Source organism: Dendropsophus ebraccatus, chromosome 4, assembly GCF_027789765.1.
Source record: "Dendropsophus ebraccatus isolate aDenEbr1 chromosome 4, aDenEbr1.pat, whole genome shotgun sequence".
In the NCBI taxonomy this organism is placed as follows: Eukaryota; Metazoa; Chordata; class Amphibia; order Anura; family Hylidae; genus Dendropsophus; species Dendropsophus ebraccatus.
This window is the reverse complement of record NC_091457.1, coordinates 54,587,553-54,731,731: the sequence shown is the minus strand read 5'-3', so window position 1 is coordinate 54,731,731 and position 144,179 is coordinate 54,587,553. Positions and strand designations below refer to the sequence as shown.

The following is a 144,179-nucleotide window of genomic DNA, read 5'->3' as shown; positions in this document are numbered from 1 at the left end:
CAGGATATTGCAGCTTCTTCAGGGTCACAAGCCATTATAAGCTTTGCTCTCTGAGAACTTGTATTACTGGTGAAAGCAAACTTTCTGGAAACTCCCATTCACTATTGCAGTCTGTGGTATGGCCTATAGTAACCTGGAGACATAGGCGCGCGCAGCATTTCAGCTTGTTACACTCACTTTCTAGGAATTACACAATCCCATCCAACCTGTAACTCCAGTCCTTAAATCTCCTTATCGGCTTTTCTCCTCTTTTGTTTAACCACCACCCAGCAATGAAGCAGCTGCAAATGGCCGTCTAGACAAGTGTGGCATACTCGTGCTCCTCTGTTTTTAATCCCATTCACTTGAGAACTTGGCAAACTGTGCCCACTGCGACTGTCACCACGTGCGGCTGACAGCAAGGTGGTCACCTCCTAATTGGTTATTGATAGATATGTGTACTCTGTATAAATTGGCTTGCCGGCAGCCTCCTCATAGATGATAATCCATCACAGGCATTTAGTATAATTGAATCCCATTCCATTGGTTGCACAGCTGGACAGATAGCTTGATAAACAATCAAGATATTGATTTGCCAATAAATTGGAGAGTAAATGGGTGATCACCAATTATTCTAATGTTTTGTTTGTTCTCGGGGGATCGGTTCTCGCTTGGACATTGTATTTTAAGTTGATTTACATTAGAAGGGAGGTGGCATTTTTGCTTCAAAAACAGCACCATCCTTTTCCATGGCCTATTGCATCTTCAGCATTTGTGTAAAAAGGGCTTAGCTGCAATACCAGATATAGCCAATGGGCAAGGGTGTCATCTCCCTCCTTATCTTATTCCACCTCTTTAGCTGTCCAGGCATGATAGGAATTGTAGTTTTGCAGCAGCTGGAGACCCAAAGTTTCCCCATCCCTGACCTAGTGATATATTTTCCAATCTAAGAAATATAAGGCCTCCCTTAATAAAAAAAAAAAAAATTAACCGCAGTTATTTATAAAGCTCCCCCCACGCCATACATAAGTGTTAGCAGATGATACTATAGGTCTTACCACTGTCCCTGCAGCCGCTGTGCAGAGGATCATTACGGTAGCACATGTGAACTGCAGAGGCCCACCGCTGTCCCTGCACTTTAGCAATTGCTGTGCGCATGTGAGCTGTGGAGAACAGCCGTCGCCGCAATACCTGTTGTCCCTTTTAGCTGAGCTAGAGAGGCCTGTTGCTGTTCCTGCACTGCAGCCACTGCTGAGAACCATTGTGTGCATGTGAGCTGGAGATGCCTACTGCCGCAACACCCATTGATCATGGAGCAATAAGACATTCCCTAAAAATAAGATCTACTGCTAGGAGCAGAAATCAATATAAGAAACTGTCATATTTTCTGGGGAACATGGTACATGCTACAGTAGATGTATGTCTAGGATGCTGGTGCCATAACTAGCTCTCGTGTATAGGCACAGCTTAATCCCTGTACTGATGTGACCTAATACAGTCTGAGGGATGTTCTACCCCTTGTGTTTCCAGACAGAGGCTGAGCTGTATGGGACCCCTTCCCCCAGCAGATGTTCTATCCTTTCTCTCTATTCCCACAATACTGCCTATGTGATCCACCCTCACTTTGCAAGTGATTTGCCCTTTATGATAATTTGGATGCTTCTATCCCATACACACTCTGCAGGAGGAGAAAGAAGGATATACACAGCAGGTCAGAGTGTGTAGGGGAAAGAAGCATCCAAGTTATGAAGGGCAAATCACCAGCAAAGTGAGGGTGGATCACATAGGCGCAGTATGTGAGAGTAGAGACAGGAAAGAGAGAGAAGGAAATACACAACAGATCATTCTGCCATGAGTTCTTTCCTGTCTCTGCACTCACATTCTGCCTATGAGATTCACCCTTACTTCCCTTGTGCTTTTCTTGCTATCTGCACTGCGTGATCTGCCCTTCATGAGAACTTGGATGTTTCCTCCCTCCCCACACTTTGATTTGCTGTGTATATCCTCCTTTCCCCCCTTGCAGTCTGCCATAAGTTCTATCATGTCTCTCCTCTGAGTGCTGCACATAGGCTAAGTATCCCCTGTGCTTTTCTCTCTGCTGTCATCTGCCCTCCCTGATAACTTGGATGCCTTTCTATGTTTTGCTTTCCTGTCTGCTCTCCCTATCTCTGAGCAGAGAGGCAGCAGTGTGCTGTCAATCTCTTAAAGTTGGGATATTTGGCTTATCCATTGGGTGAATTTATCATTGTTTTACATATGGTTTTGACGTAGAGAAGTTGCACATTTTTGCAACATTCATACGGTTTTGACGTAGAGAAGTTGCACATTTTCGCTTCATTGTGCAAAAATTTTGGACTTTTCTAAACTTCACTCACATCTGTTCTTGGAATAGTTTTATTTCGAAGTATGTGTTCAGTGTTACGTCTGATTTCTTTTTTAAAAAAAAAAAGCAACTTTTTTTTTTTTAAAATTGCACAAAATGGTGCAAATTTCTATAAAAAGATGCAATTCCACTCCAGTTGGGACAACCTTTACAAATGGCGCAAATAATGCCTTAAAGGAGAAACCCGGCCATATAATAAAAAGCTGGCAGCTGGGGAGGGGGCTATAATAACAAACTACTACTTACCTCTCTGTGTGCCAGCAAAACACCTCTGCCTATGACTGCATTGTGAACAGCGCCTTAATTCTTCCTATAATGATACCATAATTCAGCACTCACATTCATGTTTTCTTCAACCACTTTATTTCTATGGATTCAAACCCTGTAAAGAAACACTAGGCAGAAAGGCTATCGTGTAAGGAGTGTGGGGTGGCTGCATGACACAAGGATTCATAGGACACGTGAGGATTAGTCATGTATCGCCCCCTCGGGCCTGTCACACTGTTTTTTTTGGCTGGATTGTCACTTATAAAACGACTGTATGTATTCTTACTAGTTGTACAACAATCCAGATGCATGTGATTATCCTACATTTACACTATGATAAAGTAATATTGATCCAACCACTTTGCACATCTCCTGTTTCCTCCCGCTCAAAGGTATTCCTGTTACAGTGTCAGCAGTACATAACAATGAATGTAAGATGTATAACCATCGTAGACAGTGAATCCACTATATCGTAGTACAGGGTTGTCCGGGTTTACCGCGTCTCTGGAGGAGATCTCCTTACAGACATCTGGGGCTTGTGCTGTTTGTACGCAGCTTTTTCCTGTTCAGGATCACTGTTTGATCACATATTGTACAATTTTTGGAGCTGTGCCTAAAACCAGCATTAATTTCGTCGGTAGCAGAAGGCAAACGTGTTCCCGTAAACCTAGAAAGGTTCCCCTTCTATTTGCTAAAAGGTGAGATGACAAAATCTGGCTGCCAGACATAATAAGCACACAATGGTGACTCTTCTGTGGATGGTAGCCAGGTACGACTGGGGTGTCTAGTGTCTTATGCCACAATCCTAACTAGTATGAATGAAATATTCTTGGAGTTGCCTCGGGCCACTTGAGGTGGAAAGCAATGTAGTATCTTCTGCTCATATTTGGGAGATTTCTGCTGACTTTGTGGTGTTGGGGTGATATAAAACTATGAAGGAATAGGAAATCATTATGGAGGTCATTTATCAGAACTAGAACCAGTAGGGCTATTGTCTACACCCACCAGTTAGAGTGCTACCTTATTTCCCTGCCTTCTGTACAAGTAAAGTTTTTGTTGCAAGGACGGGCTTTTTCATGGCAGAGGAACCAACTGTATCTATCTTTTTTGTGGTGAATAATTTTAAAGGAGTACTCGGCCATTTATTTAATTTTTAAATAGTACTGGGGCTACATAGGATGTAATAAACATCCTATTTTTACTTAACCATGCCGCTCCAGGGTTATCTTTTCACGTCTTAAAGCGACTTTGTACACACAATCTGACCCCCCCCCCCCCCCCCCCAAACTGCTTGTACCTTCAGATAGCTGCTTTTAATCCAAGATCTGTCCTGCGTTCCGTTTGGCAGGTGATGCAGTTATTGTGCTAATAATTTACTTTTAAACTGGCAGCCCCGTGCTCTACGGGAGTGGCCTACATTGTGTATGCATTAGGCTGGCACAACCCCTCCGTCCCTCCTCCCACCCTCCTCATCATTAGGGGTGCTCCAGGCAGATTGCCTACTATTCCCCACCTGTGGCAGCCCGGCACATGGGCTGGATCGTTAAGGACCTGTTCAATGATCAGCATGGAGAGAATGTTCCAGTGGCATTCCTAATGATAAAGAGGGTGGGAAACGGACGGAGGGAGTGGTGCAAAGTTAGGGCACAGATACTCCCGTAGGGCACGGGGTTGTAATTTTTATTTTTTTTGGACAATAACTGCATCACCTGCCAAACGGACCGTAGGACAGATCTTGGATTAAAAGCAGCTATCTGAAGGTACAAATGGTTTGGGGGGGGGGGGCAGATTGTGGTTACAGAGTGGCTTTAAGGTCTTTCGCTGAACCCTCTGACTACTACATTTTAGACTCGTCTCAGCAGTGACAGCTCGCTCAGCCACTAACTGACTGAAGCTGGACAGTGCTGCGCCCATTGATTGCCACTGAGTGACCTATCACTGCTGAGACGAGTCTTGTAAGTAGTAGTCTGAGTGTTCAACAAGAGACCTGAAGATGTGAAGGGAGGACCCTCGGGGGAGCGTGGTAGGTGAGAATAGGATTTATTATGTTCTATGGTGCCCCAACCCTACAAAAAAATAAATAAATGGTCAGAGTACCCTCATTAAAGCACTGCCACAACATTCTTTCTCTGAATGACTTGGCGTACACTGATGTAAAGTCTGTGCATGTCCCTTAAAAGGTTTTATTATGGTGTCTGAGTTTAGTGGACAAAGCGCTGAAATATATCCAAGTGGCCTAGGGCTTGGCCCCTGGACGAACAATGACTTGTGAAGCCTTGGAACAATCAGCGGTTGGAGTAGTCATTGTCTCTAATTATTGTTTCATCGTAAGAGTTGCATCACTCTTGCTAAACATTGTTGGGATCCTAGCAAATTGAAGGAATGTCAGGTCAGAGGAAACATGCCTTAACTGGGTGGGTCCCAGCACTCTGGTCCATTGACCATTGACAGTGTTTGCTATGACCGGACAGCTGCTGACCTGACCAGAAGCAAAGACTGTTCTGAACGTTCAATGCTGAGAGTTTGATGCATAAAGTTGAGCATTTGCCCTGAAGAGCAGGTAAATATAACCTTTTGTGGAACCCACTGGGTCTTTTTAGTTGATGAGTCATTTAGGGACATAGCACATGTATCTGTTCTTTGAAGGGCAAAGTTGATTCTGTTGGGAGCGTATGTCAGCTGAGGACAGAGCTTCTGTACTCCAGGAGGCCTCTGTAGGTTGCACGCTGCTTACTGATGATGGTTTTATTTTTAATCCTTGTTAGTGTTACTTTTCAATACTAATATCTTGGGTGGTGTAGGCTCATTCTGTGCTTCCTGGTTCATGAACTCAATGCCAGGATTCCAAGGAAAGTGCCTAGACTGGGCAGTATTAGGGTATTTTCAGCTGCAAACTTGCATCAAAGTACGATACAGCCGACATGAATGAGACTTTACAAAACCCATTTCACGATTCATGACAGTTTGTAGGCATGCTGTAGAACAGGGTGGAGGAACCTGCTGCCCCCAGGGGTTGCAGAACTATAATTCCTGTCATTCCTGGGCGGCTGAAGCTTTGACTGTGCAGACATGAGTTTCCCCTTCCATGCTGTAGAAAACTGCCCCATGTTTCTGTGTATAACTTGAGGCATATGGTTGTACAGCATAGGTCCTTAGACGTCTATAGGTTTTAGAGGTATAATATGGCCATAGTCATGTGGAAAATGTTTAGGCCAGTAGGCTAGCTGTGAGCATGCAGGGCCTGCAGAAGAGTGGTTAAAGAGGCAACATTGCAGTCTATGCTTCCGTTATGGATTTTCCGGTCTGGCTGGGATCATGCAAACACATTTGTGGATCTCTAGTGCTGTTTGTTTTAGTTGTCCTAATGTGATTGATCAATTAGAGCCTCACATTATCCAGGACTGAAGTCATCTAATAGGTGCCGGGGGAATACACGCCTGTGTGATTGTATTAAAGGAGCAGGACTCTGATTTACTCCAGCTACGCAAAATGAAGAGATTTTATAAGTACACTTATGCTTGGCATTGAAAGCAATTGCACATTTTAAAGGAATTTTCCAGGACTTAAATATCGAAGACCTAGCTAAGATAGCGTCTGTGCCTGGTACTGTGGCTCTGCAGATTAAAGTGAATAGGGCTGCTTGAGAGTACCAGACACAACCAATGCAAAGCTGAACCTGGTAAACAGTGGGGAGGCTGCAGTGCTCCTTCAGCCAGCTGATCAGTATGGATCCACCTCACCAATGTCCCATGCATCACCTATCCTAAGGCTAGGCCATCAGCTTTCAACTCCAGGAAACCACCTTCAAAGGAAGGGTAAAAATAGCGAATGAAAAAATCCCAGCAATTCCACCATAACATGTATTCTTGTCATAGTTTGCTTTATGTGCAATCAAAACTGAGTAATATATAAAGGAACTTTCCATAAGGGTCCAGCCATCCTGTTCCTGCAATCTACCAGCAGAATGTGAGAGATCAGAAAAATACATTCTTGACTGAAATCTTGTGGGAGGTCAGCTGTGATGTCACTAGTGGTTACCTGTGCTGGGAGGTCGGCTGTGATGTCACTAGTGGTTACCTGTGCTGGGAGCTCTGCTGTGATGTCACTAGTGGTTACCTGTGCTGCGAGGTCGGCGGTGATGTCACAAGTGGTTACCTGTGCTGGGAGGTCGGCTGTGATGTCACTAGTGGTTACCTGTGCTGGGAGCTCAGCTGTGATGTCACTAGTGGTTACCTGTGCTGCGAGGTCGGCGGTGATGTCACAAGTGGTTACCTGTGCTGGGAGGTCGGCTGTGATGTCACAAGTGGTTACCTGTGCTGGGAGGTCGGCTGTGATGTCACAAGTGGTTACCTGTGCTGGGAGGTCGGCTGTGATGTCACAAGTGGTTACCTGTGCTGGGAGGTCGGCTGTGATGTCACTAGTGGTTACCTGTGCTGGGAGCTCAGCTGTGATGTCAGAACAGGCCCCCCCCCCACACACACACACACCTTGCTCTGTTTGTGATGTCAGAAGCTTACCTTATGGAGAAGGACATCTGCTACTGGCAATAAGTGTCCTGTTTGTCTATGAATATCTATACTTTTCTGTTACTCTCTATAAAGTGTGAAATAAATATTCAACAGTAAAATATAAGGACAGTCTCATTATATCCTCCTTTTTCCCTTCTATTTCTTTAGGTATTTTTTCTTTTCAATTTCATTTTAATGAGAGAAGCAAGTATACGTCTGACCTAAAGTAGACATGGCTGGCAGATTGCTCCCTGCAGAATATGCCATGATCTACTGTGTACATGCAGGCTGGAAGAACAAAGTGGCCCTTGTTCCCTCACCCTGGGGAAGGTTTGGCTATGTAGTGAGCAGTGGTGCAGGATGGCTGTACCAGTGTGTATCGCACTCCTTTCTCTTCCTTTCCATGTACAGCTCTCTCCAGCCATTTATCAGTGGAGTATTTTATGGAGCGTTTACTTATCAGTGTTTTATGACTCTGCTCCTCTTGTTCAGCACACAGTGAATGGTGCTAATCAATAGCTAGTAGTTTACTCTGATAAGGTTTCTATGCTTATCTTATGTTAACTAGCTGCAGTAGCCCTGGTTATCAATCGATTTTCTCCAAGGGAAAATTGCAACCGCTATAGAAGTGTACAGCGAGAGCTGCACACTTGTCTCTCCCGCTCTCTCACTAGTTGGGACTGTGTTGGGAACCCTTGTTCTCTAAATAGGGTCCATCTATCAGATATGCATGGCATATCTTGTGGATACCCCTTTAAAATCTTTCATCGTTGAGGGTCTGCTCCTAAACCTTTTACATGGACATGGGAGGGTACTCCATCTTGAGCCAAATTGCAAAGCCCTCATCGATGCATCGATCGTGTACTTGACTGTTTCATTCTGTTTATTAGATGGCATGTAGTCTACTAGTGACCACACTTGGCCCATTTTGATGAATGAACCCCAAAAGGGCAGCTTGTCACCTGTTCACAGTAAGTGTCCGATCAGTTGGAGTCCAACTGCAGGGAACACCATGATCATGAGATCGGGGATCCCAAGTGCCCCTTCATGAATGTAGTGGCAGTCAGCTACATGCCCCGTTTTTTTTTTTTTTTTTTTTTTTTTTTTATAGTTTTGGACTATCTTTATTAGGGTGCGTTTACACACGCAGATATATCTGACAGATTTGTAAAGCCAAAGCCAGAAATGGATTTGAAAAGAGGATAGACCTCAGTCTTTCCTTTATGATCTGTACCCATGTTTATAGTCTTTCCCTGGTTTTGGCTTCAAAAATCTGTCAGATAAATCTGTGTGTAAAGGCACCCTAAAGGCCCTATTCCACGGGTCGTTTAGAGGAGTAATATCGTTCGTATTCGGCCGATATCGACCGCTACGAACGATATTCGTCCCGTGGAATAGAGTGCAACGATCAGCCGACATCGTTCATGTCGGCTGATCGTTGCAGTCGCTTGTTTTTCAACATGTTGAAAAACAAGCGACTGATACAGCAGCTATCTGCTGCCGTCGCTCCGTTGAATAGGAGCATCGGCAGCAGACGCTGCTATATCCTATGGGCTGCCCGGACGATCAGCAATCCCCCTGGCAGCCCCCCCAGCAGCTCCCCGCCGCCCCTCCCGCACTCACCCGCTCGCTGACGCCGCGTTGAATAGCGGCGGCAGCGAGCTGGGAACGAGGAGCAAACGAGCGCTAATAGCGCTCGTTTGCTCCTTCAAACGACTCGTGGAATAGGGGCATAATAGGGCCCTATTCCACCAGACGATTATCGTTCAGATTATCGTTAAATCGTTCGAATCTAAACGATAATCGTTCGTTTGAAATGCAGTTAACGATTAACGACCGAACGAGAAATCGTTGATCACTTAAGACCTGGACCTAGTTTTATCGTTGCTCGTTCGCAGATCGTTCGCATTGAATAAGGCATCGTTTGGTCGTTCGCAATAGATACGAACGCAATAGCGGATAAATAGCGAAGAAAAAACGATCGCAATTACGATCATAAGTAACGATTATCGTTCCATGGAAATGAGTGAACGTTTTCAGGTCTTTCGCAATAGCAGTCGTTTGAGATCGTTAATTGTTAACGATTATGCAAACGATAATCGTCCGGTGGAATGGGAAGTCCCATAGAGATTGAATCACCTCTCCATTTCAGCAGTCACTCAGGTCCGTTGTAACAGTGAGGGTCGTAGAGTGACGCCCACCACTGAGAAACACCTATTATCTATCGGGTGGGCAAATTATGTTTCAGTTATAGGGAAACCCTTATACTGGTATATACTTGGCAGAGGTTTTCTGTAATTCCCACCACAATGATGGTGATCCACAACGCCATTATAGGTGAGGTATCTGCTGTTCATTTTGAGAATAAAAGTAGTTGTAAATAGGCTAGGGAACGTAGCTCCCTGTCATCAGGGATTTCCTGCTTTTCACATTTTCCTGTGACATAAGCAGCTGGAGGCAGACATTGGAGGAATAGGTTTCATGTTTGTGTGCATGATGGCAGGATTCATGTTTTCATAGGAAAGTGTGAACAGTTTTCCACCTGTAATTTTGGATGGCTGTACAGTGCAGGAGGGGGTGATCCAGCACTGGCTTAGGCAGTCATTGTGTGCTGGTGACTCATGGGATGGATAGCACCAGCTTAGAACGACAAGTACATAAAAAATTCTCTCCCATGTCTCTGTCCATTTTTTCTTCCTCTTCAGCACCCATGAAGCAATATTTCTGCAGTACAGTAGGTTGCTTTATGCTGCCATAGAAATCTTCCTCCACTGCTCCATCTGCAATAGAGAGCAAACATTACCTGACTTCCTCACTTATTCCATAGCTGAAGGTGGAGGTAACCACTACGCACGTCGGTAATGGTTGGAGGAGATGGTATTTCTGCATGGAGGGGGTTGTATATGTATAGAAGGGATCTCTTGAGCCTTTTCCATAAAGTCCTCTTACTGTCAAGTGCATTCTTCACTGTAGTGTGTGTACATGTGAGGATGACCTGCTCCGCCTGACTTGTTAATAAGTATATAAAGTAAATGCCACATTGTATGCTTCCATAGCCATTTGTCATGTTTTGGTATTAAAGTCTAACTCCAGTGGAAACCTGAAAAGTCACATCCACTTGGCCACAACTTGGAGGGAACATTGGAGTCATTGTGGATTTTGATCACTGTCTCTTAAAATACATAGAGAAGGATAGATAATCCTCATTTCTTTTCTTGCCTACAGGACTTCAGGTTCACCATGATATCCATTCCAGACTTCTACAGAGGGAAGAACATCCTCATCACGGGAGCCACTGGCTTCATGGGGAAGGTTCTTCTGGAGAAGTTGCTAAGGTCTTGTCCGGGCATCAAGACAGTTTATGTTCTTGTGCGGCCCAAAGCTGGCCAGAAGCCTCAGGAACGAGTGGCTGAAATGATGAGCTGTAAGGTAAGATGGTGACATTACTACGATGTGTCTGACCTAAAAGGGGTATTCCAGAATTTGTCTGGGCCCCAATAAAAAAAAAACAATGCATACTCTCCTACCCCTGTGATGACTTTCACTCCTAGTTCAGCTGATACTTCTGAGAGAGAATTTTCTTTGCACTGAGTGCCCCTTCGACCAATTACTGACTGCAGCGATGTCCCGCCTGGGTCAGTCTCTGTAGTAGCAGCCGCTCAACCAGCTGGAAGCCAAAAGTTGTCACAGGGGGATCATGTAGGCCCAGTTATGTGATTTAGCACAAAAATGGTATCTGGAATATCCCTTTAGGGTTTTTGTGTTGTCTTCATAATAACTTGTGATCTTTGAAGGACAAGTTATTATCTAATCTCCTTGATCTGTCATGTTTGGTTACGCTGTTATGTCTTAATACACAAAAACACTAAAAATGTATTTCAGCCATAGCAACGTGCTCTTGCTTAGTGTGAATGCTGTGTTAGGAGAGCTGACCAAATTTGTCTTTTGTTAATGGTATATTTATATCACTTAAAGTCATGGTATAATGTGTTTGGGGGGTGGCGGGTCAGTAAACCCATTTACAGTAAATTTAGCCTGTGATGGCTGCCTAAAATTCCATTCATATGTAGAAAAGAACCTCTTTAAAGCTTATGCTTTGGGGCGTTGCCATTTCCCTGTGTTGCCTCCATTCACCAGTAGATATGATAAAATTGCATATTCCTTAGTTGCATGACATGAACACTACTGGTTAGGGTAGTAATGGTTCCCATGTGATCTAAAGTGAACAGTCCCCTGGCAGAGATGCCTGTCTGCCATGGTAACCTGCACAAACAGGAAGGGATAGGGATTCTGAAAGAGGCATTGTACACTGTTTATTTCTTGTATCCAGAATAATCCAGTTACAGAATAATTGGTTGCAAGCATTATAACTTTTTCCTGCCTTCTTCTGCACTTCATACACTTCAGATGGCTTGTTCAGGTGACAGCTAAACATTTGCATGCTGGGTTTAGCAGAGGGTAGAACCATGGCCTGACACCACCCTACAAACAAATACATGGGGTGTATTGAAATCCCTGGATGCCTGATCCTTCTTTCCCTTGGCATCTGACATTAATCTGGTGTATATGTATCTTAAGGGATTTAAGACTTTAATGCAGTAACTGGCGATCTGCGAAGGTTCATATTGCCACTTACTCAATCAGGATATCCTCCCCATCTGGTACTGGAACTGTGTGGCAATCTGGATCCAACAGATATTTGGCTATTTTGCTCATTTTGGACCACTGACTGCCCTTTATACTTATTTACTCTATACATATGTTTTTGAGATGTTAAGCGTATTGCTGGAAATCTGTCAGTAATGGCAATCTTTTCCTTTTTCAGCTCTTTGACAGGGTGAGAGAAGAGCAGCCGCAGTGTACAGAGAAGCTTGTTGCAGTGAGCAGTGAACTGACACAACCAGAGCTGGACCTGAGCAAGGAAGATCAGGACATGTTAATAGACTGCATTGATATATTGTTCCACTGTGCAGCCACAGTACGCTTCAATGAGTCGCTCCGGTGAGTTTATTACTTTTAAAGCCATTTAAAACAAATTTTAGGTGAAAAACCTATTACAAGCAGAGAGTATGAATGGCATGGCTGCAAATCTAGCTTTGAGCATTAAATAGACTGGTTACCTGGAATAGAAGGGTTTAAAGGGAACCAATCACTGGAAAAAAGCATATAGAGCTTTTAAAATGTGCTGTTAGAGCACACAGCACACTTGCCACACGTGTTTCCATAGCCTCCGTGCCTTCCCCGTGTAAGCCGCAAAGTAACTTTATAAAACTGGCGCCCTGTATGCTAATTACCTGAGGTAGTCACCTGGGCGGTGTTCGGCTAGCAGGTAGTCACGGTCCCCTGGGCGTTCTTCCGCTGTAATCACGCCCCTCTGGGCGTGATCCAAATGGCAGAGTGGCTGTGGCGTCACTCGGGAGCACACCGGGCGCGCTTACGTACTGATGCCGGACGCCGCCGCACATGCGCAGTGCAGCAGCTTCCATTCCGGTTGGACTGCGCCTGTGCAGAATAGCCTCGAACTCCGGCTAACAGGCTATTCGAGGCTATTCTGCACAGGCGCAGTACCGCCGGAATGGAATCGGCTGCACTGCGCATGTGCGGCGGCGTCCGGCATCAGAATGTCACAGCTACTCGGCCATTTGAATCACGCCCAGAGGGGCGTGATTACAGCGGTAGAACGCCCAGGGGACCGTGACTACCTGCTAGCCGAACACCGCCCAGGTGACTACCTCAGGTAATTAGCATACAGGGCGCCAGTTTTATAAAGTTACTTTTCGGCTTACACGGGGAGGCACGGAGGCTATGGAAACACGTGTGGCAAGTGTGCTGTGTGCTCTAACAGCACATTTCAAAAGCTCTATATGCGTTTTTCCGGTGATTGGGTCCCTTTAAGGGCAGTTTCTATAATCAAACTTATTACCATAGTGCAGACAGGTTATGAGCATTCTTTAGCAGATTTGTTGAGGATTTATATTGAAGATTTCACAGTCAATGCTGCAAGGGTGTAATCTGCAGGTAAATCTGCTTGTGAATTTTTTTATTTATTTTTTTTAGCAAATGGTTAGTAAAATTCCCACCGGAAAACTTCCACTACCTAAAGGGTATCTTTTACTCGTAAACCGGAAGTTCAGGTATCCATGATAGTGAACCATATAGAATAGAGGTCGCGCACATTCCTGTCAAAGTGTGGTTCGTTGTCATGGATACCCGAACTTCCGGATTACGAGAGAAACTCACACTGATCTGGTAGTGGCTATAGTAACAGGTACCCTTTAACCGTAATGTATTACCTAAATTATTTCTTTATTTTTTTAACTGATCAGGGCCATGTACTGACGTGATGTACTATAGTTCAGACTCGCCAAGTTAAATATTTTTGCAATTACATTCAATGTATAATCTTGTCTCCTTCTCCTGATATGCTGCTTTTTTTTCTCTCTTTGACAGTTTGTCTAGGTTACAGACCACCACTCTGCTCTAAAAAACAGTGGTCCCTCTGGTGTGTGTGTATGTGTGTGTGTTGTGTCTGTCCGCCAGGCCACTGTTTTTAGAGCAGAGTGGTGGTTGGTAACCTAGACAATGAGCTGTCAATAATTGGAGGTAATGAGCCAGAATATCAGGAGAAGGAGGAAAGTTTGCAAAAATATTTAACTTGGCGAGCCCTACAAGTATAGCAATATTAGCTGAGATGAGAATACCCCTTTAATATAGTTTAGAGAGATGCTTTACAGCAAGTCCCAATAGACAGAACAATGTCCCGTTAAGATGAATGAGAGAAGCTTCTGGGCATGGTCAGTGACCTTTTATATAGGTAATTCTACAAGAAGGGGAACTGAGTTGTGATCAGCAGCTGCTGTACCTCTTTTTATCTATATACTGGTGTCACCTGTCGCTATACTCTTGTCTGCAATAAGAAGGGCACAGCTGGGAAATCTGTATAGAACAGTGGCCAGAATGGGAAACTACAGTATTTCAGAATTGTTTATAATATAGATTATAAAATGGGAAATAGGAAAAAAAAATCACCGAAAATTCTTAAATATGTTTAAAGAGTCGATGTCGTGAAAATCTTTTTTGCAGAAATCAATAGTCCAAGCGATTTTAAGTAACATTGTTATTGGGTTTATTAGCCAAAAAATTTATTTTTATCATGAAAAAGCAGTTTGAAGCTCTCCCCCTGTCTTCATTGTTCTCCTATCGAGAGAGGGAAAAGAGAAACCAAAACAGGACAACAAAGAGTTAATTAAAAGCTACATTACCCTCTGTCCTCTCTCTCCTCTGATGTCACCACTGACCTATCTGACCTCTGAATAGCCCCCCCCCCCATTGAGGAATCCTTTGTTCTGTTTTCTGCTGCTGATATTTCTGCTCCGTCTCTTTCCCCCCCTCCCCTCTTCATAGAACAGACAGGATGCGTCTGATTGAGATTTCCTGATAATGAGCAGTGGATGACAGAAAGGAGAGGGGGGGACCTGGGAAAAGGCTTTTTGAATGCAGATAATGGCATATTTGCCTAATAAACCCAATTACAAAGTTTCTTAAAATCGGCCAGAATATTGACTTCTGGGAAAAAAAAAAATTCACGACAGTGACTCTTTAACATAAATACTTAATAAACTTAAACAATAGGTCTTTTTCTAACAAAACATTCTGTTTAAGGACCTGGCCTAATCCTGGGCAAATCATATCCTTCTGCTCTATTACGGTATATAGATGTCATAGAAGAGGTTCTCTACTTGAATCTCCCTTGTAGTAGAACTAAAGGCTGATGGGGTAAAGTGGATTTCCCCTTACAGTAGGTTATAGTTGTCCTATTGAATTCAGTGGGTGCCATGTAACATCATTGCTGGCTAAGTGTGACCATAGTGAAGTTTCAATCAGCTGGATGGTTTATTGCTGGGTGAGATCCTTCAGCCATGGTGGTTGTTCCTCTTAGATAATACAGCATTGTAATAGGAAGACAATTGTACTTTTCTCATGTTGTTGGCTAAGGAAAGCCCGTAGTTACTCATCTAGGCGCTTCAATGCGGTCACATGCATCTTATTCCTGTATTACAATCTGCAGCTACCACAGGACAATAGTTTGCCGCCCAAGCTTACGATGGGTGACTAATAGAGTTGAGTGAACCTTGAGCATGCTCGAGTCGATCCGAACCCGATTGTTCGGCATTTGATTAGCGGTGGCTGCTGAAGTTGGATAAAGCCCTAAGGCTATGTGGAAAACATGGATATAGTCATTGGCTGTATCCATGTTTTCCAGACCACCTTAGGGCTTTATCCAACTTCAGCATCCCCGCTAAACAAATGCCGAATGATAGGGTTCGGATCGACTCGAGCATGCTCGAGGTTAGCTCATCTCTAGTGACTAATGTTACATTTAATGTGGATACTGGCAGCTGATATGCACAGGTATACACTTCTGGCTGATCCTGCACTTTAAGACAGTGTAGCTAAAAACAGAGTAAGTTTCATGCTGATATTGGCTGGTGTCCCCACATACAGCTAGATACGTCATTGATACCAGTATCCATCTGTCAGTGTCTTTGTTGCCTGCCAGCTCTCTAATCATGTCTCCGGTGGAGGAAGTATCTTCTACTTGTGTGTACAGGCTATCAGTGCAGAGACTAGATGTCAGACGCCTCATGACTGGTGCCCGATCAGAAATGCCGTCTCAGCTCACATCGTCTTAGCCAGTCAGTCTCAAACTTTTTCGGGATAGTTAATGTAGAAATGTGTCTGATCAGTGTTTAGCGATGTCTGGCTTCCTGGCTTTCCTGTGCAAGACTGTTACATGTGATCTGTACCTTTTGTCACATACAGTATGTGCAGGCACTGTGCTGCTTAAAGGCAAACATACAAGAGGCAGCAGTGACATCAGACCTCACCCTGTACTAGTGTTGTCACGATACCAGAATTTTGAGTTCGATACCAATACCAACTTTTTTTTTTCAATGCTCGATACCAATTCGATACTTAATAAATTTTATTTAAAAAACCCCACAAGAATAGAGATGCGCCCGTACTGACCATATTATTTTAAAACTAAGTTTGCCTTATTTAAAATAAATGTTCTTTAAAAAATTGCCCTATTCTCACTCCTAACACTTTTTTATCTTTTAGCCTGCATGGCTGTGGGGCAATCTGTAGTTTTATTTAGTAGCACGTTTTTATGTGGTACTGAATTTGGTGGTTTCTCCGTTTGCACCATTTACCGTGCGTCATCAGGAAGGTGATAATCTTATAATATGCACAATAACACTTCAGCTATCAGGGGGATGATGGGAACTGTAGTCATGTAACACACACTTAAGCTATCAGGGATGATGGGGGTTGTATACATGTAACACACACTTCAGCTATCAGGGATGATGGGGGTTGTATACATGTAACACACACTTCAGCTATCAGGGATGATGGGGGTTGTATACATGTAACACACACTTCAGCTATCAGGGATGATGGGGGTTGTAGTCATGTAACACACACTTCAGCTATCAGGGATGATGGGGGTTGTAGTCATGTAATACACTTCAGCTATCAGGGATGATGGGGGATGTAGGCATATAACACACTTCAGCTATCAGGGATGATGGGGGCTGTAGTCATGTAACACACTTCAGCTATCAGGGATGATGGGAACTGTAGTCATGTAATACACTTCAGCTATCAGGGATGATGAGGGTTGTAATTGCACTATTCCAGCTGGATTCGGGCGGCAGAGTAATGTGCAGGCTACCGCCCCCCTCCCCCTTCCCAGTTGCAGCCAGGCCGACCTTTTGCTCACCCCCCACATTGCTGATGCCGGCCCGGGAGTGTCCTGACGGCTCCCACCTCACAGCCACCCACCTCCTGTCAGATCTCCTCCTCGCCTCCCCCACCTCCAGCCTTCTCCCCCGGACGGTGCAGCTCTCAGCCTCTCTCTTCCCTCTCCTGCCGCCGACGCTGCTCTGTAATGCTATACTGACCCGGGACCCCGCGTCCCCCTCGGCTCTTGTCAGATACTCACCGGGCCCAGCTCTGTCTCATGCCCGTGCCTGTGGAGGGGGGAAGCTCATGCCGCTCATCTTATTCCATAAGACCTCAGCACTGTCGCAGCTGCCAAACCCGCTGTGGCACACATGTGTCCCCCGCTGCGATGTGAGAGGCAGGAACGGCCGGCGGCAGCAGCATGGTGCGCAGAAGATCGGGGTCCCAGGTCTATGTTTGCAGGGGTGGCACATAGAGAACATGACAGGCGCTCAGGTAGCCGCCTTTAATGTTCTCTGCACTATACTCTGTTAAACTACGCTATTTTGTAGTTTAACAAAGTATCGATACCAGGAAATCCTGGTACCGAACCGTTTTTTGCCCCGAAAATCGATAGTAGTATTGATTTTTCGGTGCATCGTGCATCCCTACCCTGTACAATACCATGTCTGTTGCCTCCATTGTACACTCTAAAATTGGCTGAACATGCACCAAAAGTAAAAGGGATACGTGGCTGTCTAACACATTTGGTAGAGTTTATATTCTAAGAAACCAAGGCTCAGGCATATTAAAACTAAATATCTGGGTCAGCTGAGCTCACACTCTATAAATATTACAGGACTGCAAACAATCTAGTCACTGTATGCCCTTTGTAAGAATGTAGTTTACTGTATACCTCTGTAGTTTTATCCTAGGTAAAGCTTTGTACTGTATGTATACAAAATACCGATCACGATGTACGGTGTGAAAAGGCGAACACATTTTGCTTGGTAACATTTGACAGATTAGCTCAGTGGTTGGCAGCAGGTGCTTACAGTGAGGTCATGCAGCCCTAGCCATGACATTGATGCTGCCACGCTGATCCCCTGGAATGGGGGATAATGCAAAAATATAAATAGGCTGAGCATAGAGAGGCATAAGAGCCAGGAGATGGGGTGGGCACTCTCTGCACAATGGATGGTTGTCAATGAGGCTTATTGGATGGACATTCTGACCCAGTTCTGTTAGTTGGGGTTTAGTTGGCATCAATTTCACTTTATTTTTTTTTCCTGCTGTAATCACTAGATTTGTGAGCCGACACTTCACTACAGAAATGGCCTGTGTTCAGGAACTCTTGTAGTCTGGCATGTATCATTCTATGGACTGAATATACTAGCTAATATTTTTTACCATGATGCTTCAAAAAAGAAAAAAGTGTGAATGTTTTCCCATCTTGTAGTGGCATATTGCTAGAATTTGTCATGAAGTTATGATGAATGGGGCCTCCAGCAGTCCTGATAGTGGATGGGTAAGAGTGTGTGTGTGTGTGCGTGTGTGGGGGGGAGAAGGTGGTGTTTAAATCATAAGGGCCCTTTTACACAGATTATCTGCCAAAGATTTGAAGCCAAAGCCAGGAATGGATTTGAAAAGAGGAGAAATCTCAGGCTTTCCTTTATGACCTGATCTCTGTTTATAGTCTGTTTCTGTCTTTGGCAGATAATCTGCAAGATAATCTTTCTGTGTAAAAGGGCCCTAAGTTGCTGATTTTCAGGGAATTCTCTGAATACTTCTCAGGATCGGGGGGGGGGGGGTGTCAATCATAATGTGATGGTATTCCTGGAATACCTTTTCAAGGTTCCATATTGTGCTGTGTAGCACTTACTAATGTGTGACTAGTGCCGCTGTCTGGTAATCCTGCCTGTATATATTACATATGGTTAGTGCTTCATATGGTGCATATTGATGCCTGATCTAGTCTTGCCATTATATTTCCCATTCTATTCCACTTCTAGCATTTGCTCAAGAAAAACTGAATGAATCCTCCCCACACCACCACTTTCATTTATTACCTTTCAGTGCCTGCAGTTAAGAATATGATCTCTACTGTGGTATTCAGTGTTTTGCTATTTTTACTGTTTTTTTCAGTGATGCCATGCAGTTAAATGTTATTGCAACACAACAGTTGTTACATCTAGCCCAGAGGATGAAGAAATTGGAAGTTTTCATACACGTATCAACCGCATATGCCAACTGTAATCGAAAGCACATCGAAGAAGTAGTATACCCTCCTCCTGTGGATCCAAGGAAGCTCATAGAGTCTTTAGAGTAAGTGCCTACTGTCTGCTATAAATGTAGCCACGTTAGGGCCTGTTCACACTACGGAAAACAGGCGAGGAATCATAGTGGAACCCTTACCCGCGGACTCACTCGGATGCGGATTCCTTAATGTGAATGAGCCCTTTTAGTGTAAAATCACTTATTATATATCTTGTGCCAAAGTTGGCTTTAACGCTACTTTGAATACTGCTTTAAATGTCTCACAATGTCTTCCCCCCCCCCCCCCCCCCACATTCTCTTACATAAGTTTTATAGTCACCTCTGCCTTATAACAAAGGTGACTTCTCAAGGTAATTGCATGCTGTGAATTTCTTGGCTCCTTTTCTTGATGCCAGAGGGAATTAAAACAGGGACTGTTGACGGGTGAGAAGCTAGTGGCAGGGCCAGGCCTTCTATAATTACTCCTCCGTTCACCCTGCATAGCTGTAGGTGGGTGTATAAATAAGTTTCTGAGACTGGGCAGAGTGGATAGGGCGGAGATCAGATCCCATCATCCAGCGTGTGCAGGGAACCGGATAATGAATTATCGCTGGGCATGAACTCCGGACAGCGGGCTTACCCATATACTGTATATTATGAATAGTTTATGATGTGCTTTGGCTTGGATGTCTATTTGTGTCCACCTTTAACCTGACACATGAACATACCCTAAAGCCCCTTCTAAGGGAAGGTGTATACAGCATGCAAACTACATTGTCTTTGATTGCACCAAATTCCGCAGCTTTGAGACAGGAACTTGTATTTCTGCATTTTTTTTCATGCTAGGAGGCATAGCCTTAGTTTCAGCCAAGCCCTTTACTGACCTTTTATTCTGCGTCTAACTGGTGTTACCAGTGGCGTTTTACCTTCTTAGGGTGTGTATGCCCCATAGTGTTTGCTTAGCAATCTGGTGATGATTGAATTGATACATAAAGCAAATGGGCTGTGTCTTCACAGTGCGACCTAGTGACTAAATAGCCGTTCACCTTTTACTGTGTCTGGAAGATTTCTAGGTTAGAGTTTCCTAGTTATTATTGACTTAAGATTTCTGGGTTTGAGGAACTGGATGGGCAAATAGGTGTGTCCACACAAACAATTGAGGTTGTGATTGATGTAGGAAGCTATTTGCATTGTACATATTAGTATTATGTTATAAAACAATTTTTTATTATGACCTACTGGCAGGGACTTGCATCTTTGTAAGCATTTAATCGCCTGTAGGTCTTCCTGTTAGTCACTGAGACCCACTGCCATACAAAGATATAGCTGGGGAGAGAGCGCGGCAGCAGTGAGATCCACTCCTTGGCCACTCGCTAAAACAGTTTAGCCTCATAGGGTAAATATGGGCTAAAATGCTCGCACACTCTACTGTTATATCTCCTGATCACAATGGGCCTTGGCAGTGAAACCTGCCACGATCAGTAACTTTTGACATGTCTGACAAAAGTTATTTTTAATGACTGATACCTTTTAGGCTATGTTCGTACACAGTAAAAAAATACTGCTTTTATTTTACTTTGTGTGAACAAAGCCTTATAATTATGGTGTGTATCCAGTGACATGAACTGTATTTGACACCCACAGTTATACTTTAGATATATAGGCTCCCTAGATTATGGGAATTGTCCAACCTTGAATTTCTGATGTGTGAAATATCTGTTTATTTACAGATGGATGGAAGACGGCCTGGTGAACGACATCACCCCAAAACTCATAGGGGATCGACCAAACACTTACACCTACACAAAAGCTCTGGCAGAATATATAGTCCAGCAAGAAGGAAGCAAACTGAACATCGCCATTGTTAGACCCTCCATTGTCGGCGCTAGCTGGAAAGAACCATTCCCTGTAAGTGAACAGCTGCTGGGGTTAACCCTTAACTAGTCTAGTGCACAGATCTCTGAATCGTTACTTGTTAGAAAACATGAAGTCAATGATTCACTAGACTGATGAAAGAGCCTAAAGTGGTCTCAGGCGTAATGTCTTTATTTTCTAATCCCTTCGACACCTCTATGTACAAAAGTCAAGACATTAGTGCAGCTTTTGATGAGCAACCATAAAGTGACATTTCTATTTGTACCTGTGTAATGGTGTTACTGTACATAATCACCATGCTTTGTGTGGCTGAACACGAATGTGTTCTCACTGAGGAAAGGGACGTAAGAGTCTTTTCTTAGACTGCTTCCCAACATGGCGCTGGTAACACTCCCTGAATGAAGTCTTTACACTGTTCACTTATAGTTAGTGTTGGCATTAATGATTGATCGTTCATATGGCAGGAACACGTGCAGCTGACCAACGACAATCATAAAAAATAAATGTCATCGCAAAATGCACATCATATGTATTATGGACTGCTGGTTTACCTGAAGCTTGCCCTCTTTGCAGTCTCTGTATACACAAGCCTGTTGTATGGTCCATCACCATAGTGCTCTATGATTTATTAACGACTGTTCTTGTAGACCTCACACTACAACATATAGGATGGTAATTCGGCACCATGACCTAGGCATCCTCACCCTCTAGTTGGGTGTTGACTGTGCAGTTGTTGCTGTGGGAGGCTATTAATTGTAGACCAGCATCCAATAAAATAGGGACATGTGTCTATTAATGTATTACCTTTCCAGGTCATATTTTTGTGGTTCTGTTTACATAAATGTGACATACAAGCAGCCGGATAATAGAAAAGAATGTGACTTTTACTACTTATTTTTTCTTAACAGGGCTGGATCGATAATTTCAATGGTCCAAGTGGTCTCTTCATTGCTGTAAGTAGATGATAGTTCTCTTTTTATGAGTTGTACAACTATCGTTGCCATTTACAGAGCCCCCCTTAGTAGCATAAGTTAGTAACTGCATAAGGAGGAAACCAAGAAAGCAAAATGTCTTTTTGTTAGACATTGTAAATTACTTTAAAAACTGCAATTAATTTCTCAGTAATTAAAGGGGTTTTCCGACCCAACAAATCTTGAAGCTGAGAGGGGGGGGGAAAAAAAATCTGAGATTGAACTACTAAATTTAATTTGCATAAAAGCTGTGTAGAAACCAATGACTGCTCCCACAATGTTGGTCGCCCAGCTGTCCTATAGTGATAATAGAGCCAGAGAAATATCAGAGGATAAAATTGCAGATGTCTGTATTACTGTTATGTTTTATCAGTCCGAGTCTAAGTGCTCAGAGTGTAACCGATCAGGGAAATGAGCTGTAAGCAGCCTGTGCGTAGCATGTCTTCTCCAGGTTCTATGTCACATGACTGAAACGGCCACATAATGCAAGTCTATTGTGGTGATATCACCCCTGCATTCCTACAAAATACTAGTCACTGTCTATCCGCTCTCTCTAACACTATGACCTCTCTCTTTCTTAAACGTAATCTCTCTAATGGTACGTTTACACAGACACATTTAATTGGCAAATGTTGGAAGCCAAAGCCAGGATTGGATTTAAAAAGAGGAAAAATCTCAATCTTTCCTTTATGACATGTTCCCTGTTTTTATAGTCTGTTCCTGGCTGTGGCTTCAAAAATCTGTCAGATAAATCTGTCTGTGTAAACACACCATAAAACTGAACTTCTGGTATTCCCTCCCTCTAACCATCCTAATTGTCGGTGGTACTAGCATCACTCCTGTGCATCAAGCGCCATGTCTGGGGGTTATGCTAGACTCTGATCTATCCTTTACTTCCTATATTCAAGCTCTTACACGCTCCTGTCATCTACATCTCAAAAACATCTCCAGAAGCCGCCCACTTTCTCACCACTAACACAGCTCAGACTCTGACTGTCACCCTGATCTATTCTCGTCTTGACTACTGTAACTCCCTACTAATCGGTCTTCCTTTCTCTAAGCTCTCCCCTCTCCAGTCTATCCTTAACGCAGCAGCCAGACTAATCTTCCTCTCCAGCCGTTATACCGATGTCTTCCCCCCTGTGCCAGTCACTGCACTGGTTACCCATTAAATACAGAATACAGTTCAAACTCCTTACCCATAAAGCTCTCCGCAACTATATATCCTCCTTGGTGCCATGTACTTTCTACCTGAAACAAGAAAACAGCGTTTCACTGGCTCGTCCAATCACCTATAGGCACTTTGCGACTATGTACAATGACTGGAACACTGGCAAAACAAAGCACTTACTGCCTCTTGTGTCACCTCCAGTCATCCTAGCCTGTAAGCTCTCGTGAGCAGGTCTCTGTTTGTATTTGATTTTATTTATTGTATAATGTATTATAAATATTACCTGTTTTGTACTTATATATTAAAAAAAAAAAAAAAAAAAAAGCAATGCAGAATCTGTTGGCGCTATACAAATAATAATAATAATAAAAAATAAATAAATAATAATAATATTGCCTCTCTTCTCCCTCTTTAGTGGCAGCTGTGTTGGTTCATAGAAATATATAGCTAGAGATCACTGAAAAATTTGAAAGGGATGTTTGGGTCCATTCTTTAAATTTTTCATTTACAGTATTGCGCATGTATCCTATGCATCTTACTGGGTGTCGGACTATTGACTTGGCAACCTGACCACCCAGTTTGCAGTTTCCTCTCAATGTCCTGTGTCTGATCAGGCAGGAGAGTATGCCTGAACAAACCCTTTAAAACAATAGGTCATTGGTTGTTTCTGATAACTGATTGTTCCCAAGGGGCACTTACCTCTGACTCTGGCAGCAGAAAGTGATGGACCATCTCTAATTTAAATTATATATAATTTTTTTTTTTTTTTTTTTTTTTACAGGCAGGAAAGGGAATCCTTCGCACAATGAGAGCTTCCAACAATGCGGTAGCAGATCTCATCCCAGTGGATGTAGTTGTGAATCACACCGTGGCGGCCGGATGGTACTCTGGAGTGAATAGGTACAGCAGGTGACACTGCTTCACTGTCAGTAGTCTTCTCAGCACAGACCAGGCTCAGCCTATAGCCCCCTATAAACCATTGTCATAATGTCTCCCCTGTCTCTTTATTTCAGGCCTAAAAATATCATTGTGTACAATTGTACGACAGGAGGAACCAATCCTTTCCACTGGGGTGAAGTTGGTATGACTTGTGTGTTTTTTTTCCCTTTAGTCACAGCTTTATACGGCATATTGCTGGGAGGGTAGTGATGTAAAGAAGTTCTGCAGCTGGTATCTAGATCATTTTTGCAGGATGGGCATTAGTTTAAAGAATGCACTGCTGAATGTGCTAGCAGTTTTTATTTTCTTTTAGCTTAATTTTAGCTCTGCATGGGTTTTGTACAATTTTGCACTTTGTATAATTACTAGCAGGAATGAAGTCATAATTTTTATTTATTTATGGTAAAAATAGATGTCTACTGTGCACAGGGAGTCTCCAAGACCATGACAATTTCTTTGAGTCATTGATTGGGTTTAGTGTCACCTAAACGTAAAACACACCTCCAGTTTGAAGGTACATGGACTAATACATTATTTGCAATTTTAGAATGTGGCCCATGGGTGAAATATAGTTCACTGTAGAACAAACACACAAGAGAAGATCAGCACCAACCCTGACACAATGTGCGGCTCCGCAGGAGAAGGACGGGGTGCTTACCACAATAGCAAAAAGTCTTTGTACATGCAGTATATACGTAGCTATAAGATTTTATTGGATGGTGATTGCTACCTATTCATTGCCTCTACGTATATACTGCATAGTTCACTGTAGACATATCCATGGGGTGGATTTATTTATAATTGGTAGCATCACATTTGTTCAGGCGGAGATTGTTGTCAGTCACTAGTAAGACAACCCACTGGACTCCTTAAGGCCAGAAGAGCGGTGATTTTTTTCCCCCCGCAGTGTAATATACATTCATCTGCTAGTCTCCTCCTGCACTTTAAAGAGGTTGTCCGGGAAGGAGAGTTTTTAGGTATGCGTCTGGTGAGAGGTTGATTTAAAACGAAAATAGCATGCGCTTACCTCCCTGGCGACCAAGAAGCTGGTAGTCTATCCTGCTCTGTCCCCACTGTTGGGCCGCTTCTGTGTTGCGGATCATTATTTTGCACACATAATACACATACCTTGACCTGCCCAGACAACCCCTTTACATGATGGCCACTGTTTAGACAGCTTGTTTAATGTGACAGGTTCACTTTAAAGGGAATCTTTCAGCTTTGTATCTTGCTCAGGTGTCAAGGAGGTGGTTCCAAAAGGTCATGCACGCCTTTTCTTTCCTAACCGTGCCTCGCATATTTTACCTAGTTGGCTCAATGATGGAAACAGTCAAGGCAAGGAGTGGTGAAGGAGGGAGAATACATGCATATAGCGGCTCAGCACTGCCTTGTTGACATTTGAGCTCTGAGCAGGTTATAGTGCTGACAGATTCCTTTTATAGGCAACCTCTGGGAATTTGCTTTCACCCTAGCATCCCTGCTCCTGCTAACACAACGTTTAAAGGTAAAAGGCTTTCGTACATGTTGAAACCAGAGTGAACCTACTGACTGTTATGTATATGAGGGAGTCTAAAGCCTCTCTAAAGCAAACATACCTTCTCGGTGCCGGCGTGGGGATCCTTGTGGCTCAGTCCTTTTGTCAAAACGTCTCCGGTTCCCACACTCACCACAGTTTTCTCTTACAGCACTGCAGGCAGGCCCAGCGTCCGCCTGGTGTGACGATATCCACCCCCTCCCCCTTGGCGAGCCGTCTCCATTAGAATCAAGCAGGGACACATCACCAAATAGAGGGGTTATAGTTACACTGGGGGGGCGCTGGGCCTGCCTCCAGTACATTCGCTTAAAAGTGAAAGTGTCACCTACAAAATAGCTTATACGTTAGCAATAGTCTTATGTACTGTGCAATAAAGGTACACATAATACCTAGGATTTTTGTGTCTGTGTTCATTCTGATAAAAATGAATGTTATAAATAAAATTACATTTAAAATAATAAAAAATTAATGCAATCTTGCAGGTGACATTCACTTTAAATGTATTAGCCCATGTACTTAAAATACAATAGAAAAAATATTAGTATACTTTGAAATTGGATGCTTCACTAGTTATGCACACTGAAACATTTATTTTTTTTATGTGAATAGGACTCTTTTGACCTCTCTATCATATTGAGAAAAAAAAATGTAAAGGCTATGGACACTTGCTCTGATAATTATTTTTTTTAGTTTCCTGACTTCAATAAAGACAATGTAGAAAGTTGCTTCACTTTAAAGATTTCCTACCAATTTATTACTGTAGATACTATGTAAAATCCCTTTTTACATGGATCAATTATTGACTGATTTACCGTTCACAGGACGTATTGGGCCGGCAGTCAGCCAATAAATGAGTAAACTCTTATTTGTCAGCTTGCCTAAACCGCTTCACTTTATTTCACTGAATTGGAAGTGGTCTTTTTATTTGCGTTTCCCCTTCCACCTCTGTGTAAGGGTCTATTTACACAGAACGATTATGTGACAAGATTTTTTTTCTAATCATAGATAACCCCTAAGTTATCAGCCTGGCATTAATACCTATTTACTATCTGGTTAAAAACAAACAATGATTAGCCATAGAACATGAAAACACACACCAGTTGGCTGTTCACAATTTTGTGGAAATAAGTTTTGTTTTTTGTTTTTTTACACACTGCGACTTGTCAGCAAGATCAGCACTTGTTTGGAGTGCCTTTACATGGCCTGGGAATTCGAGCAACTGGGCTGCATGGTGTAAAGTGAAACTGGCTCAGTTGCCCCTAGCAACCAATCAAATTCCACCTTTCATTCCTCACAGATTCTTTGGAAAATAAAGTGGAATCTGATTGGTTGCTAGGGGCAACTGAACCAGTTTTACTTTACACCAGTTTGATAAATCTCCCCCATTGTGTTTAATTGAACGGCCACATGAATGATCAAGAAATTTATTATGCAGATGGTCTCCCCCCAAAATTTCTCAGTGTAAATTGTATATCATCAGCCAATTGTCTACCCATCTTAAAGAGCATGTACCATCAGGTACATCCTCTTTAAGCTAAACCCATGGATCGAACGGCGCCGTCACGGGGAAGCCGGGGCCGTGGTCCATTTTTCGGACCGCGGCCTGGTTTCCCGTGCACAGCGCCTTTCTATGCATCGGAACCGGCCGGTGCTCAAGCACTGGAGGTAGGCCGGGCCGCCCCTAGTGGGAGGGAATTCCCTCCCCTCTGACACTGCTCCGTTAGAATGAATGGGCCGCGTCATACAGGGGAGGGAATTCGCTCCCATTAGGGACAGCTTGGCCTACTTCCAGTCCTTGAGCACTGGCCGGTTCCGTTGCATAGAACGGCGCCGTGCACGGGCATCGGCTTCCCCGTGACTGCGCCGTTCGATCTGTGGGTTAAGCTTAAAGAGGATGTATCTGGTGGTACTTACTCTTTAATGTACTCTTAAAGTGACTCTACCCACAATCTGACACCCCCAAACCGCTTGTACCTTCGGATAGCGGCTTTTAATCTAAGATCTGTCCTGGGGTCTGTTCGGCAGGTGAGGCAGTTATTGTCCTTGGGACTGCAAATTTAAAAGTATTTTTTTAGGACAATAACTGCCTCACCTGCCGAACAGACCGCAGGACAGATCTTGGATTTAAAGCAGCTATGTGAAGGTTCAAGTGTTTTGGGGCTGTCAGATTGTGGGTACAGAGTCGCTTTAAGTGTAGTACGAAGGGCAGAAAGATTGCACATGGCGGATGAGAGAGTGATGGAGAAGTATCCAAGCATACAGTAGGGGTAGATGTGAAGAAAGCACAGGAGAAGAGACTGGAACTCACAAAGGCTATGTGGAAGAGAGAATGCCAGGGGGAGGCGGTTAACCTTTGCATTAGGCGTTAACCTTTGCATTAAAGCTGCAGCAATCTAAAAAAAATTCAGATCAAATGTGTCCATAGCCTTCTAATGTACGTTATTTTAAATTTAAAAATTTCGTAAATGCAGACTAATGTTCACAAAGGGTGGCACAAGATCGTAATGGATCAACGTACAATACAGATCACTCACCGGGAATGTATTTACTTTTATGTTATTTTACGCAATTTATACTGCATATTTCCCTAGAATAAAAAAAATAAGATTATTTGTTCCTCTTATGCCATGGTATTCAAAATTATTTTACATTTGTTTTGTAGACATGTTGGCTTTTTTATATATATATATATTTTTTCTTTTAGGGAAAAATGTTTTGGGTAAGACAATAGGAAAAGGTTTAAGAGGAACAGAAAAAAAATAGTATTAAAGACAAACCCACATGGAGAGAGCGCCATGCTACTCTGTCCTTGCGTTGGCCATGTAGGCACAGTCATGGGAGGAAATCTTGCCCAGTATAGCCGGTTAAGTCCTCGTAGCCAGCAGGCTTGGCATGCTCCCTAAGTAGTTGTGATGTTTTTTGATCTGTGAACTTTTTTGTTGCCGTTCATTACATGGTTAAGCTATTGAACAACTTTTCTTTCTTAGAATACCATGTAATTTCTACTTTCAAGAGGAATCCTCTCGAACAGGCCTTCAGACGGCCCAATGTTAATCTAACCTCCAATCACCTATTATATCACTATTGGATTGCTGTAAGCCATAAGGCCCCAGCATTCCTGTATGATATCTACCTCAGGATTACTGGAAGAAGCCCAAGGTAATGGTGGATAGCTCTGTGATTTTTCTGTTCCTCTTACATGTCAAGCGCCAGTGACTGACCATGAATTGAGCACTCAGCCAATAGGCCGTCTGCTGTACCTGAAGCATGCGTCCGCCTAACCCAGTACTAACCATTTGGATGGTAGACCTACCCTGGATGCTTTACAGGATGAGAAACTTCTCTGGTGGATTAACATAACCGCTCTCAGTATATGTCTCATTTGATGTCCTTGTTGGAATTGTGGGCATTGGATTCTAATTTTTTTAGGATCTCAATTAGGTTATTTTGCCCCAGTACATTAGAGTTTTGACTCAAATTCTCAGGGCTCACTGACAAATAAATGCACCCGGTTTAGGGTGCTAGGTCACCATGTTTATCCACTAAATTGTCTTCTGCCTGTAAGTATCCTGTACATTAAAGGGAATGCACCTACAGGCCTAAAAATGAAAGTCTGTATGGATTCTAGTTCATTTTGCTTTTCGTCACACTCTTGTCGTCGTCTTTCCTCGCTCTTTAGGTGTGCTGGCAATGCCAACATTGCTAATATTTACTTAAGCCCTTTGCTGGAGAAGAAGCCTGATGACAGCCGATTAATGTTTGCATCAGTTGTCAGTTTTTGCGTAAAGAGCTGATCTGGATAGAACTCTTATACATGAATCCAGGCTGTGCCTATGTTCACACAAAATTTTCAAGGACTGTTATTTGATACTCAAATAACAGCCATTATTTTGAGTGCTAATAACTGCGGGTACATAACCTACTTTGGCGATCGTCATTGCAATTGTTTCTGTTAAATTATTTAAAGTGTCACAATCTATGGAGCCCAACTGATTATGCTGAAACAGAGTCAGGAGCGTCGTCCTCTCCCAGCTCATTCTCACGATCGGTACATGTCTGAACACTAAGACCCGGACCAATCAAAACTTTTGACATGTCTCTCTGACTTGTCAGAAGTTTTCTATGATGACAGGTACTCTTTAGGTTTAGGTTGAATGGTGGCTGCATTCAACCCCCTTTTTGGCTGCGTTTTTTTTTTTTTTTTCTAAAGCTCTATTAAACTTTGTTGATGAAAGGATGGGCAAAAATGTAAAAATCTGTGTGAACAACTTGGCCGTTTGCTAAATAACGTTTGCCAATAAATGTCCTAAAAATTTTGATGGCTGATGCGAATAATGGCCATTATTTTACGCATTGTATTACGCATTGTATGAACTAACAGACGTTGTTTCCATAAAGTTAAATTGAAATCATTGAAGACTGAAAATGAGTCTTCATACACTGTCTTTACTAAAAAAGACAGTGCATGTGAACATGGCCTAAAGCTGGTTTTACATGTGCGTTTTATGGCCACAAGTCCTTGCCTTATTGCAGGTCTGATGACAGGAACGTTTAATTTTTTAAATTTATTTTTTGGCAGGATTTTCCAATTTTTTTTTTTTATTATTTTTTTCCAAGCCATTAGGATGCATTGTCCTTATGGGTAGCTCAGCATGGTTTGTCCCACTTAGAGCATCTGTGCATAAGCCAACTTGGCTTCACAATATATAGGTTTACTTGTAGCTTGTGAAACTGTAATGTAGTGTACTACCAGCACACCTATTAAGTGGTATCAAGGAAAACAAGCCATATCTGCACTTTAAAGACTTGAAAATATTTTTTTCCATGTGGCGGTGAAAGTAAATGCATTAGAATTAAATAAGACTTTTATTTTCAGGCAGCACATTCCCTTTATAAAGGTAGCCTCCTAACAAATCACTGTTTGACTACTGTGTTTAGTCCCACACTGACTACATGTTCTCACTGCATCTGATCCTTATTTCTCCTACAGAATATTATGTAAATGTTTCCTTCAAGATGAATCCTTTAGAACAGGCCCTCAGGCGCCCCAATGTTAACCTTCGAAACAACCCCCTTTTGCATCATTACTGGACGGCTGTCAGTCATATAGTACCTGCAGTGTTGTATGATGCTATTCTCAGGTTGACAGGTCAGAAACCCTGGTAAGGAGGTTGCATTTAAAAAAAAATAGGAGGTGCTGCTTACCTGGTGAAGGCATGCTGAGAAGAAACAGGCTCAATGGCAAAAATGCAAAATTTTTATAGTAAGCCAATATTGCTGGCCTCATAGGTTTGTTTTATACTTATTTTTTTTTTCTCCTTATTTCTTCATTTCCATCCTTTCCTTCTCCATCCTTTTTTCTCTGGCCTCCTCTTATTTTGTTCCCCCGCCCTCCTTGGTGTCCAAGCCACATTCTACACTCATGGTTTGGGGTAAAACTATAATGCAAAGTTTTCAACCCTGCATATATAGTCCAGCTTACCTTCAGGCACCTGACTGCCATGCAGTCTAAGATGTGACAGACAATTCTCAGTGGAGTCCTGCATTGTAGGGCACCAGACCCACTCTGCTGCTTCCCCTTATATACATCTGCTTGCTCATTCACTGAAGGTGCACACAAGGGAAACCCAGAGATGGAGCTGACCAAAATAGCCACTGGCTGGCATGTCTCCTCCTCTCCTACTTTGCAGCCTAAAAATGGCAGATGTTTGTAGGGAAACCCCATCCTTTGTTTACTTCAACTACATGTCTCCTGGGCTATATAGGTTTGGAGACCCCTATATTGGAAGCCCCCACATGGTAAGTTCTAGCGCCAGACCATCACCATTTTTATTATGTTTACTCATTCTTATAGCTTTTGTTTTTTAGCGTTAGAACCATTCAGAGGTGCAGTACGTGACAATTTGTTCCCTAGTTACCAAACTAACCAGCTAATTTTACTGTCTGTCTTTCTGTTGCCATCAAGCCTGCCATGTTTCTCTGCATTACGTTTTGCCAATATTAAAGTTCGCAGTTTGTGCAATTTCTTTGAATGCTTTTATTCTGTTTCAGTCATTTTTATATTTTGGGGGTCAGAGGCTGTTTAACAACCTTTTACCTCCATGATCCTATAAATATATCATGGCTGCAAACCTTAGATTTGTAGGTGTGGAGCATTGCTGCTGCTTTTTCTCCATAGCTGTAATACTGTCATTGTATATGCATTGATTGTCCACACTTGTCAGCTCTTTGTAATGTACTGTTCCAGATCATGATCCAATCCCAGTATTGCATCTTAATAATGTCCTTGCGCAGTTGTCCCCGAATAACCCCCAATTCCTACCCTGCTGTAAAAAGTCTAGCATGATTCCTTATTCATTTTTCTCCTCTCTGAAGAGTAGACTCCTTCTTTATAGATCTGCTCCTTTAGACTCCTCCAAGATTGCTTTAAATAGGATCCCCACTAAGGCGGCAGAACATTCCAGTTAGGAGTTGATTCATTGCCTGGAATTGGCCTCACAATGCTGATGGAGCAGTTCTTTTTCCACTTGTAAAATCTGTTCTCTTTTCTTTTCACTGCAGTAAGGCTCTTTCATTATTTGGGTCACTGTGAGGTAATACAACGCTGCAGGTCACAAGCTTAATTAATAGCTCGCCCCTTAAAGTGGCAAACTCGTCTAACCTAGCAGCTTTTCTAGATGCAGTTGTAGAAGCTCAGGTTAAGGTAGACTTGCAGTTTTAGTGACCGTTCAAACTGAATAAAAGTGGAGGAATTTCAAGAAGAGCCCGCACCGTGGATGCCGCTTGACATTCCACCTGTCCAATTGAATTAGTGGGATTTCTTGTGCGCCTCCGCTCACCACCCAAAGAATTGACATGTGAATTCTTTAGGCGGAGAGTAGAGGGGCAAGAAAAATCTCATTGAAACAATGGGACAGGTGGCATCCGTGGTGCGGGCTCCACTTGAAATTCCTTCATTTTTGCTCAGTGTGAACGGCACTTAGAGGCTGAAGGATTTGCATAGAAGTGGATGAACTGCTGATTCCTACAGTTAAGCAACCTTCTAAGGGATTCTCCACTTTTAACAGTTTACACGTAAGTGTACTCATTTGTCAGTGGCACTAGACACAGTTACCCTGCTTATAAGAGCTGATTTTGCATGATTTTTCATGTAATTCTTCATAACCAGTATATCCACAGAGCTACATCAAATACTTTATACAGCCTACAAATTCTCTCTCTGATGACAAGGGGCAGGAACGCTGAAGCAACTGTTTACTGATAGGATATCAGCCAAACCAGACACCTGTCATTGGCACTAGAGACAGGATATGTCCCCCTAGATGTGCCTAAAGGTCCTTTTTACACACAGAAATTTTTTGGTTCCTGGGGCCGCAAACGATAAATGATCAGCAAGATTGGGAAACTGAAAGCACAGATATGTATATATCTGTGCTGTCAGTGTAAAGACCACAAGCAGCATGCTCATTCTAAAGGAAGCAGGGCCTGAAGATGCAGCTGCACTGGAGGAGACGTGTCTTATCCCAAGCAGCATATACTACTGCTTGTGATTTTTAGGCTCTGTTCCCACACTGTATTTTTGCTCAGTATTGTGGTCTGCAATTTGCAACCAAAACCAGGAGTGGACTGAAAACACAGACTATGTTCACACATTGTTGAAATTGAGGATGTCTGTCATTTAATGGCAAATAACAGCCTTTATTTTAAAATGGCTGTTTGCCATTAAATGACAGCCATCCACTCAATTTCTACGGTGTATGAACATAGCCTTTCTGTGTTTTTCAATCCACTCCTGGTTTTTGGTTGCAAGATACTGATTAAAAATACTGTGTGGGAACATAGCCTTAAAGGGGTTATCTAGTGCAACAAAAACATGGCCACTTTCTTTCAGAGACAACATGACTCTTGTCTCCAGTTCAGGTGCGGTTTGCAATTAAGCTCCATTCACTTCAATGGAACTGAGCAGAAAACCCCGCCTGAGTTGGAGACAAGAGTGCGGCTGTCTCTGGAAGAAAGTGGCCATGTTTTTGTAGCGCTGGATAACCTCTTTAAACTGACAGCACAGATGCATACATATCCCAAACCTCAGTATATACATATCTGTTCTGTCTGTTTCTGTTTATCGTTGTCCGCCACACACTACCCTGTTCACACAGGAAGATCTGTGTCCGACACTGATAAATTAAGCATGCTCCTAAGACCCGATCAGCCAAGGATCGGGTGTTTTCTATGACATTGGCTGATCGGTGTCACTTATACACGGGATGAATATTGCCCGCAGGAGCATTTCTAGCAACACTCATGGCCAATATTTGGCCCACGTAAAAGGCCCTTAACTGCCCTGTCTATTGACATGAATAGAAACTTAGGACGGGTTGACCAAAATAGAAAAAGGCAAGAGCAGAAAATTGCTGTGAATATATCTAATTATCAAAAGTGGAGCTTTCTTTTGAAGGTATGTTAACGTAGCCGAACCTCCCTCGTAACCACTGCCCTGCTTCAGATTCCCCTCCCAGTACTTTAGTTTTTACTTCGTCCACAATACATATAGTATATGTAATGTACTCGCCCTCCTTTACCTCCCATGATCCTCTAACCATCCATTTCTATCTAGAGCTGGTAAGAGGTCCTCCTTATGTATTTTCTGAGGGGATTCATTTTATTCCCATGCCATCTTTTACCCCCCAGTACCATGTAAATGGTAATCCTATTTAAGGCTGAGTGCACACTACGTAATTGCCGCGTATAACCCGCGGCGTATTCTGTCGCTCGTCCCCGGCGCATTTCCGCCGGTGCCATACATTGTTCTGTGCACGGGCGGATTACGCGTTCCGTCGAAAGAATTGACATGTCAATTCTTTTGACGGAACGCGTAATCCACCCATGCATAGAATAGTGTCTATGGCACCGGCGGAAATGTGCGCCGCCGCGTGCGGGGACGAGCGATGGAATACGCCGCGGGTTATACGCGGCAATTCTGTAGTGTGCACGCACCCTAATACTTATAAATTGTAAAGACTTACCAGATAAGAGCTGCTTCTGCTTGGTGCTGGGCCATGAGGTTGCGGCAGAAGCTCAGCTATTCTATACATCCAGGCTCCTGCTGAAGCATCTGATCTGCCATACAGCGTCTGCCTGTTAGGCCCCAATCCCACTGAGCAAAGCTAGCAGAATTCCGCGACGGAATTGTCCGCCGCGGAATGCCGTTAGCCTCCCGCTCATAATGGGAGTCTATGGGAGGCGCGCGCTGCTGCTCTGTACGCGCTGAAGAATGAACATGTTCATTCTTCAGCGCGGACAGGGCAGGAGCGCGCGCCTCCCATAGAGTCCCATTATGAGCGGGAGGCTAACGGCATTCCGCGGTGGACAGTTCCGTCGCGGAATTCCGCTACCTTTGCTCAGTGGGAACGGAGCCTTAGGCTGTGCCAGACTCTTCACAGGAAGTAGTGCTTCTTTTAATACTACAGATTCCAAAGCTTTGTACTAGTAAGCACACAATCTCTGTTTCTAATCATTTGGAGACATACCTCGAGCCAATATTTTTTTGCCAAAAGTTTGTGCAGTTTTGTTGCATTTTAAGAACACCTGTAGCCTGCTTTCAAAAGAGTTTTTGCTATCATTATGACCCATATGTAGTTTCTTTATGTCCTCCTGTCCCTGAGAATACAGTGTGTGGGAACTAAAAGGAGTGATCCATGCTTTTAACAAACTTTTAAATGGGCCCCAAATGCAATAAAGGCACAAACAAGCAGGTATTCTCCATACCAATCACATGCTTCACCCACTACCCCAGTCTTCCTCCTGGAGTGGACCACTGCAGACAGTCAGTGGGGTTCGACTGCCAACCGGACACTATTCTTGACATTTTAAAACTTTGTTTAAAAACATAGATAACCCCTTTAATTTTTATAATATGTGAATATGGGTATGATTACAATATCTGGGGGGGTGTATTAGGCATATATGCCTAACATTCAGACCCACATACCAGATATTTATTCCAATATTAAAATTAAGTTTACGTACAAGTCTTGTGAGCCATGGGGAATGGCTAAACCCATAATCTATCATCAATGAGCTACAACATTGGGAAATCTGCTCCAGCCTGTTGAACACGTTAAAAGTTGCTTATCCAATTTTGCATCATCCGAGGCCATCTTTTTCTTTCACGTCCTCCATAAAACACTAATCATTTTTGTTTTGTGTCCATTAACTCTGAGAAACAAAAGCATTTGGTTCCTGAAAAAGAGACAAAATAACATTAATTTCCCCTTTTGGTGTCAGACACATTAGCTGCCAAGAGGCCGTAACACTTTACTGTGTAATCTTCTCTAACAGCAAAAGCATTTAGGTTAAGTGCTTTATTATCAATATCCACTCTTCTCCTGGCCTCTGATAAATCCCATACACCACACATCCCCGCTGTCCAGAGATTTAATGGCAAGTGCCCAATGCATTGTGTTTGGTCTTGTAATCATCCACATACTCTACAGTAATGAGTTTGATAGACCCCCTACTCGAAGCTAGAGGGGGTGCACAGCTTCCAGGCATACCTGGGCCCTGGTGCCTGAGAAAGCCAAGGGGAACGCCTAGTACATAGACTCCAGTATTATGGATGGCACATGGTAGGTGGGGGTCCCTTGCAGATTTTTACATTGGAGCCCTAATTATTTGGACTACATTACTGTTACTGTTGGACTCTATTTGTTGCATAGACTGCATGAGCTAGTTTAGTGGATGCTAATGGGTTTTACTTTATCTTAGTTTTGCCCTGGTATAGCGCTTGCTTGTTTTGGCCCCTTATTGTCCTCTTTCCCCCTCCCCCCAGTAATGCTCTAATCTAAATGAAAAGTCAGCCTGTAGTCTATTGTACCTTTCAACTTGAAGGGGGTTTCAGAACAATAAAAATAGCCATTTGTTTTTTTTTTCCTTAGCCACAAACGGTGCTTACCTTATTTGTGGGTGGTGTCTGGTATTGCAGTTCATTCCTTTTCACTTAAACATTAGACAGCTAAATAGCAGACACAGCCTGTGGCCTAGAGTGGCACTGTACACAACACTTGCTCCCATACAAGGCCATCATTCCCTACGCGAGGGCTTCCCCCAAACTACATTACTCCTTCACTATGAAAACCCTCTTATGTGACTGGGAGTCCTGGCCAGAGCAAAGGGCCAGCAATCCTGTTCCTGCAGCCCTCCCCTCTTTCTAATTAAGCACCAATCTATAAGATCAGGATACATCAGCCTGTGTATTTTGGCCGTCACCTATGCTAGAAACCTTTCCACCCAGTGTAGGAGGCACCACACTCACTACTTGCTCTCCCTAGGTTTTTTTCACACTCGTTTGGACTGATTGACAGGTCTCTGGCCTTAAAGCGACTCTTTATCCGCAATCTGTGACACCCCCCCCCCTCCCCCCCCCAAACCACTTGTACCTTTTGGATAGCTGTTTTAATTCAAGATCTGTCCTGGGGTCTGTTCGGCAGGTGATGCGGTTATTGTCCTAAACAACTTTTAAACTTACAGCCCGTGCCAAACTGGAGTATCTGTGCCCTAACTTTGCACCACCCCTCCGTCCCTCCTCCCCACCCGCTTCATCATTCGGAATGCCACTGGAACATTTTCTCCATGCTGAACACTGCACAGGTGGTTAACGATCCAGCCCATGTTCAGTATTCACACAGCTGACTAATAGTAGACAATCTGCCTGGAGCATTCCTAATGATGAGGGTGGGTAGGAGGGACGGAGGGGTGGTGCAAAGTTAGGGCACAGATACTCCGGTTTGGCTCAGTGCTGCAAGTTTAAGGGTGCGTTCACACCTACAGGATCTGCAGCTGATTTTCTGCAGCAGATTTCAGTTAAATAACTGAACACAGCATCAAATCTGATGCTGTGTTCAGTTATTTAACTGAAATCTGCTGCAGAAAATCAGCTGCAGATCCTGTAGGTGTGAACGCACCATAAAAGTTGTTTTTTTTAGGACAATAACTGCATCACCTGCCGAACCCTACCCAAACTGTAGACGAGTGGTGCAAAAGTGGCCATGTTTTTGTAGCGCTGGATAACACCTTTAAACACAATTTCTTTACTTTTTTTTTTTTCTTTTCCAGCTTTTAAGAGGAAAGCTAGTTGTTGGTCATAAGGAAGCCTATTGTGTCCTTTGGGCCCCATAAATCTACTGATTTCAAAGTCACTGTCAATTTTTTTTTTTTTTTTTTGCAGAAATCAATAGTACAGGGGATTTTAAGAAACTTTGTAATTGGGTTTATTAGCCGAAAAATGAATTTTTATCATGAAAAAGCAGTTTGAAGCTCTCCCCCGTCTTCATGGTTTTCCTATGGAGAGAGGGAGATGAGGCACCAAAACAGGACAACAAAGAGTTCATTCACAGCTACATCACCAGGCTTTCTCCTCTGATGTCACCACTGACCTCTCTGACCTCTGAATAGCTCTCCCGCTGTGTAATCCTTTGTTCTCTGCTGAGGACTAATCTTGCTCCTCCCCCCTCCCCTCTCCATAGCTCAGACTGGATCGACTAATTAAAAAGAGTCGAGATTTCCTGATTCTGACCAGTGGAGGACAGAAAGGAGAGGAAAAAGACCCGGGGAAAATCTTTTTGAATGCTTATAATGGCATATTTAAACCCAATTACAATGTTTCTTTAAATCGCCTGAACTATTGATTTCTGCAAAGAAAGAAAAATAATTAACTACAATGACACTTTAAATACAGTGGGTTAATATGGATTAGGTATAGTGCACATACAGTTTAGTTATAAAAGAGTAAAATTTGTAGTACATAAAACGAAACTCACAACCCTTAAAGGGTCACTGTTGTGAATTTTTTTTTTTTGCAGTACAAGCGATTTGTAAGAAACTTAATTGGGTTTATTAGCCGAAAAATGAGTTTTTATCATGAAAAAGCAGTTTGAAGCTCTCCCCCCTGTCTTCATTGTTCTCCTATGGAGAGAGAAAAATAAGAAACCAAAACAGGACAGGACAATCTATTTAATTGAAAGCTACATCACGGGGTCTCTCCTCTGACAGTCACCACTGAGCTATCTGACCTCTTAATAGTCCTCTGAATAGCTCCCCTGCTGAGGAATCCTTTGTTCTGTTTTCTGCTGTTGACATTTCTGCTCCGTCTTTTTCCCCCACCCCTCTTCATAGAACAAACAGGATGCGTCTGATTTAGGTCTCCTGATTCTGAGCAGTGGATGAAAGAAAGGAGGGGGGGGGCTGGGAAAAGGCTTTTTAAATTCAGATAATGGCATATTTGCCTAATAAACCCAGTTACAAAGTTTCTTAAAATCGCCTGGACTATTGATTTCTGCAAAAAAAAAAAAAAATTTCACGACAGTGACTCTTTAAAGATGTGTTATGGGTGTTTATTTTACTGGAGCTTAGTTTTTAATATGTTTCTTTTATATCTGTTCTTATATAAGCCATCGCCAGTGATAACAATCAGCGGTTTATTCCCATCTCCACCTTTTAAACACGTACACACTAAGTGGGCATGCATGTGTATAGCGAGGTCAAGAGGAATAGCTGTTGTGAGTGTAATCTAATGTATATGGCTAACCATAGGTGGCTTCATGGCTTACTTGGGCTACACTATCTGGCCAGAACACTACAACTTGACTAGATTGAGTATGACAAGCTATTAGTCTATTACAGACACAGTAACGGCATACATAGCAGACTTTCTTCTAATTCAGAGCTCCCATGGGACTTGTAGCATCCTCTGCTCTGTTCCGTATGCCATACACCCTTCTCTATCCAATAGTTTTATTAAAAAGGACTGAAGCGCACTGTAAGAACACTGATTGTAATGGCATTGCACCTTTTCTTCCATGTTCCCAGTGTACAGGCCTTATTAATCTGGCTAATACAGAACTACAAGTCCCCGAACACACATCTGCATAAAAAATAAGCACCCTCTTTTTACTGGTAACAGCTGTATTGCATAGTACAGTGTGTCCAAAGCTTAGCAAAATGTGTTCTGTTCCAAGCTGACATAATCCATAGCGCTCTGTATTCCCTGTCTCTCTGTCCTACTTTAATTTCCATTACATTTGCAAATTAAAAATTTTTTTTTGTTCCTTTTAAAAGAATGTTCATCTCTCAAAAATGTAATGACACATTAGAAGGATGTGCCATTACTTTATGATCAGTGGAGGGGTCCATCCTTAGCGACCCCCACAGATCCTAGAAGTAAAGGGGCCACAGCACTGATTGGTTTCCCCCCTGTATCTAAGCTGTAGCCCCTTTATTCTCTGGATTAGTAGGCAACCACCGATCAGTAGGTGATAGAATATATTATGGAAATGTCATGACTTTGAGATGAACATATTCCTTTATATGGAAGAATAATTTCATTTTTATTAGAGCAGAATTGATGAATTTGCTTTACCTGCGCAGTTATTTTGCTACAATGCAGATATAATTACTATTCCTTTTTAGTTCATAAAACCCCAGAATGAATATAATTTAGTTTGGCAAGCTTAAAAAGCACAATTTTACAGCCCAGAATTTCTTGAAAGTTGGGGCTCCCCCCCCCCCCCCCAATTTAGCACACACCTGGGGTTCAGTAATCATTCTTGACTTCTGTCTCCTGCTTGGTTAAGGATGATGAAGACTATTACTCGTCTACACAAAGCCATGATGTTGCTGGAATATTTCACAAGTAACTCCTGGGTGTGGAGTAATGAAAATACCAACATGTTAATGAACCAGCTCAATCCAGATGACAAAAAGGTGAGGATCACATCTGTTGTGTAACATGTAGGTTCTATCCTACTCAACCAGTCATTTAGATTTCTCCACTATTCCACTCACTCTCATTTGAGCATTCTCCAAATTGTTTTGGCACCATAGACTTAATTATCCAAACCAAGTAATGATTGCTTATCATTAAGTCATATGGATCTCATAGTGGTGGTCGCCCATGTCTGGAACCCTCACCATTAGCCATAGCTGTACAGTTTGACTCTTAAAGTGCACTTTACATGTTTGGCCAGTACTGATGAGTGAACTCACAGTACTGGCGAAACTAGGCTCAGCCGTTGGCATGTCAGTTGGCAGGGTTTGAAACTACTTCCAGTTTCCCAGGACTGGATCCAGCTTTTCCAGCCACCTGAAGCGGAGCGGCACAGAGTTCAAAGGCAGCCGATAGACAAGCCGACTACCCAGCCTAATGGTGCATTTACACAGGCAGATTTATCTGACAGATCTTTGAAGCCAAAACCAGAAACAGACTATAAACAGGAAACAGGTCAAAAAGGAAAGACTGAGATTTCTGCTCTTTTCAAATCCATTCCTGGCTTTGGCTTCCAAAGTCTGTCAGATAAATCTGCCTGTGTAAACGCACCATAAGAGTCCTATTACACAGAGCGATTTTTTAAAGACAAATGATCGCAAACAAGATTGTTTATTGCTAACCTAAAATCATTCACCACATTACACAGATTCATAGTCGTTAGATACGACTGTTACTACGATTGTTATTGCAATGATTGTTTACTCCATCTGATCCCAGCAAAACCATGATCAATGAGCAATTACACTGAACGATTAGTGAAAAATGCGGAACTTGAGCGATCGAATGTGGAATTACAGCAAACGATTAACGATAATTTTAGGTTCAGAACGAAATCAACAAAATACAAACGATTTTTCGATCGTTGCCTGCAATTACACAGAATGATAATCATTTAAATTCGAACGATATAACAATTTTTCGCATGATTGTCCCGTGTAATAGGGCCCTAACAGAGCACTTTGCCAGTACTGTAAATTAAATTTACTCAGGTATATAATACTGTTTTGTTTTGTTTTTTTCCCCTGTGGGGAGGGGCACTGTAGGGAATTGTTTAGGCAGCCGCAGCTTTCCCTGCGGTCCAGGCATAGGGTGAAGCATTGGAATCCCTGATTTGAATTAGTTTGGTTTCGTAAAGGTGTTGTCATGATTAGACATCCCTTCTAATGATCTTTAACCTGTTACTAGCTTTAGAACAAGCTAACCCCTTACTATATAGGACATTAGTCTCTATATGTAAGTGATGTAGATATGCTTAATCTCCCGGAGACTAGAACTGTGCTAACAGTAGTAATGAAGCAGTGAATCCGTTTGTGGCACACAGATGTTCACATTAGCTTGTTTTCTTGCAGGTATTTAACTTTGATGTTCGGCAGCTGCATTGGGCAGAATACATGGAGAACTATTGTATGGGAACAAAAAAGTATGTGCTCAATGAAGAAATGTCTGGCCTCCCTGCAGCCAGGAAGCACTTAAACAAGTAAGGTTTTTACTACTTTGGTATCACCTGTTAAAGGAGAAGTCCGTGAAAATTTTATTAGGGTATAAACCCACACACCGTATATGCAGCGTATTTACTGCTGCGATACGCAGCAAACTCGCAGCAAACTCGCAGCAAAATCGCAGCAGATTAGATCTAAATAACTGAACACAGCATCAAATCTGTACCAACAAATCTGCTGCGTATTTGTTGCATATCTGCTGCATATACGGTGTGTGGGTTTATACCCTTAAAGTATTTTATGGCCCCCCAAAAGTTATACAAATCGCCAGTATAAACTTATTACAGGAAATGCACATAAAGTGCTTTTTTTTTCCCTGCACTTACTACTGCATCAAGGCTTCCCTTCCTGGATAACATGGTGATGTCACGACCCAACTCCCAGAGCTGTGCAGGCTGTAGCTGCTGGAGAGGATGATTGCAGTGGGACTTTGAGGGACACAGGGCACTGGAGGACACTGAGCATCCCCATTCTATCCAGGAAGCGTTTTGGCAAGTCTTTTATTATGCTGCTTTTTAGACTTTTTAAATCCTTCAGGGCAGCCTGGTTTTTTTTTTTTTGTAAAGCAAACTCTGTAGCAGTATCCCCACAGTTACATCCATACATTTTAAACCTGGTCATGTGATCCCCCAGTAAAGAACACACTCTAGTGGACTGTTCTGTGTCGCTGACCACTTGTGAGTTACATTATTACATCATCACATGTCATATCCCTTCTGGCAGCTCTTGTGTACATCCCCAATAGTGTGCTGCTGAGGATGTCATTATTGCCATCTATGGGGCCAGGAGTATAGAGGTGTAGTAGTAATAAAACGTCTGACTGTGTGTAGTCTCCTGTGTCCTATTAGATGCAGCCTCTCCCCTGCCTCCTGCTTGTAAAAAGGAGTAGAAGTTGTATTACAACGAAATATTCGGCCACTCTGTAGTGTATGGAATAGAAGTTGCTGATCTGTCACTGACTGCACTTAAAAGGAATCTGTCAGGTCTGTACCCGGTAGGGAGCTTAAGACACAAACAGATTCCAAGAAAATGCAATTTTATAGCTCTGCAAATAGCCATCAGCAAAGAAAAAGGCATCATTAATTTTATAGTTATCGCCTATCTGCCTGTCTGCAGCTCAGTACCTAGACGTCCTTTAAAGGGAACCAATCACGCAGAAGATCACCCTAATGATAAGGAAACGTGCTAACCCATCACCCAGCACACTTCCCAAACATCCCCCTGTACCCTCCGTGCCCCCCTCTATTAGATCGTATTCTTACTTTTATGATGTCCCGCACTGTATATAAATGCTGGGCAAGTAGTCACGGTGGGCGGTCCTCGGCGTATCTAGTCACGGTCCTGGGCGGTGGAATAGCTTTAATCACGGCCAGAGGGACGTCATTGAAAGACCTGCGTTCCGCACAAGCGCGCCGCACATTCGCTGTACGGTGGGAGAAGATTCTGATGCACTGTGTATGCGCGTCATCCTGAAGACATCGGCACGCCGCCGACGTGGAACGCAGGCCCCGGGTGACGTCGGCAGAACGCAGGTCTTTCAATCACTTTTGAGCACCTTGGGTTTTAGCTGCCTGATCATTTAGTCCTCTTGAGAAGAGTCTTTCAGCAGTTTACAACTCCTTTTTTACCAGCCAAATGCTCCTGTGTATGGAGGGACTGAGAGTTTGACCAACAGTTACCTTGTGTATATGAATACTTATTAGAAAGGGGTGAGAGCAATTACTGCAGTGAGTTTATTTTTGGCCAACTAAGACTACTGATTAGTGATATACAGTGGTACCTTGGTTTAAGAGCGTTTGGTTTAAAAGCTCAGAGTTTTTCAAAATTGTGACTTGGTTTAAGAGCATTGCTTTGGCTTAAGAGCTCACTGTACTGGGTGGAAGCGCAAGTGGGGCATGGGCATGGCCTGCATAGCTTGCTCTAAAGCCCTGTACTCTGACCCAGGAAGCCTCACCTTCTAAATAATAGCAGATCCACTTTAGGCTGGGGCTTGCATCAGGGGACAGGACTGTGGAGGTAATCTCTCCATAGCTGTAACCCCTCTCTCCCTGGACAGAGTCCTGCATGTATGTGCCCACATCTGCCCTGCTCATTCCTTCATGCTCCCTGCAGTCTCTGTTCGCCCTTGTGTTTTCCATCCTCTCCATTACTGTACAGTAACTTATAATATCACATATTCTGCTGTTTCTGAATGTTTGTTTCATTTGTTTTACATGTTTTTCAGAATAATAAATTATTTTTGGGGTGTGCAACCAATTGTCTGCATTTCTATGATTTCTTATGGGAAAATTTTGCTTTAAGAGTGGATTTGGATTACAAGCACGGTCCCGGAACAAATTATGCTTGTAATCCAAGGCAGCACTGTATAATATTTTAGTATTATCAGTAAAGGACATCTTTTAGTCTGTCTTTGGAATATTTAAATTTGCTCTAACGCTTCTTATTCCAGGTTAAGGAACATTCGCTATGGATTCAATACCATCCTTGTTGTTCTCATCTGGCGTGTCTTCATTGCAAGGTCACAAATGGCAAGAAACATCTGGTACTTTGTGGTTAGTCTGTGTTTCAAGTTTCTGTCTTACTTCAGAGCATCTAGCACCATGAGATATTGAAGACCTTGGACACACTGAGTCGTTTTGGACATCTATGCACACAGCGGCAAACTGCACAGACTCTGTATAACCCGATCAGTGTACTATCCATGTTCTGTACAGCCGTTCAGCCATCCTAGCTCCAGAGAACACAATATCATTTTTTTTTAAGTGTACCTTAGTGACAAACTGCACATGTCAGATCGAGCCAGCATTTTGCAGAATGGTTTACTGAAATTCAACTAAACTACAAATTATAGATGTGCACCTATGACCTCTGCACATTTTGCCTCCCTGTAATGCTCAGGCATGTACCATGCCTAGTATTGATTGTCTTGCATTGGACACTGTTTGGTGCTATGGTCAAGTATCTGTACTAAGTAGTAGGCTTACAGCTAAGATGTGCAACTAAAACTCCCAGCATAGTCAGATGAGCGCAAGGCCGATATGTGTTAGTAAATGCTATCATACCCCCATAATAAAAAAAAAAAATGGAGTATCTTTTCTTAGATTGCGGCTTGTGCTGTCCCTCTGTTTTTCCTGGGTTTGTATGAATAAATTTAAAGCTGGGCCTTACCTTTCCTTGTCCTGAAGACAACAACGATGGTTGGACAGTGTCAGATAATTGCTTCATATATTTCCAGGAAGAATAGCAAGGGAATGCCAGAGTTCTAAGGAAAAGTGCTCCAGAATAGTGTTATGAGGAGTAAAAGTATTTACTAGACATGCCCTGTAACTAGGCATTGCAATTTGCATATTGGCAAGACATGTTGGGAGTTGTAGTATCACAACAATTGGACAGCCACTGATCTACAGTTTGCTCTATGTTTGTTTTGTATGTTGCTGTAGCCGCCTTACATTCTCTATGATGTTTCAGTTAATTTTCCATATCCTTTTTTCTTTTTGTAACTTTATCTTACTTTTTTTTTTGCACATTTCCATATATAACCCCCCCCCCTCCCTCCATACCCCAATTATTTGCACTGCATCAGTTTAACCAAACAAATGAAAGGGTTCTAAAACGGTTTTGTAGTTTTTATATGCACCAGGAAATCTTTGAATAATACTGTGTGATTCGTATTTGTTACATAAAGTGAGGTAACCACTGAACACTCGTGTTGCTGGTTGGTTTTTGTAGTGCTTGTGTAGTCAGAATGCTCTTCTCGCCTCTTCCCCTTAGTTAAAGGGCTGATAGGGTCCTCCTTTTATTCATGATTATGTCTGTCAGCTGTCCCACTTCATAGAGAAGCATCCAGTTTTGAACCAAGGTGGTGGATTAACTAACATGGCCTGGCAACTCCAATATGTATCAGATCCACCATGGATGACCCTGGAAATTTCCAGATATGCCATTATTAATGTCTCTTAGTGGCTTGAGACTGGTGTGTCCTCCCTTGGATATGTGCTGTAGAGGTAGGTCCATAGCTACACTTACACATTGCTATATATCCAGGGATGATTAAGATTTACCTGTGTGTGATGGATACAGAAACGCCTTGGTTGCTTACTGCATCCACCGCAGCTGCGACTTTCACTGTTTTCCCCTGCCCGGTCTGGTGCCAGGTGCAGTGCAGAGCAAACCAGTTAGAGGCGCCCTGCAATAATTTCTAAGGATCAGTCCCATAGTGTGCACCCCCACCGGTTATAAAATAGTGGAATATACTAGCCATTTGTCATCACTTAAGATGGGAAAATGACCTAATGTCGCTTTTTTGTCCAAAGCTGGTTCAGGTATTACAGTTCAAGTGAATGCCACTAAGCTGTGATATCAGACAGAGCTACTGGGTAAAAGTGGGATGTCTTTTGCATCTCTGCCCACCCCTAACCCAATTTTGGATTTTCTCTTCAAAACACTAGTTGTCCTTTCTTGTATCTATCAGTACTGTAGGGGATGGTAAAAGCAGCAGAACTGTGAAGTGTGAACGCACAGTTGAATTATTGTATGATTATGCAGTTTACTATATGTGTGTCTGTAAGTGCCCCTGGCATGTGGTTTGTCAGTCCAGTCACGCGGTGCAGAACCTTTTACCTTAATCAATGTTCCTACATTAACCATGAGAGGCTGGTGTGACCACAACCCCAAAACTCTCCAAATGTCATTACCTGTGCTTACATGTTGTGCAATGCTAATACACAAGGCACCTCATTTTCTGTAGGTGTGACTCTAATCTGGAGAACATTTCGAGTGCTTCTGTGTGGAAGCTCAGCAGTTTCAATAATACATAAAATGTCATTGCTCTTCTTTTTTCAGAATTGTATAGCATTTAATTCTCTTGTCTAGCTGCCATGGTCCAGGACCACACTTGAGCGTGAGAGACCCTGGTGGGCTACTAAAGAAAAAAAAAAAAGTAAAATAAATTATACCTTTTTGTGACAACTCTGGCTGGTTTTCTTCTTTTGTGTTTTCAGTGTTGATTGATAGGCAGATTATTGCTTTTTAACAGCCTTTCCCGCCTGAGGTCGCATTGTTCTGAGGATCCTACGACTGGAAAAATGGACAATGAGGGATGTCCCTAGCATGCACATTCATGGTATACTTATGAGCATTGTCACTTGGTATGGCAACTGTAATAAAACAAAATACATATCTCTTAAATTAAGGCCACAATTACACACTTTTATTCGTGTCAGATACATACATGGGGGGTCTATAGAGCAATCCACCACATGCCCTGGAACCTTTCCCAGCATCTACTTGAAGGGGTTATCCAGGAAAAGAAATACAGAGCCGATTTGAAGTGAATTGAACCAAGTTGTAGTACCACACACAACCGGAGGACATGTATGGTGCCGTTTATGGGAGAAATCAGTTCTGCTTTAAAGGGCTTATCAGAGATTAGATTCTGTATAAAGAATTTCTGTGTGCTGGCAGTCAAACCAAGCAAATAGTGCTGTAATGTAAGTGTTTAAGAATGAATGAGAACCTTCTATAGCCAAGACATATGAAGAATATGGGAGATTGTTGTTACATGCAGTATTTACTCAGTACTTGACAGACATTCCTGAGGCACCTTAAAAGTAGAAGTCCGGTGATTTGTAAAATCCTGCAGCTGGCAGGGGTGGGGGGAAATTGATTACAAATACTAACTTACCTCTTCCCATGCCCGTGTTTGGACTGGCTGTGGGACCCCTGCTGGGCTCTGGGATCCTCCGGCACTGACACGTCATGCTTTTACTATTCCATCCCCCCCCCCCCCTCCTCCCTGAAATGTACAACCTGAAAACTTACTTTTTAATCTTGGTGCGCTGTATGTAAAATGCCCCTAAGTAGTCATCTGGGCGGCTCACCGCCGGCAAGTATTCACTGTCCCCTGGGCATTCTGGAGCAGTAATCACGCCAGAGGGGCATAATTGTGGTGATATCACTATGCCCTTACTGCGCCACTCATGCGCAGCAAGAACGTTGGCGTGCCTAAGTGAAAGGTGGTGCGCCTCTGCATAATTGTGGAGTCTAATCATGCCCAGAGCGGTGTGATTATCGCTCCAGAATGCCCAGGCGACAGTGATTACTTGCCGGCAGCTCAGCACCCAGAGCACTAAGTTTATAAAGTAAGTTTTCAGGTTGTACATTTCAGTGAGAAGGGGAAGGGGGTAAAAGCATGTTTGGGAAGTGTGCTGAGTGCTGCTACAGCACATTCCCATAGGGTAACAGGCGATATTTTAGGTGATTGGTTCCCTTTAAGTGTTGCACATAGAATAGAATGGTGCCGACACAATAGAATCAATGGAGCCGTGTCTTAGAGGGGCCCACCTCCAGTGCTTCAGCCTGGGCCGTTGCTCGGTAATAGACCGGCGCTGAGCGCTGAAACTGGGCTGTGGTTCAAAAAAGGAGCACGATACCGGCTTCCCAATGACGGCGCCGTTCTCATCATGTGCAACACTTGATGGTACATTCACATTTAAAGCAAACAATTAATTCAGACAACTATTATAGTGTTACTTGCATATATGGAGAAAGGGCTGACCATGCAAGAGTCGATGAAGGAGATAATTAATATTGTGCAGAGCCCAATATAGATATATCTTGATTCCATTTGTTTTTATTTGCTTTATTGCACCTTTATTATATTTATGTTGTCACATCCAATTATCGCTCTATTACATTTTAAGCATTAACCCCTTAGCGACCCATGACATATCTGATACGTCATGGTGCTGCGGGTGGGTGTTCAGAGCTGGGTCCCGCCGGGACCCTGCTCTGAACTGCACCGCTCCCGGCTGCAATCTGCAGCCGGGCAGTGCCTCTATTAGCCGGCGTGGGTCCCGTTGCCGCGCCGGCTAATTAAGCACTTCAATGCAGCTGTCAAACCTGACAGCTGCATTGAAGTGCTTTATGCACAACATCCCTGGTGTCTAGTGGGACGGATCTCCCCCCAGCAATGCGATCGCGGGGGGGGAGATCCGTTCTTCTGCCCGTGCCGGGCCTCAGCATCGGAATGACTCTGATCCCGGCTCGGCAATAGATTGCTATGGCCTGCAGCAGGCCATAGCAATCTATGACCGATCTAATGGATCTTTGCTGTGTATATACACAGCATTGATTTGTATGAGAGATCAGTGCTGTTTATATACAAGTCCCCCAGGGGGACTTCTAGTTAAAGTAAAAATAAAAGTAGATCGATTTTAAGGAACATATATTTGTTAACAATGGTTTGAATTTTTTACAAGCCATCAGATACAATAAAAGTTATACATGTACATATCGTCGTAACGACTTGAGGAACATGCATAACAAGTCAGTTTTACCATAGGGCGAACGGCGTAAATGCAAAACTCCCCGAAATCAAACAAATTCCTTTTTTTTTTTTTCAATTTGACAGCGTAAATGATTTTTTTCCAGTTTCGCAGCATATGTTATGGAAAAATAATGCCTGTCATTGCAAATTACAATTAGTTTTGCAAAAAGTAAGGGCTCATATGGGTCTCTAGGTGAAAAAATGCAAGTGCTATGGCCTTTTAAACATAAAGTGGAAAAAGCAAAAGTGCAAAAACGAAAATTGGCTTTGACCTTAAGAGGTTAAAATCTTATGAAACAGTTCTGCTCCACTTCTTAAGAGCCTACTACACCAAATACTATTTTATCCATTTCTTGATGACCTTGACTGTGCTTTCTGTTATATCTTATGCCTTGGAAACTTTTTGTACCCTTCTCCTGACTGACACCTTCCTACATTGCCTTGTAAGCTGTTTATGGACCACGGCTTTTGCTGTATAATACAACTTAGAAAATGTAAGGAAAATCCTACCAGAACTGCTAAACTTTTATGGGGTTAATGTGAATCAGTTTAAACAATGGCAGCTGTGTACTGACTACTATTTAACATAATGTTCAACCACATTATTTCAACTTCTATGTCTCCCATTTAAATGATTTTTATTTGGACAAAAAACTTGGCATTTTACAGGGGTGTATAAACCTTTTATAGGCAATCTGTAGGGCAGCTTGCCATTAAAAAAAAGTCAACCCGTCCACTCAATCACTCTCCCTTTTTACTTACACATATGAAGAATACTAATATGTTCTGAGCACTATAAAAGTCAAATGTTTGTTAGGCAGTCTACTGTAAAATACCTCTGGCGGGGGAATGGTCCACAGTGATCCCATACAAACACAAGCCTCCTCAGCAACGTGTATAATGATGCTGAGTTAGATTATAACACTTGGTAAAGCTCTCAGGCCATATGGTGTAAATGGTCAGGACTGCTAAATCCTCCCCTAATGGACTCTCTTCCTTGCAGATTTGCTGAATGGATGGAAAGTGTCTGTCACACAACATGCACATTACTCAGAAACCAAAGTGATCTGTGTTGTACAGAGAGTGTGTGCTTTAGGCTATGTTTACACGCTGTACAAACAATAATTGTGATCCTTAATTCCGGTGTAGGTAGTGTTAAACAATGGCTGTTTACAGCGTAATGGACGTTGTTTGTGCAGCATGTGAACATAGCCCTAAAGTCCAGACACTATATGTTATAAGCAAACTTCCAATGTCTTGGTATATTTCATCCAACAAACAACTCATCTTTGTGAGAACTGCAGAAACAAAAATGTTTAATTCTTCGGAAACAAAAATGTTTAATTCTTCGGAACATTAAATGATATTTTCCACATTAAATCCTGACACACAGATCTGCAGCTAATCCCTAAATAAGAGTGGAAGGCCAAATTATACAAAATCTGCAATTGTGGATCCATGAATTGTCCACAGTAATAGAATTGTTCTAAACCCTTAGAGGACCGGGCTAATTTAAATTTTTGCGTTTTCCTTTTTCCCTCCTTGTGCTTAAAAGGCCATAGCACTTGCATTTTTCCTAGAAACCCACATGAGCCCTTATTTTTTGCGCCACTAATTGTTTTTTGCAATGACAGGCTGAATTTTTTCATAAAGTACACTGCAAAAGCAGGAAAAAATTCAAAGTGTGGAGAAATTGAAAAAAAAAAATTCTTTTATTTGGGGGATTTTCGTTTTTACGCCGTTCGCCCTTGGGTAAAACTGACTTGATTTATTTATATATTTATTTTTATTTATAACATGGAAAAAGGGGGGTGATTCAAACTTTTATTAGGGGAGGAGGCTTTTTAATAATACTTTTATTTGTACTTCTACACTTATACTAGAAGCCCCCCTGGGGGACTTCTAGTATAAGTGCACTGATCTCTCATGCAGATCTATGCTGCATAGATATGCAGCATAGATCGCTGAGATAAGCACATCGATTGCTTTCGGCTGGTGCAGCCGGAAGCAATCGAGTGCCGAGCCGGGATCAGCGCCATTACGGCGCTGACCCCGGACGGGGTAAGATGTGTGGATCGCTCCTCCGGGACAGCTGCATCTGATTACTGTATTAACTGGCACGGGACCGAGGCGGTTCAGAGAGTGGCCCCGCTCTGGACGTACGGGTACGTCCAGGGTTGCCTAAGGGTTACAGTGTCACGGTCATTAAAATTTTTATTGCAGAAATCAATAGTACAGGCAATTTTTTTGAAACTTTTGTAATTGGTTTTATTAGCTGAAAAATAAATTTTTATCATGAAAAAGTAGTTTGAAGCTCTCCCTCTGTCTTTATGGTTTTCCTATGGAGAGAGAAAGTAGAGGCAGCAAAACGGGACAACAAAGAGTTAATTTACATTCACATCAAGGCTCTCTCCTCTGCAGTCACCACTGACCTCTGAATTTTTAAATAGAAATAAATTACAAATCTATATAACTTTCTGACAACAGTTGATTTGAAAGAAACATTTTTTTTTCCTCTGGACAACCCCTTTTAAATTTAGAGTTACCCATTGAAGTCCAGTTTACTGTGCATGACATATTGATGGGAGGTGGAGCAAGAGGACAGCCTAAGGCTATGTTCCCACACAGTATTATTGCTCAGTATTTTTCAACCAAAACCAGGAGTGGATTAAAAACACAGAACACTGTTTAAAATTAACAGCAATTAAATGGGGGCCATTCACTAAATGTTAAGTGTGTGAACATAGCCTTTTTGTGTTTTCAATCCACTCCTGGTTTTGGTTGCAAAATACTGAGCAAAAATATTGTGTGGGAACATAGCCTCAGGCCACATTCACACACTGTATTTGGCAATTGTTTAACAGCACTGCTTAATCATACAGCAGTCAATGGAACCACGGCCGTAGTGTATATCTGTTCTGTTCACCAATAATGCAGCTGCATTCCAGGTAAACAGAACAGACCACCATAGGCTTCCATTGAAACAATGGAAGCAACAGAAACCTAGACAGCAAGGCTGGAGACCTTCATTTTGGGCATAAATGGGCAGGTAGGGGAATTATTTGGAAAATCTTAAATTGCAATCCTTAATGGCACATACTGTATTTACAGCTGTAAGCGAAATGTTTGAGTCAGTAAAGAAGTCAACTCTTTCTGTCATCACTATGGAGTATATTACGCTTCGTATCTCTCACAGACATTCCTTTAACCTCCTTCGTCCATGTAAATATTTCATTTGGAAAGAGAAACCTATAGCATTTCACTTTTGACCCTCATTTAACTAAAGAGGATTCCTATGCAATTTTAATGGCAAGGAACAGCACTTAAGCTAAAATAGTTATAAAATACAGGGCTGGCTTTTTCATTAGAGTGGGGACTGTAAATGTGACAGTGTTGAAATGCCGGGACTTTATATCTTTATATGGGGGTTTATATGCCGGGACTTTATATCTTTATATGGGGGTTTATATGCCGGGACTTTATATCTTTATATGGGGGTTTATAATCTGCTGTCCAGAACAAACAAAATGGTTCCACTAAAATGGAGAGTTGATTGTGGGTTGGCGATAAGATGTAATATCTTACTAGACCAGATAAGGCTGAAGGTTCCTATATGCTTGTCCAGCTTCTGGCCACAATGTAAAAATAAGGGTAAATAACGGCCGTTTTACATTGTGGGAACAGGACCCCTATATGTGTTATAAATGAGGTATGCACCTTTGCTAGTAGTGTATATCCCCTGAAAAGAGAAGTATCCAGAATGAGAAAAAGAAGTTCAGTAGGGAACAAACTAAACGTAAGAACAGGAGGACATAGTGAGAGGTTAGTTGGGGGAAAGATCAGAAGCAAAGTGAGAAAATATTACTTTACTGAAAGAGTAGTAGATGTTTGGAACAAACTTCCAGCAGATGTGGTTGGTAAATCTATAGTGACTGACATGCCTGGGATAAACTTACATCTATCCTCAGATAATAAGAAGGGGAATACTAAAAGGGCTGACTAGAGGGACCAGGTGGTCCTTTTCTGCCTACAATCTTCTATGTTTCTATGTATATAGCATCGAATAAAGTTGTTTACAGATAGAAAGCACTGAAAAGAGCCAAGTATTTGGTGGATGGGCATTTTTACATGAATAAAACATCACAGCAAAAAGAAAAGACAGCAGTGGAGACCGGGCAAGTATTACTACTACTCACTGGAGAGTGCATAAAACTACCTCCCTAAGGCCTCATTCACACGACTATAGTGTGACCTGTAATTGCATACCGCACTACAAATTTGTAGTTCACAATTCATGGATCTCTGCCAAGACACTGGGATTATGGCCACGTACAGATGTGTGAACAGGCCATTGAAATGTATGGGTCATAAGTGCTATTCGCAATTGCGAATAGAACTAAAGACTTGTGAATAAGGCCTGTCTGTTGTCAAAGGGTATGTGCACGCTACAGAATCCGCATGGATAACATCCAGTGGGTTCTGTGTATGGTGGTGGTGGGGTTTGGATTAGCGCTGGAATCCGCTGGAAGTTATCTGCGTGGATTCCATAGAGTGCACATACCCTAAGGCAGTGATTTTCAACCAGTGTGCCGTGGCACACTAGTGTGCAGCGACACATGGTCGGGTGTGCCGTGGGGAAAGTTCCCCAAACTCTGGTGTCCCTGTGAAACAGGAGAAAACAATGGGGGAGAGAAACAGCGGAGAGAAGCAGGGGGGAGAGAAGTTTGGTGGAGAGAAGCACAGGAGAGAAGCAGGGGGGAGAGAAGTTTGGTGGAGAGAAGCACAGGAGAGAAGCAGGGGGGAGAAGTATGGTGGAGAGAAGCAGGGGGGAGAGAAGCACAGGTGAGAAGCAGGGGGGAGAAGTATGGTGGAGAGAAGCACAGGGGGGAGAAGAAAACAGGCCCAGGTTTCACACTGAGTGAGTTTAAATACATTTAGAATCTATATTATTAACTATATGTATAATATGTACTGTTTTAGTGTCATTTTGTGCCATTTTGGTTGGTGGTGTGCCCCGGGATTTTTTAAGTATAAAAAGTGTGCCGCGGCTCAAAAAAGGTTGAAAATCTCTGCCCTAAGGCTCCAATTTTACCCTCTTGCTGCCTGGGAAGGTACTTCTGAGATGAGAGGCAACTGCATTGCGTCTCGGCAGCTATGGAATGTCACAGCAGCATGCACAGCCCCCCCGCCAACCCCCCCCCCCCGCCAACCCCCCAGCCCCCCCCCCCCCCCCCCCCCCCCCCCCCCCCGCCAACCCCCCAGCCCCCCCCCCCCCCCCCCCCCCCCCCCGCCAACCCCCCAGCCCCTCTGACGGAGACTTTTACATCTCTTTTGAAGGAAAATCCATGTCCAGCTGCCAGCCAGGAGAAATTGTTGTATGACCACTTTAGGCCTCATTCAGACAGGTGTATTGCCTCTAAAGCATTAGTTTTTACCAGTCTTCACAGGCTTCATTCCACATCCTTTCTGAACAAGTCCTGAAGATGAAGCTTGGCGATAAGAACTAAATCCCCACCCTCCACGTGCACAAGATTCAGCAAAGAGTGCCATCAGCTTGAAATACCACGGCCCACTCCTTGCCCTCATGCTGTGCACGGGGACAGGCTGCCCTCTGCTCTTGACGTTCCAGTCAGGCCTGCATTAAAAAAAAGCCTATTGTTCTATCTTTTCATTGATGAAATGCAAGTTATTTCATGGACACGCTTCAGATTCCGCTGCTGAAAGTTCATTATGAATGCTATGAATGTTGCAGGGTTTGCTGTGGCGGTGTAGCAAAGGTCATTGGAAACATCTGCTTATTGAGATTTCTGAACTTCACCGATCAAAGGGGTTTAACAGTCCATGGCTGCAAACCTCCCCTTACACTTATAGCAATGACCTATAGACTATGCATGCCATGTTATTATTATACTCCACATTGTGTATGTCTAAATGTCATGGGTTGTCCTCTTCCATGACATCTCCTATACAGTGTTGGACTGGCCCACCAGAGGATCCTCCTGTGGGTCCCCAACTTTAAAACCTGCACTAACACTGACTGACATGTCATTTCTCACTGGTTCTTCATTGGTGGGCCCCCAGGATCATTTCCTCTGGTGGGCCCCAGATACCCCTGTCCGACACTGCCCTTTTTTCAGCTGTCGGGATTATGGGAATTGTAGTTTCTATGTGGACAGAAAACACACAAACACTGTGTAGTGGGATCTTGCAGTCTTACAGTTTTACTCCCTTCCATCTGCCCCATCCCCTTCTGTCAGTAGGTCACCTAGAAGAGGAGGCAAATGGAATAGAATCCTATTGATTCCAGCTTAAAGGAATTTTACTATGTTGCCTGTTTTTCTGAAGTATTCTCACAGTGGACACAAAAACACAAATTGTATGGGGTTTAGGAAGGTCTTATTGGTTTACCCTATTCTGTGATATTGGCTCCCATCTGTACATTTGCCTTCCTGTCACCATAACCTCCAAATAAAATAGAATTTTTAAATGGGTATTCTGGTGTTATAAAAGCAGAAAATTTTATTTAAAACACTTACTAATATAGTGGTATCACAGATTTACTCACTGCAGAGCACTGCCATAACTGTTCTGCAGCAGCTCTGCGTGGGGAACTGTAATGCTATGCAAGGTAAGGGCGGGAGGGCTGTAATGAAGAGCAAAGGGAAGCAATGTGTTCTGGGAATTGTAGTGCTACTTAACCAGGAAATGGCAGGATAGCATTCCCACAAAGCAAGTTATTTTTTTTGAAACATGATGTCAGATTAGCCCTTTAATATTAAAAGTATAACACGATCAAAAACTGCAGCCTACAGGAATTTTAGAGGCTGGCATACTTTTAATTTTAAATTTAAAGGAGCAACATTTTTTCCCTTTAGTTTTCTTGGACAAGTCAGGATCACATCCAAGCAGAAAAAACTGTACACCCAACCTGTATATTCTCCAAACTAGATCTGCAGTGCCATCTAGAGTGAATACTTGGTATAACCTAGAGCCTGCGCCACCCTTGGAGGTACTACCTTACTACAACAAGTGCATTTAAGAAATTTTCCAAAGTAAACCGCAGTCATGGTATTGCTTAGTTTTCCTAGGGTGGGTTAGCAGGGAAACCGCAGCACCCAAATGGCAGGGATAGGCTTTAGAAACAAAACAGCGGTATGTTTAAGAGGATATCATGGTTTCAGCAAATGAAGCTTCATTGTGTGAATAAGAAAAGGGTTAGACAGGGATTTTTTTTTTTTTTTTACATTTTGAAAGCCAGGGAAAAAAATTAGTTACATTTTCGCATGGATCAGTGCACTTTTATAATGCCGCTATTGACAGGTGGAACAGCTACTTCTTTGAGTTATGGTAGACATTGCAGTCATGGAAAATAAAACTCAGGTATCCATAACTAAAACATCAAATATTAAATTGCTCATTGATCTCCCCAATCACATTAACATTTTGCAAAGGATAGAATGTCCTGAGATATCTCATACAATGCAGATCTGAATAAAGTTAGTGACATAGAAAGGAATGGGAGGAAGGGGCAATGTGTTCCTACACAGTTTTGCATTTACAGCTCATTCAGTAGGTTTAAAGGGGTTATCCAGTGCTACATCCATGGCCACTTTCTTCCAGAGACAGCCCCTCTCTTGTCTCCCGTTCAGGTGTGCTTTGCTATTAGGCTCCATTCACTTCAATGGAACTAAGGCTAGGTTCACACTGCGTTTTCAGCATCCGTTTAATGGATCCGTTTTTTTTAACGTCCAGAAAAATAGGGTCAGCAACGTTTTTTGGTCCGTTTTGGTCCGCCAAAAAAAACGGATCCGTTTTTTTTTATAATGGAAGTCAATGGAAAAACGGATGCACACAAATGAATCAGTTTTTTGCAATCCGTTTTTCATGCGTTTTTTGCAAAAAACGGATGCGTTAAACGGATGCTGAAAACGCAGTGTGAACCTAGCTTAAGGGGCAAACCCCACCCAAACTGGAGAGAAGAGGGGTGCTGTCTCTGGAAGAAAGTGGCCATGTTTTTCTAACGATGGATAACCCCTTTAATACTTGATGATATTTTAGAGATGACCAGACAAGTGTGTCCGTACCTGACACTAAGGGCGCATTCACACTGAGTGGCAGAATTTCAAGCGGAGCGTGCACCATGGTTGCCGCTCGAAATTCCACCTGTTCAGTTGTTTCAATGGGATTTCTTGTGCACCTCCGCTCTCTGCAGTTGGCAGCTGTCGCCTCTGCTTGCTGTGTCTGCGGGGTGTTGCTGCCCTGGCCCTGGGGGCTTGGTCCTGCAACATTGGAGTTTCTGAACCGCTGGGATGCCCCTCTGCCCTCCCCACCCCTGGTGGGTGCTGGCGTTGCGGTGGTTGTGGCCGCTGACCGACACTGCCATTGTTAGAGTAGAAACTCATGTACTGTATATCAGAAGACCTGCATGTGGTACACACAAGGCAACATTGCATACCTCCCAACCATCCTGGATCTGGCAGGACAGTCCCGATTTTAGGGTGATGTCCCGTCGTGCCATGTGTCCCGCTGCCCCCCCCCTCATGGCTGCTTCCACATCACTGGGCATCACTGAAACTATCTGACAGAGTCAGCATCCGCAGCCTTCAGTATGTGTCAGCGGCTCATGCGGCCCCTCACAGTGTCAGATGGCTTCAGGGAGCAGACAGTCATACACAGGGAGCTTCTGGAGCAGACAGCCTCACACAGAGCTCAGCTGCCCGCCCTGGAAGCTCTCTGCTCCAGCCCCGCGGTACCTGCACTCTGTCTCTTCAGTCCTCTTATCTTCTACACGTTGCTGCTGATGAGGTCAAATGTTAGGGACAAAGCAGGAGAGAAGAGAGCTTCAGGGGCAGGAAGCTGAGCTGTGTGTGAGGCTGTCTTCTCCTCTGCTGCTGTGTCCCTGGCATGTGAGGGCATCAGCAGCTTGAAGAAGACAAGTTTTTACTATTTTCTGTCCACAAGAACACAAGGCTTTACTTCAGTTAGTTTAGCCCTGTGGGGGAAGAGGGGAGGTCTGTCAGGGATGGGTCTGCCTACAGGAGAGGGGATGTGAGCTACTACAGTGGAACCTATGAGGAGGGTTACTACATTGGTATTAACAAAGGGGGGGGGGGGGGGGTTACTACAGTGGGATTAACAAAGGGGAGGGGGTATTACTGCAGTGGGATTAACTAGGGAGAGGGGGGTACCAAAGTCTGTCTGTATGGGGAGATGGGGGTTACTAGAGTGGGACCTATAGGGAGATGGGGGTTACTACAGTGTGTCCTTTGGGGGGGGGCTTACTATGTGGTGTCCCACCACGAGTGTTTTGTGTTTCTTACACCTGTGGCAAAAGCTTTTCCTCTAGGTTAAGTGGTGGTGAAGGTATTCTATAATTTCACCACAAGATGTCAGTATTTTATGTGTAAGCTCTCATGTATTGCACAGCTGAAGCTACCAAAGTGTTACTATTTCCTATTTATTATGTACTTTTATTGTCCAATGGAGATGCTCTTTCTTCCTAACCTATCACTTTTCTTCTTTTCCTTTGCACACATTCCTTTCCATCACTCAAAGGGTAGATAGGGTAGGTGTCCATCAGTCTTATCCAGATTCTGATGGGAAAAGGACACAGAGCAGACATCCCTGCTGTAGCTAAGCCAGGGCCTGGCTCTGCCAGGACCTTTGTTCGGGACAAGACACACTTGTATTGTCAGCGGCCGAGCTCTCCGCTCTGACAGTGTCGACAGCGTCCCTGGCGACCAGCCCGGCCAGCCAGGTTGCTGAGGGGCATGTCGGCTCTTTTTAGTTATCTGCTGCAGCCGGGGCTTCCCTGCCTCCCTGGCTTAGCAAAGGGAGATTGACAGTTAACACTGCCAATCAGATAGTTAGGATTAGGAGCCCAGCCCCTATAAGTATCATCCTCTGATTGTAAGTTTGGTTATTAGATTTTGGCTTGGACTTTGACTATTCTCTGGATCCCGTTTTTGTACCTCGCTGACCGGCTGTTTCTGACTCGGACCTCTGACCATCCCTTTATACATGTTTGTTTGTCTGGTCTTTGTTTTTGTGTTGCACTTTGCCTAAGTTAGGGAACACCGCCAAGTTGTCCGCTGTTGCCTAGGGCAGTTGGGGCAAGTAGGCAGGGACTGCTGGGGTGGGCGCCAGTTTGTCTAGTGGGGTGGGCGCACTTGTCTAGTGTCTTCCTGTCCCAACCCTGACATGTATGCAGAAGCAATCAGAGACATTCAGTTCTTTGAGTCTACTATATCTATTATGCAGTGCTAGAAAGTCGGGGATCATCCTAGCCCACGCCGTAAACCAGTCAAAAAGGTGAAGGGGAGTATCCTACAACACAAGAGGAACTAGCCTGGATAGAACAAAGCTACCAGAAGGTCTAAGCAGTGCAAGAAAACCGGGAAGGCTCGAGCACTTAGCTTCACCAAGGCTGGGGCTTATAACACCCTATTAGGACGAGTACCTCGACACTGTAGGGCAGAAGGTGGTCAGACCATAGTCTAAACATGGGTGCAAGTAAATTTCTCACTCATAAGTATCTCTCACTCTCAAGTATCTCTTCAAGTTCCGGCAGAGCACAGTAATACATTGGGTTGGAACTCCCTTGACAAACTCCTCTCCACTACGCTGCTCTACTCTACTCTAAACTTTTCAAGCACCGCTACAACTACCTCTACTATCTCCTACTCCTTCAGGCATCTCTGCAGCACAAACCAGTCATCCTTTCCTCTGCACCAGCACCTATACACACTAACCATACACCTTGGGTTAATTTTCCTCTTTCTGTGGGTGGCGATACCGATAGTCCGGGTGGGTCGATTGCCACTCAGGACTACACAAAGCAGGTATCAACATCACACCTGTGTGCTGGACTAGCACTGGTGTCACAACAATCACCATCACTGACCGAGTAGTACCAAGCACCACAACTACAGTGGGACCTATGGGGAGGGGGGTACTACAGTGGGATATGGAGGCAAAGAGGGATCTGTACCATATGGGGTCACAGAGAGTTACTGTGAAGCAGATGAGGATGATACTGGGGAGAGGAGCCTAAAATGTTTTTCTTGCAGATGGCCAGAGAGGTTTTCAAAATAGCCGTGTATGATGGAAGAAACACAAAAGTGAACAACAAGAGAAGACGTCCCCTGTGAGTCACTGAATAACTGCATTATAATCACCTATAAGGTCTGCAGAGCCTGTGGACAGCCTAATCTACCGCTATATGGTCAATGCTGAGGGAGAGTATTGCTCTTTGTATAGTAAATGTTAAGCAATGGTATGGGGGGGTATAAGTCACTATGTGGTGATAATATTTGTTTCTCATATAATGGTAATAGGTGATATGGCTATATGGGCTTGGGCGTGTGGCTATAGGGGCGTGGCATATTGCCATCTCTGTCCCTCTTTCCTCCCAGCAAAAGTTGGGAGGTATGATATTGTTTGATCAAATGATATATTAACTTATGATGTTAGTTTTTAATGTAGCTGGGAAGCTTTAGTATGAAACATGTGTGAGATGTGCAGCCATTTTCTTTTTTTTCAGACTTGTGCCTAAGTATATAATCATGACCAACACCAAATCAGAATAAAATCATACTTTTACTAATTCATATTATAACAAATTCCAAATAAATCAATCCCCATAAAAAAACATTCAAGGTGGAGTGAAATGGGGCAAAAAAGTGCATATGTGATACCTGGACAACAACCAGTATTAAAGTGCAGGTAGCATAAAAAAATCTAGCAGCAATGAATCAGAAATACATAGTGCATATAAAGTGCAATCAGAATTACATGTTAGTGACAGTATTGGAATACATACAAGCACATATACATGTACATACATACAAGCACATAAACACAGAAGAATACATACATTCGGGCATATGTAGACATATAGGCACACACTATATATACACCCAGCCACAGACACACATTCAGGCACATATACACACATACAGGTACACACTGTATATACTGCTTGCACAGACACACACTGTAAATACTGTCACATACACATACAGACAGGTACATATATACACCCTACAGACACACACAGGCATAGGCATTTACAGTAAGTCCTCCTCTCCTCCCTTTCTGCAGTGACTCTTGCCGAAACACAGCTTGTGGGCGGAGCTTCCTCCTGCAGACTCCTCTCATCCTATTCCCTCTGTGTGTGAACAAGTAAATTGAAAATAGTTTCTTCACTTAGTAAAACATGGTAGGATCTGCCAGGTGGCGCCCCCTTCCTGCTGGAAGGGCACAGCGCCCTGTGGGGCCCTCAAAAAGACTTGAAGCAGAGAGTCATTTGGTGTCACATCGCCCATTCAACAACAACTAGGTGCATTATTTCTTTTGTCACTGAGTGTATTTGTATTTCTTGAATGAATTCTCATATTCATGTGGGCATATTGTATGTGGCAGCTGCATAGCTATGAAAAAAAAACTTGGGCAACTTGGGACATCCATCATTCTTTCCATGCTAAGGCTGGGTTCACACACACCGTATTTTTGTTCAGTATTTTGGTCCTCATATTGCAACCAAAAGCAGGAGTGGATTGAAAACACAGAAAGGCTATGCTCACACACTGTTGAAATTTAGTGGATGGCCGCAATTTTATGACAAATAATGTCCCTTATTTCATAACAACGGCCAATGTTTTACAATAATGCCAATTTCGGCCAAAAGTATTTTTTAATATGTTATTACTTATGGAAAGTTAGACAAATTCCTAATGTACATTAATTATAGGAAATGCACATATACTGCTATTTCCCTTAATTTAGTAGATCATGGAATCTTCAAATTCTCTCAAAGACCGTGATGTCACGAATCAGTTGTAATTCCTAGGTGTACCATTGACTTCTATATATAGTGCGCCCCTGCTGGACACTCTATGGATTCAATGGATGTCTATGTAACACATGTCTATGTATGCACACATATACACTGTACTACTCCTACCATCATCTGCTCATAGTCTGAGCAGATGATGGGGGAGTAGTACCAGGGCTATCCCCATCACATGCACATTCCTGCCAATGCCACCGTTGACATTGCCGCCGCTAATGCACTCACATGCCCTGCCGGTCCTCTGACTGCGGAGCTCACCACCGCCCCAGCCTCCTGCCGACTCGTTCCCTAATGTCACCCCCGGCAGCTCATATGTTTTGGCCGGAGTTGTACTTTAACCTCTTAAGGACCCATGTCGTACCGGTACGTCATGGATCACTGGCACTTAAGGACCCATGACGTACCGGTACGCGGGTCCTTTAAGAGGGCGCCGCGGACCGGCCGCATGCGATCGGGAGAGATGGCCTGCAGAAATACACTGCAGGCCATCTCTCCCTGTCGGCATGGGGGGTTGTTAACCCCCCCCATGCCGACGATCGCCGCTATTGGCTTATCAGTTCAGATCAGCCAATAGCGGCGATCGGAACCTTTCCGGGTCATCGTGACCCGATGACCCGGAAAAAATGGCGGTCGGTGCCAACGGCCCGATCGCCGTGAACGGCCGGCCAATACCGGCCGGCCGTTCACGGCGATCAAAGTCCCCAAAAGTTATATAAATACCTGCTCCGGACCCCTCAGCTAGGTAGCTGAGGGGTCCAGAGCAGGTATTCGTACATTACTCACCTTTCCCGGGGTCCTGATCGGCGTCTTCCGGGTTCGCGGCGTCCTCGTGGTCTCGTTCGGGTCTTCGGCTTCTTCCGTGACGTGACGTTCGGCTATTTTCGGCTCCAGCGTCGGGTTTTCGGGATTTTCCGCTCTGCTGCCCTCTAGCGGCTGATATGTGTAATACACTTATCAGCAGCTACAGGGATGTTCAGTATGTAATAAAGTTTTTTTTTTTTTTTTTTCAAATTTTTTTTTTCAATTTTCTGCACCCTATCGCCACTGAGTGTTGATCAGCATCGCACAAAAGTGCGCTGCTAATCAGCAACTCCTCCTTTTTGGCGTAGGGTGTTTTTTTTCTCTATCCTACTGCCACAGTCTGCTTATAAGTGCCGCACATAAGTGCGGCATTTATCAGCAACACCATTTTTGGCATAGTTTTTTTTTTTAATACTTACTGTAAAAAAACACGTAAAAAACACTACATTACACCACACTACACTACATTGAATAAAGTTTGACATTACACCGCTACATACCCCATATACTAGTCCCCGTATAAAGATGACCCCCAGGGTGTTTTCGGCGTCAGAGGGATACGTTATTATTGCCTCCGACACCGAAACAGCCAGTGAGGATAAATGGGGGGGATCCTTCGTTCCTCCATTCATCCTCATCCTCCAATGACATGTCTGGGGGATAGCGTAGTGTATGCTGCCTCCCAGACACGTCTTTTCCGCCAGTACCGTCCCAATAAGAGATCACGGTATGGCCTAAAATTCTACTAACTCTGTGAGCGTACCTCAGGGTACTCTTACAGATTTAGGGTACGTGCACACTGCGCAATGGCGAAGATAAACCTTTGTGCATTCCGCAGCTGGCACCCACCGGCGGACTGATGCGGGCGCGCGTCTCCACCCGTGTCATAGACTCCATGTTATGCACAGGCGGATTCCATCGTCCGTCCAAAGAATGAATACGTTGGACAGAGAGCGGAATCCGCCCGTGCATAGAATGGAGTCTATGACACGGACGGAGACGCGCGCCCGCATCAGTCCGCCGGTGGGTGCCAACTGCGGAATGCACGAAGGGTTATCCTTCGCCATTCCGCAGTGTGCACGTACCCTTAGAGTGTATGTAGGAAGGGACACCCGAATGCAGCCCCCAGATGCCCCCTCCCCCCCCCATCCTCGGAACAAGTGGGAAGATCGTCCGGGAACTGATCTTCCCACTGCTGGATAAAGGTTACCACCTGTACGTGGATAACTTTTATACCAGCGCCCCCCCTCTTCCGGTCCCTCGCTGCCCGAGCTACTGTAGCTTGCGGCACGATCCGAACATATCAGAAGCAGTAATAGAGTCCTAATATTTAGCAGCCATGGAGCGGACCCAGCGCTTCTGGATATGAAGGACCCCGTATCGCACCAGGACAACATTTTCCAGGTGACGTCCCCCACACTGGAAAACAGGAGACCCCAGAAGAAGTGCAGAGTGTGGCGTAACAGGGGGATCAGGAAGGACACCATTTTCCCGTGTGACACCTGTCCTGATCACCCCGGCCTCTGCATACTGGATCACTCCAAGGCGCACCACACGTCATTGGGGTTCTACATTATCTAAATTCTGTCCCTTATTCCTATTTCAGGGGTCACGTTAGTCCAGGGATTATTCTGATCGCCATTATGGAGTCGGGAAGGAATTTTTCCCCTGTGATGAGGCTACTGTCGTGTGCCTCACGAGGGTTTTTTGCCTTCCTCTGGATCAACACAGGTTGAATTTGATGGACACCTGTCATTTCCAACCTTATAAACTAATAATTGGCCTAATACCCCCAAATAAATTAGAATTGTCCCTTTTCCCCAGCTAAGTAGGTATGGCCGCCATTCCCATTAGAGGATGCCATGATGCAATTACAAAGCCTCTGTGCGGCCAGGACAGTAGAAACCCCCCACAAGTGACCCCATTCTGGAAACTACACCCCATAAGGAATCTAACAAGGGGGGCAGTGGGTATATGGCCCCCTGGTGACGGCCACATTTGGGACGTGAAAATGAAAAAAATGGTATTTTTTATTTTCACGGCACATGTTCTACACATGTGCCCGTCACCAGTGGGGTCCATATGCTCACTGCACCCCTCGTTAGATTCCTTATGGGGTGTAATTTCCAGAATGGGGTCACTTGTCGGGGGTTTCTACTGTCCTGGCAGCACAGGAGCTTTGTAATTGCGACGTGGCCTCCATCCTCCATTCAAGCCTCTAAATGGCGCTCTGTCCCTTTGGTGGCTTGCCCTGTGCCCATATGGCACATTATGTCGACATGTGGGGTATTTTCGTACTCAGGGGAAACTACCCTACACGTTTTGTGTTCATTTTCTTTTTTAACTCCTTGTGGAAATGGAAAAAAATCAAGGCTAGACCAACATTTAGTGTAATTTTTTAAAAATTTTTACTCTAAATCATTAATCTTGTCATGATTTTTTCATTTTCACAAGGGGCTAAAAGGTAAAAAAAAACACTAAATGTGTAGCGCAATTTCTCCTGAGTACGGAAATACCCCACATGTGGACATAAAGCGCCATGCGGGTGCAGGGTAAGCCTCCAAAGGGAAGGAGCGCCATTTGGTTTTTTGAGGCTGGATTTGGCTGGATTGGATTTCGAGGGGCCATGTTGCATTTAAAAGGCCATTGTGTTGCCAAGACAGTTGAAACCCCCCACAAGTGACCCCATTATGGAAACTACACCCCTCAAGGAATGTAACAAGGGGTGTAGTGAGCATATGGACCCCACTGGTGATGGGCACAAATGTGGAACAATGTGGCGTGAAAATGAAATATTACATTTTTTATACTATAATGTTGGTCTAGCCTTGAATTTATCATTTTCACAAGGGGTTAAAAGAGAAAAAAAAACACAAAATGTGTAGAGCAATTTCCCCCGAGTCCGTAAATACCCCACATGTGGACATAAAGTGCCATGTGGGCGCAGGGCAAGCATCCGAAGGGAAGGAGCGCCATTTGGATTTTGGAGGTTGGATTTGGCTAGAATGGATTATGAACGCCATGTCGCATTTACAGAGCCCTTGTGCTGCCAAGACAGTGGAAACCCCCCACAAGTGACCCCATTATGGAAACTGCACCCCTCAAGGAATCTTACAAGGGGTGTAGTGAGCAAATGGACCCCTTGATGACGGGCACATTTGTGCCGTGAAAGTGAAAAAATGAAATTTTTCACTTTCACGTCACATTGTTCCACATTTGTGCCCGTCACCAGTGGGGTCCATATGCTCACTGCACCCCTTGTTAGATTCCTTGAGGGGTGTAGTTTCCAGAATGGGGTCACTTGTGGGGGTTTTCCAGTGTTTTGGCAGCACGAGGGCTCTGTAAATGCGATGTGGCTATTGAAATCCATTCCAGTGAAATCCAGCTTCCAAACGCTCCTTCCCTTTGGAGGCTCGTCCTGCGCCCGCTTGGCACTTTATGTCCACATGTGGGGTATTTCCGTACTCGTGAGAAACTGCGCTACACATTTTGTGTCTTTTTTTTCCTCTTATCCCTTTGTGAAAATGAAAAATTGAAGGCTAGAACAACGTTTTAGTGTAAAAAATACTTTTGTCTTTTTTCACGCCACATTGTTCGGAAAATCTGTGAAGCACCTGTGGGGTCCAAATGCTCACCGCACCCCTTGTTACATTCCTTGAAGGGTGTAGTTTTCTAAATGGTGTCCCTTTAGGGGTGTTTTTTAGGTTTTGGCACCCCAGAGCCTCTGCCAACCTGAAGTGGTACAGTCAGAAATGACCAAATATAATGGAGCCATTGAAATTCACTAGGCGCTCCTTTGTATCTGAGGCTTGTGGTTGCGTCAAATAGCGCAATAGGGCCACATATGGGGTATTTCTATAAACTGCAGAAACGGGGCAATAATTATTGGGGTGCATTTCTCTGGTAATAGGGTCATAATTATGAAAAATATTGGATTACAATAAAATCTCTGCACAGAAAATAAAAATTTTCAAATTTCTTACACACTTAGCTTTTATTATTGTGACTCCCCTAAAGGGTTAAAAAACTTTCTGGATGTGCTTTTGCAGAGTTTGGGGGGTGCAGTTTCTGAAATGGGGTGCTTTGTGGGGCTTTCTAACACACAGTCCCCTCAAATACACTTTAAACCTGAACAGGTCCCTAAAAATATCTGATTTTGAAATTTTACCGAAAATTTGGAAATTTGCTGCTAATGTTTTACGCTTTCTATTGTTTAAAAAAAATGAAAGATAGTTTAATAAATGCCGCCAACATAAAATAGACATGTTGCTAATGCTATTTAATATATAATTTATGTGATATAACCATTTTCTGTATAAGCAGAAAAGTTTTAAAGTTGGAAAAATGCATTTTTTCACAATTTTTCACGCTAATTTGTTTTTTTTTTCATAAAGATTTGTTATAAGTATCGACTCCAATTTACTAGAAATGTGAAGTACAATATGTCACGAGAAAACAATCTCAGAATCAGCCGGATAGGTAAAAGCATCCCGAAGTTATTAATGAATAAAGTGACACTGGTCATATTCATAAAATTTACTCCGTTTCAGGCCCGGTCCTTAAGGGGTTAAATGGCGGCCATCCACTAAATTTTAAAGGGGTTATCCAGTGCTACAAAAACATGGCCACTTTCTTTCAGAGACAACATGACACTTGTCTCCAGTTCAGGTGCGGTTTGCAATTAAGCAATGGAACTGAGCAGCAAAAACCCCGCCCAAGCTGGAGATTAGAGTGGTGCTGTCTCTGTAAGAAAGTGGTCATGTTCTTGCAGCGCTGGATAACCCCTTTAACATTGTGTTAACATAGCCTTTCTGTGTTTTCAATCTACTCCTGGTTTTGGTTGTAATATGAGGACCAAAATACTGAGCAAAAATACTGTTTGTGAACCCAGCCTAAAAGTGGACACACAATTTCCACTTAATAACTGTCTCTCTCATTGATCTGGGCTTTGTTTTCTGCCTTTTTTGTTCTCCTGTATTATTCTTATATGAAATAACTCTAAGACTTTATCTTGATTTTACGCTTGAACACATTTTTAAATTGCTGAGAGAAAGTAAATTTCTGCAGCCGACAAAAGACACAATGGTTGGCTACACCTGACAATGCAGGATGTGCTAGTCAAAAGTCAATAATCAACCAGGCTATTCATAAATCAATGCCAGCTCTCCCACAGTGGACCAGAGACTCCTATAAAACTTCTGCCGGCCGCTCCCTGGGTAGTTAGATTGGAGAGAGACATGGCAGAGACATCCCTTTCCTCTGTTGTTGTAATGCTCACAGTGATGGCCCATGTAGGAAGAGGGGAACATGACAGCTCCCTCAGAGGTAAGTATGACTTGTAGAGCTGTATTTTCACTTTCCAGACATAGCTTTTATGATGATCTCTTACAAAGGTTATTGTAAAAATTTTGTTATAGTTCTGTTTTCTGTGGGAAAAGGACTATTATTATGCTATGGCAACCTATGTCTTTGCCTATATGGCTACCAGTAGGTGAAGACATAGCCATCATCTGGTGCCCCCTTTGCACAGAGGAGCTCCTAAAGTGTATATGGTGGCAATATTAGGCCTCATGCACATGGCAAAGCCTCTATGGTAGCTCAGAGATTTCAGAATGACAGAGCCATAAGCTCTCAGCACAAATACTGCCTTAGCAGTTATTCTCATGGACTATAGAATTGGAGACACAGTTTACAGTAGGGGCCCCATGAGGCTATGGGTGGTGTCTTATGGATCTGTACAACAAAAAGCTATAAGATGAACAGCATTTAAAATAGTATATTTTGTCCTGTCTTATGCACTCTTATTTAAAGGGAAAATGTCTATAGTTTTATGTTGCCAGTAAAATGAGGCATGGGGGTCATACTGTATAAAAAGGATGTATATATAGACAAAAGTAAAAAAAACAAACAAACAAAAATGTCCAAAATAGTCTAATTTATTGTGGTTTAGATTTTCAAATTAAAAAAAACAACAAATAAATAAAATCTCTCTACCTACAATTGCTATCTCTCCATTCACTTATAACTAGGCGAGGGGCTATCGTCCAATTAACCAGAGACCATGCAGTGGGTCCATACAATTTCATAGATCAAACGCAGTCTACTACACTTGTAAAGGTCTTGCAAAATTAAAAAAAATATACATTTGGCAAATATGTGTCTCATCTTGACCCTCTGCCAGGAGGACTTCCTCCACAGTCTCCTCAGACTGACCTCCTCCCCGCTAAATGTCATCTTAGCAACAGTCCCTATGAGCTGCAACCAGCTCATTTCAGCAGCTAAATTATCTAAAGCCACTACATTAAAGGAGAACTCAGGCAAAAATCCTTTTCTTTCAAATAAACTAGTTTCAGAAGGTTATATAGATTTGTAATTCTATTTAAACATCTCCAGTCTTCCAAAACTTATCAGCTGCTGTATGTCCTGCAGAAAGTGGTGTTTTCCTTTCAGTTTGAAACAGTGCTCTCTGCTGACATCTCTGTCCGAGACCAGAACTGCTCAGAGCAGTAGCAGATCCACTGAAAAGAAACCACCACTTCCTGCAGGACATAAAGCAGCTGATAGGTAAGGATAGACTTGTGATTTTTAAACAGAAGTAAATTACAAATCTATGTAACTTTCTGACGCTAGGTCCCCAAAAGTATACCACTGCACAGCTTTTCCACAGGAGCCATGTTACAAGCTTTAGGCCAAAACTAACCACCCCCTGTGCAATGGACAAGCTGTTCTATCCTCCCAGCCCACTGAAGCTCCGCCAGCAAACAAGCCCACTGTGGCCTCCAGGATTCCTGTTTCAATTTTTTGTAGGTCTATGTGCAAGAATTTCTGGCGCACAGTCAGTCAGTGTGGCAAAAAAAAACAAAAAAACAAAAAAAAACACCTTATGGTAATATATACGATGATCCATGGCACTCCGATAAGGGAAAAAAACTTCAAATTTATTCAAAGAGGTGAATTACATAACGCAACACAGCAAGACAACTGGCAAAAATGGCGGGCAATCCGCCGAAACGTTGTGTCTTGCTGTGTTGCATTATGTAATTCACCTCTTTGAATGAATTTGAAGTTTTTTCCCCTTATCGGAGTGCCATGGATCATCATCCATATCTACATTGAAGGTTCATGGTCTGAACTACGTTCACTGGCACCCATCCACGTGTGTTTTCTGTAGTGCCACTCATCATCCATATATATATATATATATATATATATATATATATATATATATATATATATATATACACAGTGGTACCTTGGTTTAAGAGTAACTTGGTTTAAGAGCGTTTTGCAAGAAGAGCTCACAGTTTTTCAAAATTGTGACTTGGTTTAAGAGCATTGCTTTGGTTTAAGAGCTCCTGGTATTGGGTGGGAGCGTGAGTGGCTGAGGGGCATGGCCTGCATAGCGGGGTCTGCAGGACAGTACTCTGACCCAGGAAGTCTCTCTCACCTTCCAATTTATAGCAGATCCACTTCAGGCTGGGGCTTGCATCAGGGGACAGGACTGTGGGGGTAATCTCTTTATAGCTTTAACACCTCTCTCCCCGGACAGAGAGGGCTTCTATACTGTGTCCACATCTGCCCTGCTCATTCCTTCATGCTCCTTGCAGTCTCTATCAGTCCTTGTGTTTCCCATCCTCTCCATTCCTGCTATAATGTGCTTGCACTCACACTCAGCTATACACACTGCTGCTATAATGTGCTTGCACTCACACTCAGCTATACACACTGCTGCTATAATGATTATAAAATGATTTTGGGGTGTGGAACCAATTGTCTACATTTCAATGATTTCTTATGGGAAAATTTGCTTTGGTATAAGAGTGGATTTGGATTACAAGCACGGTCCCGGAACGAATTATGCTCGTAATCCAAGGCACCACTGTATATATATGAAATGACTGGTTGCTGAAAGACACTGTGTGGCTCAAAGGCTCAGGTGGGTGCACAATCTCTGGTCGCCAGACCCAGGCTTCCAATTCGACACAGGAGGATATAAAGAGATGGCACTCCGGATTAAAGTGAAAAACAAAGTGGTTTATTCACCCATCAAAGTTGCGACGTTTCGATCTACCCAATGAGGCAGCTTGAAAAAGATCTCATTGAGTAGATCGAAACGTCACAACTTTGATGGTTGAATAAACCACTTTGTTTTTCACTTTAATCCGGAGTGCCATGTCTTCATATCCTCTTCTATATATATATATATATATATATATATATATATATATATATATGGTAATTTTTTACTTACCGTAAATTATCTTTCCTGTAGTCCTAAGCAGCAGCACGAATGGGGAAGATTCTATCTCCCTGCAATGATAGGACAGATGGTAGCAAGCAATTAAAGACTTAATTGAACCCCGCCTATAAGAACCTGGCCTAATGGTGCGTTTACACAGGCAGATTTATCTGACCAATTTTGGAAGCCAAAGTCAGGAATGGACTTGAAAAGACAGGGAATCTCAGTATTTCCTTTATGACCTGCACCCTGTTTATAGTCTGTTCCTGGCTTTGGCTTCAGAAATCTGTCAGATAAATCTCTGTGTAAACGCACCATTACCTAGGCTCCTTGTGTAATTATAACGACAATACTTAAGAAAAAATTTGGGAGGGTTGTCCGTGCTGCTGCTTAGGAGTACAGGAAAGATAATTTACCGTAAGTAAAAAATTACCCTTTCCCTTACATCCTAAGCAGCAGCACGAATGGGATGTAGCAAGCCACATAAGAAGGGGAGGGGACATTTATTTGCCATAACCACCCTTCTTCTGAAGGTTGTTCGTATGACCTAATGTCCAGTCTATAAGCAAGAAGCAGTCATGCAGATTTTGTCAAGTACAGAATTCGTGGACATTGCCCTTGTAAAGGGTGCTCTAATAGGCTGAGGTACTTTAAACCTGCCTTCCTGCTAGAATACTGACTGGGCTGTATTCACTTAGACTTCAAGGATTTGCAGATTCTTGCTTTTCTTCAACTCTTCTTCATTGAAGGGTTTCAGCAGGAACAAAGGCAACTCAATCTGTCGATTTGTTTTAAATTAAAGATGCAACCTTTGGGTAAAATTCTCACCAACATTCAATCCTACAGAAAAATAAGGCAGGGCTCCGACGCCCCAGTGCTGGAATTTTACTTACCCGATTTGCTGAGGTAACAACAGACAGATAGCAGAGTTTCTGAGACAAGAAGTCAACTGGCAAAGTCTCACAGAGCTGATCCACTAAGAGTTCCAAATCCCAGCTGGGGATGTGTCCGAGATAATAGGCCCAATTCTATGGGTGGCCTTGATAAATCTCTGCATCAGCCCATCATGTGATAATCTTCTGACTAGGATCACAGAGACATAAACTCTGAAGTTTAATCTCTTCTTTAAGCCATTCTGAAGAAATGGATTGTAACAATGGAAATGTGGAAGAGACTTTCACCCACCAGGCTTCAAACTTCTTTACCTTCAGGTAGGTTCTGTAGACAGCTGCGGCTCTGGACTGCATAAGAGTGGTCACCACTTTGACAGCATATCCATTTCCATCTTGTTGACGGCAGTCAAGCTTCGGACCAGCCTGCCCTCTTGAGTTATTAACTGAGGGTATACAGAAACCTCCAGATTATTCCTATGGAATTAGCATCAGGAGAGAACACCATGCTTTTAGAGAATAAGAGGCCATCATGAAACCAGAGACTTGCTACTTGCAAGATTTTTAGAATATGCCCACACCTGGCAGGGATGCTGGGAGTAATCTCTGCTACTCTGAGTCAGTAGCTGGGGAGACTGGGGGAGTTCCCAGAAGATTTGTAGGCAGGGGGCTCACCATTGTGAACCATGCCCTCTTGGGTCAATAGGGGCAAATGAGGCTGACCAAGGCCTAATCTTGTCTCAGATTCTGCAAGACTCTGGGCTTTATAGGAGTGAGGAAAAAAGGTTTCCCAATTTGAACCTTCAATAGGAAGAATAGGCCGTCTATCCTCCATGCAATTTACCAGAAAAATCATTGCTGTCGGCCGCACATCTCTATATATTCCTGCCCTGCTGATTAGCAATCGTTTGCAGCCCCATACTGCCCCATATCACGCTGTGTAACTGGACCCTTATTAATGTTACCATAGATAATTGCGGTGGCTGAAGGGTGGGCCCAAAGAATGATTTCCCCTGGTGGGCCACCCTTCAGCTTCTGGTCCAGAGACCCTTCCTCCGACAGGGTTAAATCGCAGTATAGCTTGTCTGCAAACAAAATGCCTCTGCCTCCAGTAGTAATGCTACTGATTTAGTGCCCCTATAAAGAATATATACTGATAGCTTTCCATAGATTGATGTGCTGGAGTGGACTAGTATTCCCTTCATATGTTGGATGCCAGCAACATCTCTGATGGGGATTAAGACTCCTTTGCTCGTTGCTCCTGCATACAAGCGCCCCACTGTGTGCTTGATACATCAATGGTTTTCTCTACCCACTTCAATGGGAGACTGCTGCCATTAGGCAGGGAAAGCTATCCTTGTCTCTGGGCTGGGTGTTATTTCCAGTGTAGACATAAGACCCAAGGGTATCAGATGAAGTGACAGCAACTGGGGAGTACTGAGAACCCCGACTTGTGTCAACTTCTGTAATCTCTCTGGAGGAAGAGAGAGTGTCACAGACTGGGGATCTATTCTCCTCCCTAGGAATTGTCCCATGACAGAAACAATGATGAGCTTCAATTTTCTCAAACAGTCAAAGTACAATAGACATCACCAGTGTCGGACTGGAGTGCCTTGGGCCCACCCTTCAGCCACCGCACTTATCTATGGTAACATTAATAAGGGTCCAGTTACACGGCGTGATATGGGGCAGTATGGGGCTGCAAACGATTGCTAATCAGCAGGGCAGGAATATATAGAGATGTGCGGCTGACAGCAATGATTTTTACAGACGCACAAAAGATCAAATCAGCCGACTATAGGGCATTTGCTTGTCAGCTGATCTCTGGCACTGTTACATGGGGCTTCCTAGGAGCGTTTGTTACCCATAATTGGCCGGTGTAATTGGGCTATAAGACAATTTTCTTTGCATGATAACACTTTATACTTAGATACAAAAGTCATACAGCTACCAATAACACAAGCCTATGGCTTCTCGCGCTGTCAATCAGCACACTACATTTAACTGGAAGCGATTGTTGCGATCGCTTCCAGTTAAAAAGGAAGGTGCGGCACCCGGTGACCAAGTGGCCCCCCCGGGAGCAATGGGCCCGGGCTGGAGAACACATTGCTGCAGTCTCCAGCCCTGCGTCCCATGACAGGGGGGGCCTGGACATCACCTTGGTGACTGTAGATGGAGCTGAGATGATTCCAAACAGAAGGGCTGTAAATTGAAAAGGATGCCTCTTGCCTCGTACAAAAGGTCTTGATGTAAAGGAATATGCAGGTATACATGGTCAGATAACATCCGTCTTCTAGGAGGGACCTACAGATCATAAATCCCACATACAGCAGCTTCCTCAGAGGTGGCTGCAGACAGGTACATGCAGGTATACATGGTCAGATAACATCCTTTTTCTAGGAGGGACCTACAGATCATAGATCCCTCATACAGCACCTTCCTCAGATTGTGAAATTCAATATGGTAGCCTTTCCTATCATATAACATTGGTACATACCTCTCTCATTATGGAAAATAAAAAAATTGTCAGAAAAGACGTAGTCAAGTTCTTGTCCCCATCCCCAAGGCCTCCGAGACATCTGGTCCTTCTTGTGCAGGATTCTTTCCTTTACCTTCCATACTAGAATTCCTACGGAATGTGGACCAAAGTAGAAGTTCCTTTTTTTTTTATTAGATTGGGGCAGATAATGGACCTGATCATAAGAAAAAGGACTTTCATGAGAATGTCCAATACAGATCCAACTATCTTTATATTGGAGTGAACATCTGCCCCCTTTCAACGAAGGACCAGTCTCCAAACTGTGGGGATCGGGCTGCCAATTATACTGCTCAACTATAGTAATAGACAATTTTTTTTAAATCTATTTTTATTGAAAATTACTAAGAAAAAACTTTGAACAAGGTCTTTGTTCATCTGAAGGAGCCATGACCTCGGACTCCATACAGTTCAGCCTGTAGATCAGGGGTGGGGAACCTTTTCCATGTCGAGGGCCGGTCGGGTCTTAATAAAATCATTCGAGGGCCGCATTCAATGTTATACCGTGCGGGGCAGTTAGTAGCGGGGGTTTGCAGCACCCGAAGAAGGCAAAGTATTGTTCCACTAATGCCCCTGCTATTGTAGTTAACCCTCTGTGATGCCCCTTGTACCTGATTTGAATCCTTAGTGATGCCCCTGGTAGCCTAGTTAACCCCCCAGCCATGTCCCTGGTAGCCTAGTTAACCCCCCAGTCATGTCCCTGGTAGCCTAGTTAACTCCTCAGTCATGTCCCTGGTAGCCTAGTTAACTCCTCAGTCATGTCCCTGGTAGCCTAGTTAACTCCTCAGTCATGTCCCTGGTGGCCTAGTTAACTCCTCAGTCATGTCCCTGGTGGCCTAGTTAACCCCTCAGTCATGTCCCTGGTAGCCTAGTTAACTCCTCAGTCATGTCCCTGGTAGCCTAGTTAACTCCTCAGTCATGTCCCTGGTAGCCTAGTTAACCCCTCAGTCATGTCCCTGGTAGCCTAGTTAACTCCTCAGTCATGTCCCTGGTAGCCTAGTTAACTCCTCAGTCATGTCCCTGGTGGCCTAGTTAACTCCTCAGTCATGTCCCTGGTAGCCTAGTTAACCCCTCAGTCATGTCCCTGGTAGCCTAGTTAACTCCTCAGTCATGTCCCTGGTGGCCTAGTTAACTCCTCAGTCATGTCCCTGGTAGCCTAGTTAACTCCTCAGTCATGTCCCTGGTAGCCTAGTTAACTCCTCAGTCATGTCCCTGGTAGCCTAGTTAACTCCTCAGTCATGTCCCTGGTGGCCTAGTTAACACCCCCCCCCCCCCCCCAGTCATGTCCCTGGTGGCCTAGTTAACCCCCAGTGTCTGCCCCAAATGAAAAAAATAAACATCCCACTCACTTTTCCTCCGCTCCCACGCTGTCCAGGTCCTCTTCTCCCTCCTCTCTTCTGTGCCGGTCTTCTTCTGCAGGCGGCACGCGATGAAATGACGTCATCGCGCGCGGCCCGCAGGAGTCAGAAGACGTGCGCCGCTCTGCGCCGCGCTGGTGAGGCAGGAGCCGGCATACAACACATCTTCCTGTGTCTGTGCCAGCTCCTGCCTCACCAGCGCGGCGCACGTCACAGGAGGGCAGGAGTCAGAAGATGTGCACCGCTCTGAGGGGAAGGAGCCGGCACTCACAGCATCCTCCTGGCAGCTGTCACAGACACAGGAGGATGCCGTGTGTGTGTCGGCTCCTTCTCCTCCAGAGCGGCGCATGTCACAGGGGAGCCGCGGGCCACATCCGGAGGTGTCAGGGGCCGGATGCGGCCCGCGGGCCGGAGGTTCCCCACCCCTGCTGTAGATGATCATTCAGATGTAAAATATTAAGCAGTCATTGTGTCTTCTGAGAACACGTTGCAATCCACAAATTAATTTCCTGCCACCTGAAAGTGGAATCTTGCAGGATCTGTACGCCAAGTGACTTGAGCTTTTCCAAAGCTTTCTCCCCTCCAGAAGTTCTGTCAGCAGAATCCTGCTACATCCAAGGATGTAAATTGTGCCAGACTTACCGGCCGACTAACAGACTAGTGCATAGAGCCAGGAATCAGACACATAGGTGCACTGTATACACAACCAGCAATTCTAAGGCAGTGTTCACACATAGCAGCTTCATAGCTTTACTGCGTCCTTCAGTAGCAGTACTGAAGCGGCACACAGAAACTCCATAGGGTAACTGCATCATCTGATAGCTGTATTACAGAGAGTAATTAGATAGCAGGTGTCCACAGTATTACAGAGAGTAACTAGACAGCAGGTGTGCACAGTACACATACAGCAGCTCTAAGCATGTAGTTTCATAGGTCACTGCATCATCTGATAACAGTACTAAAGTAATCAGACAGCAGATGTACACAGTACACATCTACAATCCTAAGGCTGTATTCACACACAGTAGCTTTACTGCATTCTTAAATAGCAGCACTGGAGCAGCGCACACTGCACCATCTGCACCATCTGATGGCAGTATTAGGGAAAGTAATCAGACAACAGGTGTAACCAGTACACATCCAGTAGCTCTAAGGCTGTGTTCACACAAAGTAGTCTTATATGTCTACTGCATCATGTGATAGCAGTATTAGTGGCGGTAATAAGACAGCAGGTGTTACACAGTACACAACTTCAGACTCCAAGGCTGTGTTCACACACACAGTAGCTTCATAGGACACTGCATCATCTGATAGCAGTACAGTGAAAGAATTCAGACAGCTAGGGCCACATGTATCATCCGGCAAACGGATGATTATCGGCGGAAAGTGCCGATTTGCGTATTTTTTTATTCGAAAATGGCCGATTTGCGAATAAAATATTCGCAAATCGGCACTTTCCGCCGAGTACGCCAGGGGGGGCGGAAAGGGGACGTGTAGTGGGCGGAACGGAGGGCGCGGACTCAGAGTCCGCGTGATTTACCATCCGTTACGCCCAAATGTACGCCGAAAACCTACTCCAGTCCTCAGCTGGCGTAGGTTTTCGGCGGTGCGCAACGGCGCGCACGGGATTTATGTAGAGGCAGTCCGCCTCTACATAAATCTCCGTAGCGCCGGAGCTGCGGGGGCATTTATAAGTCCGGCGTAAAAAAACGCCGGACTTAATAAATGCCCCCCCAAGTGTACACAATACACTACAATTCTAAGGCAGTGTTCACACACAGTATCTTCACAGCTTCACTGCATTCTTAAAGTGACTGTATCACCAGGCCCAGGCTGAAGCACTGGAGGTGGGCAGACCCACCCTTAGTGGGAGGAAACCCCCTCCCCTCTATGATAGGGTTCCATTGTTTTTAATGGTGTCACATCATGGAGTGGTTGGGTTTCTTCCCACTGGGGGTGGGTCGGCCTGCCTTCAGTGCTTCAGCCTGGGCCTGGTAGTACAGTCACTTTAAATGGCAGCACACAGATGCTCCACATGATCACTGTATCATCTAATAGTAGTATAGTGAAAGTAAATAGACAGCAGGTGTACATAGTATACAACTAAAAATTCTAAGGCTGTGTTCACACACAGTAGTTTCACTGTTATCCAATATGACTAGATAATCCTCCTGACACACAGGCCAGGCTTCCAGCTTAAAAAGAAAAAGCAGCATATCTTACCTTGCTGAAGTATCAAGAAACACATCAGCAGCCGCCCAGGTGAGGACACAGATCTGCCCAGCGCCATGATACTTACTGCAGCAGCTTCATAGCCTTCCTCACACAGCGGCTTCATACAGCAGAGAAGCTGAGTGATAGCTCTGATACAGCAGAGCAGGAAAAACAACATTTTATAAACTCCCCCTCTCCACACGACCATGTGGAAAGGAAGAATCATTGGAAAGGAAAGCCAGACACAAACATAGGCCTGAGCCTGCTTCCCTCTCCTACCACCTGTCCCACAGGAGGACAAAAAAAAACACAAGGAGCCTAGGTTAGGCCAGGTTCTTATAGGCGGGGCTCAATTAAGTCTTTAATTGCTTGTTACCATCTGTCCTATCATTGCAGGGAGATAGAATCTTCCCCATTCGTGCTGCTGCTTTAGACGTAAGGGAAATAAATATATATATATACACTCACCGGCCACTTTATTAGGTACACCTGTCCAACTGCACGTTACCACTTAATTTCTAATCAGCCAATCACATGGCGGCAACTCAGTGCATTTAGGCATGTAGACATGGTCAAGACAATCTCCTGCAGTTCAAACCGAGCATCAGTATGGGGAAGAAAGGTGATTTAAGGGCCTTTTAACGTGGCATGGTTGTTGGTGCCAGAAGGGCTGGTCTGAGTATTTCAGAAACTTCTGATCTACTGGGATTTTAACGCACAACCATCTCTAGGGTTTACAGAGAATGGTCCGAAAAAGAAAAAACATCCAGTGACCGGCAGTTCTGTGGGCGGAAATGCCTTGTTGATGCCAGAGGTCAGAGGAGAATGGGCAGACTGGTTTTGAGCTGATAGAAAGGCAACAGTGACTCAAATAGCCAACCGTTACAACCAAGGTAAGCAGAAGAGCATCTCTGAACGCACAGTACGTCGAACTTTGAGGCAGATGGGCTACAGCAGCAGAAGACCACACCAGGTGCCACTCCTTTCAGCTAAGAACAGGAAACTGAGGCTACAATTTGCACAAGCTCATCGAAATTGGACAGTAGAAGATTGGAAAAACGTTGCCTGGTCTGATGAGTCTCGATTTCTGCTGCGACATTCGGATGGTAGGGTCAGAATTTGGCGTCAACAACATGAAAGCATGGATCCATCCTGCCTTGTATCAACGGTTCAGGCTGGTGGTGGTGGTGTCATGGTGTGGGGAATATTTTCTTGGCACTCTTTGGGCCCCTTGGTACCAATTGAGCATCGTTGCAACGCCACAGCCTACCTGAGTATTGTTGCTGACCATGTCCATCCCTTTATGACCACAATGTACCCAACATCTGATGGCTACTTTCAGCAGGATAATGCGCCATGTCATAAAGCTAGAATCATCTCAGACTGGTTTCTTGAACATGACAATGAGTTCACTGTACTCAAATGGCCTCCACAGTCACCAGATCTCAATCCAATAGAGCATCTTTGGGATGTGGTGGAACGGGAGATTCGCATCATGGATGTGCAGCCGACAAATCTGCGGCAACTGTGTGATGCCATCATGTCAATATGGACCAAAATCTCTGAGGAATGCTTCCAGCACCTTGTTGAATCTATGCCACGAAGAATTGAGGCAGTTCTGAAGGCAAAAGGGGGTCCAACCCGTTACTAGCATGGTGTACCTAATAAAGTGGCCGTTGAGTGTATATATATATATATATATATATATATATATATATATAATTTATTTTTGTTTTGAAAAAAATGAACACATTCTTAACAGTCTTTTTGATTGTTCTATGATATAATTATAATATATAAATATCTATTCATATACATTATTCCAAAATATGTGGTGTAAAAAAAACGTTTGTACTGTAAATATCTTTTATTTATCAATTGTGAAATATGTTGAGGTTTTTGGTATCTGACATGTTTTTGGTGTAATGTGCCAGAATTGCTTGTGCCAAAAATCTATGGGAATTTGGGCCAAAATAATAAATTAGTAGGAAAACAGCTACCCTGTATATCCTTCCACCCTTACGATAACTAATCTTCTGGGGAACAGGATAACACTACAATATACAACTATGATATGAAATGTATCCAGCCAGTGTAGCCTACCTGTAAAGTATCCTTGAACTGTTGTGTTAGTTTCTAGGTGTGGAGAACGCCCTGCTATCAATTTCACTTCCAGCAACAGTCTTTTCTCTCGTATTGTTGGAGGGACTGCTGCACAAAAAGAGGAATGTCCATGGATGGTAAGTTCCACTCTTTAAGGGAATGTGACATCAGAAAACAACTTATTTTTAAAATCAAGTGTTAATGTTAAAGACATTTTTGATGATTTTTTTTTTCCATTTCACTATCTATATCAGTGTTTCCAATGTTTCATTTACACCTTGGGGCAACCAAACTAAATAATGTTTTACAAAATGCCAAAAAACTGAACATCTTTGGTGAGTTAAGGCTGTATTACACGACACATTATAAGGCTGAAGTTAGTGCCGACCTATCAGGTCAGCGCTCACTTGCCCCTCGTTCCCCGCTCGCTGCCTGTGCTATTACATGCACAGACAGCAAGTGGCAGGGACCATGGGAAGCAGTGGGATGGGCTGGCCATTGAAGTCAGCGGAGGTCTGACATGATTGTCATTTTTCAATCACGCTTGTTGGCTAACATGCGCTATTACACCAAACGATTATCGTCCAGAATGATGGTGTAATAGGGGCTCTAGTGACAGGTGACATCTTTTTTGCTCTGAGGTGTTCACTTTCTCTTTTCTTTTCCATTTGGCCCGTACCACCTTGATGACCAGCTACAATTCATCTCTTTAGAACTTGCCAGACAAATATCTTCGCCTCTGCTCTTTTCTAGCAACTTTCTTCCCTTTTCCCCACCTATGGGCAGCTAAACAGAATTTCACGGTTTGGTGTCATGCAAAGTTAAGTGAGTAGGTATGTAGGTTGCCCCCTGTAAGTAGAATCCTATGCTGTGCCCCCTATATAGTAATAATGCCTCTGTTGTGCCCTCCATATAATAATGTCCCCTCTTGGATAGTGGACACAGTATAGCTTTAAGATGCATCATTGTTGCCAAAGGTTATGCAACAAGATATCAAGAATGGGCATCTTAAATCTTTTCCATATCATATGCTATATTTCTTTTTATTTCCTTTTAGAGAGGACTACTAGACTTAAAAAAAGTGATTACATATCATGGTATATACCAGCTACAATTGATATTACATATCAAATCATATGTACAATTTAGATTCTAATTTATAGAAATGTTATGTCATTTTTTCTTCTTCCTAAAGGCTTCTTTAAAGCATAATGGGAACCACTTCTGCGGAGGAACCATTATCAGTGACACATATATTCTTACAGCTGCTCACTGCATATCAGCGAAGTAAGCCATTTTCTTTTATATTGGAATTAGGATGACTTTCGAAAGGTGATTTTATACAGCATTCGGTCTCATTACATACTTCCCGAATTTTGCTGAGAATAAAGGCCCTCAGCTACACTCCAGCCAAACCTCAAGCCATGGCTAATTACAGGCAGCCTCCTTCTTCACATAGTCAGTATTCTTCCAATGCTGCTCATAACATCTTATGGCAGCACCATACACTGCAGAGAAGGTGCAGATTCTCTGCTGTAAAATAAATTATACAAAAACAGCTTTAAAGGAGAAGTCTGTTGAAAATTTTTATTAAAGTATTGTATTGGCCCCCAAAAGTTATACAAATCAACAATATACATTTATTATGGGAAATGCTTATAAAGTGTTTTTTTCCCTGCACTGACTACTGCATCAAGGCTTCACTTCCATAAAGTGGCTGCTGGAGAGGATGATGGCAGGAGGATGCTCAGTGTCCCTCCAGTGCCCTGTGTCCCTCAGTGTTCCCCTGCCATCATCCTCTCCAGCAGCCACAGCCCGCACAGCTCTGGGAGTCGGGTCATGACATCACCATTTTATCCAGGAAATGAAGCCTTGATGCAGTAGTAAGTGCAGGGAAAAAAAGCAGTTTATATGTATTTCCCGTAATAAGTGTGTATTAGTGATTTCTATAACTTTTGGGGGCCAATACAATACTTTAATAAAATTTTTTGCTGGACTTCTCCTTTAACCCCTTAAGGACCGCGGGCGTATATTTACGCCCTGTGGTCGGTAAGGGAGTTCAGATCGGGGCTACGCGCTCTAAACCGCCGCGGTCCCGGGTGCAGCATGTAGCCCGAGGCCGCGGCTATTAGCGGGCACAGTGCGATTGCCATGCCCGCTAATCAAGTAATCAGATGCAGATGTCAAAGTTGATAGCTGCATTCGATTACTTGCTGCAGCCGATCTCTGGTGTCTAGTGGTGGAGATCGCCCCCCGGGACGTTGTCCCGGAGGAGCGATCTTCGTGTCTGGTGCCGGCCGGGGTCTCCACCAAAATGGCGCTTATTCTGGCTCGGCACTCGGATGCTTTCGGCTGCAGCAGCCGAAAGTAAACGAGTTCCTATCTCATTGATCTATGCTGTATAAGTATACAGCATAGATCTCAATGAGAGATCAGAGTGTATATACTAGAAGTCCCCCAGGGGAAATAACCCTAACCCCAGGGGGGCTATTAGTATAAGTGTAAAAGTTAAAAAAAAAAAGTGATGTTGTAAATAAATAAGTAAATGATAAAAGCCCCCTCATAAAAGTCTGAATCACCCCCCTTTTCCCATGTAATAAATAAAAGTAAACAAATAATCGCCCATATCGCCAAATAATAGTAATCGCCTATACTATTAATTTATCACATTCCTGATCTCGCACAGTAAACGGCGTAAGTGCCAAATAATCCCAAAGTGCAAAATTGTGCCGTTTTGGTCGCATCAAATCGAGAAAAATTGTAATAAAAAGCGATCAAAAAGTCGCATATGCGCAAACAAGGTACCGATATAAAGAACAAATCATAGCGCAAAAAATGACACCTCACACAGTCCCATAGACCAAAGGAAAAAGGGCTATAAGCATAGAGGAACATATATTTGTTAACAATGGTTTGAATTTTTTACAGGCCATCAGATAAAGTAAAAGTTATACATGTTACATATCGTTTTAATCGTCAGTTTTACCCCAGGGCGAATAGCGTAAAAACAAATACCCCCCAAATAAACAAAATGAAAAAATTCAGCCTTTCATTGCAAAGTTCAATTAGTGGCGCAAAAAAAAAAAAAAGGGCTCATGTGGGTTTCTAGGTGGAAAAATGCAACTGCTATGGCCTTTTAAGCACAAAGAGGGAAAAACGAACACGCAAAAATCGAAATTGGCCCGGTCCTTAAGGGGTTAAAGTGACACTGTCTTCCATGCAAACACGGTTGACATTACAGATTTACCTTTGTTAGTTTTCTTATTTGCTTATTGGCTGCAAAAAGGTTTTAATGATTGGTGAACAATGCCACTGAGGCAGGGCTTCTTTGCCGTTGAGTCCTCAAACGATTGGCATTTGACTCCCGGTGGCTGGAGAAGATGGATGCAGCTCGAGGACTGTTTGGAAAACATGGATACAGCCATAGGCAGTGTCCATCTTGTCCAGACAGCAGGAGTCAAATTCTGATAGTTTAGATGTTTGCGAACCCATGCTGTAAGTTTGCTCATCTCTAAGTTTAATATACCCAGAATCAGCGTTCAGTGTGTCTGTCAAAATGTTTGGGTTCGGCAACGTTATCCACATCTGAATGCTCAGCGTTTGATTCCCCGCGGCTGCAGAAGTTGGCTGCAGAAGTTGGATGCAGCCCTTGGAAGTCTTGGAAAACAAGGATACGGCTATGGCTGTTTTAATATTTTCTTGGCAGGCTAGAGCAGCATCCAACTTCTGCACCTAAAGAAAAGCAAATGCTGAGCATTCATGTTCAGATAACATTGCTGAACCTAAATTTTTGACAGATCCGCTCAATACTACCCAGAATATATTTTGATACTTTTAGCAAATCTCCTCTAAGCAATAATGTAGAATATACTCTAGAATATACTGTTATCAAGATATCAACAATTTTGCTATACTGGAATCATTTTTTGTATTTTGCTCTTGTGTTGGCCTTCACAGACACCCTATGTTTAAAATTAGAGTATATGTTGGTGACCACGATTTCTCTGTTGAAGAAGCCTCTGAACAGAGTTTCTTCCTAAAAGCTGTTTTCAAGCATCCAAACTTCAATCCAGGCAAACCCTTTAACTATGACATTGCAATACTGGAGCTGATGGGAAAGATACAATTTGGTAAGTAATAGCCTTAGGCCTATTTTTGGGATAATGGGACCCTACACTGGCGATACGGTGGACCCCACTTAAAGTGGTTGTTACAGGGTGGCGATTCAGATGAATGAGAGGTACACTCATAGAGAGTTTTGGCACTTTATAGTAGGGTCCTGATCACCCAATAGGACATAAAGACAGGGTAACTAGAAATGGCTGGGCCACATAGCAAATTTTTGATTGGATACTCCCTTCCTTAATAATGACCAAAAATTATTACCATACATATCACTGTCACACTGCTACTGACCAAATCCTGTATTCTAAGACTGATATTACCAATAATACCAGTATACAAGGTGCAACTATTACCGCCACACCATGACTTGTAACATTACCACCATACTGTTATTGACCAGATTCAGAATACTAAGACCAATAATACCAACAGCACCATTCTACAAGGGACAAATATTACCACCAAATAATTACTAATACCACCACACACTGACTAAAATCCACTGTACAATGACTAGTATCACCTTATACAGTGACCATGTAGAGGTAAATACAAGATGTACACAGGCGTTCTGTACCATATAGGTGATTACAGTGCAGTTATAGTCAATGACTCACAGGGGACATCTTCTCTGAGTAACTCACAAGCATTTTTTTCTCCAATCAGAGTTGCTCAATTTTTCTTTTTATTTCTCCACCCGGCCTTGGCACATCATGAGGACTTCTCCCATCCATGACTGGTCCATGTGCTAGACACTTATCTGCTAGAATCTGCTAGACACTTATGCACCATCCCCCCCCCCCCTGTAGGTATCTCCCCTGGTAGTTAAAGGGCCGCATCTGGGACACTTGGGAGACTATTTGTGACACCGGGGCCCGCTTGGACTCCGGGTGCTGCAAGTCATGTCAGCTCAGGGGGCCCAGTCCATTACAGAACCAGGCCACCGGGCCCCCTGTTACGCCGGTAGTTCTGCCCCTTAGGGAACTTCAGTTCTATGATTTTGATAAATGCATTATTTATAAGTGCATATTTTTGCATTCTCAAACTACAGGTAAAAACATCCAACCGGCATGTCTACCAAACCCAGACGATGTATTTTTAGCAGGATCTCTGTGTATTACTCTTGGTTGGGGACGTCTGCAGGAAGGTAGGAGGCCTTAGCTGTAGTATGCAAGAATAACCTAATATTTCCTACTGTAACTACAATTTGCTATTTCAGGCGGCCATGTACCAAACAGACTTCAACAAGTGGCATTACCTCTTATTGAGTACAAAAGGTGTTTGAAAATTATGGAATCTGTGGATCGCCATTTGGGATTTGACACAGTGATTTGTGCAGGATATCCAGAAGGGCAAAAAGATGCATGTCAGGTGCATGATTATTGTTTATTGTGTATAGGTTTATTGACTTAAAATACATGACTAGTATGTGTTTTTAGAAAGGTTTCTTAGAAGTAGTGACATACACAGAGGGGGGTGGGATCCCATGGGAAGCCCCATTATGGTACCAGGGTTTGCCAACCAGGACAGAAGGCTATATGTTTCCTCCTTTACCCTGTTTTCATTACCCAGGGGCAAATTCCCCATAATTTGTTTGATAACAATGCAGTACCCTTCAAGACAGTAATCCTGTATTGGTTCTCAGCATCTAATAGCATAAGCACTGGGACCACCCAGGACCAGGCACGCTTTCTCAAAGGTCCCTACAGCAGTTGCATAGGCTGGATCCATTGTTTGAACAAACCATACAACCATGCTTAGAATCAATGTAATAACTATAGCTAGTGTATGTAACACCTAAACATTATTTATTCTTCCCTTGTGGATATATGGTACATAGTTATAAAATAGAAAGAAAAGAATAAAGTGTTTCTGTTCCCCCCCCCCAACAATTTTAGATCAGTAGAGGAGATACTTTGGGCACCCCTACCAGTGACCTGATTGAAGGGGCTATATTTTGTAGGGGCTGTGCCTGGTATTAGAGCTCAGTCCTATTCACTTCAAAAGGGCAGAGCAGCATTGAGGATTACAGACACATAGGTGCTTTCTTCAAAAACAGTGCCACCTTGGTCAGCAGATTGTTTATGGTATTACAGCCCTATTGTCTTCAAGAGAGCTGGGCTGCAATTCCAGATACAACCCATTGACTAGCTGTTTCTTGATGAAAGCACCCATATTATTGTAATGCTGTACAAAGCCATTGTTAAAGATGGTCTTACCTATGTCTCTGGTTGTTGGTATTTTTTCTTTTAGGGTGACTCAGGAGGTCCTTTTCTCTGCCAGAGGAGCCAAGGAAGGTGGGTTTTGATTGGTTTAACCTCCTGGGGATTGGGATGTGCGCGTAAATGGTCAGATAATCGTCTGCAACCACGAGATAAGAGAGGATCACCAGGTATTTTCACGGATATTCAGAGGCTTCTGAACTGGCTCAGTGCAAACCTTAACCAAGGTCAGTGTTTCTCTATATACTACAGCAAGTAAAAGGCATTTACTGGTTGTATAAGTAAATATTCATTTGCAAGCTTTTAAAAGGGCCCGGTTTCTTCATCATACCAAGTGAGAAGAGACCTAGTTATAGGGAACCTGTCACCTGGGATGATGGCGCTGAGCCCACTCGACCCCCAGGTGGAGTCTGGACACTTACCCTTTCCTGTAATTTCCTGCATATCGCCTTCGGAAGCCATGCGCGCGCTCAGCAGAGATGAGTCTGATGCCCATAGAGAATGACTGCTACAGTCATTCTCTATGAGCATCGGACTCATCTCAGGTAATTAGCAAACAGGGCGCGCTCACTTTCCGGCGCCGATATCTCCGTCCGGGGACCGGGTCCAAGAGCGGGACTTGCAGGAAAGGGGAGGTATCCTGGGCTGCACCGGGGGGGTTGGGTGGGCTCAGCGCCGACATCCCGGGTGACAGGTCCTCTTTAAGCTGTACAATGCCTAAAGAAATGATCCTAGATATTTGTGGCCACGCAATGCCTGAAAAAGTTAACTTCATGTTTTGTGATCATACAGTCCTGAAAGTAGCAATCCCAGATATTTGTAACATGGAAAGGAAGTATTTAAGGTATTATTTAATGTATGAAGAGGTATTTAAGACCTAAGACCCTGACCACAATAATAGGGACTCCCCAGTTCTCCACAGATGCATGACTGTGCTTTGCTGTTTCATTCATATCTATAACAATGCCATAAATAGCCAAGTTCACCATTCTAGCAATGGGGCTCCCAATGGAAAGCCCTCCACCCAATTAACATTTGTGGCCTATCCATTGGATAATAATACATGCTTTAGCCTGGCATACCCCTTTAAATCAACATTGTATTGGCGTCTACTGATGGGTTACAGGGAAAAATGTTTACAGCGTATTTAAATCAGCTCAAACACAACAACTAAGTTTTTTTTATTTTCTTTGTTCTCTCTAGAGAAACCTGATTTGCCTGCACAAAAAGGTAAATACTGTATGCTTGCACTCCTCACTGAATGACATCCACATCACATGATTACAAGAGATTTCTGTCATATCATATAGTGCAGTGCAGTACAGATGATGGATCCCTGAATGGAATGGAAGGAGAAATATTGCTTCCGAAAGGCACCAAGAAGCATTATTCCAATAATGAGTGAGTACACGAGAGGCAGTGTCGGACTGGGGTCCCTGGGCCCACCAGGGAAATTGATTCTAGGGGCCCACCCTACATACATATAATGTACATAACGGATGACAAACCTTTCATGTTAGTACAGTGTACTATTTTTGTTTACATAAACCTGGTTAAGGATTAATCTGACATTGTACACATGCACACTGAGATACACACACCTTACATACAAACATCTAATCATACGAACACTACACACACAGATACACACCTTACATACATACATCTAATCATACACACACAGACACACACTTCAAGGGCACTACCCAGCTCTTAAGGCCCTATTGCACAAAACGATTATCAGCTGTATTTGTCCGATATCGGCTGTTACGGCCGATAATCGTCTTGTGTAATAGAAGACAACAATCAGCTGACATGAACCATGTCACCTGATCGTTGCAGTCGTTCGTCTTTCATCATGTTGAAAGACAAATAACAAATATAGCAGTAATCTGCTGCCGGCAGCAGGGCAGCAGCAGACCGCTGCTATCTGCTATGGGCTGCCCGGACGATCATCAAGCAATCACCCGGGCAGCACCCCCCCCTGTACTCACCCACTTGCTGCTGAAACGTGTAATAGCGCCGGCAGTGAACCGGGAACAAGGAGCAAGCGAGCATTGAAGTTTTTTAGTTTATTATAAATGTATGCAGAGTGCAGGTAGACCCTACATAGAAGTATATAGAGAGTATACACTATCTCTCATCTATGTGTCACTACATACAGTCTATACGCTTATCTGTACATTCATAGAACTACATTATATAATATACACTATATACATAATAGATGTGCGCACACACACACACACACACACACACATAGCCACACTACACACACATAGATAGACACACAGATATAGCCACACTACACACACACAGATAGCCACACTATACAGACACACAGATATAGCCACACTACACACACACATAGCCACACTACACACACACAGATAGCCACACTACACAGACACACAGATATAGCCACACTTCACACACACAGATAGCCACACTATAGAGACACACAGATATAGCCACACTACACACACAGATAGCCACACTACACACACAGATAGCCACACACACACACAGATAGCCACACTACACACACAGATAGCCACACATATAGCCACACTACACACACACACACAGATAGCCACACTACACAGACACACACACATATAGCCACACTACACACACAGAAAGCCACACTGCACAGACACACACTCATAAAGCCACACTACACAGACACACACAGATAGCCACACTACACAGACACACACATATAGCCACACTACACAGACAGCCACACTACAGACACACACACACATATAGCCACACTGCACACACATATAGCCACACTGCACACACACAGATAGCCACACTACACAGATAGCCACACTACACAGACACACACATAGCCACACTACACAGACACACACAGATAGCTTACTACATACACACAGATAGCCACACTACACAGACACACACACACATATAGCCACACTACATACACACAGATAGCCACACTACACACACACACAGATAGCCACACTACACAGACACACCCACCCACACAGATAGACACACTACACACACAGATGACAAGGATACACAAATATACAGAAACTCACACTGACTATATGCAGGAAGCTCCAGGGCCTCCATTAGTCTCCATCTCCACCTTCTTCTGTGCAGCCTGCAGCCTCTCCCCCTTCTCCCTGGCACCGACAGCACACAGAGCAGCAGGAGGGGGAGACATGACTGCAGGAGGGATGGAGGGGGGAGACATGCCTGCAGGAGGGATGGAGGGGGGAGACATGCCTGCAGGAGGGATGGAGGGGGGAGACATGCCTGCAGGAGGGATGGAGGGGGCTGCTGCTGCTTCTCTGTGCAGCTTTCTGCCTCTTCCTGCTGCCACATGTGAGGGTTTGTTTACAGTGAGGACAGAGGGAGCCTCTAGTGACAGGCAGGAAGAGAGCCAATCTGGGAGCAGATTAGGACCGGACCATACCACTTACAGTGCAGGGGGAGGGGGGGGGGGCATGACTTTACAGTAGTGGAGTGAAAGAAGGGGCCCTGCTGCCGTTCTCTCATCACTGGAGGACCATGAAAGGCAGCTGAGGGCCCCTTGATCTCCCGATTATAGGGAGAGGCTTAACAGGAGGCCCACCTCCAGCACAGGGCCCTTCAAAGGGAGGCGGGCCCACCGGGGGATCCCCCGCCCCCCAGTGGTCCAGTCCGAGCCTGACGAGAGGTAACAGTTTAAGGAGTGTACAAAGTGGACTTATATACTACAAAGGGTCACAGAGAGGGCTGAATACTACAGAGGGGCAGAGGGGTCTAACTACTATACAGGGGGCACAGAGAGGGCCTAACTACTATACATAGGAACAGAGGAAGCCCATTAGTATACTTGGGCCACAAAAGAAAGGGACTAACTTTTACAGATGGGGTCTAGCTACTATACTGGGGCACAGAGGAATGTCATACTATACACAAATGGGGCCTATTCAGTGGAACAGAAGGGCCTAATATTATATGGGCAAGGGGGCTGAATACTTTATGGGGGACACAGTGGGGCATAACTAAAATATGGGGACACATTAGAGGCCTAACTACTATATGGAGGCACAGGGGAGGCGTAGCTACTATATAGAGACCTAATGTGGCCACCTACAGATGTAGCCAGGGTTAACATAATCCCTAAGCTATGTTAAGTTAATTAGAATGTCACATTACAAGTGTAAATAGAGGCTACATCTGTATTTACTAAATGGTGGCACATAGGGGCCTAAATATTATATGGGGGTACAGATTAGGCACTGTTTCTGTGTGAGGCAATACATTTTGCGTTGGAGTGAAGAGCCTAGAATGCAGAGATAAGTCATTGCCTGGAGAAATCTTCAAGATGGTAGTCACGGGCCAGATGGAGAAGAAAAGAAAAAACATGTAAATGACTTCTTAGAGAAGAGACCCCTGTAAGTCACTGGATATAACTTTACTGTAATAACTTACCGAGCCTGTGTACTGGATTTCACTCATTAACAGTATGGAGATATTTGTCATTATGTGGTGGTAATGGTAGCGCATCGAAAAGAAATGTGAGACATAGATACTGATTCAATGTTTTATATAAATGCACATAACAAGTTTCATACATCACCACAGGGTAGAACATCCAGTCCATGCAATCCATAGTCTGCTCGAAACAGAAAAGTCCAAATCCGTTTGATAAATCACACACATAAACACCACTTAAAACTGGAGGGTGACCTGTGTATTACTTGTGAGGATTAGGGAATCCTATTCAGATGTATAGCTGACTTCTCTTTACCCATAACAAAGATTCCATTCATAGAAGCTAGTCCACACTTCTTTGAACAGTATAGGGCATAGGGGGAGAGGGGAAGTCAGTTTGGCCCAACATTTACTTTTACACAACGATATCAGTGACTCACAAGTGACATCTTTTTTGGAGTTGTTCTTTTTTTTTCTCCATCTGATCCAGTGGCGTAGCTATAGGGGTCGCCATTGGCGACCGGCCCCCTAGCTGCAGGGCGCCCGCTGGGCTCCCTCGCCACTTCCTGCCTCTCTGCAGTCCTCCCGAATCAGCTTTGATAATGGCAGCCGATTCGGGAGAAGTGCACTGAGCCAGGCTGCCTAACGCTGCCCCATCAACTGTTTCCTGCTGCCCTCTACAGTCCGTGCAGGGGGGAGGGGCGGGAGAGCATGGTCCAGCACCAGCAGGAAGAGGAAGCAGGAGGAGGGGGGCATGGAGCTGCTGATAAAGTTTCCTCATTTAAGTAAGTGTCTGTGTGCTGAGTGTGTCGAGTGTGCTCTGAGTGTGTCTGTGTGCTCTGAGTGTGCTCTGAGTGTGTCTGTGTGCTCTGAGTGTGCTCTGAGTGTGTCTGTGTGCTCTGAGTGTGTCTGTGTGCTCTGAGTGTGTCTGTGTGCTCTGAGTGTGCTCTGAGTGTGTCTGTGTGCTCTGAGTGTGTCTGTGTGCTCTGAGTGTGCTCTGAGTGTCTGTGTGCTGAGTGTGTGTCTGTGTGTGACTGCGCTCATCCGAAGGGATGGAGGGGGGGCCCAAGCTAAACCTTGCACCAGGGCCCATCAGCCTTTAGCTACGCCCCTGATCTGATCTATAGCACAACTACGTCTTCCATCTACATCTCATCTCTGTTTGAGGCTCAGATATCTTCATCTCCTCACTTTTGCAGCAGATCCTCATCCTCCAAACTTAGGGAAGCTCCTCTTCGTGTCATACATTCCACCTTGTGAATACCACCAACCACCATACCTCCTAAATATAATACTGCCACATTCTGCACCCTCTGAATATTATACTGCTACACATGGAAATAATTTATAATACACACTATACCCCCTCATTTTATTTTAATATGTTAATTTGTTAAATTGCACTGTTCCCACCTTAAAGCGGCTCTGTACCCACAATTTGAACCCCCCCCAACCACTTGTACCTTGAGATAGCTGCTTTTAATCCAAGATCTGTCCTGGGGTCCATTTGGCAGGTGATGCAGTCCTAAAAAACAACTTTTAAACTGGCAGCCCCGATTGTGTATGCATTAGGCTGGTACAACCGCTCTGTCCCTCCTCCCCGCCCTCCTCATGCTCCAGGCAGATTGTCTCCTATTCCTCAGCTGTGTTAAAAGGAAACTCCAGATAGAGGTAAAAAAAATGAAACTTCTGCAGAAGCATATAACAATACTTACCTATCTATACCAGGTTTGAAACTAACAAAAATCCATTGGTTTTGGGGGGTTTGTTCTGTTTTGTGTTTCTGTATTTCCTGGTTGAGCAGATGTACACAGTACTACAGGTTCCAGAATGCAATGCTTTCCCTCAGCTGTTCCATCACAGTCCCCCACCCTGCCTATTCCCCATCCAAAGCTGTTGCAGAACATCTAGGCTGTGTTCACACATTGCAGTTTCATTGTGTTACTGAATTATTTTCAGTACTTTATCATTTCATTGTGGTCCCACCCGCACAGTACGCTGTATTCTCTACCTGTAATGCTGATATTGGAATAAAGCAAAGAACTTTTTAAATTAAATTTTTTTTTTCGTTTCCTTTCCATACACATATTATGATCAAGCATCTTTTATCTTTGAAATTGATTCCCACAAAAATGACTTTATTCGATACTATCTTACATGGGATATACTGTTTATGCCTTGTTTTTTGTGCAGGTGGGATTGGCAGTGCCGGCTCTTATCCTCTCTGCTGTTTAGCATTATCCAATTGTGTTACTGCATCATTTTTGTAACAACTAGATTCCAAAAGGGGACAAAGCACTTAGGAAACTAAAACATAACTTTTAATCAATACAACACCAAAAATCTCCAAATAACGCAAGTACAAATGCACACGTGATTTAACAATTCCGCACTAGAGATGGTAAAGCAATATGAGGGGGAACCATACAAATGCAGGGATACACGGAGGGACAAAGTGCACACTGTCCACTTCTGATACAACAGTACTGTCCCTGCCTTTTGGGGTGACCCACCTCCTTAATAGGGTGGCCCCAACCACGAAGACTTTCCCTTCTCTACTCTAAGTGCAAGACAAGTAACATACAAACATAAAACCGTGACAATAAATGACCAACACACCACCAAATTCAAAAATCCAACGCGTTTCACCTGTAAAATATTAACAGGATCATCAGGGATACCAAGGTGCAAGAACATACAAATACAAAACATGTAGTGAGATGATCAATTAAGCAAACCCACTTACACTACCTCAGGTGGATTGCTAGCCGATATGAATTACCTGAACAGTTTTATTGAGACCCAACGGATACACAGTTTGAAGCTGGTAAATCCATTGGGTCTACTTCTGCTGGAGTCGTCTATCAAAGTGTCCCCCCCCTGAATGAAGGATGTACCACCTCAATTACTTGGAATATTATTGAGTATGGGGATTCGGGATGACAGTCACGCATATGTTTTGCCACGGGTTTATCATGTGAGTGATGTATATCTCCAACGTACTCCAATACACGTCTTCTAAATTCTCTCTTTGTTTTCCCGACATACTTTAAGTTGCAGGGGCATGATGCCAAATATACCACTCCCGGGGTCTTACAATTAGCAAATTCCCGGTTGTGAAAGATCTTATTGCCACTGCTGTCGGTAAACGATCCTGTTGTCCCAATATAATGGCAAGCCTTACACGTACCACATCTGAATGTTCCTTTTGGAGTACGTTCCTGTAGCCAATTCGTACTAGAAGATGGAGGTACGAAGTGACTATGCGTGATACGATCTCCCAGGTTTCTACCCCTCCTATAAGTCACCTGTGGGGTAGAGTCTACCAGTTGACCTATTATTGGATCCGATGTAAGTATAGGCCAAAACTTAGAAATGATCTGTCGTACCTCACTTGAAGCATTATCGAATGTTCCTGTTATCCGTGATTTGGCCCCTCCAGTTTCTCTTGTTTTGGGGGTCAACAACAAGTGTCTATCCTTAGAATTGGCATTTTGAAAAGCCTTCTTAAGTACATTATGGGGAAACCCCCTTTCCCTGAAACTTTTTCGCAGAATATCAGCTTCAGTCCTGAAGCTATTTTGGGTTTAACAATTTCTTTTGGCCCTAAGATACTGTCCCGTGGGAATACCCCTTCTGAGAGCAAGGGGATGATGACTTTCCCATCTCAGAAGGGTATTCCCAGCTGTAGGCTTGCAATAGATTTGTGAACATATCTGACCATTAGGACCCCTGCTCAGTGTAACATTCAGAAAATTGAGTTCATTACTCTGTATCTCAAAGGTAAATTTGAGCCTCATATCATTATCATTCAAAATGAATTCCACAAATTGGTCACCTGTTCCTGTCCAAACGACCCCAGTACATGATGTACTGATGGTAATTCTGGATTGGGTCGATAAACACCCTAGTTTCCTCCCACCAGCCCAGTTTCCTAAGTGCTTTGTCCCCTTTTGGAATCTAGTTGTTATTTATTTAAGCAGCACGGGAAGAAATGTACCAATCATAAAGGACGTGACCTCCTTTTTCATTCATTAGGGTCACTATGTAATTTACTGCATCATTTTTGTGCAGATACTGCAGTACTGCAATGACACTCCAACATGTGTGAACACAGCCCTAATTTCTGTGTAGACTTTTGCACAATCAGTGAAGTTAAAACACCTGCTTCTGGCTGGTCAGAGATGGTGAATCACGCCCTGCCCCCTCTCTGCATCATCAGTCTGTGTCTAGCAAACACACACAATGTGAGACAGAGGCATGGAATATTTGTCTCCTAAGGTGGGATAGCAGAGGGAGCAGGAGACAATGTGGATTGGCACAGAGGCCATTTTTTTTCACTTCCTGGATTTCTATTAGCTGCCAGTGTGGCAGAACCATACAGATACAGTAATACATTGTATAGACACATCTTTATAATTTTTAATGGAAAACAAGTTTTCCTTATCCGGAGTTCCCCTTTAATACTGAACATGGGCTGGATTGTTAAGGCACCTTTGCAATGTTAAGACAGGAGAAAATGTTCTAGGGGTATATCTTAATGAGGAAGAGAGTGGGGGGGAGGGATGGAGAGGTGGTGCAAAGGGGTAGTGCGCATATATATATATATATATATATATATATATATATATATATATATATATATAATATAGCTGTTTGGGGGTCTCTTGGGCAATTGTCACGGTGGTCCTGAGTGGAGTAGTGAACCACCCGGATTTTTGGCACTGCCACCCACAGATTGGGGAGATAACCCAAGGAAAATGTGATTGCTGTGTCGGTGTCTGATGAAGGACCACAGAGTTCCGTTAGAATAAATATAATCTTGTTTACTGTGAAGATACTTGATACTGAAACATATAATACACTTTTGCCTTGATACAGTACTGTAGACTTGAGAGACCAGATCTGTACTGAGAGTGAAAGAGGAGGTACAGGCTGGGTTGCATGCTAAGAGGTAGAAAGTTTAGAAGAGTAGAGAGGAGGATGTCTAGAGAGTCCCATCCCAAGTAGTACTGTGCTCTGATAGAACTTTAGAGGTAGAATACTTGAAAGTAGAGAGAATACTTGTGCCCGTGTTTTGACTCCTTGGTCTTCGCACCACCTATTGCCCACCAGTGTCGGGTGACCTGTCCTAGAGGGTGACACAAGCCACAGACCTTGTTAACTGGGATGAGCAGAGTGGTCTGAGTTCTCTGATTACACCCGTGCTGCGAGATAGAGCAAAGGTGCTAGAAGCCTAGACACTCTATCTGGATCAGTTCTTTTACTCCTTGTGTCCTGCACTGTGTTCCTTGTTCTCGGCGTGTGTTGAGATGATCCCTGACTTGTCCTCTCTAGTAGTGACTTAACACTGCATAGTGTTTAATAATGTTGCTTGAGTGAAAACTGTGTCTAGGTCTTGCATATGCATGTGCTCTGCTCAACATCTAAACTACACACAACACTGAACTGGGGACCTGGCAGGAGCCAGGGCCCAACTTAACTGCTGTAGGGAGCGTCCTAGCTTGCGTCCTTCCTCTACAGAATCCAAAGCAAAAAGACCTTACACTTCCTCTACCCATGTGACTTCCTTCCTACAGCACATGTAAGCTGTGCTGTGAGTAGGCGAGGAGTGCGTGTGAAAGATGTAAAGAGAAAGATAATAGGTGAAACGAAGAAAGAACTCTCATTGGTGTACAGATCCATGTGGTACACAAGAGAAACAATAGGCTGCATTCACACGTTCCGGGAAGTTGTTCGTGCTCACGGATCCGTGTGCACGAACAATTTTACAGCTCATTGCTTTCTATTGGGCTATTCTGATGTTCCGTGATTTCACGGATCCGTAATCCGTTCCTCTAAAAAATAGGACATGTCATTACTCGGAACGGATGCACGGAAAGGATTCCCCATAGAAATCAACGAGATCCATGTTTTTCACGGATGTACACTGATGTGACATCCTTGTTCATCTGTGAAAAACACGGATGTGATGTAATCAATGTAATTTAAAATGCTTTAAACACAGATCCATGAAAAAAACGGACACGGATACAAAACGGATGCAAAACGGATGAAAAACAGACTGTTTTGTACGGATCACGGAGGTTGCTGCCGGACCACAATCACGGACCGGGAAAAACACTGAACGTGTGAATGCAGCCTAACCCTTTAGCTTCCACAGCTGTGCAATATCCAGACACACACACTTGCACCAGTGACATCTAGAGGCAAAACTTTGGCACTGCTACATTACCACTTACACATATGAGTACAGACTTTTTTGAAGGGTGTAACCAATAGGCACACCCATGGTGGGACACCACAACTGGAGGATTAAAGAGGACGACCAATGAAAAGATAAAGTCATAGATAAGGAGAACTGTACTTTACTGAAACACCTGAAAAATTTGGATTGTCATAAGAAAAAAGGTATTATCTAGTGAAAAAGTTGGCTATTTATTTAGGTTTTAAAACTCAATGCATGGGAACAAGAAGAATAGCACAGACCTAGAATAGAATAGACCTTACCTCTACTGTATAGTGTATAAAACCTTTACAAATCACCATGTTTAATGATGAGGGATATTAGACCTCCAGCAGCCCTGGGAATGGACATTTATGTAATATGCTTACTTTTCTCCCAAAATCGTTACATTTCATTTTTTTACCCCTAGAAAGTGTATATGGACAATTTCTGTCCCTAAGGGAAAACACATTCTGCTGATCTTCAATAACTTCAATCTTGAGTGGGATTATTCATGTGACCTAGATTACCTGATGATCTATTCTGAATTTGGACGTCTCATTGGTGAGTCCAATACTGTACGTATACAGACAGAGAACCAATTACCTTGTATTCCACAGATACACATCATATTATAGACATACAAAGAGGCCTAGTCACCTCATACCAAAAATTCGGCAGTAGTTCATTCTGCCATATACTATCCTAGTGCAAAAGAGGTCTATATTGCTGAACCCTACTTTACCCACTGGCCTATTATTCACGTATGATTTTACCACTTGTATGAAAATATGGCATATACCACTTTTACATGAATTACGTTCTTATGTGAGTAATAACATAGATAGAATTGATCAAGGCTGATGTATCTATACATAAAAAAGTGTGTAAATGGTTCCGTCGGGCATCTGGTATTCTTGACTGCAAAGGTAGTGGAATTGCATTACTCTTGCCTCCAAAATACTATAAAACTTGATATATACCCCCCCCCCCACACGGCTTTTAGCTGGGTTCACACTTAGTAAGATACTTTTTGAGTAAAGAACGGACGCCGATTGCAATGGAATCAGGGTCTGTTCTTTACTGCAGGGGTGGTATTGCATTAAAATCAATGCTGTCTGCTGTATGCACACATCGTTATTTTAGCACACGTTCTTTAGAACGGGTGTTAAAATAATGTACATGCCTATTATTGGCTATGTTCACACTATGTTTAACAGCGTCCGTTGCATTGCATAGTTGTTAAACTGTTGGCCGCTGGGCTGCATTCAGCCTGTATAATATTTTAACGTCCATTATTTAAATGGCCGCCGCCAGTTTACCAGCATCCGTTGCTAAACCTAGTGTGAACATAAACTCCAAAAAGACCAAAATAGCCTGTCCAAAGGCTTAAACCATATATCCAAAAAACCAGGACTAAGTTTCAATCAACAATGCATAATCTTTATTCAAAACATTTTTTTTGTTAAAAATTCATACAACAACACCATTTAAAAGTTGATCATATAGCCAAGCCCACAGATAGTGTCCACCCCACAGGAGATGTAAACATATTAGTATAAAGTACAATAAAACAAAGTGACTCTGTTTCCAATCATCTATGTCTATAAATATTGCACTAATTCCCCAATACTGACATTCTTGTAGCACATTGCACCAAGCCCAGTGGCCTAATAAGCAGCAAGAAGAAAATAAAATGTGTAAAGTATATTACCTGTGAAGTGGATGTGTGCCGCTCCTCCAACGCACGTTTCGCGTCTAGCTTTTACCAGGAGGCTGGCATTCCCCAGTGTGCCTGTCCTTATATACCCCATAACCACCTGGAGTTTCGGTGTAGAGACGCCTCCCAGCAACAGGCGGGCCCCTGTACGTCATCACGTTGCGTTGCCTAGGACGCTCACCTGACACGGAGATCACGTCACACCCCTCCAGGTGGTTACAGCCTACTTCCTCTCTTCCTACAATCTCTTAAAGCTACACTGTATACAATGCTGTATCTGTAATAAACAATCTTCCCCCTCAGTGCAATATGTAAAATGGACAAGTACCCATATCTCAAAATGAATACATTAAAAATACCGCTGTGAGCATGATAAAGAAATGTGAGTCAGTGCTATGTGAATAATAGTCAATAAAGTACAGTGTGTTGCATGGACCCTTTCACATATCTCCAAATGAATACATTAAAAATAAAATTATGTGCATAGTGCAAAGAATTGATTCTTTAGAACGGGTGTTAAAATAATGTACATGCCTATTATTGGCTATGTTCACACTATGTTTAACAGCATCCGTTGCATTGCATAGTTGTTAAACTGTTGGCCGCTGGGCTGCATTCAGCCTGTATAATATTTTAACGTCCATTATTTAAATGGCCGCCGCCAGTTTACCAGCATCCGTTGCTAAACCTAGTGTGAACATAGCCAATAATAGAAATGTAAATTATTTTAACGCCTGTTCTAAAGAACGGGCGTAAAAATAATGATGTGTGCATACAGCGAAGTCAATGCAACGCCACCCCTGAAGTAAAGAATGGACGCTGATTCCATTGCAATCAGCGTCCGTTCTTTACTTAAAAATAACATTGTGTGAATATAACCACTTCCATGCCCTGTCCACCGAACCGGAAATAATAGCTGTTCACATGATGTTAAGTAGGCCGGTGGCGGCATATTGCATTGAAGTGAATGGTTAATTGATTTGCGGGCACACCCAACGGTGCCCCAAAGTCAATTGTAAAAAAAGAAAATTCGGCCGCACTTTCCATTGTGTGCTAGGCCATGTTCACATTACGTTTAACAGCATCCGTTGCATAGCAACAGAAGTTGTAAAACCCGTTCCTGTAGCCGATACCTCTGTATCGGCTGCAGGAACGTTGTTTTTTTACAATTGACATTTAAAGAGTTAACCATTCACGCCCGTTAAAATAATGCACATGCCTATTATTGGCTTTGTTAACACTAGGTTTAACAGCGTCCGTTGCATAGCAATGTATGATGTTAAACTGCCGGCCGCCATACTTTGCATTGAAGTGAATGACTAATTGAGTTGGGGCACACCCTGATGCTGTTAAACGTAGTGTGAACATAGCCTTGCACACAATGGAAAGTGCGGCCGGAGCTGCACGCTCAATTGTGGGAACAGACAGTTCTGTGCAGCCGCTATTCAATGAATAATGGCGGCACAAAACTGACATGTCAGTTTTTTGTGTGGCCGCTAGAAATCTCGGCCGGGTGTATACACTCTGGCCGGGATTCCCTTTGACTTCAGTGAATCTTTTCTATTAATTTAATCAATGAATCTCTTCTATTAATTTCTATTAATCACGGCCATTAATAGAAAAGATACATTGTGTGAACATAGCCTTATCCTGTTCTGCAGTTAACAACTTCTTCATCTTGTGTCCTCATCAATGCACAAAACGTTGCTGGATATAGAATTTTCTTGTATTCATACAAAACTATTATTGTAATTGAAAATGCCACGCACAATCTGAATCTGAATGTAGACTGACTAACACTCCATCTTCATTGTAGGGAAATTCTGCGGGGACGTCATACCTCGGCCATTACTCATTACTGATACAAACGTCACTCTGAAATTCATCTCTGATTTTAAAGAATACAGAACTGGATTTTCGCTTTCATATCTAGCAGTAGAACCACATTTATACCCAGGTGATGGCGTATCTACATGAATTGTAATATGATGTGTTTTAACTTTCATGAAAAAATTATATATAGATGAAGCAATCATGAAAGGGGTGAGGTTCCGAGGCTTTCATTGATCTAGAGAATTTAGGGTTGGCAGTGCTGTGCTGCGGGATGCCTGGGCACCGAGTTTGGCAAGGTGCTGCTGTGCTGAATTAGTGCAGTGGCTCCTTCAGTCTCAGGATCAATCTCTGGCACTCATGTTTAATTCTGATAATGAAAGGGCATTACTTCTAGTGTAGCATTGCATCTCCCCCACAATCATAAAGAGGTAATAGTGTGGCTGAGCACTACTGATTGGTGGATGTTATCAGTTTTGCTGTACAGCCCAACCAAAGATAGTATAGTCATGACGCCAGTGCTAGTCCAGCACACAGATATGATGGTTGTACCTGCCTTGTGTTTTGACTGGCTGTACTCCCCAAAATGGTCGGTGACCTGCCGGGCTGTGATGGGTCCCTTGGGCTCTTGTCACGGTAGTCCTGAGTGGCAATTAACCCACCTGGACTATCGGTACCGCCACCCACAGAAAGGGAAAAATAACTCAAGGTGTGTATGGAGTCCCGGTAATATAAAAAATAGAACAGCTTTACTGTGCAGTCTCTTAGTAGTACAATACACTTTGGTAGAATAGATAAATCTTTGCATATACTTTAGTGCTTCCCTTGGATGTGCTTACGGAGGTGCTTGAAGAAGTAGAGTAGAGAGGTAGTTGTAGCGGTGCTTGGAAAGTTAAGAGTAGATTAGAGGAGAAGAGTTTGTCGAGGGAGTCCTAACCCAATGTAGCAATGTACTCTGCCGGAACGTTATAGAAATACTTGAAGAGTGAGAAGTTACTTGTACCTGTGTATAGACTTTTGTCTGACCACCTTGCCCTACAGTGTCGAGTGTGCCATCCTACTAGGCTGATACAAGCCCCAGTCGTGGTTATCTGGGTGAAGCTAAGTTTCTGGAGGTGTCCCAGTTACCTGCACTGCGAAATAGGTTACATAGTTCTTTCTTGGTAGCTTTGTCCTATCCAGGCTAGTTCCTCTTGTGTCTCAGGATACTGCCCTGCACTTTTTAGACTGCTTCACAGCGTGGGCTAGGATGTACCTAGACTCTTCTCCCTTTGTAGTGTTTAGCACTGCATAGTAGATATAGTAGGAATACTGAAAGAACTGGTTGTCTCTAGCTGCATCTGTACACACTCGTGTCTAGACTTAAGGCCCTATTACACGGAACGATTATTGTTAAAAAATTCGCTAAAGCGATCTATCGTTTGCGATAAAACATGTTGTGTTGTTGTCCTGAGGAACGATTAGCGACTATATAACGACGTAAAAACGATCGTTCATAACAGTAATCAGTGAATGTAATAACCTTAGTATTGTTCGCTAAAAAATCGCTAGTTATCGCTAACAAACTATCGTTATAGCGAATCTTTGAGCGATAATCGCTACGTGTAATACGGTCTTAACACTTGTCCCACACGGGTCTCCTCCCACTGGGTCGTGTGTGTGTAGTGCAGGGATAGGCAGAAGAAGAGAAAACACCTCCTATTGGCCAGCACAGAACACATGGTACAACAAGAACAGTGACCCATTCCTAACGTCGGCTGTGCATGAAACAACTAGACTCACAAATAAAACTACAGAATTCTACCTTCATCACCAATTAACCTGGACTAAGAAGCTTTTTTGAGAAGTGCAAAGGAGAGACACAAAACACCTGTGGTGGGAGACCACGATAGGCCCCTTAACCCCTTCCCTCCGCAGGACGTACCAGCACGGGACCACAGCTACTAGCGGGTGCCGCCGATCGGCCGCGCCCGCTAATTAGGCCAGTTAGATGCAGCTGTCAAGCATGCCAGCTGCCTCTAACTGTCCTACGTGCCCCTGTCCCTGGTGTCTAGTGGCTGGATCGCATCGCGGGGGGGAGATCCGCTGTACTGAGCCAGCTGGGGCTCAGCGTCGGAATGACGCTAATCCCGGCTCGGCTATCTATTTAGATGGTCTGCTGCAGACCATTATAATAGAGCACCGATCTGATGGATCGGTGCTCTATTATATACACAGCATTGATCTCAATGGGAGATCAGTGCTGTGTATATAGAAGTCTCCCAGGGGGCTTCATATTACTGTATGTGAAGAAAAAAAGTGTTTTTAATAATAAAAAAAACCCTAATAAAAGTTTAAATCACCCCCTTTTTCCCATTTTATAAATAAAAATAAATTAATAAATAAACATGTTTGGTATCGCCACGTGCGTAATCGCCCGAAATATTAAATTATCACATTCCTGATTTCGCACGGTAAACGGCGTAAGCGCAAAAAATTCCCAAAGTGCAAAATTGCGCATTTTTGGTTGCATCAAATTCAGAAAAAAAGATCAAAAAGTTGTATATACGCAATCAAGGTACCGATAGAAAGAACACATCATGGCGCAAAAAATGACACATCAACAGCCCCATAGACCGAAGGATAAAAGCGCTATAAGCCTGGGAATGGAGCGAGCGGGAATGGAGGTATACATGTTATATATGTTTGTAATCGTAACAACTTGAGGAACATGCATAACAAGTCAGTTTTACCATATAGTGCATGGCGTAAACACAAAACCACCCCAAATAAAAAATATTGCGTTTATTTTCAATTTCACTGTGCATATCATTTTTTTTCTGGTTTCGCAATATATTTTATGCAAAAATTAAGTCTGCTATAGCAAAGTACAATTAGTTGCACAAAAAATAAGGGCTCGTGTGGGTCTGTAGGTGGGAAAATGCAAATGCTATGGCCTTTTAAACCTGAGGAGGAAAAAACGAAAATATGCCCCGGAGGGAAGGGGTTAAAACCTAAATAATTATTAATGTTATTGTTATTGTACAGGAATATTAATTAGCCGTGTCATCATATTAATTAGTTGTGTCATCAATCGTTGCTCTGGGGAGAGCTGAGCCCACCTCCAGTGCACCAGACTTCCTAAATTGCATATTAACCCCTTCCCCATGAGGGTGTAACTGCACATCCTCATGCGGGGGGTGGTGGGGAGAGTTAAGGGAGGTGGGGGGAGTTAGGGGGGGAGGGGCACGCGGTGACCCTGCTCTGAATCGCCGTGATTCGGGTGCAATCTGCAGCCCGGGACCGCGGCAATTAGCGGGCACGGACCAATCACTATGCCCACTAATTATGGTGCATTTACACAGACAGATTTATCTGACAGATCTTTGAAGCCAAAACCAGGAACAGACTATAAACAGGGAACAGGTCATAAAGGAAAGACTGGGACCTATCCTCTTTTCAAATCCATTCCTGGCTTTGGCTTCCAAAATCTGTCAGATAAATCTTTCTGTGTAAATGCACCATTAGCCTTTTAAATGCAGCTGTCAAAGTGTTATTAATAAATAATCCCCTCCCCTAATTAAAGTTTGAATCACCTCCCTTTCCCCATTTTATAAATAAATAAACAAACAAACATATTTGGTATCGCCGCGCGCGTAATCTCCTGATCTATTGAATTATCACATTCCCGATGACGCAAGGTAAATGGCATAAGGGCAAAAAAATTGCACAGTTTTGGTAGCATCAAATTCTGAAAATAATAAAATTATAATTATAATAAAAAGCGATCAAAAAGTCGCATATGCGCAATCAAGGTACCAATAGAAAGTCCAGATCATAGCGCAAAAAATGAAACCTCAACCAGCCCCATAAACCGAAGGATAAAAGCGCTATAAGCATGGTAATAGAGCGATTTTAACGGAAGATTAATTTTTTAAAAAAGGTTTTAATTTTTTTAGAAGTCATCAAATAAAATAAAAGTTATGCAAGTTACATATCGTTGTAATCGTAACAACTTGAGGAACATGCATAACAAGTCAGTTTTACCCTAGTTTAAACGGCTTAAATACAAATACTTCCCAAATTAAAAAAATGCATTCATTTTTTCAAATTCATCACACATTTAATTTTTTTCAGATTTTGCAGTGTACTTTATGCAAAAATCAAGCCTGCCATTGCAAAGTACAGTTAGTGGTGCAAAAATAAGGGCTCATGTGGGTCTGTGGGTGAAAAAATTTAAAGGGAACCTGTCACCCCCCGTGCCGGGGTGACAGGCTCCCGACCCCCCGTTAGAGACCCCTATACTTACCTCATCCCGCCGGGTCCCGCTTCTGGAGGTGGTCGGTTCCCGCAGATCTCAGCCGCTGCAGCCCGGCGCGCGCGCTGACAGATGAGTCCAACGCTCATAGAGAATGACGGAGCGCTGGACTCTCCTGTCATTCTCTATGGGTGTTGGACTCATCTCTCAGCGCGCGCGCCGGGCTGCAGCGGCTGAGATCTCCGGGACCCGACCACCTCCAGAAGCGGGACCCGGCGGGATGAGGTAAGTATAGGGGTCTCTAACGGGGGGTCGGGAGCCTGTCACCCCGGTACGGGGGGTGACAGGTTCCCTTTAAGCGCTATGGCTTTTTAAACACGAGGAGAAAAAAACAAAAGCTCAAAAAAAAAATTAGTCCGGTCCTGAAGGAGTTAAGGAATATGGCATTATCTCCGGGATAGTGCAGCCAATTTAAAATTAAACTGGAACTGTTGGATTCAGCTATGTACAGATATAGCTATGTATATACCAGCCTGGCCACTGCTTTTAGAGTAGAGTGGTGGTCGGTAACCTAGACGAGTTGTCTACAATGGGTTGATGTGGGCAGCGTATCAGAAGAAAGAGGCAACTTTGCAAAATGACTGTATTTGCAAAAATATTAAACTTGAAGAGCTCTACAAGTTTAACTATATTAGTTAAGATGGGAATACCCCTTTAGGGTACGTTGACACGTACAGGATCTGCAGTAAATCTGCAGCAGATTACATGGTGCAGATATCAATGAAACTAAATGACTCAACACTGCATCAAATCTGCGACATCAAATTTGCTGTGAGCACACCCTTAGGGTGCGTTCACACGTAACGGATCCTCAACGGATTTCTCGCTGCGAATGCACATCCCGCTGTGAGTATGTCAGCAGCCCGCCCCGTTAACCCCCCGTCGCCGGAGCGTATACTTCACCTTCTCCCAGCCCTGGCTTGCTTCGGGGCCCCCAGCGTCTTCACGTCCTGCTCAGCCAATCAGTGTACTGCGGCGGGGCAGCACACTGATTGGCCAAGCAGGACGTGCCAGGAGCCCCGAAGCAAGCCGGAGCGGGGAGCAGGTGATGTATATGCTCCGGCGGCCGGGGGGGTTAACTGGGCGGGCTGTGGATGGGATGTGGGCATCCCGCTGCGAGTTTGTCTGCCATTGAGTGTACAGGGCAGGATCTGCAGAGGATTTCGCTGCGAATTCACAGCAAGGAATCCGCTGCAGATCTGTTACATGTGAACGCACCCTTAGGGTAGATTTTTCCTTAAGGGTGCGTTCACACCTACAGGATCCGCAGCGGATTTTCATGCTGCAAGTTTTCAGCGAAATCAGCTGCGGATCCTGTACTGTGAAGCTTAATGGGTCTCATACACGCAGCGGATCCGCTGCCTGCATGGGACCCAGCCCCTTTAACCCCTGCGCTTACAGCCCCGGCCCCCTTAAGTTACTGGACCGCCCGATCGCCGCCCCAGCCCCCGCGCACGCCGCTCGCTTCATAGTGTGCACTGACAGGGCTTTCTGCAGCCGCTGTTCACTGACATGTCAGTTGTTTGCGGCGCCGCTAGGGGTCCCGGCTGGAGCGTATACGATGTGTATACGCTCCAGCCGGGATCCCATAGACACCTGGCCAATGTATTTTCTCGTATTAACTACAACGTTGTTGCCAAATGCAATCCGAAAAAATATGATGTGTTGTCACAAATTTCACTGGCCTCAGCATGTTTTGCTTCTTTCCCTCCTGACAGGGAGCTGTATAGTTCCTTCATTTTCAATGCAGCATTGTCTCCAGCAGTTTGACTCCTGCCAAGACAATATATCATCCTCTACTGTCTCTGGAAGCCTACATGACCATGTCTTTGGCATATAGAAATATAGATATATATTTTTATCAATTTGTTTACAGCATGCGGTCTTGTGCTGAACAAAGCAAACTTGCAAACTTGGTTTGTGGAAAGTGTGTCTGCTATGTGGAGCAATGTACCGCAGCAGCTCTGGGTGCTGTAATAACAGGTAGTAGGCAGGATTGTAGTACTAAGCATCTAGTAATGACAGGCCCTGGTAGGGGAAAGGATTACCAACACATAAAACAAAAGTTTTTTTCTGTGGTTTCAGAACTGGGACAGACAGGTAAGCAGTTTTATATGTTTCTGGACCATTTTTTTTAACTGATGTTGGAATACCACTTTAGGTTGGTCAGTAGGTCTTGTTGGGAAAACTATGTGACACTTTGTATTAATTGTTTTTTTTTTAACCAGATCATCTTTATTGAAAAAAGATTTTTTTTAACAAACACAAAAAGTGCTTTATTTTCACCGCCCCCACCACTCACCCCGTAATTTCGACCCCCCTCCCACCTTACCTAAAAAAGAATAAAAAATCATATACAATATGAATCTGTTCAGGTAGCCCAAAAAGATTAGAACCTATCATGCAATGAAGGTCAAGATATTAACTATAACATCAATCATGTAGACTGCCCCCCAGCTGTGTTCAACTTTCAGCAGACAAGAAAAAAGGCAAAAAATTCCCAGTCATTAAGTATTAAAACAGACAAACAGGGCTGCACTCTCCACAAAAAGGAAAAAAAGAAGCAACAAAAGACTGAGGGGGAGATTTTTCAAACATGGTGTAAAGTGAAACTGGCTCAGTTGCCCCTAGCAACCAATCAGATTCCACCTTTCATTCCTCACAGACACTTTGGAAAATGAAAGGTGGCATCTGATTGGTTGCTAGAGACAATTGAGCCAGTATCACTTTACGCCATATTTGATAAATCTCTCCCCCCCCCCCCCCCATGTGCGTAGGTCCGTACACAAGCATCTCTTAGAAAAGTGTAAAAGATTTACCCCAATTAGGTAGTATTGCCAAGTCTCCTAGCAAAGCTTGCGTTTTGGTCTGCGAGCAGAAGAAAGGCCTCCGTCAGGGATCTCCAAAGGAACCTAGAAGGAATTCCAGATGCGTCAATCCAAGGGCCCCAGATGGTCTTGAACTTCCTCATTCCTTTTCTTTTTTTGTAGACTCCTTTTTCCAAGTGAACAATAGCGTTCATTTGATCAATTCTGCAACCGTAGGAGCAGTAGGTTGTATCCAATATCTGGCTATTAATTTGCGTGTGTGGTAAAGGATCCTACAAATTGCCATTTCTATGCCTGTGGATTCGTCCTCCTTACACACCAATCCCAAGATACATTTTTGAGGTTCCAATGGTATCTCCACCCCATACACTCTCCTTATGAGAGCCAGTACCTCCTGCCAGGAGCCCTTTAACTCCACACAGCTTCACATTACATGTATGAGATGGGTGTCATCCATGTCGCATCATGGGCACTTTGAGTCTTGTATTAGTTGTCTACTATATGTCCTCCCTTAGCAACGTAGCATAGCAAAACAAGATAAAATTGTGTACCTAATGTTCGGGAAGTCCTGGAACAATAAACTAGGAGGGAACTGCTGTGATTTATGTTGGATTGATAATACGGCAGGATTGAATGGTTGTAAAACATCTGTTCCTATCTCTATGTTTTTCCATAATGTTAGGTTCTGATTGTGGATCAGTCGCTGTTATCTTTGAAGAAGGACAAATTCAAACTATGAATCATCCAAAAGACTATAGCAGCCATGCACATTGTCAATGGGTTGTGCATGGTCCAAAGTATCACGTCATCCAGGTAATTGTTGCAATACAAAAAGGGACGTACAGTAGCTAGAAATGGCTGGGCAACATAGCGCACTTTTGAATAGGCCCTTCACCGTCTATTACTGTCATTACATAGATTTACTGTATAAGGCATTTTAATATATGCATGAGCCCCCCTTACGGGCTTTGTATTCTACATAAAGTGTAAATATACATAGCTACAGGATAGGCTGCAGGCTATATGTGTGGAGCACTCCACCGTCCCCGTCCTCAATGCCTACATCCAGTTTGAGGCTGGGTTCACACTACGTATATTTCAGTCAGTATTGTGGTCCTCATATTGCAACCAAAACCAGGAGTGGATTAAAAACACAGAAAGGATCTGTTCACACAATGTTGAAATTGAGTGGATGGCCGCCATTTAATGGCAAATATTTGCTGTTATTTTAAAACAATGGCTGTTATATTGAAATAATGGCAGTTATTTACTGTTATATAGCAGCCATCCACTCAATTTCAACATTGTGTGAACAGATCCTTTCTGTGTTTTTAATCCACTCCTGGTTTTGGTTGCAATACTGACTGAAATATACGTAGTGTGAACGCAGCCTAGGTCTGTAAGCGACAACATTGCATTGCATGTGCCTAGGCAAAAGGGCTAGAGGTCGTAATCTGCTCCTGGCCTCTTGCAGGCTGCAGGTCTAAAACTGCTTTCAGTCTACAGGAGCAACAGGGCAATGTCTCTTTTCTCTGTCCCAACCTTTAGCTGTATGTGCATCTTAAGGATGTGTATATAGCTAAAAGCAGCACTAAATGCAGGTGAATATGCTGAACTGTGTAAAAGCAACACCTTATACTTATAGGCCCCTACTACTAGTAGTTGAAACTGACCTACTCTGCAGTGACAGACAGGCTGCTGCTTATACACATATACACAGTAATCTTTTAGTTATCACCCTGGAGTTTTAATATGCATCCACTTTCCTTCATAACTGCGGTCATGTATCGTGTATGGCGGGGTTCCTTACAGTAGCAGATATGAAATACTTCAGAGGAATTTAAAATGAAGCTATGCAATAGAAGGAATAAAGGTTGCACTCACCCAAGGTGTCTTCACATACTTTTATTTCTTCACATCAAGAAGTAAAAAATGGACATAGTGCACACACTGTGGACAACGGCAGACGCTAACCAAACAAGGCGGTGACAGACTGTTTCGAGCGCAGGCGTGCTTCTACGGACCTCCATGTCCATTTTTTACTGCTTGATGTGAAAAAAAAAAAAGTATGTGAAGACACCTTGGGTGAGTGCAACCTTTATTTCTTCTATTGCATACGTGTTCACATTGGAATTCATATTTGGGTTAGCACCACCCGTAGTCTCTACTCGACAGCAACTGGCTACTGATTGCCATGGACATCTGTAGTGCAACTACCTTCTACTACTCGTGTTTTAAAATAAAGCTAGACAAGTATATTGTGACTAACAGAAATGACAAAGACAATGATACTTAAAGGACCAACCCAGTCTATATACCATGAGCATTTGGATGTAAAAGAGAGGGGTTCTCCTCATTTGGGACACCTCTAAAGGTCAAAATGGAGAGCCAGTGAGTATCACTCTTTGGCAGCTTTTACTACAACTTCCCCAAGGCCAGGATCATTTTCAGAATGATTCGTCACAGTTAGACTACAACATTAAAGGAGAAGTCCGGCAAAATTTTTTATTGAAGTATTGTATTGCCCCCCAAAAGTTATACAAATCACCAATATACACTTATTACAGGAAATGCACATAAAGTGTTTTTTTCCCTGCACTTACTACTGTATCAAGGCTTCACTTCCTGGATAAAATGGTGATGTCACGACCCGACTCCCAGAGCTGTGCGGGCTGTGGCTGCTGGAGAGGATGATGGCAGGGGGATGCTCAGTGTCCCTCAAGTTCCTTGTGTCCCTCAGTGTCCCCCTGCCATCATACTCTCCAGCAGACACAGCCCGCACAGCTCTGGGAGTCGGGTCGTGACATCACCATGTTATCCAGGAAGTGAAGCCTTGATGCAGTAGTAAGTGCAGGGGAAAAAAAACACTTTATAAGCATTTCCCATAATAAGTGTGTATTGGGAAGTTGTATAACTTTTGGGGGGCAATACAATACTTTAATAAAAAATTTGACCGGACTTCTCCTTTAATACAGAAGGTTAAAGGGGTTATCCGAAAAGCAAAAAAGGTCCAACCTCTTCTGCTTTCCAATTGCTTTACTTCCTCATTCTGCCCGTCAGTGCAAATAACGTCTGCAGAGGAGAAGGGGTGGGAGCATGTTGCGGGTGCTGCAAGCATTGCGTGTGGGCTAAACCATGCCTGCACCCACACACAGTGTCCAATAGCTGCCTGGTGTTGCCATGACATTGGTAACATCGGGCAGCTATTGATCACTGCCCGCAACATGCTCTCTCATCTGTGGAAGTATTAGCACAAAAGGGCAGAGTAACGAAGTGGAGCACTAGAGAGAAAAAGAGGTAAAACCTTTCCTGTTCTCTGGATAACCCCTTTAATCTGATCAAGTGAATTTTGCAGAGTGCTTCTGTAGGATCAACTGTGAAAGTTTTGCAAACCAGTGGGGCAAAATTGGCCATGATCAGGCTTATTTTTGCCCTCCTTGTGGTAAGAAAATAATACTACTGTTCTTATTTTTATTATTAGATGTGCTCCACTGAAGCCATTACTCACAGCCTCACTTATTCACTTATTCTGCTTTTCCAGGTAACCTTTCTAGCATTTGAAATTGAACAGAGTGACAAGTGCATTTTTGATTACTTGATTGTTTACCATGACCTTCAAGAAACCGTGGTTGCAGGTTAGCAATTGTGGTTGTTATATATTTTTTTGCCTATTGCATAATTTACAATGGAAAAGTCTCCTTTTAGCTGCTATATAAGCAATTTCCTAATATTCTTTATGGCATACAACTTTTTGTAATATAATATAACTTCGCGTATTGTCATGATTCATTAGATTTCTGCTCTGCAGGCGGGGTGGGTGGGTGAGGCCTAGCCTCTGTGTGATCTCCCATAAATTAATATTCACAGTAAGATCTATACAGTCTCTCTGTAGTCTCTGTTTGATCTTTCTCCTCACATCTCCCCTTTCATAGACTTGTATGGGTAGCATGTAATCTGATATCCAGCCGCAAGTCCAGAGTGAATAAAAGTTTGGTGGCGTAATAAGAGGAAAAAAATACTTTTCTGTTAAAATACATGAAAAAGTTTCTTATATTTTCTTATTTTTAAAACAACAGCATTTATTGCTATATCACAGTATAATATAAGGCTGGATTCACACGCTGTAACTGTGCGGCTGTATTTTTTATGCGGCTGTAAATGTGCGGGTGAAACTCCGGCCGTGGGAAAAAATAGACATGCGGCTCAAAACATACGGTCATTTACTTGGAAATCTGGTTCAACTAAAAATAACAAATAAAATGTTAAGAAAGTGATGGAAACACCTCTGGATGCATCTGGGAAAGCAGGGAACACAGTTTACATGAATCGCTATTACCGGGGTTTGCGATCCTCTGCAGTATAGCCGATGTCTCTCATGGTTAATATATTGAATTAATAAAACACATTTTCTGTCTAATAAAGTCCCTTTTATTGTTCAATAATTAAATGTAAACGATTCCATCATTTTGCAATTAAATATACTGTTAAAATAAATATATATATAAATAAATGTATATTTATATATATATTTATTTTTTGACAGTATATTTAATTGCACAATGATGGATTCGTTAGAATTAAATTATTGAACAAAGAAACTGTATTTATTTAAACGAAAATGTGTTTTATTCATGAAATATTAATTAGTACAGAAAGCTCTATTAGCCGGTAATTCATATGCCGGCAATAGAGCATTCTGTACTAATCATCACTTAACTTTAATGAAAACATCAAATGTTTCTTCTAATTATGTTATGACAATAACATTATTAGAAGAAACATTTAGAATTATATGTGCGCTCAGCTGATTGGCTGTTCGGCTGAGCGCACATATAATGAGCCGGTCCGCAGTACAGTGACTTCATTGTGCTGCGGACCAGCGAAGAGGACACATCGGGGTGAGTATAGAGCTCTCCCCACCCCCTCCCCGGCACTGCACCCCTCCCAGCAAGGAAGGGGGGGTCAGTTAACCCCTTCCTTGCTGGGATGGGTGCAGTCTGACATCAGTCTGGCCCCCAGGGGGTTAAGGGGGATGCAATACATCCTCCCTTAACCCCTTGGGGGCCAGACTGTAAGCAGCGATCTGTAAAGATGCTGCATACTGTAAGGTGCACAACACCGCTCACAATGATGGGTGTTGTGCTCCTGTTTGTGTGTTTTTTGTGTGTTTCTCCCTTTTTGTTTTTCAGATATCGGTATCCTGTGGATTACGTCGGATTCCGTGGACTACGTCGATGACCAGCGGTTGTTCTTTGAAATTTTTAAATAAAATGGTCAATGAGGGGTGTGGGGGTGTTTTTATTTGAATAAAAAAATTTGTAAACTTGTGTCTTGTCTTTATTTCTTTACTTTTTAGACTTAGTAGTGGAAGCCGTCTAATAGACGGAATCCATTACTAAGTTGGGGCCTAGTGTTAGCCGGTATAAAATGGCTAACACTAACCCCCTATTATTACCCCAGTACCCAATGCCACCAGGGGTACTGGGAAGAGCCGGGTGCCAGTGGTCCCGGAGCGTCAATATTGGCGCTCCTGGACCGGGCGGCAGCAGGCTGGTAATATTTAGGCTGGGGAGGGCCTAAACCAATGGCTCTTCCCACCCTGGTGTTACCAGGCTGCTGTCGTTTGGTTTTTAACCCGGCTGGTTATAAAAATAGGGGGGACCCTATGCGAATTTTTTTTTAAATAAATAAATAATTAAAAAAAAAACGCATAGGGTCCCCCCTATTTTTATAACCAGCCGGGTTAAAAACCAAACGACAGCAGCCTGGTAACACCAGGGTGGGAAGAGCCATTGGTTTAGGCCCTCCCCAGCCTAAATCTTACCAGCCTGCTGCCGCCCGGTCCAGGAGCGCCAATTTTGACGCTCCGGGACCACTGGCACCCGGCTCTTCCCAGTACCCCTGGTGGCATTGGGTACTGGGGTAATAATAGGGGGGTTAGTGTTAGCCATTTTATACCGGCTAACACTAGGCCCCAACTTAGTAATGGATTCCGTCTATTAGACGGCTTCCACTACTAAGTCTAAAAAGTAAAGAAATAAAGACAAGACACAAGTTTACAAATTTTTTTATTCAAATAAAAACACCCCCACACCCCTCATTGACCATTTTATTTAAAAAATTCAAAGAACAACCGCTGGTCATCGACGTAGTCCACGGAATCCGACGTAATCCACAGGATACCGATATCTGAAAAACAAAAAGGGAGAAACACACAAAAAACACACAAACAGGAGCACCACACCCATTATTGTGAGCGGTGTTGTGCACCTTACAGTATGCAGCATCTTTACAGATCGCTGCTTACAGTCTGGCCCCCAAGGGGTTAAGGGAGGATGTATTGCATCCCCCTTAACCCCCTGGGGGCCAGACTGATGTCAGACTGCACCCATCCCAGCAAGGAAGGGGTTAACTGACCCCCCTTCCTTGCTGGGAGGGGTGCAGTGCTGGGGAGGGGGTGGGGAGAGCTCTATACTCACCCCGATGTGTCCTCTTCGCTGGTCCGCAGCACAATGAAGTCACTGTACTGCGGACCGGCTCATTATATGTGCGCTCAGCCGAACAGCCAATCAGCTGAGCGCACATATAATTCTAAATGTTTCTTCTAATAATGTTATTGTCATAACATAATTAGAAGAAACATTTGATGTTTTCATTAAAGTTAAGTGATGATTAGTACAGAAAGCTCTATTGCCGGCAATATGAATTAACGGCTTATAGAGCTTCCTGTACTAATTAATATTTAATGAATAAAACACATTTTCTTGGAAATAAATTCAGTTTCGTTTGTCAATAATTTAATTCTAACGAATCCATCATTGTGCAATTAAATATACTGTCAAAAAATAAATATATAGATAAATATACATTTATTTATATATCTATTTTTTTTAACAGTATATTTAATTGCAAAATGATGGATTCGTTAGAAATAAATTATTGATCAACGAAAGTGTCTTGATTACAAATAAAATGTCTTTGATTAATTTAATATAGTAACTATTAGAGGCATCGGCATTCGGCATCATTGCCGGCTATTTTTGAAGTACTCCGTACGGACCGCCTGTCAATCCTCGGCCGCATGTCCAGCCGCAAATAATGGTCTTGTTCATTTTTTACGGGTCCGTTTACGATAGGGCCGTAGATTCATACATAGTGTGCACTGTGCAGCCGCATATCCTATACTTCCCAGCATACACACGAACCACCAAAAATACCGCCGCACAATTACAGCCGCAAATACAGCCGCACTCTTACAACGTGTGAATCGAGGGTAATACAGTAAGGCTATGTTCCCACTTTGTAAAAATGGACAGCCATCAGTTGGTAATGATGGCCACAATCACTATCACAAGAAAATAGTCTTTTTGACGGCCGGCCAGAAAGACGGCCACAAAATACTGTTAGGGGGACCTAGCTTTGATATTACAAACACCACCCTCATTTGGCTTTGTTCACACAATGTTTTTTCCCTCTCCGTTTAAAATGATGTCCGTGCAATAAAAAATATTTAGTTTCGGTGGGCTAATTGGTATTTGGGTGTGTTGTTAATTAAAAGTCCATTGAATTTAAAGCGACTCTGTACCCACAATCTGCCCCCCCCCAAACCGCTTGTACCTTCAGATAGCTGCTTTTAAGATCTGTCCTGGGGTCTGTTCAGCAGGTGATGCAGTTACTGTCCTAAAAAACAACTTTTAAACTGGCAGCCCTGTGCCCTATGGCCGTGGCTTAGTTTGTGTATGCATTTAGGCTAGCACAACCTCTCCGTCCCTCCTCCCCACCCTCTTCACCATTTTTCCTATTCCTCTGCAGGGAAAACTACACAGATGCATTAACCATCCAGCCCATGTGCCGTGCTCACACAGCTGATGAATAGTAGTAAGGATGAGCGATTTTTTGAAAAGTTCGGTTCGGTTCGATCCGGTGAACTTTCGTGAAGTTCGGATTCGGCCGAACCGAACCTAAAACGAACCTTGCAATAACGGCTGAATGCAGCTACATTCTAGTAGATGTGTGATAGGGTATAGTTTTGTTTAGTTGCAGTTGCTATTACAATTTTAAAAAAATGTAAAAAATAAAAGTTTGAAAATAATAATAATTGTTGAGAAGAGACAAGTTGAGTAGCAGGAGGAGAAGGCAGCAGTTGATTGTTCGCCTCTCAGGCCAATATTGTTGAGAAGAGACAAGTTGAGCAGCAGGAGGAGGCAGCAGTTGATTGCTCGCCTCTCAGGCCAGTATTGTTGAGAAGAGACAAGTTGAGCAGCAGGAGGAGGCAGGAGTTGATTGCACCCAGGCCAGTATTGTTGAGAACACACAAGTTGAGGAGCAGCAGGAGGAGGCAGCAGTTGATTGCAGCCAGGCCAGTATTGTTGAGAACAGACAAGTTGAGGAGCAGCAGGAGGAGGCAGCAGTTGATTGCTCGCCTCTCAGGCCAGTATAGTTGAGAAGAGACAAGTTGAGCAGCAGGAGGAGGCAGGAGTTGATTGCACCCAGGCCAGTATTGTTAAGAACAGACAAGTTGAGGAGCAGGAGGAGGCAGAAGTTGATTGCTCGCCTCTTAGGCCAGTATTGTTGAGAAGAGACAAGTTGAGCAGCAGGAGGAGGCAGGAGTTGATTGCACTCAGGCCAGTATTGTTGAGAACAGACAAGTTGAGGAGCAGCAGGAGGAGGCAGCAGTTGATTGCAGCCAGGCCAGTATTGTTGAGAACAGACAAGTTGAGGAGCAGCAGGAGGAGGCAGCAGTTGATTTCTCGCCTCTCAGGCCAGTATAGTTGAGAAGAGACAAGTTGAGCAGCAGGAGGAGGCAGGAGTTGATTGCACCCAGGCCAGTATTGTTAAGAACAGACAAGTTGAGGAGCAGGAGGAGGCAGAAGTTGATTGCTCACCTCTCAGGCCAGTATTGTTGAGAAGAGACTAGTTGAGCAGCAGGAGGAGGAGGAGGAGGCAGCAGTTGATTGCTCGCCTCTCAGGCCAGTATTGTTAAGAACAGACAAGTTGAGGAGCAGGAGGAGGCAGAAGTTGATTGCTCGCCTCTCAGGCCAGTATTGTTGAGAAGAGACAAGTTGAGCAGCAGGAGGAAGCAGGAGTTGATTGCACCCAGGCCAGTATTGTTGAGAACAGACAAGTTGAGGAGCAGCAGGAGGAGGCAGCAGTTGATTGCAGCCAGGCCAGTATTGTTGAGAAGAGACAAGTTGAGTAGCAGGAGGAGAAGGCAGTACTTGATTGTTAGCCTCTCAGGCCAGTATTGTTGAGAAGAGACAAGTTGAGCAGCAGGAGGAGGAGGCAGCAGTTGATTGCTCGCCTCTCAGGCCAGTATTGTTGAGAAGAGACAAGTTGAGTAGCAGGAGGAGAAGGCAGCAGTTGATTGTTCACCTCTCAGGCCAATATTGTTGAGAAGACACAAGTTGAGCAGCAGGAGGCGGCAGGAGTTGATTGCACCCAGGCCAGTATTGTTAAGAACAGACAAGTTGAGGAGCAGGAGGAGGAGGCAGCAGTTGATTGCAGCCAGGCCAGTATTGTTGAGAACAGACAAGTTGAGGAACAGCAGGATGAGGCAGCAGTTGATTGCACCCAGGCCAGTATTGTTGAGAACAGACAAGTTGAGGAGCAGGAGGAGTAGAGGGCAGCAGTTGATTGCTCGCCTCTCAGGCCAGTATAGTTGAGAAGAGACAAGTTGAGCAGCAGGAGGAGGCAGCAGTTGATTGCACCCAGGCCAGTATTGTTGAGAACAGACAAGTTGAGGAGGCAGCTTCAGCAGCTCTTAATTGCACGCAGTATGTTTCCAAATAGACAATTGACGGCGGTGGCATTAGTAGGAGCAGTATTCTTTTGGACCCAGAAGGGCCTAGTACAGAGAACTTAAGTTGGAAGCTAAGAATATGCACGATTGTAAAAATAATTTTTTATAAATGACAAAATGTTGATGTAGAGTTTAGCACAGGACAGTCAACGTTAAAAAACCCCTCTAACATTACAGCTAGTCTAGTAGGATATGGATACGGTTAAATAAACAGACAACCTCACCCACAGAATCCATGAGGAGAAGAAAGGACATTTAAAAAGGCATTATCCCAGTTCCATTATCCAAAAATACGTGTCCAATTTTCATGAAATTGACACCTTACTGGCACTTGCTTTACAAATTGACGCAACTACTCTGGCGTTAAACCTGTTGAATATAGGCCTATGGCTACATATATCTTTTTAACACCAGTTTGATGTCCTAACCGAGTGTAGCGTCCAATCCAATCGATGTATGCTTTTGTGTTTTTTTTAGTGCTGTTACCAGCTGGCTTAAAGGATAAGTCCGGGCAATTTATAAGGTTCTGGGTCAAGTAAGGGCACAGAAAGTTATTGATTGCTTGGACTTATCTTTTAAAATGGGTAGGGGAAAAACCCCTGATGGGGTATGGGAGTGACCTCCCTCCTTCGCTTTTGTCACTTCCAAAAAACCTCACCCTATGGGTACTTTCACACGTGGCTGCGGGTCTGCTGAGTAAAATCCACAGGGCATTTTTATACCGTTCCCCAAACGGCGTTCAGTACTAGGGTGCCGTCCGGACATACTGTACTCAGTTCTGCGCTGAACTGGGTGTTTGCGTCCGGCCCCATAGTACTGAAGGGGCCATAAAATCAGCCAACGATGGGCTGTGGATTTTAGGCTGCAGAGAACCCCAAAAAATCCTCCCATTGTAAAGACACCCGTAAATAAGGCAAGATAACCTGCCTTTCAGCAACTGTTTGTTGCTGTAACTAACTGTGGTGGTTTTCTATATCACAGTTGAAGGACAGCAGCCTCTGTGATATATACCCCATAGACAGCCTTATTCTACGAGTGACTGCATGAGAGGCGTGAAATCATTTGCACACAGAAGAACCCCATCGGGATTTGCGGTGCAAGATTTTACTACTCTCATGATATCAACAAAATACCTCAAGAACAGTTAGTACCCGCTCACAAAAACGCGAGTAGGTCTTCCTCCTCTTCCTCTACCTTCTCATCCTCCATCTCCTCCTGTGATGGAGAGGCAGAGAAGCCAGGTGGCGGTGTGCGGAATGGCTGGGCGTAGACATCTTCCTCCTCCTCAACCTCTATCTGCACTTCATGCAGCTCTGGGCTCAAGGCGATGTTCAGAAGTGGGATGATGTCGTTGATCCCATAGTCCTGCCTGCTCACAAAGAGTCGCGTCCTCAAAAGGGATCAGCAATTGGCAGACTTCCCGCATTAACTGCCAGTGTGTGACTTGGAAGTCGCAGTGTGGCGTGAAGCTGCCTGATTGCCCCATGAGGTAGTCTGTAACGGCTGACCTTTGTTCGTACAGGCGCTCGAGCATATGGAGCGCAGAATTCCAGCTTGTTGGCAAGTCGCAGATTAGCCGATGTTGGGGCATACCACGCTGTCTCTGGATTCTGAGCAGGGTGTTCCTTGCAGCGTAGGAGTGGCTGAAATGTTTGCGCACTCTGCGTGACATCCTCATAAGGTCATGTAGTGCATGAAATGATTGGAGAAACCTCTGCACTATGAGGTTGATCACATGTGCCATACAAGGTGTATGTGTCAGCCCTCCCCGCTGAACTGCAGAGATAATGTTCCTCCCGTTGTCTGCTACGACACTTCCCACCGTTAGTTGTTGTTGGGTCAGCCATTCAGCTATCTCCTCCCTGATGGTCCAGAGGAGCTCTTGCCCACTGTGGCTCTGTTCACCCAGGCTCACCAAATAAAGGACAGCCTGAGAGCCCCGGGCCTGACATCGGTGGTAAGACACCGGGGCAGGTTGGACTGCAGTGGTGGTGGAGGCAGAACTTGTGCTTCCCGCTGCTGGACCCTTAAAGCACCGTGGAGGTGACAGTGGCAAGAATGGGCCAACTTCCTGATGGTCTCCTGGGAGGATAATGACCCAATGGGCAGTAACGGATATGTACTGCCCTTGCCCATAATTAGAGGACCAGACATCAGCACTCAGGTGCACTCTCTTGGACACCGAGAGTCCCAATGAGTCACCAACCTTTCTCTTCACATAACTGTGCAGTGATGGGACAGCTTTGCCAGAGATGTAGTGGCGGCTGGGGATTCACTATCTGGGGTGCGCACACGCCATGAAATCCCTGAAAGGCTGGGAGTCCACAAGGTTGAACGGCAGGGACTGAAGCACCAGCAGCTTAACCAGGTGTCCGGTTAGTTTCTGGGCCATGGGATGGCTGCTGGAGTACACCTGACGTTTAGCCATGGATTCGGTCAGGGATTGCTGCCTCATTAGGGATGTAGATGGCAGTGACACTGTGCTGCTGCTGCTGGCACCTGAGGCCTGAGTTCTACTGAGAGGATGTTGCATGATGGGATCTACAGTGTATGGTGCATCCTGACAGGAGGTGGTATTGGGGTCACGGTCTTCCAGGCCTGTTGGTGTTGCCTTTCCATATGCATTCGCATTGATGTTGTGCCAAGATTGTCACCCCTACCACGACTGACCCTCTCATTGCACAGCAGGCACAGAGCGATGTGCTTATCTGTCCCCAGGTGGGAGAACTGCCAGACAACAGAGGACCGCGGTTTGCTGACAGCCACGGGGGGTCTTGTGGCCTGTTCACTGCCACTGCTGCTTGAGGGTGCCCTCTCAGGACCAAGGCTTACAGGTAAGGAACTCTGCCTGGTAGGTTGTCTCCTACCCCTCCCTCTTGTGCCTCGGTTCCTTGCAACAGTGGGATGTTGCTGCGTCGGTTGCACCTACTATTTCCTCCCCTGATGATGACGATGATAATGCTGATTGAGGGCGCCACGTCCGATCAGCGACATCATCATCCTCAACACTACTAATTTTCTCCAGTGGCTGGACAGGATATCGGGTGTGGCACTGGATGCCCCTCCCTGGCTATGTTGACCGCTTACAGCCAACACCTCCTCTGGAGTCTCAGCACCTTCCACCCGCTGACTTTTGGGGGCTTCCTCCTCCTCCTTCTTCTCATCACTAAAAAATGGTAGAGAGTCCAAGGGCAGCTCAAGGTTTGCCAAGAGTTCCCTGGAAGAAGGTTCCCCGAAGGTGAGTGGCATAGTAATAACAGGGGACAGGGCAGAGGACTCTCGCTGACCGTCCCATGTAAGGGTGGTGTCCGATGATCCAGCCGATGGTTGACTTCTCGTTTGGGAGCTTTGGGCGGTGGATGTTGAGGATTGGGTAAACCAATCTAGAACCTCTGGCTGTGTGGTTCTGTTGGCCTGTTACCACGGCTGCCACTTCTCCTACCCTCACCGCCTGCTGCGGCAGTCCTTGCCTGTGAAGTGCTGGAAGTAGGACACTTGGACATAATGATTTGGTTGGTGGAAAATGAAATGAGAATTAAAAAAAAAAAATTAACAAGTGAGTTATTGGCCGGAAGGCACAAAGTTTCAATCAGTGATGCTTTTTGGCTTGACGGCACCCAGCAAAGCAGAAACGGACAGGTTTTGTGGCCTGCTGACTTCGCCTCACACTCTATGGATGGCTTCAATTACTTTTTCTGCTATACGTTAGTTCACCTATAACAGCTTATGAAAAACAATTTTATTTTGGTGCGGCTAAACAAAGTTGACAGTACCCAGAAGAGCAGAAACGGACAGATTTTGTGGCCCGCTGACTTCGCCTCACACTCTGTGGAGGGCTTCACTAACTTTTGCTGCTATATGTTACTTCACCTATAACAGCTTATGAGAAACAATTTTTTTTTTTTTAGTTTTTTTGATAGATTTTTATTTTTTTTTAAACTTTTTTAAACTTTTTTTTTTTTTTTAACTTTTTTTAAAAACTTTTTTTGTTGCGGCTAAACAGGGTTGACGGCACCCAGCAAAGCAGAAACGGACAGGTTTTGTGGCCCGCTGACTACGCCTCACACTCTGTGGAGGGCTTCAATTACTGTTGCTGCTATACGTTACTTCACAGCTTATGATAGACAAATTTTTTTTGGCACGTGTAATCAAAGTTGACGGCACCCAGCAGAGCAGCAACTTGTAGCGTGTACTTTCAGTCACGGGACAGGAGCTGGTTCAATGTCTCCCTCCCTATGTATCAGCTTATCTTCTATATTCAGCTTTCCCTGGATCTTTATACTTTATTTTCTCTTCCTCTCTCCTGCTTCTCTCCCCAACACTTTTTGTATTCCTTATCTATCTCTCCCTGTATCGATCTAGTTGTTTGGCTATCTATCTGTCTCTTTTCTCTCTCTATCTACTGCGGAGCTCCTCTCTCTCTGAAGTCCTGCAACACAATGAGAACCTGCTGGTGCGCTGAGGCACTTCCTGGTGCTGGGGAGTGACGTCACACATCTTGATTTTCACAGAAAATCAGGTTACAAGGCATTATAGCAGTAATAATCCCTTGTATTCTGTGAACAAAGTACAATTTTATGTTGCCGTTGTTATTTTGAGCAGATTCGTAACGAACTTTCTCAAAGTTCGGTTCAGTACCAAACTTTTGGCAAAGTTCGTAACGAATCTAGTTCTAGAATCTACCGGTTCGGTTCGCTCATCCCTAAATAGTAGGCAATCTGCCAGGAGCATTCCTAATGATAAGGAGGGTGGGGAGGAGGGACAGAGAGGTTGTGCCAGCCTAATGCATACACAATGTAAGCCACGGCCAAAGGGCACGGGGCTGCCAGTTTAAAAGTTGTTTTTTATGACCTTAACTGCATCACCTGCCGAACGGACTCCAGGACAGATCTTGGATTAAAAGCAGCTATCTTAAGGTACAAGCGGTTTGGGGGGTCAGATTGTGGGTACAGAGTCACTTTAAGGGTATATTCACACGGAGAATCTCACTGCGAGCCCGGCAGGTCCTGGCAGTTCCCATACACTACATACTTGCTGCGGTCTAAACGACCGCAGCGAGTATGTAATTATACCGCCCTTAACCCCTTCTGCTCCCCCGCTGTAAGCATACTTTACCTGTCCTTGCTGCACGGGACCGGCGTCCTGCTCTCCCGCCCGGCCAATCAGTGGCTGCGGCTGGGCAACACACTGATTGGCCGGACAGGAGAGCAGGACGCCGGACCCGTGCAGCAAGGACAGGTTAAGTATGCTTACAGCTCGCTGTGGTCGTTTAGACCGCAGCAAGTATGTAGTGTATGGGAACTGCCAGGACCTGCCGGGCTCGCAGCGATAATCTCGCTGCGAGCCCGTCTGTGTGAATATACCCTTATAGTAAAAATGGTGAAAAACAAAACTGTGTGAACAACTAAAAAAACAACGTCTGCTGTTTGCAAAAGACATCTGCCCGGAATGTAAAGGCGCTGATCGGTCAGATATGATGCAGTATCAAGGATGTTGGGGAACCTAGTAGGTAAAAAGACACTTATTTAAAAAGAAAAATAACAGTGTTTTTTTACCTACTACGTTCCCCATCATCCTTGATGCGGCATCATATCTAACCGATCAGCACCTCTAAATCCTGGGACACTGGACCTCCAGCACATGAACTCCTTCTGAACTTGCACACTGGCGTTCCACCCCTTCCTCCCACGTTCCTGTAGGTGGGCAGCAGGTGGCAACTGTAAGCATATCGTTTGACAGCCTGTAGGACGGACACCTTTAGGTGAGCAGGTACCATAGCCATCTTCTGTATCTTTCACATTTTGCAGTATTGAGCTATGTGTAAAAAGCTTCATGCATTTTCAAGGCGAATATTGTTTTTTGTTTTTTTTAAGGAAAGTTCTGTGGATTTGAAATTCCTGACCCAATTCTGAGTGTCTCCAACGTCATGCAGATCACATTTACTTCTGATCATTATGGAAACTTCAAGGGGTTTCAAGCAGTCATTTCATTTGTGGCTTCATCTTGTAAGGATTCCTTTTTTTCTGCATGTAAAAGTGTATACATTTATACAGTTTACAGTTGCATATGGAAAATTCAGCCTCACATTATGTCAAATGATACTGTAATTCTATATTATTCCTGCAAAGAAAAATGATGAAAAGCTTGTGCAAGACATTAGGATTAAGTATATGAAGAAGGGCAAACCTAGTCCTAGTTCTTTCAGTCATCTGATAGTATCCCTTGCACCAATTCATATAGTCAAAGAGACCTTTAGCTATGACGTTTTTATTATATTACAGCTTCCGTAAACCCTGATATACATTGGAGAGAGCCACTGAGAAGTAAAGATACTGTGGAAGACTTTGGCAAGTCATTTTCTATGCTGTACAATAATATTTTTGCACGTGTCGAAATTGACATATTGGACCTCATTTACTAACAATGCGTCAATTTTAAGCCATTTTGATGTCGGTTGTGTCTGTTTTTTTACTTCAAATTCATTAATATGCCCTGTTGTCATTAGTAAATCTGGAAGTCTTTTCACAGGACAAAACCAAAACCGGACCATCCCGCCACTCTTGAAGTGACTGGTTTTTAGAATAAAAAACCCAGCAAAAAAATAACATTTTTCTTAACAAATCTGCCAGTTGTGCTGAGTTTTAAAAGACACACCCATAACATGGCCACTTGGAAGGTTTTTAGACAAAAATGAAGTGTTTGTCAGGTTTTCTGAAAAATTGGGTCTGATTTACTAATATGTTCCCGGCAGCAAATTGTTTTGTTTTTTTGTCCATATTCCCTGTTGGTTTAGTGTTTCCACATATTTACTAAAAGTGTGCGACACAATTTTTCCCATCATTTTTCCCATTCCAACAAACCCATCATTTTTGTAAAAAAAAAAAAAAAAGGCTAATTAGACATGCCATGGATGTGTTATAAGTGTGTCTTTTAAAACCTGCCACAACCGTCAGTTTAAGGCTGGGTTCACACTACGTATATTTCAGTCAGTATTGTGGTCCTCATATTGCAACCAAAACCAGGAGTGGATTAAAAACACAGAAAGGCTCTGTTCACACAATGATGAAATTGAGTGGATGGCCGCCATTTAATGGCAAATATTTGCTGTTATTTTAAAACAACGGCTGTTATATTGAAATAATGGCTGTTATTTACTGTTATATGGCGGCCATCCACTCAATTTCACCATTGTGTGGACAGAGCCTTTCTGTGTTTTTAATACACTCCTGGTTTTGGTTGCAATATGAGGACCACAATACTGACTGAAATATACGTAGTGTGAACCCAGCCTTATTATGCAAACCATCATTTTTTTTTAACCGTTTTTCTATTCTAAAACACAGCAACTTCTAGCATGATGTCAGTGGATCATGGTCTTTCAACAGGTTGTTAAATCCCAATAACAACAGTGAAGGTTTACTGCAATCTGGTAGGCATTCCTGGGAACCCTTGCTGTATGTGGATGAGCATTATCCTGAGAATCAATGTGACTGCAGTATGTCCTGCACACTGAGCTGTTAGTGTCCCTACATCATTTAGAAGGTCTGCCATTTTTCTTATAGGTGAGGATTGTGGAGTCTCCCTACACCCACCCAGGTTCAATCAACCTAGCATAGCTGCAGCGGAAGAAGCAATGCAAGGCTCATATCCCTGGCATGTTAGCATCAGTTTTGGTTATAAACATGTGTGTAATGGAGCAATTGTTTCTAAGATATTTGTCCTTACATCAGCCAGCTGTGTCGCAAGAAGGTAAGTTAATATGTTTAGGCCTTTTATCTGATAGCTATGATGTTGGGAAAAGGATTTATATGAATGTATGAGTTATTAGACTTATGTTATCCTTATTGTGACATTGACCTTGTGATTGACCTTTTGTGTGTTGTTTCAGTAAGGTGTTCCAGAATGTAGTGCTGGTTGTTGCAGGACTGCAGGATCTGGATTCATTGACAACAGCTCAGGTGTGAATACTTGCTCAGCTTCCACTACACAGACGGGAGAGTTATAACTGGTAGAGAAATTGAACAAAAAAAAAAAAACCTACAGTGACCCAAGTAGTTATAATCCTCCCCCCCCCCAAAAAAAAAACAAACAAACAAAAAAAACAACAAATCAGTATTTGCCACTAGGCGACAAAGGAAACCCTGAGTTTAGCAAGTACTGATACAAATAACACATAACTTTTATTATTGGTTTTTAAAGTGCAATAGAAGGACAAGGACAAGCTTAAAATTAAAAACCCAATGCTGTGAATTTTGAAAATTCTAGGACTAAGAATATTACAAATTGTGTACTCTGAAACCCTGCACAATGCTGCTCCTTTAAGGGGTTCGGAGTGCGAGGAGACAGTGAAAAAATGTTGCTATATGCCGATGACCTGCTTCTTTTTGTCTCCAGCCCCGAGGATAAGAATATTACAAATTGTAAGGTAGCAAGTCCATCAGAATCAGTACCCACCCGTGACCACTTGGTGGTTATATAAGACTGTATTTAGACGCTGCTATGGCACGTCTTCATACTATATTTCAGATGGGTTATGTACAACTATTCACTTCAGCTAATCTAATTCCTAATATTAAAGGGCTACTCCGGCGTCCAACTTTTGATATACCGCTGCACTGATATTGAAAATAATAAAGATGCTATTCTTATCTCAACCTGCTTCCCCGGCGACCTCCTGAGGTGTTTCTTGGTCCCCCACTGAACAATCCCGCCACCACTTCCCAAGAACAACTTTTTTCGGCAGTGACAGCCCACTCTGCCAGTCACCTACTGAGTGACAAAACTGGGGAACTGGGGAAACATATTGTGGACTTTTAATATTTATTAAGCAGAATTAGCTTGTTTTTCTTGTTTTTATCTTTTATTGGTAGGAGGGGACATGATAGAACATTTTGAGTGACGTAGCCTGTTGTGGAATAAGCTAGTGTTATATAAATGAAATTATTAATAATTATCAAAGTAAAAGGTTACATGTGGTTTCTCATGTGCAATTTTGTTTGGTTCCAAAAATTGTGCAGCAGTACTCCACTGTTACCCTAGTGTACTTTTTTCAGTCAAATGTTATTAGCCAAATTAAATTGTGATTCAGAAGTCATTGTGGGCTCTGAGCCTCACCTATTATAAATTTGTTTATTTCCTCTTATCTGAAGAGATTTTTTTCTGAACAGGAAGTGTAACATGGAAAATTAAAACAAAAGTTGCCGAAATTTCTTTAAAAAATAGTTTAGCATAAAAAACTTAGACTAGAGCGAACTTGCCAGAAGCTTGGGTTAGCACAAACTTTTAACTCCTGGTTTGCTTGAACTCGAACTTTTGGTAAGTTTGCTTGTCTCTACTAATGACATGTTCCATTTAAGAGAGGTTGGTAACTTCCTGCTACGACTTGTCATTTTGTACTTATTGTACCAATTCGTTTTTGCCTTTTCAGGAGCAGAAAGTGAAGCGAGTTATTCCACATCCTCAATACGACCCTTCATCCAGGGACTTTGATGTGGCCCTGATCCAACTAGAAATGCCATTCGAGTATAACTCCCATGTAAAGCCTATATGTCTCCCAGATGAAGATAGTAAACTGGAAACGGACGACCTATGTGTAGTGACTGGATGGTATCTCAATAGTGAGTCCAATATTATGTGCTTCATTCTTATTTTCCTATTGTCATGAAGTGAAGTGGTAAAGTTTAGTTTCTAGTTTTTTTGGCTTTGGTCATGTTTGGTTGTCATCTAGTCCAGTTTATTTAAAGGAGAACTATCAGCAGGTTAGATGAATTTAACCTGCTGATATATCCTTATTGCTTAGGAGATGCTGAGAAGAAAGGTACGTCTCTTACCTCCCTCTTTGGCGCCATTCCGGTATAGTTAGTAGTCTGCTCCACGGTTCGGTGAGGCATACTGGGGCACTGCCCGCCCCCATAGCGCCATTCTGCCCCTGGCCGGCCTGGCCCTTTCTGACAATAATGAATGGAGCAGGCCTGCCGGGGGAGGACTGGATCCATGCTATGGAGAGCAAAGTACTAATTGCACCAGAACAGCGCCAAAGACATCCTCCTTGCCGCCTCCTGTGCAAAAGGGACATATCAGCAGGTTAGATTTGTCTAAGCTGCTGATATTTCCCCAGCAGAAATAGAAAAACAAACAAATTGGAACTATCAGAAGCTAGTATTTCTATGGATTCTAAAGATGGACAAAACAGAACTGACATGAAAATGTGTTGATAAATCTGAGCTTTGGTGGTGATTTTTGAAGATATTTTAGTTGTTAAGAACAAGTACATGGATCCTTTATAAAAGAAGTGTCTATTACCTACTTAAAGGAGAAATCTGGCGAAAGTTTTTATTTAAGTATTGTATTGCCCCCAAAAGTTATATAAATCCCCAATATACACATATTGCGGGAAATGCTTATAAAGTGCTTTTTCCCCTGCACTTACTTCTGCATCAAGGCTTCACTTCCTGGATAAAATGGTGATTTCACTTCCTTTATAAAACAGTGATGTCACGACCCGACTCCCAGAGCTGTGCGGGCTGTGGCTACTGAAGAGGATGATGGCAGAGGGATGCTCAGTGTCCCTCCAGTGTCCCGTGTCTCTCAGTGTCCCCCTGCCATTATCCCCTCCAGCAGCCACAGCCTGCACAGCTCTGGGAGTCAGGTGGTGACATCACCATTTTATCCAGGAAGTGAAGCCTTGATGCAGTAGTAAGTGCAGGGAAAAAGCCATTTATGTGCATTTCCCGTAATAAGTATATATTGGGGATTTATATAAGTTTTGGGGGGCAATACGATGACATCTGTTTTTCATGGACAGCGAAAACGGACGTTTATATATTATATTCGTATAATAACAGTCTTTGTTATAAAATAATGCCCGCGTTTCAATGGTGTGAACATAGCCTTGGGGTTTCTAATACCTGTATGAAATAGTTGAAGGGAAAAGAGAAGAAAGCAACTACAGATGCAATTGCAAAAGATAATGGACACACAATTAAGAAACCTTATGACCTAAATCTAAGGTAAGGCTTTTTTTTTATTTTTATTGAAAAGTTACTCATTTGGCCTCTAATAGTTTTTATATTGGCATCATAGGTCTTCATTTTCATTATATTAAGTAGTTTGCCAAAATGTTATTTAATTCAGTTTAGAAACCATCTAATTTCTGTAGTTCTCCAAGGGTCTTTTTGAGATTAGCATTTCTTCAGTTCTGTCCACCAGCCCACCAGTGAGGTCCATTCCAAAAATTGAATCACAATGGGTTCTTTTTATCATGTATGTTTTAAACATTTAAACCATGATGACAGTGTAAGCTGAGCCATATAAGCATGTCTACTACCTGAATGTAGTTTATTAAAGCCTAACCCAGATCCTTACCTTCATATGTTGTTCTTTGCCACGTATGACCTAGAAATATTTGATTTCCAGTGGCGTTTCCTACAAAACTTCAGCAGCAGCAAGTTCCTGTGCTTCAGAATGATGTTTGTAAAAAATACTATAAAGGCTTAACAGATCGGATGTTTTGTGCTGGGGCCAAAATAGGAGAAGACAATACTTCTTGCTTAGTAAGTACAATGTTAAGAGCTTAACGCCAATCAAGAAAGCCATCAAAAACATACATAGGTTCTATTCTTTATATAGGTATATAACAGATTGACCCTTGGCACACACTTGGCATGCTGCTCATTTTTATCAGTGGTTATAACAGATGCTGTATAATGAGAGTAAAACCATTAAAGAAAAGGTGTCGATGGAGATTTTTCATACACATGATATCTACTAATATTATCTGTTCTCTTTCTACCTCTGAGATACCAATTTTTAGCAAATTCTCATCCTGCTCTACCTAAGTGAGTTTGCTTATGTGACAGATGAACCTTTCTTGTATTCTTGCCAAGCTGTTCTGTTAATAGGGAGGGCAGTCACTGTGTCATGGTAGACTCCATCTCCAAAACACAATGACCTGGCTGCGGTCCCTGTACTTCATGCTGCTTATTCCCATGTGAATCCTCAGGTTTGAACGATAACTTCTACTCAAAGATGCAGTAAAATTCTTATAGCTCCAGATAATCAGATTCCTTTAGCTATGCACCTGCATGCATTATGCTATACAAAAATATTATTCTTGGTGCAGAGGCATTATATGTAACCATCAGGCCCCATAGCAAAGCTGGGATTATGGCCCCACTGGACCATGATCAAGTTCAGAAAAGCTTATGTTTTTTTGTTGGTCTCTGTACTGCACAGGAATAATGCACATAGTGCTAGGGGTGCTAGGTGTTACTTGCAAGGGTTGATGTTACGGTACCCCTGCACACTTTCTCATGGGGCTTGGAGTGGTATAGGCCCTTCCTAGATCCCAACACACACCCGTTAAAAGTAGTCCTGGGTGTTCCCAGTGTAGTGTACTGGTGCAGTCGATAAAGGCAGGAGTAAGAGTCTCCATTACACAAGACGATTATCATGCGGAAAATCATTATATCATTGTGTAATTGCGAGCAATGATCGAAAAATCGTTTGTGTGTCATTGATCGTTCATTTAAATCTGACCCTAAAATCATTGTTAATCCTTCACTGTAATTCCGCACTCGTTCACTAATCGTTTAGTGTAATTCTAAATTGTTCCTTCTTTTGCTGGGATCAGATGGAGTAAATGATCGTAACTAACCACTATCGTTTTGTGTAATGTGGTGAACGATTTCAGGGTAACGTTAAAAAAATCTTGTTCTCTGCAGCTCTCTGTTGCCACGTCTGTCAAAGACAGGGACTGACCAAATCAGAAAAGATTTTCTATGGGTATTTGCTATGAACAGTTCCTGTCTCAGGCAGAGATGTCAGCAGAGAGCACTGTGTCAGACTGAAAAGAAAACACCATTTCCTGCAAGACATACAGCAGCTGATAAGTATGGTACAACTTGAGATTTTCAAATAGAAGTAAATAACAAATCTATTTAACTTACCCCTTAAAGTCCTTAGTTTGTGAAAGTCTCTAATGAGGTTCTGGATAGGAGTTTAAACTTGAGGTTGGTTAGGGGGCGAACAGGAGGGGAACTGTCCAATATGCATGGTACTCTATTGGAAGATTGTAACAACCTTGGCTACAGTTGTGTCATCTGAATATAGAAGAATAACCTGCACTCATGGCTATGAAGTTCCAGAACCAATAGTACAGACCCTGGAGTTGCACAACAGGGCGGAGCTAGTCCCTAAATATTGCTCCAGAAGACTGAGCAGTAGTCAGCGGGGCGTATCAGCTAGTTGCACGTCTCTAAACCAGTGTGTAGATAAGTCCTTGTTCAGACTTGAGGACTTGAGACAGCAACAATTCCCCACAAAGTGGACAGGTTGAGTTCCCTCTTTAGTGGTAGTCACCCCTTTAGTGTTCTAACAGGCCATAACCTGGCTGTCAGGAACCTAAAAAAAGAATAAAGGCACAGTCTCTAAGTTACTCAGGCACCTGGCCACAGGGCCAGGCCCTGCAAAGGAACTCTGCTCTGTTGCCTGCTCAGTAACTAAACTAAACCAGAACTCCCCCCATGGTTGTTTGCACCCCCACTTATAGGCTTGGGTTGGAACCTATTCCTCTCCTCCAATCTCCTACTGGTGAAGAGCAGCCTATGGTACTTTGTTGCCTGATAGGTCAGGACATAGGGAGAAGCTTCCGGAAAGCCTGTGATAGGCTGAGAAGTGGGGAGGCGGAGTGTCAAACTATCATCTAAGGAACTTACAGTCACACAGATATTCCGCACACATCGGGATTCCACACGGAATTGCGGTGCTGATTCCATAGTGTGAACGGGCCCTAAAGTGGCATAGGGGCCCTGACTTAGGGTATGTTTACACAGCATATAAAAAAAACATGCCTCTTATCCATGTGTAAAAACAGCATCCAAAACAGCTTGGAAATCGAAGTTTTTTTTACATTCATTTTCCTGGTACCACACATTTTAAGTTTGTTTATGCATAAAAAAAAAATCTAAAAAAATGCACCCTTAATAGTATATCATTAAAAACATCACTGTTTTTTTTAGTCCCCCATTGATTTTAATAGGAGAGAAATGCATGTTATGCGGACAGGCCTCATAGAAGTGACATGTTACTTGATCTTTTGAATAACGAGTGTTTTTTAGGGAGCCTCTCCCTCGAAGTCGAAAACAACAAAATTTTGACGTGTCAAAAAACAAATGTGATTTTTACCATGTGAATGTAATCTTAGGGACCTGGTTGCAAGTGTGACCTCTATAGCTACATCACTGTTTGCAATATTGATGACCTGGTCACAAAAAGCCTCTATGCTAAAATGACTATTGTTCATACCTGTAACATACCAACTACAGTAGAAGCAAACATCTGCTCTAGCAAATAAATATCTTATCAGATCAAGAGAGTGGGTATGGTTTATTAGTTATGTGGCGGGGATGGCTGTATTAATAACTGAGGTCTGTGTATTGTAGGCTCAGTCTGGAGCACCACTAGTTTATCCATCTCATAATAGGACCTACTTTATCTTCGGCATTGTCAGCTGGGGCGTTGGATGCACTGATAGCCCAAAACTTGGAGTGTACAGCGCCGTTCCCTTATTTACTCAGTGGATAAGGGCAACGATTCAGTCAGGTAAGCGCAGCATTATTTTGCATTACATTACATTAATAAAAACGAGAAACATATCTTATATAAAAAAAAATTCTAAACCTTTGTATTCAGCTGAAGGACCTGCAGACATTGATACTGAGCTCCAGCATCCACTGATTCCTCTGGAACAGCTTCTTAAGAAAGTCATACAGCCAGGTACTGATGTTTACTACGTCTACATACTATGGTAGGAGGCTCGGCAGATGTCGCAATGCTAGTAAGGGCCCCATTACACCAACAGATTATCTGACAGATTTTTTTTAAGCCAAAGCCAGGCATGGGCTTTAAACAGAGAACAGGTAATAAAGGAAAGACAGATTTATCCTCCTTTGAAATCCATTCTTGGCTTTGGCTTAAAGAAATTTGTCAAATAATCTGTTGGTGTAATAGGGCCTTTAAGCCCCTATTACACGGGGCGCCTAAAGGAGCAAACAAGCGCTGTCAGCACTTGTAAGCTCCTCGTTCCCCACGGGTGAGTACAGGGGAGGCCACGGGGGGTCTGCCAGGGTGATCTCTAGATCGTCTGGGCAGCCCATAGGGGATAGCGGTGGTCTGCTGCCACGGCTCCTATTCCACAGAGTGACGGCAGCAGATCGTTGCTGTATGGGTTGCTCTTTATGTTCATACTGTTAATGAATTCATACTAGATTTTGGCTGGTGGCAAAGGGGTTACCCTATTCCATCATACACCACTCCTAGGTCTACACATCTAGTCTAGAGTTATGTAGAAACATTTCAAGTAATTCTAGGTTATGATCTCCCCTTGTCCCTGGAGCTGAGAGGATTCATTAGCTGAAGTCTGCTGCTTTACCTGGCTCCTGTTGAACCATAGAAATCCAGAAATAACCATGTAGTCCTAAGTAAGGAAGTCTAAATTCCAGTTTAGACCTGAAAAGAGTTATATGGCCTACACAAGCATGACAATAATCACCAATACCCTATAAACCTATGTGTCTCTATTTACAGAGAGTTCTCCAACCAATAATTCCAGCTCCTCCCAAGACATCTATGTGCCTTGTAAGGATATGATGCCACTACAATCACCAGGGGAAATTAAACTGGTAGTCAGTGGCCAGGACAGTCCCAAAGGAGACAGGTAAATGTTATGAAACCAAAGCTAAATTACTGTGTTTCTGTGTTATCATGTTAGTGAGGTGATAGACACTATGCATTGCTTGTTTCCATTCATCCATTGATCTTTATATAAGAAATTAAGATTTGTCCCTAGTAGAGATGAGCAAATCGCTGATCACCACAAAGCAAAGTGCTTAGTTTAATCAGTACTCGCAGCCAAGCCAGCAGCCTTTCAGAGCTGCTCCGCTCAGTGCCGCACCACCCCGGGTGCCGGGGGAAAATCCCTCTATAGCACCGACGAGCTGCAGATTGCCCATTCCTGTGCCATTGCTGTTTAAAGCGACTCTGTACCCACAATCTGCCCACACCCAAACCACTTGTACCTTCAGATAGCTGCTTTTAATCTAAGATCTGTCCTAGGGTCCGTTCGACAGGTGATGAAAAAGAACACTCCAGAGACACCATCACAGGTCTCAACGTAGTGAGCTAGCCAGACCTTTCCTCCGGGAAGGAACAACCAAGCCAAGGAATGTCTCCAGTTAAGGAAACCACTCAAGCAAGGTATCCATCCACAGACAGCTGTTTCGGGGTATTTTCCCCTCATCAGTGTGGAGTAGGTTTCTGGTTAGTGGGAGCAATGCTAGTAAGTGCATGCAAAGAGACTATGCCTTTAATCCAAGATCTGTGCTGGGGTCCGTTCGGCAGGTGATGCAATTATTGTCCTAAAAAACTACTTTTAAACTTGCAGCCCTGTGTCAAACTGGCATTGCCTAGAGCAGTGTTTCTCAACCTTTTCAGGCCAAGTACCCCCATGCGACAAGATGCTCCAGCCGAGTACCCCCAACGATGCCATCCATTAATAACATTGCCCAGGGTAGATTTACATGTACGTTTCACAGCAAAATCCACTGCGATACTCTGTACTGTTATGGCCTATGGCTCTGCATTCTCACAGAGGATTTTCAATCTGCTGCGAGAATGTAGCCGCTGCCTATTTACCTAATTAGCTGCCGGCCCTTAACAGATCATACTTACCTCCCTGTACTCCCACCTGCTTCTCTGGCTCCCAGCTCACTGACAGCCCACTCATCCAATCAGTGGCTACGGTGGGACTGTGCACTGATTGGCTTAGCAGGCCGTCAGTAAACCGGGTGCCAGAGAAGCAGGTGGGATATATCCCACAGAGATGGATATGTCCCCCTGGAGCCAGATACCTCCCCCCATGTAGTCAAGAGGCCTTCTTCTATGTAGCCAGATATCTCCCCCATGTAGTCAGATACCTCCCCCATGTAGTCAAGAGGCCTTCTTCTATGTAGCCAGATATTTTCCCTATGTAGCCAGATACCCCTTATATGTAGCAAGATATCCCCCCATGTAGCCAGATACCTCCTCCCCATGTAGTCAGATACCTCCCCCATGTAGCCAAATACTTCCTCCCATGTAGTCAGATACCTCCCTATGTAGCCAGATACCTCTGCAATGTAGTCAGATACCTCCCCCATGTAGCCAGATACCTCCCCCATGTAGCCAGATACCTCTCCCCCATGTAGCCAGATACCTCTCCCCATGTAGCCAGATACCTCTCCCCCATGTAGCCAGATATCTCTCCCCCATGTAGCCAGATATCTCCCCCCATGTAGTCAGATACCTCCCCATGTAGTCAGATATCTCCCCATGTAGTCAGACACCTCCCCCATGTAGCCAGATACCTCCCCCATGTAGTCAGATACCTCCCCCTACGTAGTCAGATACCTCCCCATGTAGTCAGATATCTCCCCATGTAGTCAGACACCTCCCCCATGTAGCCAGATACCTCCCCCATGTAGTCAGATATCTCCCCATGTAGTCAGATACCTCCCCCTATGTAGTCAGATACCTCCCCTATGTAGCCAGATACCTACCCCCTTGCAGCCAGACATCTCCCCATGTAGTTAAGATACCTCCTTCTATAGCCAGATACCTCCCCATGTAGCCATATATCACTTTTCCTTTTCCTCTCCATCTGGCCCAGACCACCATGATGATTTCTTGCAGCTACAATTTACCTCTTGCCAGAGAACCTGCCAAACATCTTAGGCATCACAGTTTTCCTTTAACTTCCCTCCCTTTTTCCTACCTATAGGCTCCCATACAGTAATAATTCCGCTGTTTGGTGTAATGCGCTGTAAAGTGAGTAGGTGTGTGGGTTATCCCTGTATTTAGGATCCTTCATTAAAAATAATATCCCCTTCCATGACCCTCCATATAGTAATAATGCCTCCTGCCCTGCCCCCATAGTAATGCCCACCATTCTACACCCTCCCCTCCTGCCCCAACAAACAAAAAAAATTCATACTCACGTTATCCGCCCATGGGGGGGAGGGGTCTTCCTCTCTTCTCCAGCCTCTGAGCCACAAGGAGATTAAGGGGAGAGTAAGGTCTGAGGGGGAAAAGAAGGAAAGAGGAGGATAGAGGAGGTGAAGGGGGAGTGGAAGAGAGAGAAGGTGAAGGGGGGAGAGGAAGAGAGAGGAGGTGAAATGGGAGAGGAAGAGAGAGGAGGCGAAGAAGGGAGAGGAAGAGAGAGGAGGTGAAGAAGGGAGAGGAAGAGAGAGGAGGTGAAGGGGAGAGAGGAAGAGAGACGAGGTGAATGGGGGAGAGGAAGACAGGGGAGAGAGGAGGTGATGGGGAGAGGAAGACAGGGGAGAGAGGAGGTGATGGGGGAGAGGAAGACGGGGGAGAGAGGAGGTGATGGGGGAGAGGAAGACAGGGGAGAGAGGAGGTGAAGAAGGGAGAGGAAGAGAGAGGAGGTGAAGGGGGGAGAGGAAGACAGGGGAGAGAGGAGGACAGAGGAGGAGAGCGGTGATGGGGGTGAGAGAAGGTGATGGGTGATGAGGGGTGAGAGGAGGTGGTGGGGGTAGGGAGGAGGTGGAGGGGGTACAGAGGAGATGATGGGGGTACAGAGGAGATGATGGGGGAACAGAGGAGATGATGGGGGTAGGGAGGTGATGATGGGGGTAGAGAGGTGATGATGGGGGTACAGAGGTAATAATGGGGGTAGAGAGGAAGTGGAGGGGGGACAGAGGTGATGATGGGGGTAGAGAGGTGATGATGGGGGTAGAGAGGAGGTGGAGGGGGGGTAAGAGGTGATGATGGGGGTACAGAGGAGGTGGAGGGGGGAGAGAGGTGATGATGGGGGTACAGAGGTTAAGATGGGGTAGAGAGGTGATGATGGGGGTAGAGAGGTGATGATGGGGGTAGAGAGGAGGTGGAGGGGGTACAGAGGTGATGATGAGGGTAGAGAGGAGGTGGAGGGGGGAGAGAGGTGATTATGGGGGTACAGAGGTGATGATGGGGGTAGAGAGGTGATGATGGGGTAGAGAGGTGATGATGGGGGTAGAGAGGTGATGATGGGGGTAGAGAGGTGATGATGGGGGTACAGAGGAGGTGGAGGGGGTAGAGAGGTGATGATGGGGGTAGAGAGGAGGTGGAGGGGGGAGAGAGGTGATGATGGGGGTAGAAAGGAGGTGGAGGGGGGAGAGAGGTGATGATGGGGGTAGAGAGGAGGTGGAGGCTGGCACACCCTCTCTGTCCCTCCTCATCATTAGGAATGCCCCAGGCAGGTATTCTCCTATTTATCAGCTGTGTGAATACTGCACATGGGCTGGATCGTTAAGGCACCTGTGCAGTGTTCACTGCAGAGGAATAAGAAAATTCCTGCCAGGGGCATTCCCAAGGGTGGGGAGGAGGGATGGAGGGGTGGTGCAAAGTTAGGGAACAGATACTCTAGGCCACAGCAGTTTGACACAGGGCTGCAAGTTTAAAGTTGTGTTTTAGGACAATAACTGCATCACCTGCCAAACGGACCCCAGGACAGATCTTGGATTAAAAGCAGCTATCTGAAGGTACAAGTGGTTTGTAGGGGACAGATTGTGGATACAGAGTCGCTTTAAGGGAAAAAGAAAGGACCCCCCCCCCCCCCCTTCACGGCTACCATTTCATCCTTTAGGTTTCGTGGTAAGAGAAAAAGGTTGTATTTACATTACATTTTTATGAAAAATGAAATAAGAGCTAGCTTTATTGATCATCTTTAGGTAATACAGAAAATGAGCATTTGATTTTGCTCAGTATTCTACACAATCTATATTTCACTAGACAGTTTAATAAACTAAAATTTGCTTTTTTTTATATCTTATTTCAAGATGGTGTCCTATTACATATTTTGTATCAGGATGAAGGTTTAGCAGAGATTTTATATGATAGTTGCCAAAAGTGAAAACACCTTGAGTAAGATTTAGTCCCCTGGTCTGTATCCAGACACTAGTATTTCTCAATGGTTTAAAGGGAAACTGTCAGCTAGAAAAGAGATTCAAAACTGCAAAGTACAGCACCAATTTGGTACTGCAATTTCCAGATGCGGGAAACAGATCCTTGAGACAAACAATTTCTTCCATACTTGTCATTACCTTATCAGTATCCTTCCCCCAGTTCTGAGGCTGCTGTTTTGTGCTGAAAACACAAAAAACTGTGTGTGAGCTGATCACTCTGTCTCCCCCTCCTCTCCCCTCCCTTCCCAGACAGCTCATGTAAACAAATGTAAACAGCTCCTTGGCAGGCTGTATGTATACTCTGTAATGTAGGGAGAATTAGGGTCCTATTCCACGGGCCCGATCAATAATGTAAACTAGCGCCGATCTGCTAGATTCAAAATATAAGACAGCGCTCCATAGCGTAACTTAGACAGGGCTGAAGTGGTGAAAGTAAGCACGTAGAACTCGCACCTGAGTAGGTTGTGCTGATGTAAGGCTTTTACCCGCCTTGGAGTGGAGGAGGATACTGATCTGCTAGATTGGCTCTCGTTTACTGGGCCTTTTTCACAGCCCAATAATCGCTTAGCAAGGGCTGCAGGGACATCGTTACCGATGTCCTTGCAGCCCTTGTTGTTAAACATCATACATTACCTCACCATGCTGCAGGGCTTCTCCTGCGCTTCTTCTCCCCGGGTCCCGCGTGCAGCAGCAGCTTCGGAGCGGCCTGTCTGAGTTGACAGACCGCTCAGCCAATCACTGGCCGCGGTGGTCCCGGGTGATTGGCTGAGCGGTCTGTCAGCTCTGAAGCTGCTGCTGCGCGTGGGACCCGGGAGGAAGAAGCGCGGGAGAAGCCCTGCAGCCTGGTGAGGTAATGTATAGTTGGTTAAATCGACGGTTGCCTGCCGCACACCGCTATTCCACGTAGCGATGCGCGGTCGGTGACCGATGATTTTAGTTTTGCACCTAAATGAACGATCAGCCAATGACACGATCATCGGCTGATCGTTGTCTCTATTCAGCGGAGCGATAATCGGCCGAATCAGGCCTATTCGGCCAATTGTCGCTCCGTGGAATAGACCCCTTAATCGCATTAAGGCCATCAGCAACTTCAAAAACCCTCTGGGCATTACAGAGAGCAGAATCAGCTGGCCAGGGACACTCTTTACATTAGCTGTCTGGGAAGGGAGGGGGGAGAAGGGGAAGATAGAGGACACAGCTCATACACAGTTTTTTGTGTCTTCAGCAGTAAGCAGCAGATCAGAACTGGGGGAAGGAGACTGAAAAGTAATAATAAATATCAAGTATGGAGCAAATTGTTAGTCTACATGAGGGGTGGGTGGGGTGGGGGGTAACTCAGCATGTATTTTACCTGAGCAGAACACCCCTTTAAACATTGTAACCAGTATAAAGGCACACAAGACACCTAACCAACAGTTTTGTAGTGTTCCAATAGTTCCGTAATTTACAACTGGATGCTATAAAGACCTTACAACTGTTATCTTATTTCAGGTGTCAGCTGATATTCCAGGCTCCTGAAGGTCATTTTATTTTGCTCAATTTTAAGGAGTTCAATACGTCACACGAGCACTTCTCCTTGGTAATCTATGAAGGGGAACCCAACAATAAAACTTTTAAAGGTAGGAATAATTCACAGTATTCACAAGCAGATGCAGTATAGCTGAAAGTGCTTAAAGCGACTCTGTACCCACAATCTGACCCCCCCAAACTGCTTGTACCTTCGGAAAGCTGCTTTTAATCCAAGATCTGTCCTTGGGTCCGTTCGGCAGGTGATGCAGTTATTGTCCTAAAAAACAACTTTTAAACTTGCAGCCCTGTGCCCAACGGCCGGGGCTTAGATTGTGTATGCATTAGGCTGGCACAACCTCTCTGTCCCTCCTCCCCGCCCTCCTCATCATTAGGAATGCTCCAGGAAGATTGTCTCCTATTCCTCAGCTGTGTGAGCACGGCACATGGACTGGATCGTTAAGGCACCTGTGCAATGTTTAAACAGGAGAAAATGTTCCAGTGGCATTCCTAATGATGAAGAGGGTGGGGAGGAGGGACGGAGGGGTGGTGCAAAGTTAGCGCACAGATATTCTAAGCCCCGGCCGTTGGGCACGGGGCTGCAAGTTTAAAAGTTGTTTTTTAGGACAATAACTGCATCCCCTGCCAAACGGACCCCAGGACAGATCTTGGATTAAAAGCAGCTATCCGAAGGTACAAGTGGTTTGGGGGGGGGGGGGGGTGTCAGATTGTGGGTACAGAGTTGCTTTAAAGAGGGTAGACAGTCCCTACCTTTGACCTCTGCAGTATTCAGTGAAGGGTTTGCATTAGACAAAACACAGGTAGAAGTAGGTGTAGGTATGCAGTGTAAATCCACTGGCCCTGGACTATGTCCTGCAGATTAACATCAGGTTTCACCTTTGTTCTGCTTTACACTGTTCACATGTTACCTATTTACATGTATTTTCAGCTCAAGTGACGGTGGAGAAGATCCCTTACATCGTAAAGTGTACAGGTCCAGCTGTCACTGTAGAAGCCAACAGCTCTGTACAGGATTCTAAGCTTCAACTCTGGCTGTCATACACCTTCCATAACCAGAATTAAACTGTACGCTAGACAGCAATTACATTTATATATATTTTTTCCACCAAAAAATATTATAAAACAATATAGTGATACAACTTTAATCCTGCATTCAGTTACATACAGTATAATAATATATAATAACCTCAATGGTTTACAGTGTATAAATTCAATGTAATGTGGAAATTCCTACTTTTGTGTTGAAATTCTATTTTGATAAGAATGGTCAGCACTTTCATGGCGAAGGTGTGGGGCCTGAGGACAGTATATAACAATAATAACAATCACAAAAGACACTTTCAGTCTAATGGTGTTCATTCAAATATCAATGCTTGTTACTGCTGCATGCAAGACGCATCGCTTGAAGTCAGGCGTTGATTGAGAAAAGCCCAGTTTCATGTTTGATAATCCAATACTTGCCAACAAATACTAGAACGGGGCGTGAATGTTCCCATTTTAACTTTTAAAAAGTTGCCAACCATGTAACCCACTATGTGTAATAATAAGCTGGAAAGAAAAGGATCCCAATATGTATTAAAGGAACATTTCTGTACTTCTTGTGAATGAAAAGTGTCTAAAATTTATTTTTAAAGGAATAGAATTTATATTTGTACTGTTGTTTTAAACAACTTCCCTCCATTTGAAGGCCTATGTAAATTTGTAAATCATTTCATTTAACGCAAATGGCTCTCTTATCATACGCCGGTCTTAAATTAGGCCCTGTCCCCCTTTCCCCAGCTGGATTCACTACGAGGCACACACCTCTTAGTGAATCTGGCCAGCCAGGCCCCCGAACCTGCACCTGGCATACCAAATCTACACCTACTTCCAGCAGATGTAGATTTGGATAATGATTTATTATTTGGATCATGATCAGACGTAAATCATGATAAATGAGGCACGCCGTGCTGCGCCCCCCCTCGCCTGATGGGCAGGCGTACGCCAGGCAGAAAGGCAAATCTGCGCCTTCTCCCTTTTGTATGCCTCAGGTAGGGCTTTCAGACTTTCATAAATGTCCCCCTATGTGTCATCCTTCAATGCAGTGTGCTGTTCACTGTCTGTTGTTGGTGGCATTCCATCTCAAGTAACCTGAGAAACCAGGACGGAAAAGAAGAAGTGTGTGCTTAGCTAATGCTATGTATAAGTGAGGTGGGACAAAGCCTGGGCTGTGCACCTGCAATCTCTGAGTCTGTTTGCCTCCTCCAGAGGAGCCATGCTGTGAATAGAAGGTTAATCAAGGCTTCTGTCCTCTCTTAACACTGCAGCTGCTCCCTGTGTAAATACCAGTGTGAGTACATGTACACAGTGCTGCCTCCTGAATGTAATCTTTCCTCCAATTAGCTTGTCATCATCATCCTCTTTAGCAGCTGTAGCAGTTTAATGCTTAGTATAACCCCTTGTTTGCTGTGCTGTTGTTTTCCCTTCTGCTTTTATAGCACCTTGCAAACTAAGTACCACCCTTTTTCTCCATCACCATGATATATAAAGTAGTGGTAATTCATCCTCCAGTGTAGTGTTGGTTTGCTCAGTTCAGTGCACTTTTGCCAGCACTTTGTCATGATTTAAAGGAAGAGGTAAGTTTTAGGACACAGCCCCATCCAGTGGCCCAGTACCATGTAGGCAGACCTTGCAACTGCAATGGGGACCGGGCTCCCAGGGAGCCAGTAAAACTACTGGAAGATCTCACTTCTGATAACAGCTCATGATGATGCTGAGAGTGTCAGCAGTATATAACAAATGCTCACTGGCTGTGCTGATTACCAGACTTCAGGGGGCCTGAGTGTTGCCCTCTGTGTGTAGATGACTTGGTGACTCTTCCTACTGTCCCTTGCCGTACACTGACCTCACATAGATAATGCTTCATTACATGTCTAAAGAGATAAGAAGTAGTGAGTTTCCTGGTTTTTTTTTTTAGAAGCCCTGCTGTTCCATGCAGTTTTTATCAGCTATTACTGGGATGATTGAGTGGAAAAGAGTCATTCAGGACTTAACCCCTAGACGACCAAGGACGTAACGGTACGCCCTGGAAGTCTGTGCCCAGACGACCCTGGGCGTACTGGTACGTCCTTTGCTATGAAGCGCTTCATAGACAGACTGCAGCGATCGCGCTGCACTGTGTTATTAACCCCATAAACGCCGGGATTGCGGCGCGACCGCAGCGTTTATGTGTAAGTGACTGCGGGGGTTCCGATCGTTTTAATGGACTGCCAGAGGTCTCTCACCTGCCTTCGTGTGGTCCGATCGGCGATCTGCTCACTGAGCCTGCACAGGCAGGCTCAATGAGCAGATCGCCTATCACACTGATCAATGCTAGGCCTATGGCATAGCAATGATCAGTGTATGAAATCAAAGTAATGTATGTAAAAGTCCCCCAAAGGGACTTCAAATGTGTAAACAAATAAAACGTTAAAATACACTACCCCAAAACCCCTCCCCCAATAAAAGTTTAAATCACCTACCTTTCCTATTATATAAATAAAACATATAACAATAAATAAATAAACATACAATATACCATAGCGTGCGTTATTGTCAGATTTATTAAAATATAATAAGTGTCATCGCGAACGGCGTACATGAAAAGAGGGAAAAAAGTGTGTGGATTACCGATTTTATGTTATATTATATAGATATAAAAGATGAATAAAAAGTGATAAAAACATCCGATCTTCACAAATATGGTATAAATAAAAACTAGAGATCATGGCGGAAAAAAATGACACCCTATACAGCCTTCTAGGTAAAAAAATAAAACCGTTATAAGTGTCACAATAGGCCCATTTTATTACTAATTAATTGCCAAAAAAGATTTCATAAAAAAAAAAAAAATAATAATAACATTAGAGAATCTGTGTAAACCTGCATATGGTTGTGTTCAAACTGACCTATAGAGTAATGGTATCATGTCGCTGTTACCATATAGTGCATTACGTAGACACAGGAACCCCCCAAACGTTACCATATTGCATTCTTTTTACTTTTTTATTCATAAATAATAATTTTTGGGTTCCATCATACATGTTATGGTAGAATAAAAGACGCCATTACAAAGTACAACTACTCCTGTAAAAAAACAAGCCCTTGCTAGAGCTCTTAGAAGGAGAAGAGGAAAAACTAAAAACACAAAAATCTAAATTTGCGCGGTCCACTGGGTCATTTTGGGCCTGGTCCTCAAAGGGTTAAAGGAGAAGTCAGGCGAAAATTTTGTATTGTATTGCCCCCCAAAATTTATACAAATCACCAATATACACTTATTACGGGAAATGCTTATAAAGTGTTTTTTTCCCTGCACTTACTACTGCATCAAGGCTTCACTTCCTGGATAACAGGGTGACGTCACGACCCGACTCCCAGAGCTGTGCGTACAGGATTCATGGGGCCCCATACAGTTTTTTACTATGTGCCCCTTGAATCCTAGCTACGCCCCTGTACTTCTTTTTTTCAAGACAGACATCCTATTGGCCAAGACAATATTGTCCTGGGATGAACTTTCCAGCGCCATAACTACCATGTAGGAATAACGGATCTCAACACAGCAACTTTTTAACTTCTTGAATGTTCTGGATCTTTAGACCACAGTCAAAGTATAGCATCTGTAGTGTCCCACAAGGACCCCAGCAATGCCTGTCGGTAGATGTTTATATGTCTTTATTTAGTTGTTCAGTTTTTGTATTAAGTGAATAGTGAAAAGTGAATAGTCAGTTTCTTGCGCCACCGCCGCTAGGGATCCCGGCCGGAGTGTATATACACTCCGGCGCAGATTCCTTAGAAGGCAACACTATATTACAACGTTGTTACAACAGCCCTGATTACTACGGAACTTACGTCGTGTGAGCAGTGGCGGATTAAATGTACC

General features: G+C 43.7%; 2 protein-coding genes across 3 annotated transcripts in view; both read left to right on the top strand.

Moving 5' to 3' along the window:
• FAR1 (fatty acyl-CoA reductase 1) overlaps positions 1-45,945 on the top strand; it is a 52,941-nt gene extending 6,996 nt beyond the window's left edge. Inside the window, exons 2-12 of one of the 2 annotated variants that reach the window (XM_069965814.1) lie at positions 10,363-10,566; positions 11,963-12,138; positions 19,012-19,191; positions 20,853-21,030; positions 21,906-21,950; positions 23,921-24,039; positions 24,153-24,220; positions 28,600-28,771; positions 40,240-40,369; positions 41,783-41,910; positions 44,382-45,945. In XM_069965814.1, coding sequence (XP_069821915.1) covers positions 10,378-10,566; positions 11,963-12,138; positions 19,012-19,191; positions 20,853-21,030; positions 21,906-21,950; positions 23,921-24,039; positions 24,153-24,220; positions 28,600-28,771; positions 40,240-40,369; positions 41,783-41,910; positions 44,382-44,544 — 1,548 coding nt within the window. In that variant the 5' untranslated portion in view covers positions 10,363-10,377 and the 3' untranslated portion in view covers positions 44,545-45,945. Of the gene's footprint in view, positions 1-10,362; positions 10,567-11,962; positions 12,139-19,011; positions 19,192-20,852; positions 21,031-21,905; positions 21,951-23,920; positions 24,049-24,152; positions 24,221-28,599; positions 28,772-40,239; positions 40,370-41,782; positions 41,911-44,381 lie in introns of both variants that reach the window. The other variant, XM_069965813.1, reaches the window with a different exon arrangement.
• A 22,250-nt stretch (positions 45,946-68,195) lies between these two features.
• Positions 68,196-140,839, top strand: OVCH2 (ovochymase 2). The gene is made up of 26 exons (XM_069967883.1): positions 68,196-68,238; positions 71,902-72,058; positions 72,283-72,363; positions 80,291-80,390; positions 81,449-81,540; positions 84,211-84,383; positions 85,430-85,525; positions 85,598-85,749; positions 86,632-86,827; positions 87,804-87,830; positions 87,911-88,001; positions 97,715-97,848; positions 100,821-100,961; positions 108,642-108,772; positions 111,501-111,594; positions 123,632-123,763; positions 124,040-124,105; positions 125,321-125,507; positions 125,647-125,716; positions 127,186-127,375; positions 129,174-129,310; positions 132,200-132,359; positions 132,450-132,533; positions 133,344-133,473; positions 139,247-139,374; positions 140,211-140,839. Exons 1-26 carry the CDS (start codon positions 68,196-68,198, stop codon positions 140,342-140,344), a joined length of 3,126 nt encoding a protein of 1,041 aa, XP_069823984.1. The 3' UTR covers positions 140,345-140,839.
• Positions 140,840-144,179: the final 3,340 nt, after the last annotated feature.

What these genes read in the sequence shown, in the direction of transcription:
- OVCH2 (XM_069967883.1), top strand. Translation starts at nt 68,196, where the DNA reads ATGGCCCATGTAGGAAGAGGGGAACATGACAGCTCCCTCAGAG. An exon ending in AAGCATTATTCCAATAATGA is followed by an intron (nt 88,002 to 97,714) that starts GTGAGTACACGA and finishes TTTTACCCCTAG; the next exon opens with AAAGTGTATATGGACAATTT. An exon ending in CAACAATAAAACTTTTAAAG is followed by an intron (nt 139,375 to 140,210) that starts GTAGGAATAATT and finishes ATGTATTTTCAG; the next exon opens with CTCAAGTGACGGTGGAGAAG.